This window comes from Cyprinodon tularosa, unplaced genomic scaffold, assembly GCF_016077235.1.
Source record: "Cyprinodon tularosa strain WSP-4 unplaced genomic scaffold, ASM1607723v1 ctg545, whole genome shotgun sequence".
In the NCBI taxonomy this organism is placed as follows: domain Eukaryota; kingdom Metazoa; phylum Chordata; class Actinopteri; order Cyprinodontiformes; family Cyprinodontidae; genus Cyprinodon; species Cyprinodon tularosa.
The window spans coordinates 114483-232049 of record NW_024039280.1 but is presented as its reverse complement, the minus strand read 5'-3'; the positions used below and the strand labels follow the sequence as shown (position 1 = coordinate 232049).

The following is a 117567-nucleotide window of genomic DNA, read 5'->3' as shown; positions in this document are numbered from 1 at the left end:
TTTAAACATTGCATAAGACAGTTTTTTTTTTTAAAGTGTGCTGTTTGAGTTATGAAAGGGGGTATTTGTAGGATAAATATATATGGAGAGAAGTTTGTTCCAATATTATTGAAAGCAAAAAAACATGATTTAATAATGGAAATTTGAAGAAAATGCTTTTCAAAAATGGAATTAATAATCTTAATTTGACCCTTTTCAAATCCCAAATTGACAGATTTCACCTTCCATATTTCTGGGTGGATCAATAGAAGATAAAAATTCAGGCGGAGCAGATTAATTTCTACGTTTTTTTTCCATAAGCTGCCCAAAAATGTTGAGGGTAAAATCTGTAAAACCGTATTGGAGATGAATGCAATTTGTTAAAAACCTCTATTTCCCCCAAAAGAATTAGAAAATATAATCTGAAAAAGGAAATTGAAACATTAAAATCTTAAAACATGTTTTAGAAAAAAAAAAATCCCAAATAAAATTGGAAAAAATATATTTTGCTTTTGGATGCTGTGAGATCTCATCAGATGTTTCTATGGTAACTGAACTGTTTACAAGTTTACAATATGATTTAGATATGGGGAGTTTCAAAGCTTTGGACACAAAATGTTAACACTTTGATCTCTAAACCAGTCACAGGAAAATGAAATTCAGTTTCACAACACTGATTTGCTTCAGGTGTTGATTTAATATAATTTACAGCTAATTAGCATTTTATTCTAATATTTAAACATTGCATAAGACAGTTTTTTTTTAAAGTGTGCTGTTTGAGTTATGAAAGGGGGTATTTGTAGGATATATATATATGGAGAGGAGTTTGTTCCAATAATATTGAAAGCAAAAAAACATGATTTAATAATGGAAATTTGAAGAAAAACGCTTTTCAAAAATGGAATTAAAATAAAAAACGACCCAATTTAAAAAGTGATTTGTGTATACAATTTCTGGGTGAATCAATAGAAGTGCTGTTGCTAAAAATTCAGGCAGATCAGATTAATTTCTACGGTTCTTTCCATAAGCTGCCCAAAAATGTTGAGGGTAAAATCTGTAAAACCGTATTGGAGATGAATGCAATTTGTTAAAAAACTCTTATTTCCCCCAAAAGAATTAGAAAATATAATCTGAAAAAGGAAATTGAAACATTCAAATCTTAAAACATGTTTATGGGGAAAAAAAAAATTTTTTTTTTTTTTTTACTGGAAAATCTGGAACTTGCAAAGTGTAAAAATATTAGTTACGCACGTAAATTACTCACAAAAGCCTTTTTTTCCAAGTCTAATAATAATAATTTGAAAAGCATTTTGTTCCTTTTTTAACTCCTTTCTTTTGGTAATATTGGAACTAATTCTCCGCAGTATTAATGCTGCATCTTGCTAACGCTCACTGGGATGCTTGGTTTGTGTTGGACATGTCGGAGTTTTGGGGCCTTTAAAGCGCCGACCCCACCTGCACTCCATAACTTGGGAGTTTCCCTCAAATTCTTCATTTTAAACCACTGTTGCTTGTGCACAGTTCTCAACAGAACTTTTTTTCTTCCATTTAACCTTCTGTTGAAAGACTTGGCTACGACGATACTTCACCAGTTAGCTAATGTGGCCTATTTGGAGGAATCCTTTTAAAGGAAAAGTTCGGTCATATTCAGAATTCAAACTTCTTACAGTACTTTAAATAGGAAATTATTACATAGTTTTATTGCTTTACTGGAGGCATCCATGTTTGTCAAAGAACACTACTGCCACCTACTGGTTAGTGACGTCACGGTGCGGTATCGGCTGTTGATCAAGTCCCAGTGCTGTATCTGGTGTTTGTCACAACGAGCTATTATCCAAGTCATCTTGAAAACATTCTTCTAAATGTTGGCTACATACCTGTTTTTTCTCTGGCCAGAAGTTTGATGGCAAATGGCGCTAGGCTCACCGCACCGTGACGTCACTGCCGGATGATGGCAGGAGGGAGGTGTTACTATATTTGGGCAAAAATGGCCGCTCACAGACTCAGTGATTGCGACAAAAATTATTTAAAAATTTGTACTGATTAAGCTACTTTCATTAAATCACAATTAATTTGTTTGAGGTATAGAAAATGATCCATTGATTAATGATGTATCTTACATTCAGGCTTCTACATTATTCTGATGTCCAGCAAACAATATCCATAAGCTGTTAGTCAATCATCACATTAAACAGATTTTATTTTTTTTCCAAATAGACCACTATAACGAATCTTGAGTTTTTCAATAATAAGTAAAATGGTTTACTAATTTGACACATAGTCACTTTTATCTTCCGTGTGTAAGGGAAAAAATTTCACAAAACTGCTGAGGCAAATAATATCCTCACTTGGTTCTGAGAACATTCCAGTGAGTTTCTTCCAGAGTGAAGAACACCCAATGAAGTGCAAGTGAAAATTTTTTCTGTAAGAAATGGGACACCACTAGTTGTAAAATTAAAGCCCAGTCTAGTCCTGGAGTAAATTCCTGCCCAATACCTCCAAGTTTAACTCCTTTCTCTTCACCTTTCATTGGATAAACAGTTAGAACTCTATGAAGCTAAGGAAAGGAACTATGGACTGCTGTGCTGAATCCAGACAGCCCTCAGCATGACTGATGTTCTTACTCCACAGACGCACACAAATGATAATTGTCAAATTAGGGCTACAGCCTTCTGGTAAAGAACTACAAAATATATATATATATATATATATATCTAAAGCTCTCCTTTATAAAACCCAAAACATATGAGAGTGTGTCCATCAGCATATTCTACTCAAAATACATGTGAAGAAATTCTCTATTTTTGATCAATTCTGAGAGGTGGATTGAGGATTGAGGGAAACCGTATAATTCCTAGCTGTGGCCAGGAATATCAAGAGGTCCCTATGCTAACTACGTCAATGCTAAGATTTACTGATTAGAGGAATTCGGATTGTGCCTCTGCTGAGGCCGACTGGGAACTTATGAAAGGTGAAGCACAGATGTACAAATTTCGTCCATAATAGAAAAAAGCAATGACAAACTAGCCCAATGGGTGACTCTATCCAGGAAGGAAAGGAAAGCAGATTATCTCTGAGACAGTTTCCATTTCAAATGGGATGAAAGAGAAAACATACAGTTAGTCACAGTAAAACCTGAGCCCTAAGTGATATCTAAGAGGGAAACAGGACTATACACTGAAAAACAGGCCTGACTCTATCATCTATAATGTAAGGTGTTCATTGCACCATCCAAGTTGATATTTGTTCCAGAAATTATCTCACAGCTAAACAGAACCAGACCCAATGATGCTACTATGATGAGATACAAGCTTAGAGAACATAACATTTGCATAACGTTAAGATAGCTCAAGATGAGCTTGGTCAATCCAACTATAACTATGAAACTTAAGCCTTATCTCAAAAGTTATATTAACTATTTAAATGCTTTAAATCTGGTATTTTGAGAGTACTGTAAGTATAAAAGTGATCTAAATCCTGTGTTCACTCCTTGGAATAATACTTTGAGGTCCTTTTGTGGCAAAGGTTAAAACAATTACCAGTTTTTTTTTCTATTTAGTGAATTCTAATTCATTTCTCAAATTTTTTTTTTATCATTTTGAATTAAGCTCATAATTCTTCACACCAAAAACATAAGAAGAAAGGTTTTTGCAAAACAAACATTTGAAATCAAGAGTGTAGGGCGGGTATAATCTGTAGTGATTTATTGTACTCACCCAGTGTGGCCATAAGGGGGCAAAAATGCTCCAGTTTATTGGCGTTACGTAAGAGTTTATTACCTGCAGCATGGAACGGGTTTATTGGGAATAACTGACATAAAAAAGGTCACATCAAGTATATGGAAAATGAAAAAGAAGGTTTATGTGCTGATGACGTTTTTATGAGCTTTACCCGCCTTGTTTGGACGCCTCACAGGTATCAGGTGAAGTTTCCCGTTAAGATCGTTTTCTTCCTGGGGCTCAATCAGCTCCAAGAACACCTGGATGATGTCCTCTGGAGGAACACACCTGGATGATGTCATCAGGAGGAGCACACCTGCTCATAACTATGATCAGACACAGAGGAGGCGCGTGACGTCAGAGCTGCTACTGCAGCAGACAGTCTGAGGAAAGGAGTAGGTATTTTTTTATACAGGTGCTGGTCATAAAATTAGAATATCATGTAAAAGTAGATTGATTTCAGTAATTCCATTTAAAAAGTGAAACTTGTATATTATATTCATACATTACATACAAACTCATATATTTCAGATGTTTATTTTGTTTAATTTTGATGATTACAAATGACAACAAATGAAAATCTCAAATTCATCATATCAGAAAATTAGAATATTACTGAAGACCAATAAAAACAAAGGATTTATAGAAATGTTGGCCAACTGAAAAGTATGAACATGAAAAGTATGAGCATGTACAGCACTCAGTATTTAGTTGGGCCTCCTTTGGCCTGTATTACTGCAGCAATGCGGCGTGGCATGGAGTCGATCAGTCTGTGGCACTGCTCAGGTGTTATGATAGCCCAGGTTGCTCTAATAGTGGCTTTTAGCTCTTCTGAATTGTTGGGTCTGGTGTATTGCATCTTCTTCTTCACAATACCCCATAGATTTTCTATGGGGTTAAGGTCAGGAGAGTTTGCTGGCCAATCAAGAACAGGGATACCATGGTCCTTCAACCAGGTACTGGTAGCTTTGGCACTGTGTGCAGGTGCCAAGTCCTGTTGGAAAATGAAATCTGCATCTCCAAAAAGTTGGTCAGCTGCAGGAAGCATGAAGTGCTCTAAAACTTCCTGGTATGTGGCTGCGTTGACCCTGGACCTCAGAAAACACAATGGACCAACACCAGCAGATGACATGGCACCCCAAACCATCACTGACTGTGGAAACTTTACACTGGACTTCAAGCAACGTGGATGAAGTGCCTCTCTTCTTTTCCTCCAGACTCTGGGACCTTGATTTCCAAAGGAAATGCAAAATTTACTTTCATCAGAGAACATGACTTTGGACCACTCACCAGCAGTCCAGTCCTGTTTCTCTTTAGCCCAGGCAAGACGCTTCTGACGCTGTCTGTGGTTCAAGAGTGGCTTGACACAAGGAATGCGACAGCAGAAACCCATGTCTTTCATACGTCTGTGTGTGGTGGTTCTTGAAGCACTCACTCCAGCTGCAGTCCACTCTTTGTGAATCTCCCCCACATTTTTGAAGGGGTTTTGTTTCACAATCCTCTCCAGGGTGCGGTTATCTCTCTTGCTTGTACACTTTTTTCGACCACATCTTTTCCTTCCCTTCGCCTCTCTATTAATGTGCTTGGACACTGAGCTCTGTGAACAGCCAGCCTCTTTAGCGATGACCTTTTGTGTCTTGCCCTCCTTGTGCAAGGTGTCGATGGTCGTCTTTTGGACAACTGTCAAGTCAGCAGTCTTCCCCATGATTGTGTAGCCTATAGAACTAGACTGAAAGACCATTTAAAGGCTTTTGCAGGTGGTTTGAGTTAATTAGCTGATTAGAGTGTGGCACCAGGGGCCATCAATTTTGAACCTTTTCACAATATTCTAATTTTCTGATATGATGAATTTGAGATTTTCATTTGTTGTCATTTGTAATCATCAAAATTAAACAAAATAAACATCTGAAATATATGAGTTTGTATGTAATGTATGAATATAATATACAAGTTTCACTTTTTAAATGGAATTACTGAAATCAATCTACTTTTTCATGATATTCTAATTTTATGACCAGCACCTGTACATATAGAAAGGTTTAATTCTTCTTTATGAGTGAATTAGACAGATTTTATTCCGTGTTCCAGATTTAAAAAACATAGATGTTGTCTGTCTGGTCTTGGAGGGGAAAAAAGACCAAATAGTCCATCTATTCCATACATTATGAGGTAAAAATGGGTGAGGTAAATAACTTTGTTTTGCATTTTTCGTTTTTAATATAAATATTTTAATTTCTAGATTAGGAAAATCTAGATCTGAGATAAAAAGAAAAAAAAATCTCCCTGATCCATGACCTCAGGAGAGACAGCAGCTGGTGTTCAGGGCCATTATTACCAGCTTGTACAGATCTAAACATGTCAGCTGAGGCTGGATGGGATGAATCTGTCCACATTACGTCACCTCTGCAGCTCCCTATCTCATCTGCTTAAAAAAAAAAACTTTTTTTTTTCTTTTTTTTTGTTCCCCTGTGACTCAGAAAAGTGCGACAATCCGTCTCGTCCGCTGCACGTCTGGTATGCAGGGTGGGTCCGATGGATCCACTCCCCCAACCAGGAATTTGGGAAGTTTCCTTCCATATAAGGACTTTTGGATATAAATCGCGACCAGAGGAAGAGGAGGGAGGGGGCGGAGTCAAGGATCGATTAACAAAGTTAAACCAAAGAGTAAAAGAAGCAACAAGATAATTCCTGAGTTTTCCTTTTTTTTTTTTTGTGGACATTCAGGAAAATGTGGCCCTTGGCTTCATTTTAAATGGAACTGAAATCTAATATTTCTCATAATAAACTCCTCTCTGCTTGTTTCTGAGCTTCCCTTTTTTCCTGTTTTTTACTTTCAGAAGGTGGAACGTCAAACAAACAGAATGAATCAGCAAACAGGTGTTACACCACAATCTGTGACCCATCATATTCTGTGACTCGGATTATTCTCACCAGTCTGCTATCTGCTCACTCTAATGAGCTCTAAATGATGTGGAACTCAACACGTTTCACCGCATAAGAACACATAGAAAAAAATCTATTAAACTTAAAACAAAACTGATGTATACTGGTTTACTGCATGCATTTACGACTATATAACTACTAATCTAGATTAAAATCTATCCAGACCCTACATATGTTTTTTTTCACATGTGAAAATCAAACATAAAATCCACATTCTCCACCCAATCTCAGACACACTGTTTGTTTGTGGGAGTGACCACGATCATCTGACAGAGGATGATTATCTGAGTTGGTCACTTACCTGGTTTAACAGTCCAGTCCAAGAATGTCCCCAAGTGCTGCAGTCCCAGAGGTCATGCAGGAAGCTGATCATGGTCAGGGATCCAGAACAGACAGGATCCAGGCCTCCAGGCATCGTAGAGCTCACAGGCAGGTTCAGAGTCCGACAGAGTCTGGAAGCGTAACCAGGCAGTCAAGCACAGGAGTAGACAGGATCAGATGCAGACGGGGAGGCTCAGTGAAAGAGGGTAGCCGAGACAGGACGTGGAACCAGAATTTGATGCAGGACCTTTAAACTGGTCTCCAGCTTGGAGCCAGGCTTACTTTGATAAAAACTGAACCTCCCCGCATACAGAGCCAAAAATCCAGAGGGCTCAGCAGGGGAGGAACAGTGGACGATTAGGAGACGAGACAAACACAAAACCCTCCTTTCACTGGTCGCCAGGATCCAGGACATGAACCTTGGAATCAACATAACAAACAGGCTAACAGAAAGACAATTAGTGATCTGGACCTGAATGCTCAGGCTGAATAAATGAACAGAATATAAACCAAAAGAAACAGGTGAGAGGAATAAATGATAATTGAGGCAGGGAGGGAAAAATGACAGGTGAAAGAAATAATCAATTAAGGGAGATTAAACAGGCCAGATCATGACAAGACTGGAATCTTTGTCAAGCGACCTTATTGAATTCTATGATCTAGCGCTTATGGGTCTTACACATAATGGTCATTTAGTTTTAGTTTATGAATTGGATTTAAAAAATAAGAGGCTACTCGATTTTCTGGAAGCACATTACAATATGGTTCTCCTTTATAAGCTGTTAGCAACTCATTCAGTGTTTAAGTGTTTATTAATTAAAATGAGCAGGAGTGCAATTTCTGTTTTTTGTGTCAAAAAGAGAGGAGCAAAGTTTTCAAAATAAAATTGAAACCAAAAAAGTCTTTTTTTTTTTATTTCCTCCAGACCGGTTGCAGTCACTTCTCTCAGGAGAGCACCAAATTAGTCAGCGTGCCGTTGTTGTTTTAGCCAAATATAAAATGTTGAACCTTAGAATCTCACTCAGGGGAGCAAGAAGATGTTCCGCATGAAACATGAGAGGATTTTGAAATGAGAATGGATTAAATGGCGTCTTGTGGCATAGCGTCTTATCAAGATAGATGACCTGAAGTTGTTTACACTACATTCAAATCACACGCTGATGGTGGTGAGTTACATCCTGGCTGCCCTGGGACACGCTGACAGAAGCAAGGTTGCCGTAAAATCGGCCCCACTGGGGCCTCTGACTACTAACAGCAGGACAGGTTCTCCCCAAAAACAACAACTGAGATGGTCTGAGGCAGGAGTCCGAACCAAGGATGAACTGCTGCCTCATGAGCAAAGCAAATTCTCATATTTCTTGGAGAACATCTTCCTCCTCTCTGACTTATTTGTGATATCTGCCCCCAGTTTAACGTTGTGCAGTTTGGGAAATTGTAAAATATTTGCCTTTTTTTTTTTTTTTACAGTTTTAATTTTAAAATAATTTTATTTTTTATTTATCAAAATAGTAGACAGAACCCAAAATTATTTTTAAAAATGTTGGTCGTCTCTTTAGACACAGAAAAGGAGAAGCAACCATTTGATTTCTGTTTTATAATACAAAAATAGAAAATGGAACTCAAAATGTTTTACTTTGTCTGTCAAAAAAGGGATGAAGTTTTATTTGCTGTCTGCATTAACAGGAAATGAAAGTACTTTGAAACAGAAACAAAATAGCCTTTTTATTTTTTAGACTGGATGCTTTCACCTATTTCAAAATAGCACCAAATTAAAAGAGAGCATATATTCAAAGTCTCCTCATGCTTTGCTCCCTTCAGTGAGCCTGGACCTCCTTTTTATCGGCGTGCCCCAGGAAAGCAGTGGCTGCATCATAGCTCCCCACTTTGAAGCACTTTGGAGTCATTGGTCTTGATAAAGTGCTAAGAAGTATCGAATAATTAATTACTTTTCACTGAATAATCTCCTTATGAGCATCCTGCCCCTCGACTTATTTATAATATATTCCAAAAAAGATTTAAAAAAAACAATCCAGGCTAATAAAATAAGTCAAACATCCCCCATTCCAAAGGGGTGGACTCGTCCATCCGTTTCAATTTTCATGTTTTCTAAGCAAAAACAAAGCTTTGTTGGGCTATTGTATAAAACCTGGAACTCAACGCTATTCCTGACATTTTGAATTGAAAAAGCTTCCTGGATGGGAAGAGAAACGTCTTTAAACTTGGAAACAAAGTCCAGGGGATTGTTAACTTTTTTATTTGGTCACATCAAAAATCATAACTTCTAAACACATTTTATCGTGAGCTAAAGGAAAAATAGCACCCTGATATGATGCTTTCAGAAAAATTTATGTTTTTTCATTTCTGTTTTAGAATTATTTAATTATTTGTTAATTAAACTAAAAAAACTTTAAAAATTTCAAAGTTTTACCTCTTCCCTTTTCATACATAAAAAAAGAAACGCCTCATATTGTAAATTTTAAATTAAAATACTGGTATTTAAAAAAAAATCAAATAGCTTAACTTCTTTATATGTATTTATATGTTTTCCATTCGATTTTCCGTCATCAGTATCCCAAGAGGGGTCGTTATCTTTTGCTATCCAAATATTAATCGATTAATTGAAAAAAAATAATCGACAGAAAATAATCTTCAGTTGCAGCCCTTTTTTATTTTGATTTAGAAAGATAATTTTTTTCCCTTTATTTTGTATCCAATGAAGTAGGGATACAAATGGAGTTTACAAATAAGAAATCCAACATAAGCCATAAGGAAATAAATTCAATATAAAACCTAATCTAATTGCTAAACAGCTGTATTATTTATGGAAGAGGATTAGGGCCACTGGAAAAAAAAAAAGTTAACTGATTTTTTAATTTTATTTCAGTTTAATATGGGGAAAAAAGTTAGAATTCTGACTTTCATCTCAGAATTCTGACTTTTTTCTCGGAATTCTGACTTTCATCTCAGAATTCTGACTTTTTTCCCAGAATTTTGACTTTAATCTCAGAATTCTGACTTTTTTCTCGGAATTCTGACTTTCATCTCAGAATTCTGACTTTTTTCCCAGAATTTTGACTTTAATCTCAGAATTCTGACTTTTTTCCCCCAGAATTTTGACTTTAATCTCAGAATTCTGACTTTTTTCTCGGAATTCTGACTTTTTTCCCCCAGAATTTTGACTTTAATCTCAGAATTCTGACTTTTTTTTTCAGAATTCTGACTTTAATCTCAGAATTCTGACTTTTTTCTCGGAATTCTGACTTTCATCTAAGAATTCTGACTTTTTTCTCGGAATTCTGACTTTTTTCCCCCAGAATTCTGACTTTAATCTCAGAATTCTGACTTTAATCTCAGAATTTTGACTTTAATCTCAGAATTCTGACTTTAATCTCAGAATTCTGACTTTTTTCTCGGAATTCTGACTTTTTTCCCCCAGAATTCTGACTTTAATCTCAGAATTCTGACTTTAATCTCAGAATTTTGACTTTAATCTCAGAATTTTGACTTTAATCTCAGAATTCTGACTTTAATCTCGGAATTCTGACTTTTTTCTCGGAATTCTGACTTTCATCTCAGAATTCTGACTTTAATCTCAGAATTCTGACTTTAATCTCAGAATTCTGACTTTAATCTCAGAATTCTGACTTTAATCTCAGAATTCTGACTTTAATCTCAGAATTCTGACTTTCATCTCAGAATTCTGACTTTCATCTCAGAATTCTGACTTTCATCTCAGAATTCTGACTTTAATCTCAGAATTCTGACTTTTTTCTCAGAATTCTGTCAGCCAAAAAACATGTTAGCATCAAGCCATAGCCATGTCTGTTTTAGAGACTAGCTCTCTTGTTTTACAGTTTTTCTGGATTGTTTACACACATTTCTGAAAACATGCCTCGTATTCTCAGAACTCTACACACAAATCCAACAAACACACACACAATGGGCAAAACCCTTCAATTCTCCTGCAAAATGAAACTTTACATTCAAAACAGTTTTATCTCTTCACAAAAGGCCATTTTGTGTTCAGATGACACACACAAACTATCATATGAACAGACAATTAAAAAAAGCATTTAAACACTGATGTGCTCAGTGTAAAACACCATTCTCCATTCATCATAATGACTTTTTGTTCAGTGTTACACTTACTACAGACATTAAATACATAAGTGCGTTGTAAAATATTTTAGAATATTGTTTTTATACTCAGAACACACAAATATACTGTAACAAACATGTTTTATTTTTCCCACAAAACAATGTACACAGTGTACATCCCAACTGACACAAAGTTGCACATACAGTGCAGAAGATTTTACTGTATACAGTTACAGTAATAATAAAAAAACAAAACAAAATAAACTATGCTGCATCCTCTCTTCTGTTTCGGTCTGGCCACAGCACCTCATCTACATCACAAGCAATGTTTTCCCTGGCCAAGCAGCGGGGGAAATATCGCCTAGCATGGCGAATCCAGCCATGAAAAGCATCAACTGCTATATCTCCACATGCGTCTTCCATAGCTTGGAAAAGGGGTATACGCGTTTCTGAATTTAGGTCGTACACTTTCCATCTCCAGGCAGAAAAAAATTCCTCAATAGGATTGAGGAATGGAGAATATGGAGGGAGATAAACAACTGAAAAGCGTGGGTGGTCAGTGAACCAGTTATGAACCAGAGCAGCCCGGTGGAAGCTTACGTTGTCCCAAATGACAACGTACCTGAGCTGCTCTGGGCCGTCTATCTGATCTGGTGGAATGAGTGTGTTGTGTAGGGTGTCCAGGAATGTGATCAGATGGGCAGTGTTGTAGGGGCCAAGGGTAGCATGGTGATGGATGATGCCATGGTCGGTCATCGCTGCACACATTGTGATGTTCCCTCTGCGCTGGCCAGGGACTTCAACAATGGCACGCTGGCCGATTATATTCCTTCCCCTCCTTCGTCTTTTTGTGAGGTTGAATCCAACCTCATCAATGAAGAAGAACTGGTGCTCCACTGCATCCACCTCCAGCTCAAGGACTCTCTGAAACACACATGACAATATCAGAAGTAGACATGGAGCGGTCTCTATTGTGAAGCACAATCATTATGATTACAATATAATAGAAAGAAATATGTATGATTTATACAATGTTGACAGTATGCATCAAAGGTGGGAATGTACTGTATAGGACGTACTTGCACATAGTTATATCGCAATTCTTTGACCCTTTCTGAATTGCGCTCAAATGGCACCCTGTAGACCTGCTTCATCCTCAGTTTATTTCTGTGCAAGACACGGTCCAGCGTTGATAAACTTACCCTATCAATATTTTGAAATATCTCATTGTTTTCTATTATTTTTCTTTGTATTTGCCGTAAGGTAATGGCATTATTTTCAAGAACCATGTTCATGATCTCTGTTTCCTGTTCAGGAGACAGAAGACGGCCCCGTCCACCTCTTGTTGGTAATCTTTCAGTTCTGCAATACAAAGAGTGCAATACTGTAAATACTGTGTAGGAATACATTTCCCAAATACTCGAAACACAATGTCCTACAGAACAGTCCACAGGTAATACTGTACTACTGTACTCATTGAGTACTGTATTGATATGCAGTACTGCAGTTTTGTAGTGAGAGTAGATTTCTTACCTATTCTCATTGCGGAAAGTCCGGATGATGGATGCTACAGTGTACCTGCTCAAATTTGGCTGTACTCTTTGCCCAGCCTCCCTCATTGTTAGGCCATGGTTGACCACATGGTCAACCAAAGTTGCTCGGATCTCATCAGAAATGATTGTCCTTGGCCTTCCTCGTCCTCGTCCTCCCCATCGTCCTCCTCTTACTCTCACTCCTCTGGCTCTGGCTCTGCCTCTGTTTACAACATTGGCCTCCATTGCTCCAAAACAGAAGAGCTCACCTGTTGCCCTTCTATGCTAAAGCTCTGATTGCTGAGTGGAAACATGTGTGTTAGGTGTTTGCCCATGTGAGGAGTCAGTGTGCATAGTAGGGAAATTAACTTTAGAGTTTTGAATAACAGTGTGTTCCTTGTGAAAACAAAAGATTTTCTTCATGACAATTGTGTGTAGAGTTTTGGAAAAAGTGTGTTTTAGAACTGCAATTTGAGTGTAAAGCAGGAATTGTGCTTGTAGTTTAGCAGAATTGGTTCAGGGGGTTGGTGCATGAGTTACATTTTGTGGTCATTGTGTTTCAAGTACCAATATTTGTGTGTAAACAATCGAGAAAAACTGTAATTACCTTCTGCTCCTCCATTAATGAGGGTGGCCCTAATCCTCTTCTGTAATTATTAATATTGATAGCCTGTAATTTTCTGTTTGGTTATCAGAGTCTATTGACCAAAAACTAACTCCCTGACCCTCATTGCGTGATGAGGTATTTAATGTAAATGGACTTTCTATAAAAGGAAGAAAAGAACAAACTTTTTTCAGGCTCCGCCTCCATGAGAGGCTTCAAATAGCCTCGCTTTGTTTCCCAGCCGCCAGTCAAATTCCTGAAGAGGACGCAGAGCAGCGGACCTGAAGCTGCAGCAGGGAACTGTCTTGACTTTGCTCTTTGACAGTGAAACCGTGGGAGCGCTCTAATTGGCGGCCGTAAAAACAGAGGAAGTAGTTTCTTCTCTTCAGGGTTTCATTGGCAGAGACGCTGAAAGATAATTAAGTGCCGTTCTTGTCTCCACGAGTCGCTGTTTTGCTTCTTTTTTTTTAAACAAAATTATTTAAGAAAAGACTTAACGGCAGTGAGACAATGTCCTTCAACAAAGGTCCTGCTTATGGGTTATCAGCTGAGGTGAAGAACAAGGTAAGACTGTCAATCAAAGTAGTTTATAAAACTTTTCTTCATGCGTTTTTTACACGTGTATTTTTTTTTCCACTCTTCGTGGAGCGCGAGCTTCTTCGAAATCACCTGGCTTCCATTTTTTTTTTTTTTCTCTTTTCTTGCCACGCGCCGTCAGGTTTCTAAAGGTAGAGGTGAACGGGAGATAAACTCGTCTGTTTTTCGTCCTTCCTGTGAAAAACGAAGCTTGTTGGAAAGACTTTTTTAAATGTTAGTTGGAATTTCTTCTCTCTTAGCTGTACAGCGAGGGGGTAAAAGTTTTTAAAACATTTGGGCGTTGCCCCGTCTTGGCAACCAAATATGTCGTTGTGGCAAAAAAAAAAAAAAAAGTAATCCCCGCTTCCAGCATTTTCTTTTTCCCCCCGCGGGCAGACAGCCGCCCTGCACCGTGACCCGAATTAACAGGCAGATAAATTCACCCTTCATCCCTGATCTGAGGAACAATCTGATTTTTCTCAGCTGCTTTCTGCCTCCTGATGGTCTGATTTCTGCTCTCCTACCAGAGATCTCCTCTGACCTGTAAAAAAAAGCAGAATAAAAGAGGAAAAAGTGTTCTTGAAACGGCCCTGCTCTTCAGTAATGTGTAACTTTGTTGGCCTTCATGAGGGAAACACTGTTTATTTAAGGCAGTCTGGGTGCATCAAAGTGTTTGGCAGGAAGAGGCTGCTTGGCCTCTATGGTTTGGTTTCACTGCTTTGCTTTAAGGAACACACATTTAAACCAGGGGCGGTTCTAATGACGGCCCCCAAAGGGGCCCAGGATGGGACCAAGGTTTAAAAAAAAAAAAAAAAAAAGCTTTTTCATCTGAAATAGGAAAAAAAGTACGACGGAGTATCCGGGCCAGGCTAGACCTTTTTTTTTTTCCCTTCTATTTCGGGAATGAAGTCGCGCGATTACGGGAATGAAGTCGCGCGATTACGGGAATGAAGTCGCGCGATTACGGGAATAAATAAAGTTGCGCGATTACAAGAATAAAGTCAGAATGAGACTTTGCAGTATGGTCTGCATGTTATTCCACGCCACAACGCAAGAGGGACAATCACGAAGTTTGTGCGAAAACGAAGGGATGTGATGGCGAAAAAGACCGGGAATCCAGGTGGAAAAAGGGTCCCAGCGTTCTCGCGCATCTCGCTCTTCTAGCTGGTCCAACTTGGCGGTCATACAAACAAAACAAGCCGGTAAGATACCAAACAGGACATACGCATAGTGTGGAGCGGATGTGGATTTGACCAATCAGAGGGCTCCTTTCCTCCCCGCAACACTGTCTGCGCAGACGACCTGGTTTCTGAGCATTAACCAGGCTGTAGGTCTATTCAAATGCGACCTGTGTTGCATTCACCTGAACTATACAGCATTAATACCCAACAAAAGTCACTATTCTACGTCTTGTAGCGCAGAGGCAACAAGGAAAACAACAATCATGTCGGACGATGATGTGGAGAGCAGTATTTACTCTTAACCATATTGAAAAGATTGAGTTTTTGGATGCGCTCCATCATTACCATCCATGTTTACTTACGTAAACACAGAGCACAATGGCTTGTGATGTCATTGCGTCCTCTACTGCGCATGCGGGATAATTGCGTCGTATGAATGCAGTTCACACAGGCGATCACAAAAAACTTGGAATTGAGCATCAAGCCCTGCATTGTGAACGTAGCCTTAGTTTCCAAGTAAATATCTGTTTCAAGGTAAAATAACATCGATATTCTGTGAAATTTGAAAATGAAAATAACATTTCATGCAAAAAAAAACGTTTTTGAGTGATAACGCCCAAAAACAAAATGGCAGCGGCAGATGTAAACACATCGGATGGAACCGTGTTTCAGCCACTGCTCCAGTGCTCATCCCACAAATTGTCGCAAACCAAAAAAAAAAAAAACTACTTCCAGTCTCTTTGTCTTATAATAACGCATTAAGGTCCCGCTGCAGATCACATGACCCGTTTGATAAAAAAAAACGCTTCTATCGCAGTTTTGCGAAATATAAGAATTTCAACGAGACAGCAAAACCAATTTTACATTTTCATGTTTCCATTTCGCAGACATATTTTGATAATTACAATTTTATCAGTTTGATGGTTAATTCAAACACAGCTAGTGTTGTATGTTGGTGATCGTGACCTCGTTGGCCGACCATTTGATGATTGATGCGGGCAGCTAGCCGACATCATGGCCAAAGCTTCTGTTAAAGCAACTAATGGGCACCACTCAATATTTCAATGCGATAGCAACGTGCTAAACTAGCTGCAGAATTGCAAAATGCTATATAATAAATACCAAGGCGTTTGAATTTGTTAAAGGCTAATTATAGATGATCAGCTACATAAATCTCATGTAAAAAAAACTCAAGAACAGTATTCTAGAGTTGGAAGTTGGACCAAAGTTAAATATTGAGCTCCACAAAAGGATTATGTCAATAGAATAACAATTAAATTAATATATTCTTTGGAATTTTATTTAAATGTGCATTCATGTTTGAAGAATAGCACACACTTTTACTTATTTTAAACTAAAATGATCATTTTTGACCAATTCAGAAGTAAAACTTGAATAAATCTGATAAAGAAATTGTAAAAAAGGTAGACAATGACATGGATGCGAGCTGCTGATTTGTTATGGTTCCATTGCATATCATCATAATACATTTAGTATTATGTCAGCAGTTGGGGGGGGGCATAATGGAGGCAATAGCCCCTGTCTAGAACCGGCCATGTTCAAAACTGCTTTTTAATTTCCAATCTGAGCCGAGTTGCTCAAAGTGATTTTCTTTCCATCATCTGGAAATGCTCTTATTTCCTCTCCTTTTGGTTCGAATCCCCATTTTCTTATTAAATGTCACGATCCACGACCCCCAGATCCATCCCTTAATAGTCGACTTCCTTTTTGTAGATATTTCTGGATATAATGCAACCACTTCCCTTTACAGTACGCCAAGTAAGATTTCCTGGAATAAGTTGGAGAAATCTATTTTCCTGCTGGTTAAGAAGTGATATTAAATGTCGTAAGGTGGTTGATGTTTTATACTGATAGAAAAAGGCCGACCTCTATGGAAACTTCCTGGGATTGTGTGAGGATTCGCTGCAGGCCGTTCAGAATGTGTAGCTGAGATGTTTTAGACGCTGATGTGGAGCTGCTGATTCCTAAAAAGCATTCAGTCCAGCTGTGGAATCAGATGCCAACTTCATACTTTACAAACACTTTTTATTTCTTATCTTGTTAGAAACCAATCCGGGAGGTTAAGTTCTTAACCGTCTCCTCCTAGAGACTATAAATCACCTCCACAACCTTCGGATCATTTATTTTTCCATCTGCATTCTTCCGTCGTGTCTTTGCTGGGGGAGAATGGGTCTAACCCCCCCCTCTTCTTCAGAAAGTATGTGGATTTCCCTCTCGCTGCTGCTCCTCTCCTCGCTCACTCTTGTGGTATTTCCTCTCAATGCTCGGTGAAATGCGAGGCATTTAAAGGGAGACGCAGACTAGAGGTCATTAAGTGATTTGGTGGAAAAACAACATAAAGGTCACAGCTAGCGGGGCGGCAGGAGATTACTCGCAGATTACAGACCTTTTTTTTTTTTTTTTTTCTGTGTTATAACAACACGGTCAGTTGTTATAAGATCAACAGACTCCTTTAAAACTTTCATTTAAACCATTAATCATTCCAAGAGAGAATTAAAAATGTCTCTAATACTATAATAGATGTAGGTTAAAGTTTAGAACATTGACAGTGCAGAGGTACGGTAGGGAAGATCGGCTTCACCTCCATGAATCAGACGATGACTCCATGATGAAGGAAGTCATGGCTGACAGATCAGAGTTTATCATCAAAATGATAAATTTTTCCAAAATGGTATTCTAGAGTGGTGCAAGGTTAAAGTGAAGAAGAGGAGAAAAAAAAAGCTAAAATTTATAATAAAAATGAAAATTATCTTAATAAATTTTTAACGAGTCCAAAATGTATTAATATTTACACCTGGTTACCATGCCAACGTCAATGTAAAACCATTCTGCGTCAATAGGAAGAGCAATAAGGGGAAGAAGACGAGAGAAAAGCTAAAATTTATAATGAAAATTATCTTTATAAATTTTAACGAGTCTAAAATGTATTAAATTTACACCCGGTTAACATGCCAACGTCAATGGAAAACCATTCTGCATCAATAGGAAGAGCAATAAGGCGAAGAAGACGAGAGAAAAGCTAAAATTTATAATGAAAATGGAAATTATCTTTATTAGTTTAAACGAGTCCAAAATGTAGTGATATTTACACCTGGTTGCCATGCCAACGTCAATGTAAAACCCTTCTGTGTCAATAGGAAGAGCAACAAGGCGAAGAAGATGAGAGAAGTCCTCCAAAACCCTGACCACCCAGGGTGCAGACCAGGAAGCATAGTTGTAGTTTAACACACCTCTCTGCATCTTCTCTACTGTTACCCACTCTTTACTCCATCCAGACAGTGTCTTGCCCACGACCAAAATCTAATAAATTAGCAAAGATTCCCAAAGGAGTAAATCATGATAATCTAATTAAAATCAAAATAACTCCAATTGGGGAAAAAGTTAAAACAATTAAATGCGGTCTGTTTAACATAAGATCTCTTTCCTCTAAAAGTCTACTAGTTAATGACTTGATTTGTGATAATCACATTGACTTGTTTTGCCTTACAGAAACCTGGCTGCAGCAAGAGGATTATGTGAGCATAAATGAGGCAACTCCTTCAAGCTATTTAAATTTTCACATCCCCAGAAGTTCTGGGCGAGGAGGAGGAGTAGCAACAATCTTCCAGTCTGACTTACTGATTACTCCCAAAACAATTAATACCTACAACTCTTTTGAACATTTAACCCTTAATTTCCCTGATCCAAATTTCAAGGCAAGAAAACCTCTTCTTTTTGTGACTTTGTATCGTCCACCAGGTCCTTGCTCTGAATTTTTAGATGAGTTTTCAGAGTTCCTTTCTGATTTGGTATTAAATACTGACAGGGTCATCATAGTGGGAGATTTTAACATCCATGCTGACATTGAAGGCGATAGCTTAAGAGCAGCCTTTAATGCTATCTTAGACACTATTGGCTTTGTTCAAAATGTGAATAGTCCCACGCATTCTCACTTCATACTTTGGATCTTGTGCTGACATACGGCATAGAATGTGAAGAAATAACAGTATTTCCTCACAACCCTGTCCTCTCTGACCACTTTCCAATAACCTTCAGGATTACTTTAACAGAGTTCTCCTCCCCCAAAAGAAGGTTCAATTTTAGTAGATCTTTATCAGATAGTGCAGTTATAAATTTTAAAGAATCTGCTTCACTTTCTCTCTCTGTGTCACTGAGCAGTGCTGCAGAGTGCAAAAGCTTAGCTTATTCCCCTTCACAGGTTGATGATTTTGTTGATGGGGTTGCTAGTTCTCTGCGTATTGCCTTAGACAACGCAGCTCCTTTGAAAATGAAAACCGTTAAAAATAGAAAGCTTGCTCCTTGGTTTAATGCAGAGATGCGTACTTTGAAGCAAAATGCTAGGAAACTGGAGAGAAAATATCGCTCCACAGGCCTGCGGGAGTCCTTCCTAGTCTGGAAAAATGGTTTACTGCTGTATAAGAGGACTCTTTGTAAAGCAAGAGCAGCATACTTCTCCTCATTAATAGAGGAGAATAAGAATAATCCTAGATTTCTTTTTAATACAGTTGCCAAACTCACCCAGAGCCATAGCTCTGTTGAACCGTCCATTCCACCTGCTCTTAGCAGCAATGATTTTATGGGATTCTTTATAAATAAGATTGATCTTATTAAAAATAAGATCATAAGCACTCCTCTATCCGCGATTGTACCTGAGGTAGTCATGGAATCTGAACCGGGTTTAGACTGCTTTGATCCAGTTGAACTCTCTGAATTAGCAAAATTATTGTCTTCATCTAAGCCTTCAACTTGTATGTTAGATCCAGTTCCAACCAGGTTATTTAAGGAGGTATTCCCTTTGATCTCCTCCTCCATTTTAGATGTGATTAATCTATCTCTGTTACAGGGATATGTACCTAAAGCTTTTAAGGCTGCTGTAATTAAACCTCTGCTTAAGAAACCGTCTCTTGACCCAGATGACTTGGTCAATTATAGACCTATATCCAATCTTCCTTTCTTATCCAAAATTCTTGAGAAAGTAGTTGCCAAACAAGTTTGCGATCACTTCCACCATAATGAACTTTTTGAAGAGTTTCAGTCTGGCTTTAGAGCTCATCATAGCACTGAAACAGCTCTGGTGAAAGTCACTAATGATATTCTCATGGCCTCAGATAATGGACTTGTATCTGTGCTCGTCCTGTTGGATCTTAGTGCTGCATTTGATACAGTTGACCATAATATTCTTTTAGAAAGACTTGAATATTTTGTTGGAATTAAAGGAACAGCACTAGACTGGTTTAAATCTTATCTATCTGATCGAATTCAGTTTGTTCATGTTAATGATAGATCTTCAACACGCTCAAAGGTTACCTGTGGAGTACCACAGGGATCAGTGCTAGGACCAATTCTCTTTACTTTATACATGCTCCCAATTGGTAGAATTATTAGACAGCATGGGATTAATTTCCACTGTTACGCTGATGATACCCAGCTATATCTGTCTATAAATCCAGATGAAGCTAACCCATTACATAGATTACAGGCTTGTCTTGAAGACATAAAAACCTGGATGACTCTTAACTTTCTGCTCCTGAATGCAGACAAAACAGAAGTTATAGTCTTTGGACCAGAGTCTCTGAAAAAGAAACTGATTAGCCAGTCACTTCATTTGGATGGGATTAAACTGATTTCAGATAATAAAGTAAAAAATCTTGGTGTTATTTTTGATCAGGACCTGTCATTTAAATCCCACATCAAAGAGGTTTCTAGAATTTCCTTCTTTCATCTGAGGAACATTACAAAAATTAGAAATCTCCTGTCCAGGGGTGATGCTGAGAAACTAGTCCATGCATTTGTTACTTCAAGGCTGGACTATTGTAATTCTTTACTATCAGGAAGTCCACAAACTGTAGTTAAAAGCCTTCAGCTGATCCAAAATGCTGCAGCCAGAGTTCTGATGAAAATTAAAAAGAGAGATCATATCTCGCCTATCCTGGCTTCTCTTCATTGACTTCCTGTTAAATCAAGAATAGAATTTAAAATCCTCCTACTCACATATAAAGCCTTAAATGGCCAAGCTCCATCTTATATCAGAGATCTGATTGTTCCTTATGTTCCTAACAGAGCACTTCGCTCTCAATCTGCAGGTTTACTAATGGTTCCTAGAATTTCTAAAAGTAGAATGGGAGGCAGATCTTTTAGTTCTCAGGCTCCTCTCCTGTGGAACCAACTACCAGTTTTAGTCCGTGAGGCAGACACCCTGTCTACTTTTAAGGCTAGGCTTAAAACTTTCCTTTTTGATAAAGCTTATAGTTAGGGTGGCTCAGGTTATCCTGAGCTATCTCTATAGTTATGCTGCTATAGGCTTAGACTTTTGGAGGACATAGGGACCCCCATTTCATCATTCTGCTTCATTCTCTCTCTGTTCTCCTATTCTGCAGAATCTGTTAGTTCAATCTCTAACCTTCTGCTCTCTCTGCTTTTCCTCAGAGTAGCTTTGCCTCGTCTGTTCCTGTTTGGCTGTGACGCCATCCTGGAAAGAAACATCAGCTGTGCTGCTTCTATCAACACCCTTGTTTATAGATGTTGGAGATCGGCCTGTTTTCCAGTGTGGTCCTGTTTCTCTGACCGTGACTGAGTGGATGTGCTCTCTTCGTCCTCTGGCATGGGAGCTGCCTTGGAGCTCGTCTGCCTGGCTGCGTGTTTCCTGGACAGGGCCGCCTTTTACAGTTGCTTTTTGTATCTCTGCTTCTGTCTCCTTGAACCCCAGTCGGCCTCGGCAGATGGCCGCTCACACTGAGCCTGGTTCTGCTGGAGGTTTCTTCCTGTTCAAAGGGAGTTTTTCCTCTCCACTGTCGCTACAAGCATGCTTAGTGTGGGGGATTGTATTTGAGTCAATGCAATCAACTGGTTTTCCTTAGATAGAAAACTTTGTATCAATTTGACTGTATGATCTGGTTGAACTGTAAAGTGCCTTGAGATGACATGTGTTGTGAATTTGGCGCTATATAAATAAACTGAATTGAATTGAATTGAGAAAAGCTAAAATTTATAATGAAAATTTTTTATAAATTTTAACGAGTCCAAAAAGTATTAAATTTACACCTGGTTACCATGCCAACGTCAATGTAAAACCATTCTGCATCAATAGGAAGAGCAATAAGGCTTCCTTCAAATCCATCCATGCCTCCGCTCCATCCTTCGATACCCAACATTTCCCATGATTCAGTGCGGTTTCAAGCAGATCGGTCAAATTTGGGCAGCAATGGTGGACGACTGTGGCAAAAATTGGATATAAAAATTGAAGACTTTTGCTTTTTATGATCAACAACCCATTTAAGAAAAGTAGGTCTGCTAAACTTGAATATCTATTTTATTAAGATCCTATTCATTTAAAAAAAGAAAGATTCAGGGTTGTACCTGGTTACCGGCTCAGCATGTTCACCCTACCGCTGGATGGAGGTTAGACTCGCAGCCTCTTCAGATTATACTGAAACATTACTTGATTTACTTAAGCCTTCAAATCTTGGCTGAAAGTAAAGTTTGGCTTCAAAATGTGATGATTTTATTCAACTCTACTGGAGGTTTATTTGGAGACGAATAATCGGTTCATCATTTCTGGTAAAGCTGCTGTGATTGTTAAAAAAATGCAGCAGTTTAACCAGAATTAAAAATATTTAATTTATCATCAGTGTGGGTTAAAGATAAAGGTTATATCCATAAATACCTTTTACACAAACATTATTTTATTCCTAATAATTCTCCTTTTTATTTTTACTTTTTTTCAAAAGAACATAGATTTTCTTCCGCTCTATGGGGGAAAAAATCAATAAAACAGAACGCTGAAGCATTTCCTCTGATTCTTTTATTCTTTATTTTTCAGAAACAGCGTCTTAATCGTCAATTTTATCGTTATCACCAAAGAAACACAAAAGCGGTAGATTTTGAAGCAGTGTTGCCTCAGTAGCTAACTATGTATCTACATAGAAAAAATAAAAAAGTTTGTCCTCAGAGGTGCTGTAACGGTTGCTAAGCGACCAAAGTTGCACGACTGGCTAGACCGATCTAATTCACAGCTCTGACCTTCGTAGTTTATGAGGTCTTTCCCAATCCTTGGATCCAGCCCACGTTCACCGGGTCCATGAAATTATTGCTGAACTCTTTCATTTTTCATCAGACGGTTAATTTTTCAGCTATTGGGTTATTTCCTGTTTTTTAAATGTTCTTTTTGGGATGGGTAAACGGATAAACTGAATCCTTAACAGCTAAGAAATAAGGACTGGACAACAGCAGCGAGTACGTTTGAAATGGATCCAAGCAGGATGTAAATGAGATGCTTGAATCTTTCCTTCCTTCCTGCGGAGCCTGTTTAAACGTTTGGATTCATTGTTGTTGAAGACGTTTTTACCCAGAGGAGGTCTGTTAGATGCTTGTTGGTGCAGGACGAACCCTTTTATTGCCGATTCCTGCTCTTCGTTGGGTCTTTTAGCATTTTACTGTTTCTGTTTTTTTATAATTCCAGCACTGTGGGCTAAATTCCTTGTGTTCAGCCCGTCGTGGTAAATTATATCTTTGAGTTTCTGTGTGGGCGGTTGGGATGGCCGCCGCCGCCGTCTCTAATGGATGGCCGACTAAATGAAGTTTAATTAGAAAGTAGACGTTCCTGCAGACTGCTTTCTATGGAGAAGAAGGTAATTGGGGTCATGCGTCGTACAGCAGCTGGACCCAAATAGCCAGAGGTGTTGCTGTGTTTTCACCCCCCCCGTCCTGTCGCTTCAGGCCTAACCACTGTTTATGTGACCACAATCCACTTCCTGTAGGCCTGCTTTCAGGACAGACGCTGTGTGTTTATCTCCTGCTCACTTTCTCAGTGATGAATGAAAATCTTAGAAATCAGCAACACTTCAACAGTGACTAAGTCACACTCCCGCCCCTCCTTTTTTTCTTTTTTTTATCAACTTGCTCTCTGTGGTTCTCAGGAAAACTGAGCTGTTTAGCAAACAGGAAATCTGTGTGTTACATTTTTCTTTCATTGATTTGAAAACAACGGCAGACAAAAGCCCCTTTATGGTCGCTGCTCTGAGCACTGAGGCTGAACTGTGTGGCTCCATCCATGACGCTGAGGCTTCTCTGTTTATTGACCTAAATGCCATTTTAAAGCTAGAATCCATTAAAAGAATGTCAGTTTGCTGCAATAAAAGTGAAAATCAAAAGTTAACCAGCATGAATCTCCAACCCGTGATGAAACGGTAGGGGTGTAAATAATAATCGTTTTGTATCGATGCATCGACACGTCCGCAAGAGAATCGATTCATGTTTTTTTTTTTCCCCTCCGGTCTATTTTTATCCATTTTGCTCCTGGGTGTAATTCTCCTCCCGTGCTGCGGTGGCGCTAAACCTATTTTGCCCTCCTACCGCGCTTCCTGGTTATACTCTTACAGCAGTGTGTTGCAGTGAGCTTGATGCAAACATTTTTTATTTATGCTCAGTATTGAAGCGTGGTCTGAGCTACACGCTGTGGGTCTAGATATGGCCGAGGCGGCGAGGAAGTGGGGGCGAGTTTAGTCCGACGACGGAGGGACATGAGGGCCAAAAAGAGCGGAGATTCAGCTGGAAAAAGGGTCCCAGCGGTCTCGCGCACCTCGCTCTTCTAGCGGGTCAAACTTCACAAGTTGTTTTCCGCAATTTCGGTCATAAAAACAAAACAAGCCGGCCTCCTGTCTGCTGCACTGTTTGCGGTCAGCTACAATCTGGGAGAGGAGCAGCGGAGCGTCTCTCAAGGGGGCGGTGACGTCGTCACTCTGGAGCCTTCTTCTTCTTCTTTTTTTTTAATGGCGGTTGGCAAACAACTTATAGGTGCATTACCGCCACCTTCCAGAATGGAGTATGGACCAGACAAACTATTATATTCTCCCTAAAATACCCGTTCTTCTTAGAAAATTAAAAATACTACCAAAAACTACATCCCCAGATGACCTTTGAAACAATTCCCTTATATCTAGTTTATTTTTATTCCTGTCTAACTCTTTACGCAACATCTCTCTTTCCTGAGTATATTTATTACATTCTAAAAAAATATGTTGGACAGTTTCTCTGGAGCCAAGGTATTGCATTGAACTCATTACACTGATATTGTGCAGTATTTTTTGATGCAACTTTTCTACTTCTGTTATTTGCTGTTGTTTCTAAAGAAAATGCATAATGATATTACAGCTTTCATTGATTTATTTCAAACTTGAAACTTAGTTTAGCCTGTAAGGTGTAAAAAAAAAAATAACAATAATAATAATAAAAAAAAAAAAATGTAACCGATTAATCGAATCGTTGGGTCAGGAAATCGATACTGAATCGAATCGCCATGATGGATATGATTTACACCCCTATGAAATTGTTACACTCCTAACCAGTTGATGGCAGTAATGCACCTGAAGGTTGTTCGTCAACCGGCTTTAAAAAAGAAAACGCAACAGTCGATCAGTCATTGTGCTGCGGATCTGTTGAAAACAAGGTTATAGCAGAGATATAGGGTGCCTTCAGTTTCAGAGGCTGCATCCTTCAAGGACCCGGTCTGCCTGGACTGGGTCCCTCGAGGTCCATGAAGAGTTTTGGCTATGGATTCAAACAGGTCCAGCCTTTCCCTGCTTTCACTTCATCTACGCCCTGCAACCATGACAGATGAAAAACAAAGGAGGCAGAGAATGTTCTTGTTAGTGTTGCGCCAATGCCATTTTTTGGCCCCGATACCTGACTGTGCAGTATCGGCCGATACCGTACCGATGCCATCAGTTTGAAATGGATGTGTGTGTATTAGGGATGGAGCGGTTTATGAAAACCGTCCGAACCGTTCGGTTCGACTGTCTCGGTTTGGTTCGCGTGTGTTGCGTTCGGTTCATGCGCTGCTCCTTTTTCTCATAGGTGAAGCGTTTACACTCCAGAGCAGAAGGTGGCGGTACTGCGACCAAAGCCAACCACCAGTAGTAAACAAGAAGAAGAAGCGAAGCAGCGTAGCCGGGTGTAACAGAAAAAAATCAGTTGTTGTGGAGAATTGTGTGGGTATGGCGAGTGGGAAAGAACAGGAGTTGGAAGACGCGCCAGCAGCACTTTATAGGTCTGCTGTATGGGAGCGCTTTGCATTTAGAGTGACCTATGATGACGGTGGAAAGAAAGTTGTGGATTAAAGTGCAACAGTGTGCAAGCATTGTGCAACACGTTTTGTTTATGCTAACAGCAACACAACCAACATGTCAGGCTAACCCCGAAATCCCACATACTCCGTCAGCGCTCCGCTCCGATGCGCTCCAGACCGGCTGCACAAAGCAAAGCCTACAGCCTCCGCTGTGGCTCCCGTCGGCTCCGCTCTGAGTCCCTTGGAGATCGTAGAGGGCATGCGCCAGATGATTAAATTCAAAACAGCAAAACATGCGGAAATGATCCAGGGTTTCCGCGGATCATTAAAAATAATTACAATTCATTAATTTTTTTTTTATTTTTTTTTTTATTTCATTAATTTTTATGGGATTTCGGGGGGGGGGGATGGGCGAGTAAATCTGAAAACACCAAATACACCAATGATATATTTCTGGCATACTTTTATTTTTATTTATTTTTTTCCTTCCAAAAAAATAATTCTTCACTGTCAACAATTATGGTATAAAATGCATTCCATATGTTGATTTGCATTTAGAAAGTCGGACCCGTTTATACTTGCTTTACTATCTTACCTCACAGGGATGACTTGATGCTTCTTATAAAAGCAGAACAGCTGATTACTCTGCGTTCACTATGACTCTGACTATGACCTGGATGACAAAGAATCTTCACCAGCATTTTCTCACAGTGGGATTCTTATGGACGTGACTTTTTTTTTTTGTCCAACCAGATTGCACAGAAATATGACCTTCAGAAAGAGGAGGAGCTGAGGATCTGGATCGAGGACATCACCGGCTGCGCCATCGGCCCCGACTTCCAAAAAGGCCTGAAAAGTGGGGTCATCCTGTGCGAGTGAGTAGAGGACGCAGGAGTGAAAGATGACACGTAAACAGAGACTTGGTAGCTTCAACTTTTTGTTTGTTCTCTTTTCTTTAGGCTCATTAACAAGCTGCAGCCCGGCTCTGTGAAAAAGATCAACCAGTCAGCCCTGAACTGGCACCAGGTGAGTGAGCTGGTTAATCTGTCATTGAAATCTTTAAAGGCGCGGCTCATTCACAGAACAGAAGGCTGATTGTTAGAAACGGGCTCATAGTGAGCAGTGGTTCCACAGCATGCCTCAGCTCGGCTTCCTGCCGCTCATACCCAGCGCCGTTTTCTTTGTATGCATTCGTTGGCGCTTCCTTTCTAAACCGTGGATTTGGTTTGTTCCTAGCTGGAGAACCTGACGAACTTCATCAAAGCCATCACAAGATACGGCCTGAAGCCTCATGACATCTTTGAAGCCAACGACCTGTTTGAGAACGGCAACATGACGCAGGTCCAGACCACGCTGCTGGCCCTCGCTAGCATGGTGAGTGCTGAGCTAACGGCCTTTAAACTAAACCTTTTTGCATCTTCGTCATTGAATATAGCTGAATGATGCGAGTTACTGGAACATCTCCTGCTACGTGCTCGTCAGGCAGGAGACCTACAGACTGTTAAAAGAACAGGCTCAGAAGAATGTCAGCTAAGACTTATTATTTCAGAGGTTTTGTAGGTTCAGAAAATTCCCCTCACCACTAACCACATGAGCAATGACAGATGAACAAATGCTTAAATGGAGTTGGAACTAATTGAGGGAAACCATTTAAGGGACACAGAACTGCAAAAAAAAAATCAAGCAAGAATATTTCCATTAAATGAACAGCTAATGAAACCATACTTACAAAACATAAATATTTTAATTTAATCTCAATAAGTCTTGAAAAATTCACACCCCCCTACCTGATGGTTCGGTCCTGGAACTAATCACTGGGCACAAGCTGATTGGGAATGTTTACCTGAACACGCCTGCTGGGAGAGTATAGTGCCGTTTCTCAATTCACAAGAATGCGAGTACGGACTCGTGTCCTCGCCAAGTATGTTCTTGAGAAGAAAACAGAAAAGTGTGGACTCTGGAGAACGGGAGAACTCAGCATAAATCTGAGTCAATTGGAACAGAAGCGTACTGATGACATCACCACATGCCCACCTCGTCTGGAGCTGCAATTCACCTCCTGTTATTAATGGTCTCTAGATAATAATAAATTATTACTTTTTTCATCTAGTGGGGGAATAATAATGAACACAGTCAGAAAAACAAATCAAATTAACATTTTGACAGATAAAACAAAAAACTCGCCATCAGAGGCAGTTGTCCTTCACTTATAGCCATGCAAAGAGAGGGCTGCTGCAGACGGGCTGACGTTAGCCCTTGTTGCTGCGGCAGACGAGCTGACGTTAGCCCTTGTTGCTGCGGCAGACGAGCTGACGTTAGACCTTGTTGCTGCGGCAGACGAGCTGACGTTAGCCCTTGTTGCTGCGGCAGACGAGCTGACGTTAGCCCTTGTTGCTGCGGCAGACGAGCTGACGTTAGACCTTGTTGCTGCGGCAGACGAGCTGACGTTAGCCCTTGTTGCTGCGGCAGACGAGCTGACGTTAGCCCTTGTTGCTGCGGCAGACGAGCTGACGTTAGCCCTTGTTGCTGCGGCAGACGAGCTGACGTTAGCCCTTGTTGCTGCGGCAGACGAGCTGACGTTAGCCCTTGTTGCTGCGGCAGACGAGCTGACGTTAGACCTTGTTGCTGCGGCAGACGAGCTGACGTTAGCCCTTGTTGCTGCGGCAGACGAGCTGACGTTAGCCCTTGTTGCTGCGGCAGACGAGCTGACGTTAGCCCTTGTTGCTGCGGCAGACGAGCTGACGTTAGCCCTTGTTGCTGCGGCAGACGAGCTGACGTTAGCCCTTGTTGCTGCGGCAGACGAGCTGACGTTAGCCCTTGTTGCTGCGGCAGACGAGCTGACGTTAGCCCTTGTTGCTGCGGCAGACGAGCTGACGTTAGCCCTTGTTGCTGCGGCAGACGAGCTGACGTTAGCCCTTGTTGCTGCGGCAGACGAGCTGACGTTAGCCCTTGTTGCTGCGGCAGACGAGCTGACGTTAGCCCTTGTTGCTGCGGCAGACGAGCAACGAGTTAGCCCTGGCCGGCTGCCGCAGACGGGCTGGCGTTAGCCCTGGCTGCTGTTAGCCTCGGTGGTCCAATGGTTGCCGCGATCCTCTCAACATGCTCTCAACAGACCTCTTTTTTAATAACGCACTAAATCAGTAAATGAATCATATAGTGACGCTTAAAGTATAATGTTCTCGCATCAAATGATCTTAAAACGTAGTTTTATTGAACAACAGCAACAGAAAAGAGAACTTTTAACTTAATACTCTGAGCTCTGTGAGCGCTCTGGGGACTTTGTCTGTTCTCGGTCTGCTGTTCCGGTGACTTGGAGCAGTACTAGGGCTGAGGCTGATGTTTCACAAGTACACGAGCACGTGAGAACACACAAGTACACATATTAAGAAACGGCCTAGTATCTCAATTAAACTCAATAAAAATACAGTTGGTGTTTAACAATGAATTAAACATTGAAAAGTTTAATAAATCTACCTTTTTGGAGGAAAACCAAGAGGAGAGTCCTGTGAAATTAACAACACCCCAAACAAACCTGCATTAAAAATACGGACGTTATCTTTCACTGAAAAATATACGTGAAACAAAGGATCATTGTTGCATCTTTTGTGTTTTTTTAATAAACAGATTCAGTCTGTCTCCTATTTGATCCGACAATAAAAAGGAAAGCAGGTTTCAGATAGAGATCGACTGATAACAGGGTTTTATGTTTTGTTTCTTTTAAGGCTGGTATTTATTACTTTATTAGTCGATCCGCCATATGTGCTGCTGATATTTTTCAGCAGTTTCTTTCGTCCAATATTTTTTACTTTTTTTTTCTGGAATCTATTTACAGGTAAAAAAAAAAAAAAGAACTTATCAGTCTATCTCTAGTTTCAGTGTTCATAAAATAAATCAGGACAGCAAATCATCCTGTTGGAACTAGTTTATCGCCTAACGGCCAGCTTTTCTTCACAGACTCATAATTAGAAACGGCTTATTAAACTAAAACTTTCTGTTTGGGGATTTAGATGAAATCAGTTTAAGGTTTGCACTGATTGATCCTTTAGCCAATCGATCGGCCCTATTTCCCTTAAACCAGGAGGATAGAAGATCAGTCAACACTTTGACTCGCTTCCAACGCCCAACGGTTTATTTTTCTTTCTTTCTTTCTGTTTGTTCATTGTTTATCAACTAAGATTTTCACCTCATCCTAGATAGTTGGTATTTAAACAAGGCAGCTGGCTTCAGCTTGTTAGCAAACAGGGAGATGTTTAGTAATGACTTTCTATTTAACTTACCAAGTTACTCAGTAAGCATGGGCTTAAAATGTTTATAATGGTTTTAAAATTTATTTCATTAATTTCCATTAAAGTCACAGAAATCCCATTAGCTGGAATAAACTCTGTTAAATTACTTTTACTTAAAAACCTAACTGGACTAATTGGCTTTTAATAAAATCTCTATCTAGATGTTTGGACTTCATGCCTATAAATGTACTTCTTATCCAGCAGTGGTTCCAGCTAAATGCATTGTGTTTTTAGCAGTCAGTGGAGGTGTTAGTTATGTTGTGGTTTTTTGTTTTGTTTCTCACTCCTTCTGCGGGTGTGAATCTTGTTCTGTTATACTTGGAAGAAAATAACAAGTTTTTGTAAATTAAAAAAATATTTGTATTTTTTTTTTTCAACAAATTTTAATTTTTGCTGATTTTTTTTTTAGATTAAGTTTTACAATTTGTGGCTTTCAAACTGTTTTACAGATAAGATTCTCTCATTTTTTAACAGCTCGATCTTGGCCGATTTAAAATATTGCCAATATCCATACGGATCAATAGAAACACGTCCTCGCTCCGAAAAACCCGCCCCCAGTGGCGAACAGAATTGTAATTTGGTCAACTACATCTAAAAGAAACAAAACTGAAAAAGCTTAATTGAAAAAAAAAAAAGGACCATTTGATAGGAAAAAAAATCCATCGCAGGGAAACGCAGAGAAAAAAAACAACCTTTTACAGCTGTCCCAGCATGCACTGCGGCAGCAGCAGCTTCCAAATCAGTGCTTGCAGAGCATTTCAGGCAAGAACATTAATGGGTCATTTAAAGGTACACTATGCAACCGGTGTTGATTTTCCAGCGGGGCTCCCCCCAGAGGGCGAAAGTAAAAGTGCACTGTCGTAAATATGCTCAGCTGTTCTCCTGGTTTCTCCGTCAAGCCAGGCGCGCTAGCAACGAGCATGCCTTTCACTGGGGGCATGTAGCAGTTCTCGCCGTAAAGCAAGACCGACTCTCGCGATGCACGAGACTTCTGAGCCTGTGGGTGCGGGCTGAGGGCTCCTGCAATTGCAAGTACGGTATTTCCCCTACAGACCACCAGGGCGGCCGAGAAAACCTTTGTTCGACCTGAAATGACTCATTTAATCAACCAAAACGTTATGGAACACATTAATTAACTGAAAAATGTTGCATAGTATGCCTTTAAAAAGAAATTTCCAAAGTTGAGAGGACCGTGGCGACCAGCGGACCTTTGAGGGTAACGGCAGCCAGGGCTAACGTTAGCCCGCCTGCAGCAGCCCTCTGTCTGCATAGCCGTGTGTGAAGCATCTTTGGCTCTGATGGCGATTTGTTTTGACAAAATGTTCATTTGATTTGTGTTTAAAGAGAATTAAGAGAAGCCAATTAACCTAACAGTCCTGTTTTTGGACTGTGGGAAGAAGCCGGAGTACCCGGAGAGAACCCACGCATGCTCAGGGAGAACATGCAGAAAGATCCCAGGCCGGGAATTGAACCCAGAACCTTCTAGCTGCATTGATGTTTCGGGTGTGCTACCCGCTGCTCCACTGAGCAGCATTTTTAAATAAAATCTGAGGAAATAGAAAATGTTACTCTTAAATTCAATAAAGTTTAATTTCTGGATTGTTTTTACATTTTGTTTTCAACAATAATACGAAGAAAAACACTGTTTTTCAATCGTTTCTCTCTAATACTGCCTTATAAATTGATCTGTTTGGATTCTCATTTTCACTCGGATACTTCTGGATGCTTTAAAAGAATACTTATCTTAAAATCTTCTTTTTTTCCCCTCTTTTAGGCTAAGACCAAAGGTTGCCAGTCACGGGTGGACATCGGCATCAAGTACGCAGACAAACAGCAGCGGATGTTTGATGAGGAGAAGATGAAGGCGGGACAGTGTGTCATCGGCTTACAGGTACCTGCTGCTTCGTCCTGCATGGCTTCATGGGAACAGCTCCCCTATTTACAGTTGCTCTCTCCCATGACGGCATCCCATGCTGGAATACAATAGATGTTACACTCCGTCTTTAGGAAACTAAGGTTCAACAAGTCAATCTAATGAAGCTAGATCTGTATTTTTGGTTAATTTCTGTGGAACAGGAGCTGCAGGGTCGTCTTTTTTTAGCTGACTGGTTTCATAAAGGCCATGTTACAGTAGCTGAGTTACATATTGTTCTGTTTTTGTTTTTGCTCCGTTGCTAAGGAAGACATGAGTGCTACTTGCACAACTTGATATACAACTTTGTGTGTTGTCACACGGCGACACTATTCTTAAGTCTGACAGGCGGCCGTCTGAAACGTTGAATCACACATTAGACGACTGCTGGCCTTGTGGCTCCGAGCTGCAGTAACGGATAATTAAAGTAAGATCTGCACGCTTTCACGATCTGTTTTCACTAAGCCATGTCTCCTGACTTTTTCTGTAAAGATGGGGACCAACAAGTGTGCCAGCCAGGCCGGTATGAACGCGTACGGCACCAGGAGGCATTTATATGACCCCAAAGTTCAAATCCAGCCCCCCATGGACAACACCACTATCAGCCTGCAAATGGGAACCAACAAGGGAGCCAGTCAGGTAGCGCATCGAAACTTTCAGCTCTGTGGAATCAGTGGGGGGAGGGGTCTAATCCAAATGAACCCGATTGTTTTTCCCTTCAGGCCGGGATGACTGCTCCTGGGACCAGGCGGGCCATTTACGACCAGAAACTGGGCACAGACAAGTGCGACAACAGCACCATGTCTCTACAGATGGGCTACAGCCAGGGAGCCAATCAGAGCGGGCAGAACTTCGGCCTGGGCCGGCAGATCTACGACTCCAAGTATTGCCCCAAAGCCGGAGAGGTTCCCAACGATCAGAACGGAGCCGGCAGCGGCCGCGACTACTACCCCGACAACGACGAGGGTTACCAGGGTTACCAGGAAGAGTCCCATCATCAGCTGTACCATGAGGATGGGACGGATTATTAAAAGCAGTGGGTAGAGATGGGAGAAAAAAGGCAGGTTAGAAAACCTGGAGGCAGGCAGATGGTTTATTTTTATACCCACAGGATGTTGGATGCCATCCTTTAGTATTTTACAAATCTGCATCTTTAGCCCTGAATAATAAACATATCATGATGAACTGTATTTCTGAATTTTCTTTTTTTTTTTTGAGCAATCCTTTCGATTTAAAACCAGCGGTTTGATTCAGCTTGTTTTTTTATTATGGGAACTTTTTGTGCCAAAGTTACAGAAATGTTTTGTCCCAAATGCCTTTTTTAAAATTTTGTATTATTTGTTACATGAAGGGAGAAACCCCGAATAAAGTCCTATAATATGTAATATTTGTTTTTAGGGAGATCTGTCTTCGCTGTATCTTTAGAATATTGCATCATGTAAACATCCGTTCCTGTGAATAAGATTGTGCATTTCCTCTTTATACTGTCAGTATGTTTCCTCCTTCAGTATTGGTCGCTGATCTTAGTGAAGTTAGTTTTTCTTATGAGGGATGAAATATTGATCGATCTCACAGTGGAGAAATTTACTCGTTAGAGATACGAATAATTTGTTGGAACAAGCTTTTTATTTTTCTTCTCTTACAAACTTTTATCTTTTTAGTGAAGGAAATGGTTTCCTTGTTTGCATAACCAGTCCAACTGGAGATTTGTTTTCTTTGGACCAAAGGCAGGAACAGGAGTTAGAAACATTCCAAGCAAGAATACTGGATTAACTTTAGCTTTGTGTTCAGTGACTGAATATTTCATGAACAGTTGTTGACATGCGAACAAACCTACCATCATGTTTGATCATTTATGTTGCTATTTATGCCGAGTTAGAACAATGTTTTTTTTTCTCTCTCTTTGACAATGGATTATGTTTTCCCCCTCTCCAATGATGTTGGGAAGCTAAACATGTGAAAGTGGTTTAATAAAATGTATTCATTACTGGTGTTCATCATTTTATTAAAAAAAAATAAATGTCTGCCTTGCTGATGAGAAGCCAAACCAGCTTCCTTGACCAAAATCAATCTGGTTAGCCAAAACCCGTTTTTTTGTTTTTTTTCTCAGTTCAGTTTCCTCATAAGGTTGAAACTTATTAAAGATATAAGGATGTGAAAACATAAACCCCGGTTTATAAGTCTAATTTTGTTGTGACACTTCGATATCTCAGATCATCCAATTTAAGATAAGTTGAGTACATGTTAAACCTCAGTATGCATAATATTTTATTAATGGAGAAATCCACCGGTCACCAGGGAAACATGACCATGACCCCTGGTTTATTGGTAACCCTGAAAAAAGAGCTGATTACTATTACCAGACTAGTTTGTTTGAAGTGGGCTTAAGCCGGGCTTACACTACGATTTATTTATTTTTTTTGCCCTTTTCGAGCCAACAGTATACAGGAGGTAACGGGAGCGATCGGCCTCTCGTGACCACCTGTAACTACACGATCCGTCCCGCGCATGCGCGAACAACTATACATACGGGTGTCCATACATAATGTAATTATGTTATTAAAATTACTTGTTTCTATTCTTAACTCACTAAAGAATGTTAAGACACATCTGTAAAAATGTTTTATGACTTTTTTGAGACAATTTTTATACTTTTTACGTTTTCTTCGTTAAACTGCGTCTCTGACGTCATCAGTCACGCTCAGAGCAGTCCGGCAAAATATGATTAAACATTTTAATCTGCATTTTAGGTGTTTCGTTCTTTAGATTATGCAATATATAGCATAATGTTAAAACGAAACGAACACATACAACTCAAAAAGACTAGATTTATGTTTAAATCCAAAAGGCGAAAAAGTTAGCTCCCGGAAGTATTTTAAGATCCCATTTCCGGTGCAGACCGCGCAGAGGCGACTGATAAAAGAAAGGATTTTAAGGTATTTATTTTCTATAGAAATACATTATTAACCTTTAACACATATTTTAGTATGTTCACTATTTTTGGGAGGGGAAAACGTCATTTAGGTATTTTTAACAAAATAAAATCGAGGACGACCGGGAAATATCTGTGGATGCGCATGCGCAAATGACCTGATGGCGCATGCGCAAAACATGTTTGATTCTCGGACGACCGTGGGCAAATCGCTCAGTGCGCATGCGCAAACAAGGATTATTCTTCCGCTTCCTCTCGAGGCAACAGAATCAAAACAAACACAGAATCATGGCGGCGGTGCGAGTGAGATGGAGTAAGTCGACAGAGAAGCAGCTCGTGGAACTGTGGAAAGCTCACCCCTGCCTCTTTGATGTTGCCTCCCAAAGCTACTATGACCGAAAAAACAGGGAGAAAAGTTGGGAGGCGATCGCACACCAATTACAGCTACCAGGTACGTTTTTGTCTTGACTAGCAGCATGGTTCAGAAGGCATTGTTGTGGTTGGTAGTGTGTTCGCGGGGGGCCGTGTGTGGAGAGAGAGAGAGAGAGAGAATTACTGGTAATATATGTGATGAATTACACCTGTTTCTTTTGCAGTGAATGAGGTTAAAACCCGCGTGACGTCACTCCGGACGCAATATGGAAAGCTGCTGAAAGCCAAGCCCAGGCGAGGAGGTGGCCGGAAACCATTGACTCCCAAGCAGAAGTGGATACTTAAACACGTGGATTTTTTAAAGGGTCATATCATCCACAGACATACAGAATCTACAATGAGCGTAAGTCTATAGAACCACAGTGTAAAGGGGATATTGGTGAGGAAATAATGGATAAAAGTCCGAACTAATGCACACACTAAAAATTTACAAAGTGAAAAGCCTTGAAGTTCTTGATATGATATAAAGTCTCTCCTGACAACCTTAACCTAGTGATACTTAAGTGTGAAATTCTCTGAAGTAGCTGATCCAATTTCTTTCATTGTAATCACTTCTGACTGATTTCTTTGCTGTTTTTCACAGCCCACCACTGAGTCAGAGGAGGCATTTGAGGGCGAGGGGGATTCATCCACGTCAGAAACTGAAGCTGAAGTGGAGGAAGAGGACAGTAGTTCGTCTTTGACATGTCAGCTTGTCCGGAAAAAAGAAGAAACAAAACAAAAGCCACAATCTGCTCAGCAATGCCTTGAAATGGCCGAACTATCACTGCTCCAACAGATACAGAAAACTCTCGTTTCCAATGCAGACTCCACGGAGCTATTTGGACAGCAAGTAGCCTCTGAGTTGAGAAACATCAGAGATAGAGCAGTACAATTAAGGCTGAGGCGAAACATCATGAACATGATTTATGATGCACAGGAGGCCGAGCATATTGGTCAAAGCCAGTATGCAAGTCAGCTGGCTAGTCCGTCGTCGTGTTCCTCCCCAAGACAACCCGGCCCCATCTAGGCTGCCTATGTCATTTACTAGCATGATACATCGTGAGTAGATGAAAACAAAGCTCCTAAGTTTGGCTCTTTGTGACCAAACTACCTCATTTTTTTTTTATTTTTTTGTTTTGTTTTAAGCTATATATGGCACTAAAAAAAGTCTGTTTTTCATAAAAATGTAGATTTGTTTTCATTTGTGTTGTGCCAGCTTCTTCTTATTTTTATTTTTAATTTTTTGCAGCGTTTGCACGTATTTTTAATAAATATTTTTGTATTAAAGGACTAAATCATTTTCATTTATCTTTTCCATTTATGGTTTTTAATATGTTTTTAGATGCAAGAACTTGTTAAATTATGCTTAATGGCTGTATTCAAGTTTACGGGTTTGACTTTTATTTAAGTTTAGATTCATTAAAGTGTAACCTCCAAAAATCAGCTTATGTTGCATTTATGCTGTAAATTGGGTCTAAAGCAGCGGTTTCCAACCACCGGGCCGCGGACCAATACCGGTCCGTCGGTCATTTGGTACCGGGCCGCACAGAAGAAAAAAAATATATATATAATTTATCAGAGTCTGAGTGATGTTTTATTTTGAAAAATATTTTAAAAAATTGCGGTATTCTCTCCCAATTACATCAGTAGGTGCATCTGTGCCTCTTGACACAGGTTAATTCAGGTCAAGACTCATCCTATTTCCTGCATTTAGAGTGACCAAAACAAAGCTACGGAGCAGACTGGACATCAGGGGCCTGTTTCAATAAGGAAATTCAACCAACTCTGAGTTAAAACCTGAACTCTGAGTTGACTTATCCAGAGATTGGAAACTCTGAGTTCTGGGTTTCAGAACAGCTGAAATGAGTTAGTTCAATCAACTCTAAATTGTCTGACTCTGAGTTAAGCTCGTGCACCACAACTATAAAAAGCCATCATCAATGGAGCACAGATATTACGAGTCACCATGGCAACAGCGTCAGACAAAAAAAGGTGTGCATATTTCTCACCAGCAGAACTGGATGTGCTTATGCAAGCATATGCAGAATTTGAACATGTATTTAAAAAAAAAAAAAAAGCAACACGGCTGCAGCAGCGAAGGAGAGAGAGTTAGCTTGGGTGAAAATAGCTGCTCGAGTCAATGTGTAAGTTTACATTTTAATTACTTTTATACAGTGTTGGGTGTAATGAATTAAGTTACTCAAGTCATATAAATACTGTAATTAAATTAAAGACTATATTTTAAATAGGTATATTTTGATTTGAACTTTCTCCCTCTAGTTACACACTTTGGTCAATTTAAGATTAATTCATGCAATTGAATATTGTTTATTTGAAAGCATTAGAAGTGCAGTTTCTTGTCTCTCCTTGTATTGTTCAAGTGGTTGAGGTTGATTTGGGATTTAGAAAGTAATTAATAAGTAAGTAAAACAAATTAGTAAGTAGACCAATACTTTCTAGAGACAGTAATTATTACATTAATCTAATTAGACTTGTTGAAGATAAAATTTGTAGTTAGTAATTAAGAACTATTTTAGAGTAACTTACCCAACTGTTATAATATCAGAGGTGAAACTGGAAGAACAGTATTTTATTAAACCTAATTTAGTTTTCATGGATAGGTGCAATCCTGCAGGCATCAAAAGAACATGGCAGCAGCTGAAAATGAAATATAAAAACATACTTCAAGCAGGTAAGCCTTGAGCACATCATGGGAGTAGAGTAGCTACCTGGCTTTACAAACAGGATCATCCATAAAAGGACATGCCATTTCATTCCCTTTGATGCGCTCTACGTGACTGAAATGTGGGCAATGAATACTGTATGTCCCCAAAGAATCAATGAGGTGTTTAAACACCACTTCCTCTTTAAAAAAGGGGAGGAGACCAAAATAAACTCTGGATTTTCTGAAGAAAACCTGCTCCCGACCAGGTTAGGTTCACAGAGTAAATTCCCATGGTAACTGACTCTGAGTATAAGTTACCTCTCTTTCAGAAACGGGCTTGACTTACTCTGCTTTCTCAGGTTTAACTTACCTCCCTTTCTGAAACAGAAAACCCAGAGTTTCCCTCATTTCAGCGTTAACAAACTCAGAGTTTTCACTTAACCTCCTTTCTGAAACAGGCCCCAGGAGCACACTTCGTGTCATTGTATCCGGTTATGCCTAGATGGGACCGGCTTGTTTTGGAGAAACAAGCTCAGGGTTCCCACTAATTCAACATAATGATCAGTTTTATTTGATTTTATGCCAGTCGGATCATTTTATTTGATCATATTTACCCCCCACACTTTAAAGGCCAGTCCGTGAAAATATTGTCTGACGTATAACCAGTCCGTGGCACAAAAAAGGTTGGGGACCGCTGGTCTAAAGGATTCTATAGGTAGGGCGATTAAACCGTTCAGCCCTTAAACAGCGAGTCTGCATCAGGCTCACTGGGGCTATGTCTGCACATCAGCCCTAGATCTCTCAAACACTATGTAGGGGTTTAGACAGATGATCTCTACTTTTCGCTCCCGGTTGTTCACGTAACTCCGCCTTTGCACACGGCGCCTGAACCATCTTTGTTATTTGTCGCCGCTGTCAGGTAACGGTAGCCATAGGCTACAGCTGGCCACTGTGACAACAGATCCCATGATAGCCAGCACTATTCAGACAGCACTTGGTATAGTGACTCCTGAAGCACTTCCTCCTTTGCTTAAAGGGGAGCATCATTTTTTTTTTATATTGGCCCCTTGATTTTATGTTATTACATCATGTTCTACTCACCCATATGAGTTTTGTGTCATTTGGAGCCGTTCTGAAGATATTCCGGTTATATCCAAGTTACGTCTTCCTATGGGCAACGACTTGAAGGCACAAACTAAACTGTTCATAATTTATCATTTATGGTACGCCAGCATTCAGAACATGTAGGCCAATCACTGTCCCCCAGACATCTGCAGTTATATTTTTTATATTAATATTTTTTTTAAACAAAGCGGAGTGTGTATGATGTCATCCGCGCGCCGGCTACCGTTCATTCTTCCTGTCTGCTGAACTGCAGCTAGTTTTACTCACATGCCTGGAAGATGTCTAGTGCTGCTACCACAGATGATCTAGCTCCCCAAATGAAATTGACCGATTCAGATTAGTTAGACGAATGAATATGAGGATTAGAGCAAGCATCTCCAAAATCGGTCCTCAACGGGTGCTGTCCTGCAGGTCTCAGAGGTCTCCCTGCTCCAGCACAGCTGATTTACATTGATAGTTGATTAACAGGTGTTTGCTTAACTGCAATCATCAGAATCAGCTGTGCTAAAGCAGAGAAACCTCTAAAACCTGCAGGACAGTGGCCCTCCAGGACCGACTTTGGGGATGCCTGGAGTAGAGCGTAGCCGCCTGTGGCCCGGGCTGTCTGTCACAACTCCAGTCTGGCGTGCGTATGACGTCATACACATGCTGATATAAATATAAAAAATATAACCGCGGATATCTGGGGGACAGTGATTGGCCTACATGTTATGAATGCTGGCGTACCATAAAGATTAAATGATGAACAGTTTAGTTTGTGCCTTCAAGTCGTTGCCCATAGGAAGACGTTACTTGGATATAACCTAACGGAATATCTTCAGAACGGCTCCAAATGACACAAGACTTATATGGGTGAGTAGAACATGATGTAATAACGTAAAATCAAGGGCCCAATGTAAAAAAACGGTGATCCCCTTTAAATACCCTTACTGATTTTAGGTAGTAGGATGAGCCCAAGACTCCTTCCAGTTGGTCGATAATGGGTCGCCATGGTAAGTGCTATCCGAATAGTGCTAGCAGTAAGGAAGTAGCAAGGAGCAGGAAGAAGGATCCTAATTTGCATAATTCAATTCCATTTATTTCTAAAGTGCCAATTCACATCATGTCATCTCAACGCACTTTCCAGTTCACCCATTCAGATTGATTCAAAGTTTTCTACCTAAGGAAAACCAGTTGATTGCATCGACTCATTGACTCTTCAGCAATCCCTCACACTAAGCATGCTTGTAGCAACAGTGGAGAGGAAAAACTCCCTTTGAACAGGAAGAAACCTCCAGCAGAACCAGGCTCAGTGTGAGCGGCCATCTGCTGAGGCCCACTGGGGTTCAAGGAGACAGAAGCAGAGAGCTCCGAGCCAGCTCCCATGTCAGAGGATGACGAGATCACATCCAGCCAATCACAGTCAGAGAAACAGGACTAAAGGCAGATCTTGAACATCTAGAAACAAAGGTGTTGATGGAAGCAGCACAGCTGATATTTCTCTCCAGGATGGAGTCACAGCCAAACAGGAACAGACCAGATGAAGCTACATGAGAAAAAGCAGAGAGAGCAGAACGTTAGAGATTGAACTAACAGATTCTGCAGAGTGGGAGAATAGAGATAGAATGAAGCAGAATGATGAAAAAGGGAAAAGTCCCTATGTCCTCCAGCAGTCTAAGCCTATAGCAGCATAACTGTAGAGATAGCTCAGAATAACCTGAGTCACTCTAACTATAGAGTGGCATAAGGACCTGATGAACAATGAACTATTTTAACTGAAGCCGTGTGCTTAAATTTAACGGTCTTCCTTTAATCCAGAAATATTGTTTCAGTTCTGTTTTGTTTGTTGTTTCAGCTGAAGAAACGTTGTTTTGATTTCTCCTCTGCATTTAGGTTTAGGTTTAGATTTAGGTTTTTACATATACATAGATATACGTACAGATATATATATAGAAGAGCTATATTTGTATATATATTTTATCTCTTTTTATTCTTATTTTTTATCTTTATTATATTGTATAGTTGGATGTGTGTATATATCATGTAAAACTGTAACTAGAGCGTGTAACAAAAGTAATTTCCCTCTGGGATTATTAAAGTATTTCTGATTCTGATTTACGCCTTTGGCTGGAAGGGTTCATGGTCATCTGCATAGTTGTTGTTTACTCAAACCTATCTCAAAGTGGGAGCTTGTAGAGTTGGGTCCATAAATATTTTGATACCAACACAAACGCTAACTGAAACATATCTGAGTTATAGTTATACAATAGACATAAGTATAAAGTCCAAGCCTCTAGTTTTCATTTTAGTGAATCAGCTTTAAAACCGAACAAAGGGTGTAGTAGTTCCAGCCCCTTTGTGTGCCACCCTGCTTTTTAAAAGGGACTAAAGCTAATTAGACAATTAACTCAAAGGCTAATTCATGGGCAGGAATGAGCAGGACTCTTGTTATGTAATTCTTAGTGAAGCAGATAAAAGGCCTGTTGTTGATTTGAGGTGTGGTGCTCGCATTTGGAATATCTTGTTGTGAAGAAAATATGCGGTCAAAGGAGCTCTCTGTAAAGGTGAAACCAGCCACCCTTAAGCAGCGAGACAGAAAAGCCCATTTTAGACATTTATACGATTAAAAGAGCGAGAACATTTACATCCGTTGTACATCCTAAGAAAGAAAGAGGGAAGCTAAAAATCATCTAAAAGAGAAACCAAAAACAACACACCCTTGGAATAACATCCTCTGAAAAGATGAAACCAAGATCAACCTCTACCAGGACGGTGCAAAGACAGAAACTAGGCGAAGGCGTGGTACAGCCCAGAATCCACGGCACACCACGTCACCTGCAAAACATGGTGGAGGCCGTGTGACGCTCGCTCAGTAGTGATTAATGATGATGTGACACAGAAAGCAGCCAGATGAACTAACATACTGTGAACTTAAATACAACCAAACTATGGAGGATAAAAAGTGCCAAAATGAATCTGTCAAAATCACCCATCAAAGTTAGGGGGCGGTTTTCTAACACCTGATTGGTCACCCTGCACATTAAGGCGAAGCAAATTGATTACAGAGACTCGATTCGCGTTAACCCCGCCCCCTAACTTTGATGGGTGAGTTTGACAGATTCTTTTAATGGTTTCGATGCACTACGACACAGGACCATGAAATAATTAAATGCACACTGAAATAATTATATATATTTTTTAAATAAAATGAAGACGTATTTTATTAAATTAATGACACATTTATATATTTAATTCCTTATTTATTTAATGAATTACACATTTAATTAATTGTTAATCGCTGTATTTATTTATTTAATCATGGCACTTTATATTAGTGACGTGGTTTTAATTAATGAATGACACATTTATTTATTCAATTCCACATTTAATTAATTATTGACACATTTAATTATTTATTTAATGCTGTATTTATTTATTTAATTTTGGCACTTTTTATCCTCCATACCAAACTGATTGCTCAGCTTTTTGTTAGATGGACGGTGACCCAAAGCGTAAAATTAAGGCAAAGAAGATGAATATTCTCAAATGGCTGATATTAACCCGACTGAAAATATATTTCCCTTATTGCTGGTGCACAGCAAAAAATCGAAATTTGAAAAGGTAATTCTTTTTTAAAATAAGTGCATTTTTTTCTTGAATTTAGGAGGTAAGTGAGACACTTTGCCAAAGAAACCATACAATTTACAATTAAAATAAGAAAAAAGAACTGCATTTTCTTATTTCAAGTGCATATTATCTAATTAACTTATTCTAAGAGTAAAAATACTAATTCAGTTGGCAAACAATCTTATTTTCCTGCTTTAAATTAAGAGTAAATTCACTTAATTTAAGACATTTTCATTTATTTCTAGATCATTTTTGCAGAAGAATAAAAAGAGATAAAATATATACACATATAGCTCTTCTGTATATATATCTCTACGTATTTCTATGCATATGTAAAAACTTAATCCAAATAAAGTGAAAATCCAAGTAAAGTGATAAATCCAATTAAAGTGAGGCGTGGCGTGCAAAAATAGTGCATAAATGTCAATTACGGGTGCGTGGGGGTGGGGGGTGAATCACTTAAGGGAGATTGATGATCACAGGTAGGAATGATTTCATGTGGCGCTCTGTGGTGCATCTGGGTATCTGATGATCTTATTTTAAGGGTAAAATGTCTCATTCCATTGGTAGATCTTCTTATTTACCTGCTCAAATGAAGGATAAATACACTTAATTTCAGAAATGTTAACTCATTTCTAGATTGTTTTTGCAGTGTGCTCTGAGAAAGTTGCAAGTACTCGGTTCAATCCTCAAAGCCTCCACTCTGGGTCTCTGAAATGGCAGCGCACTGCTCCCCAAGGGGATGGGTTAAATACAGAGAGTGAATTTCTCCAATCTGAGATTAATAATTTGATATTATATATTAAAACAGCTGCTGTAAAAAGGAGGAAAGCAGCGTCTGGTGATGTCTATAGGCTCAAGACTTCGGTTTCAATCAGGAAATGAACATTTTAGAATTATTTAACTTATGCAATTAATTTTAAGTCCCTGAAATAAAGCAATTGTGATTTAATAAAAAAGGATAAATTTTCTTTCATTTTAATGTACTTGTTTTACTCAACCTACTGATTTAAAGCTGAAATTCTAAACTTAAGTTGCATCTGAACTTTGAACCTAAATGTAGATATTGAATAGGCAGATAGGCTCTAACTTCACTGATAAAGGAGGTCCAGATTTGGCCGAAAGGTTGATTCTTTGAGTAAAAAGAAGATTTTTTTTTAAAGAAGAACATACAGTAGATGTCTTTGCCGCTTCCAAAAACATATTAAAAGGCTTCCACTGTTTCCTAGCGTACCACAAAACTTCCAAATTAAAATGAAAAGGCCTAGACAGAAAGCGTTTCCTCCACAGTCGAAACCTTCAGCCATGATGTCTTCACCGAAGCTCTTTCCTCACTATCTTCTCCATCAACGCCGTACTCTGATACTACAGAGTCATGTGAGGACTGGACAGGACTTTGGAAGTGATACAGCAGAACAAAAACTGAAAGCAGTCATTCTTCGGTTCCGCTCTGCTGCCGCCACCTCAGACACTCACCGCTGCCACCATATTGACCTATGACTCCTTTCTCATAGCACTCCAACACCCCATCAAAAGTATCTGTTATTAATGCATAGTACATGTCAATAGATCATTGCTATATCGTAGTTTAGGCATCGTTATATTTTGATCATATTTCATCTGATTACATTACTGATTTTAGATTTAAACAGATTTTTGTGATGATAAAAATTATAATCCTTTCATTTTCTGCATGAATGTAGTTATATATAAATAAGGACGTTGTATAAAATGAAACTTATGGAAGTTTCTTTGGAATAAATATGCCTGCAGCCAGGGATCTAAAAAAAAGTCATGACTGTTTACAGTGTGCTCTACCAAAGAATGCAAAAGCATGGAAAGTTGAGTGGAAGGAAAAAGCTGTAGCTGGAGTCAGAGATGTTTGGAAACATACATCCAGGAAATATATCACATCTGTCACTGTTTGCTGTCATTTTATGACACCATAGTGACGTTTTAATGGAGATTCCTGAAATAGAAGTCACAAACAATATGCATAGAGGAATTTTTAAAAAGTTATAAAGGAAACCTTCCCAAGAAGACTGACTTTGAGAAAATAAAACACCCTCAGAAAAATTTAAATACAAAAAAGGGGAAAAAAATCTCTTAAAAGAAAGACTAGAACTCTTTAAGAACAACAACAAAAAAATCCTTTGCATTTTATCAGGTAATCCAGGTCCTGGAGGCTTGGAATAGTTAGTGGTTTACTTGGGGGCCAGAGTGAAGTTCTGTCAGTCAATGATGATTTGTGGAGTGATGACTTGGCTGCTGCTGGTCCATGTTTTTTTATTAAATAAAAAAAAAAAAAAAAGAAAAAACTTCACGTTTCCCTCTGCTAGTAAACTTTATAAAGTGTTAATTTCCACAAAGATCATACACCTACCAACATGTTGACATCATTACTTCTTACAGCAACCTCCTACTCAGACAAAACATTAAAACATACAAAACATCTGTAATTCTGACTCAGATTTATAGTATTATTGACAATTATTGACATTAAATCTACATCATGTCCCAGAACCAAGGGAGCTCTTCAAGAAAAACAGCTTTATGTTTTAATCAATTTATCATTGTGTATCTATTTATTTTACATTTTTTTTAATCTCAGGGGACTACGAATAACATTGATAATCTGCTAAAAGATTTTTTTGTCTCTATTTTTCCATGGTCGACATGCTCTACCTGCTGTTCACAGAGGGGAACACCACCGGAAGACGCTTTATGTTTTAAATCTCGCGATATCAGGCCGAGCGAGACTTGTGGACGTTCTTTTCCACTGGATCATCGGGCAAGATGGTAGGTATCGCTGCTGGAGCAGTGCTTTTTAAACTCTATCCTGGTCCATCTGGGCTTTTCTGTGGATTATTTTAACAGCTGGTTGTATCGTCCGACCTTTACAGAGTTTTTCTAACATTTCTGATGAATATTGTTTCATAAAATGGTTTAAATTGTTGCGGTTGGTTGTGTTTTAGCCTTAGCTTTAGGCCGGCTGTTTGCTACTTAAAACCGATAATTGAAAGTACCCTTTTGTTTAATCTAAAAGTAAATCGCATTAAACTCTGTACAGGCGTCTTATTAAGCGGCTCAGTTAGTGTTTTATAAGTATAAACATGTCCGGTTGTAATCGGGTTGTAATCAATCGTGAATGCTAACCTGTTTAGCCACACTCGCTAACTAGAGTGATGCTTGACTCTGGCAGGCGGACACCGAGATCAAGAAGAAGCGTACCTTCAGGAAGTTCACCTACAGAGGGGTGGACCTGGATCAGCTTCTGGACATGTCCTAGTAAGTGACTCTGATCTGCTACAGTTTCTGCACTCAGAATGATGCCATTACTAATGTTCTGAACGTTTATAACCAGGTGGATTCAAAGTCAAACTCCTTGTCGGTCTAATACCTGAGCCTATGACACAGAATCTGATTCCTTATTTATAGGAACAGAAATATAATTATTAATATCACATTGGGTCATATTTGGGTTTATATGCTTGGTTTGGTGATTTTATTTTATTAAAGACCAGAATGTGTAATTGGAGATCTGAACTGGAGATTTTTTTTTTTTTTCTTCTGTCCAATGGCCGTCTCATCTGTTTGCACATCTTCAGCTTCCATCATGACCTTCAGTTTTTTTCTCCTCCTTTATGCTGACTTAAAGATGTAGAACTAAGGCTCAGATGTCAAACTCTGGTCTGGCAGGACCACTGTTTTGCAATCTTTGATCCTTCTCTTCATCTTGCCTTATATGGCAAATATTTACAATAATTTGAAGGACAGACCCCCATGAGGACAGGATATTGAGATCACTGCCCTATAAAATGTGTTTTCCATAAAAGCTGCAGACATTTTTACATCTAGCAGGTTTCCTCTGACAGAGTGCTTAGTCCAAATAGAATAACATTGCTCTATCAAGCTCGACCTTCCCGTTATCTGCTTAAATCTTTCTTCTGCGTTTGCAGCCTGAATGAACCAAATAACCTTTTTAACTACATAATTTTAGCACTTTGCTAAGCCTGAATATGGCTAAGCTGAAATGTTCCTCACTGTTGAACAGATGTGCACAGATGTAGTGCTGGTGTGCTCTTGTCTTACCATAGTTGGTCATATTAGTATAGATGAGATTCACCAGGACAAAGTGAAATAAATAATTTGTATCCAAATTCCTTTCATTTTTTTATTTTATTTTTTAAATTTTCTTGCTTCTTATAACTGCCATTAGAACAGATTTTTCTCAAAGATGTGCAGGACACCATCCCTGGAGGACTGGAAAATTTTGCTTTTGTAATATATGGAGAGAAATATTGTTTAAAAAAAAAAACTTCATAGAAAATTATTTTCAATTTGGAGCTTTACATGAGCAGTTGTTTTTATTTAGATTATATATGCAAAAGCTTTTTTTCTGAGATTTTATTCATTCATTTTTTTGTGTTATTTTTTGTTTATGAAACTTAAGTTGTAGGATTTTATTAAGTTTTCCAAAGTTCCATTTCTGAAACCTGTTCTTTGCCTTCTATAATAGGATGCATTAATCACTGGGTCTTAATATTCCTAAAAAAAATTTTTTTCTTCAGAAACCTTGCATGGGAGAAACATGCTTAAAATGTGACCCTGTTGCTTATGTTGGGTTGTCTCTTCCTAAATCCAAACTTCATAGACATGCTTTGAATTTAGCTGAAATCAGTTTGAAGGTGATGCAGGAGTGCAAAGCTAAACGTGTGTAAAATGTCAGTCGATCTTATGAAATGAAACTCCAACTCTAAAGAAAAAAGTTTGTAACCTTCTGTGTGTCGTGTCTCTGCAGCGAGCAGCTGATGCAGCTGTACTGCGCCCGCCAGAGGAGGAGGCTGAACCGCGGCCTGCGCCGCAAACACCAGTCCCTCCTCAAGCGGCTGCGTAAAGCGAAGAAAGAGGCTCCTCCTATGGAGAAACCAGAGGTGGTGAAGACCCACTTGAGGGACATGGTGATCCTGCCAGAGATGGTCGGCTCCATGGTCGGCGTGTACAACGGCAAGACTTTCAACCAGGTTGAGATCAAGGTGAGCGTCTCTGACCGATGCTGGGAGTTCAAGATGGAAGCTTTTCATTTTCTCTACAGACTGAAACAGTTTTGTTTTTCTACCCTTAAACCAGCTCAACTTTTCATCCCACTGTTTGATGTGTAATCCCACCGGTCTGATTTAGTTTTTGTCCTTTTTTCCCTGCAGCCTGAGATGTGTGGCCATTACTTGGGAGAGTTCTCCATCACCTACAAGCCAGTCAAGCACGGTCGCCCTGGTATCGGAGCCACACACTCTTCCCGTTTCATCCCTCTGAAGTAAAATGGCTGTATTGTTTATATAAATAAAACAGAAAATAAACTGGGCTTCCCCACAATGTTGTAATGTTTTTTTCTTTTTTTATTGCATCAAATCTTGCATAAGCCTATATTTTTAAAATATTTTGAATCTTATATTTCATTAGTTACACCTTCCATAGTTTATTTTAATGAATATTATGGTGGCTTCCATCGGATCTGTGTGCTGTACTTATGGCTGAGGTATAAAGCATGTCAGGTGCACTTTCTCAAAAATACAGACGTTAATGTTAAAATAACCTATAAAAGAATAAAAACTGGATCTTGAAGTCAATCCCTTTGGGGTTTATTCAGCACTGGCCTTTTATTTTATTTGTATTTCATTGAAATTGAGACCAAAAACTAGATAAATGATTGTAGCAGGAATTATTAACCATGGGAGTGATTTTTTTTATTGATTTTTAAATAAAGTCGCATTTTAGGCAAGCCTGGTCCTTTCTGGTTTTAATAGAGGTTTAATCTAGATAAAGGGATTAGTTCCTGATGGATTTATTTACAGTTTGTTTTTTGGCGACTGAACACCAGACAAAAGCCGCTTCTCTAAAAATACAATGCATGGGGGGGAATAAAAAAAAAGAGGTGCGTCTTGGAAAAAGTACCGATGTGTAACTAGTCCACCGGGAGCAAGGTTCCCCCCTCTCCTCCGTTCCCAGCCTGTGTGCCAGCTGCATCTTGTGCGGCTGTTTCGGCCATGGATTCAGCCGCGAAACCTGTCTGACACCAAGCTAATAACCCATAGCTGATAAAAGAAGCTGTTACCTAACCGGTAAGTAGCGGGGTTAATTTGAGCCCGGGCATTAGAAGGTTGTCCGGGATCAGTTTTCACAGAAAGCGCCGCCGCGGCTACCAGCTTCGGTAGCTAGCTAGCTAGCCGGAGAGCGAAAGTGACAGAGAAGGAGAGTCCTGTCAGAATCCAACCAATGAAGAAAACTGCTGTTTAATGACCGCGTCCAACAGCTCTGGCCTTTCAAGGTCGCTGTGATACATAACATCGGTTCTTTTATTGGTTTTAAACAGCAGCCAGCTAAGTGTTACCGGCGTTACTGAGGAGTTGCAATCTGAGAACAAAGCTCCATTGTAGGCTAGCTAACTGTAACACACCCGGTATGGTTCTGTTCCACCCGGGGTTTGTTGTAAAAGGATCTCGTAGACAGAAGCAAGTGATTTCTGAGATGTTTTGTTTCATAAATGAACATTTTAATTTGGTAGCATAGCAGCAGCGGGAAGACACCACCTCTTAACCTGCAATACAAATAAAAGAGTAAATAAAAACGAAAACACTGTTTAATTCTGTCAAGTTCTGGATCAAATATTTTGCTCGCCTAATCTGTTGGGAAGGTCTCAGCTCTGAGTCATGACAGATCAGTATTCTCCTCCCCTGTGAGCTGTTGTCTAATGAAGGGGATGCTTCATCACAGTCAACATCAATTATCAGAGCAGGAAGGTAAAACAGGAGCTTTAGTGGTTTGGAGCCTCAGTTTTTCCCCATAGCTTCCTGCGTCATGCTGATCTGAGTCAGATCTGAATTACTAGCTGTGAGCCTTCAGTTTTCCCAACCAACATGCCTAGTCTGGTCGTATTCAGAATTCAAACTTCTCAAAGTACTTTAAATATGAAATTATTCCATACTGTTCAATAAATAAGTGTTTTTAATTAAGAGTAATTTTCATTTGAATGTGCTTTACTGGAGGCATCCATGTTTGTCAAAGAACACTACTGCCACCTACTGGTTTGTGACGTCACGGTGCGGTATCGGCTGTTGATCAAGTCCCAGTGCTGTATCTGGTGTTTGTCACAACGCGCTATTATCCAAGTCATCTTGAAAACATTCTTCTTCCAAATGTTGGCTACATATTACGGGTTTTTTCTCTGGCCAGAAGTTCGATGGCAAATCCTCCCTCTTCAAGTTGGCGATCCAACAACAAACCCGTCCGTGGAGAATCAGGAATCGCAAAGGTGGAATAAGAAATTTATTTTCACTTTTACCCGATATATTCCAACATCCAGCTGCCATGCACGTGGGCATTGTCAGTTTCACTATAGCTCTGGTGAATTGCAATGGTGAAGTCCTCTGGCAATTTTTAAAGTAGTAAGGAAATCACATTTAAATGTCATCATTCTGGCTTAAACATGTATATAAATGTACTCTTTATCAGACAATATTATCCCAAAATTTTGAAAAATTCTATTTAAAAAACAAAATCCTGTCTTAGAATCTGTGGGAGTTTTTTTCCCCGTTATCTTCTGCAGGCCAGTTAGTTCTACATCAGCTCGTACACCAAAATTCGGCCAATCATATATCAACGGTCATCTGTCAATTAGATTTTTTTGGTCATAGCATCTTGATTCATATGTCGCAGCTAATATATGCAACGGTTGAAATCAGAATCCTTTCCTTTCTCATTGAGTTGCGTCCCAGTGTTCACAGGGATGGACGTCTGTGTCTTCGGCAGGTGTAGAGCTAACAGAACTGGCAGCGTTGCGAGGCAAGGGCTCAAACATGGACGGCTGGAAGCCTTCTACACCAAACCAAGCTTCTGCCGCCCTGGCGTCCTCTTCCACAACATCTTCGTCCCCGCTTTCCTCCTCTAAATAAAAAATGGATGACGGAGGAGACTCATCCACGACCTCCGACACTAAACTCTCCTCCTCTTGCATGTTTCCGCTGTCCATAGCGTTCCTTGACAGCGTCGTTTCTAAGTCACCAATTTAGTGCTACTTGGTCCCAATGGAATTTCCCATTGGGAACCTGCTAGCACTAAGTTGCTAACTGGTTAGCAAGATGCTTCCAACAAACCGGCCATAACAATCCCGGCCCCTTGATAAACGACCAATCACATTCACTTTATTCTTTATTCACCACTCGAGAGAATTAACAAATGCAACGGTTGCAGATGTGTCTAGTAGTTCCCATTGATTTAGCTTGTAAAGCGGGGAGAATGGCGCTAGGCTTACCGCACCGTGACGTCACTGCTGGAAGATGGCAGGAGGGAGGGGCTACTATATTTGGGCAAAAATGGCCGCTCCCAGACTTGTTGTTTTAATTTTTTTTATGCTAAATTAATTAAACTGCTGCAAACGTATTTGTTTTAGGTATAGATAATGATCCATTGATCATTCCTTGCTGACTGGACTTTTCCTTTAACCTCCATTAAACATTACTGTCCTCTGATCAGGTCACATATTAGGATCCGACCTTCTGATCAGTGAATGAATAGAGGGAAATAAGGCATCTGGAAAAGGTAAAACATTTCAGATTTTCCTCACGACTCCCTGTTGCTTCTTTACCCAAAGCTGATTAGCTCCATGTGTTGTCCATGCAGTTGTCGGACTGCGAGCGGGATGGCTGTTGACGGCCTGTGGGACAGCACAGAGGTGGTGGAGATGGACGACGTTCCGTCGCAATTCTTCGTGGAGAAACACTCTTGGGAGGGCCTTCGTGACATCATCCACTGTAGCAGGAAATACTCGGGTATGATCGCCAACAAAGCCCCCCATGACTTCCAGTTTGTGCGGAAGGCGGATGAGAATGGGCCCCACTCCCACCGGTTGTACTACCTAGGTATGTCTGTTCAAAGTAAATTAAAGATTAACTTGAAGTTTTTCTTCTTATAGTCTTTGATTTTTTGCACATAGAACCACATCATGCAATAAAAACCGGATTCCTTAAGACTTTTTTGCTGTTTTTTTTGTTTTTGTTTACAGGAATGCCTTATGGAAGCAGAGAGAACTCATTACTCTACTCAGAAATCCCTAAGAAAGTCCGCAAGGAGGCCCTTTTAGTGTTGTCTTGGAAGCAGATGCTGGATCACTTTCAGGTGAGCGTCCTACAGGGCTGAGAAACCCAAGCTTTGCACACTGTGTGGAGTTTGACTTTTACATTGTTTAGGATATTTAGAGCGACTCTGCTGATAGAGGACAGTATTGGGGCCAAAATTAAGACCATTGCTTACTTCCTCGGCGCTGGAGGTTATATCCATTCCTATAGCAGCTACTGAACCGATCAATGAGCAATGATGGGATAATAATGTTTTAACGACGATAGCACAGTCATTTTTGAACTGGACTGATTCTATCATGATGCATTAAGAGGAAAGCATTGAAATAGAAATTAATTCAACGTTCACAAATGAGATTAAGTTAGAACGAATCCTATACTGGGTTTAATATATTTTCTCATTAGTCCAAAATAATATATTCTGAGTTTGAATGGTCTAAGGACCGTAATTCTCTAAATGATAGCAAATTAACCCTTCCTTGGGCTTCACTTGTTATACCCCTTACTTGTGCTTCTTGTCCCTCTGTGAGGTCTAGAAGCACTAGATCTATATCCAGCCATTCAGCAAAGATGCTGCTACATGGCTGCACATCTTATTTTGGCTTTTGACCAATTAGATGAGCCCTTGGATGATATATTACCTACTATAAATTAAGAAAAAAAAAAGTGAGCAATTCAAGAAAAAAGGTAAAAAGCTAACTGAAAAGTTAAAAAGTTAATAAGCTTCGTTAACAATTGTATTTAAATTTATAAACTGAAAAATGTAAGTGCCAGTACCAGCATTAGTGCCTCTAAGGCTACGTTCACACTGCAGCCTGAAGTGACCCAAATCCGATTTTTTGGCCCACATGCGACCTGAATCTGATCTTTTCATGGCTGTCTGAACAACACAGATCCGATTTTTTTTCCAATTCGACCCAGGCCACTTTGCTCTGTGGTCCTGAATTCGATACGAATCGGATCTTTTTAAATGCGACCTGTGTCTGAACGTCATTAATACCCGACAAACGTCACTATTATGCGTCTTGCTACACAGAAACAGCAAGAAAAAAAAACAACCATGGCAGATCATGATGCGGAGAGCGGAATTTATGTTTAACCATATTGAAAAGAATGTATTTTTATGGTTGGAAAAGACTGCTAGATGCGCGCCGACCCCTACCATCCATGTTTACACGCTGGCCTGTGACGTCATTACGTCCTCTACTGCGCATGCGGGACACTTGCGTTGTATGACTGCAGTTCACACAGGAGATCACATACAAGTCGCATATAGTTGGAAATATAAACAGTAGGGCTGCAACTAACGATTATTTTAAAAACCGATGAATCGGCCTATTATTTTTTCGATTAATCGATGAATCGGACAAAAATTTTTTTTTATATTAACCTCTTTATTCCAAAATAAACATTTTAGACGGAACAAACAAGCACACAAGTACAGGTTGCTCATTAACTGTACTGGTGCAATATGAAAAATAAATGTTTGTGTTAAAACTACGCAAACTTACATGAGAAATGTAGCTGAACATCCACAAAATATAGGCTACTTTGTTTGATAAAGTGCAAAAAAAGACATTTTTGATTTTAAAAGCCTCTAAGGGGTTCAAACAATAGGCCCCCCCCCCCCATTTCAACAAATGAGAACTAGAAGAGGTCTGCCTTTTAAGACAGGAAAGTATAGCAGTTAAAGTTGCTACTTGAGAAAATACTGAACCATAGAGATAAAAATAGCCCTGTGATTCAAATTATAAATTGTATTTGGAATAAAAATGAGAGAACTAGGGGTGCTAAAAAACCCATCCTCCAAAGACAGATATTTACATGGGAATGTGGCAGATAATTAATTGACATATTACTGATCTTGCTGGATTTTATTCTGCTTTACTTCCATAAATTGCAGGATCTTCTTTACTTTATCTTTGCCAGAAGATTTAAACTTTAAAAGCCTTGCCCTCATAATTTGCAAGTTAATTTATTTATAAAGAAAATATAAACGCTGCTTTAACTAATTCAAATGAAATTAAAAGTAAAATAAGTAGCCAACCTTATCCCTGTCTGTAACCTACTAACACGGTAAGGAAAGCATCAGATGAGCTACCTGAGAAACTAACGTAACGTTTCCCCACTTTAAAACCAAACAAACATGGTGGTTCCGTGCCATGTTCATTTGTTTTGACAAAAGTTGCATGTTACGACTTTTTTCACTTTACAAAGCGCAGGCTATTTTAATTATTGTGATCAATTTGCGCCGTCAATCCCGGCGCATGCGCGCATCATTTGCAGTCTGGACGCTGAGGGTAAACATCCTGTGGCTCTGACTGCAGCGCTGAGAGGGACTCCTGTGGGAGAGGGAGAAATGGGTTGGGATGGGGGAGGCGCCCCACGGCAGGCAAAAGCCGCCAGTGACACCGTAAAAAGTCGCTAGATTTGTCGCTAGTCGCTTTTTTGAAAAATAGTCGCTGGAGGGGTCTGAAAAGTCGCTGAGTTGGTAACACTGCAACTGCGGCGCTGACTCGCTCTGCCATATTTTTTTTTCTTCCCCCGGATGACGGCGGCGGATGACGCATTAATCACGCGACACAACTAATCGATGATTAAATTCGTTGCCAACGCTTTTAAAAGTAGATTTTTATCGATTTTATCGATTCGTTGTTGCAGCCCTAATAAACAGCAACGTAAAAAAATCGGATTTCGAAAAAAAATCGGAAAATAGCATCAAGGCCTGCAGTGGGAACGTAGCCTAATGTTATGTTGGACCAAAAAAAGTGTTCAGAGTGTTTTTCATGATTTCTTATAGAAGCACTTTAGTTATTTTTCTTAATATATTCAGGCAAGTTGGCGTTTGTTGTTATTATATTGACATAAATGACATTAAAATATCCATAAAAGATCCAATAAAGATGCCTAAGTTAGTGAGAAAATGCTGGAATAGCCCTTTAGGCGTTTCTTCATTTGAGAAGCAGCAGTGATAACAAATGCTAACGCAGCCTATCGAATGCTGACCCCTGACAGGACGCTCACGCCCGCCGACAAGTGCGAGAGTGCCACTTACTGGCTGGGAGGAGTTAAACGTAACGCTATCAGTTTAAATGAGAAAGTAGCTTTTATTTTTAGGAGACTCAATATCTAGAAAGCAAAATAATAAAGAAAAAAACTTTCCTTTCCAATCTCACAGGCCACGCCGCACCAAGGGGCTTACTCTCGAGAGGAGGAGCTGCTAAGAGAACGTAAACGTTTGGGAGCATTTGGAATCACCTCCTATGACTACCATGACAAGACGGGCCTGTTCCTCTTCCAGGCCAGCAACAGTCTCTTCTACTGTCAAGATGGCGGCAGTAACGGCTTCATTGTGAGTTTATCTTTTTTTTAATCCCTGTGCATTCTTTCCCCTCGTCTGACAGCAATGAAGCTAAAGCAAACCGAATGTAGGGAAGGTGGGCGTCACATATTTCATAATAATAATACATTTTATTTAAGATGCACTTTACATTAAAAATAAAATCTCAAAGTGCTTTCGGCTTCAGGTTGGGGTTAGGTGAGAAAATCTCTGCTCGTACCGAGATAGGTGATTAGAGAGGCTGAACCGCTGTGAGCTGGAATTACCATGAAAATCAGAGTGGAGGATGTTTACGTTTTTTCCACATGGAAGGCTGGTACAGATGTGAGTCAGAAGACTTGGAAATGTTTAGAACCAGACAGGTTTTTCTTCCTCTTCACGTTTCTGCACTGCTTTGCGGGAAAAAACAGTAAAAATGCTCTGTGGTTTGGGTCTGTTGCTAAAATTGCAAAGGTTGAAGGATTTTATCACTCCTTATTTAAGTATCATTTCCACCTGTTGTCTGTTCTATTTGCACAACAACATAAGAAATTGATTGGCTAAGCGGACAGTTTGATTTAATTAAAGTTATATTGTGTTGTTTTTATTTTTTGTTTTGTATTTTTCCCTTTTAAATATACTTTTTAAAGATTTTACTTTTTCAAATATTTTTTTTAATTTCTCCAGTTCATAGAAACATCATAGTAATATAAAAGTCCTGTAGCGTGAGCAGACCTTGGGCTAAGACTGTGTGTTGGTTTCAGCAGTCGGCCCCGGTCAAACCTGTGGAGATAAAGAGCCATTGCTCAGGCACCCGGATGGACCCCAAGATCTGCCCCGGACACCCCGATTTCATAGCCTTTATTAACAACAACGACCTGTGGATCGCCAACATCAAGACAGGAGAGGAACGGAGACTGACCTACTGCCACAAAGGTTTGGCCACTTTTATAAAGTTCCAGCTTCTTTGTTTTTTTTTCCAAACACTAAAAGCCTCCAATTATAAAACTACAAAGAGAGGAGTTACGTCATTGTTTATCATCACATAGAGTAATGGTGCTTTAATAATACCTGCTTACAGAGTTCATTTAGACCAGAGGCTCCTCAATTTTTTAGCCTTTGACCCCAAAGATGATAACTGAGTCGCCTCACGACCCAAATAACCCGTTGAATGTTTCTATCGGATCAATTGATCAACAGTGCTGACAAACAACATACACTATATTGCCAAAAGTATTTGCTCACCCATCCAAATTATTGGAATCAGGTGTTCCAATCACTTCCATGGCCACAGGTGTATAAATTCAAGCACCTAGGCATGCAGACTGTTTTTACAAACATTTGTGAAAGAATGGGTCGCTCTCAGGAGCTCAGTGAATTCCAGCGTGGAACTGTGATAGGATGCCACCTGTGCAACAAATCCAGTCGTGAAATTTCCTCGCTCCTAAATATTCCACAGTCAACTGTCAGCTGTATTATAAGAAAATGGAAGTGTTTGGGAACGACAGCAACTCAGCCACGAAGTGGTAGGCCACGTAAACTGACGGAGCGGGGTCAGCGGATGCTGACGCGCATAGTGCGAAGAGGTCGCCAACTTTCTGCAGAGTCAATCACTACAGACCTCCAAACTTCATGTGGCCTTCAGATTAGCTCAAGAACAGTGCGCAGAGAGCTTCATGGAATGGGTTTCCATGGTCGAGCAGCTGCATCCAAGCCATACATCACCAAGTGCAATGCAAAGCGTCGGATGCGGTGGTGTAAAGCACGCCGCCACTGGACTCTAGAGCAGTGGAGACGCGTTCTCTGGAGTGACGAATCGCGCTTCTCCATCTGGCAATCTGACGGACGGGTCTGGGTTTGGCGGTTGCCAGGAGAACGGTACTTGTCTGACTGCATTGTGCCAAGTGTAAAGTTTGGTGGAGGGGGGATTATGGTGTGGGGTTGTTTTTCAGGAGCTGGGCTTGGCCCCTTAGTTCCAGTGAAAGGAACTCTGAATGCTTCAGCATACCAAGACATTTTGGACAATTCCATGCTCCCAACTTTGTGGGAACAGTTTGGAGCTGGCCCCTTCCTCTTCCAACATGACTGTGCACCAGTGCACAAAGCAAGGTCCATAAAGACATGGATGACAGAGTCTGGTGTGGATGAACTTGACTGGCCTGCACAGAGTCCTGACCTCAACCCGATAGAACACCTTTGGGATGAATTAGAGCGGAGACTGAGAGCCAGGCCTTCTCGTCCAACATCAGTGTGCAACCTCACAAATGCGCTTCTGGAAGAATGGTCAAAAATTCCCATAAACACACTCCTAAACCTTGTGGACAGCCGTCCCAGAAGAGTTGAAGCTGTTCTAGCTGCAAAGGGTGGACCGATGTCATATTGAACCCTATGGATTAGGAACGGGATGTCACTTAAGCTCATATGTGAGTCAAGGCAGGTGAGCAAATACTTTTGGCAATATAGTGTAGAAGGTTTATTGGTGCCTTTCTCCACCTGTCTATGGGTTAGAGGCGGGTCCACCCTGGACAGGTCGCAGGTCCATCGCAGGGCAACACAGAGACACACAACCATTCACACACTCACTCACACCTAAGGAGAATTTAGTGAAGCCAATTAACAGTCATGTTTTTGGACTGTGGGAGGAAGTCAGAGTACCTGGAGAGTAGGGGTGTAAATCACATCCATCATGGCGATTCGATTCAGTATCGAGTTCGATTCGATTATTTTCGATACTCAAGAATACACCACGATACGATTCTATTTGATTTGATTCGATTAATCGGTTAATTTTTTTATTTTATTTTTTTTGTTTTACACCTTACAGGCTAAACAAAGTTTCAAGTTTGAAATAAATCAATGAAAGCTGTAATATCGTGATGCATTTTTTTTTTTTTTTTAGAAACAACAGCAAATAACAGAAGTAGAAAAGTAGCATCAAAAAATACTGCAAAAATACTGCACATAATCAGTGCAATGAGTTCAATGCATTACCTCGGCTCCAGACGTCCCCGCCCCCTCCACAGACAAATTGTAGCTGACCGCAGACAGGAGGCCGGCTTGTTTTGTTTTTATGACCGAAATTGCGGAAAACAACTCGTGAAGTTTGACCCGCTAGAAGAGTGAGGTGCGCGAGAACGCTGGGACCCTTTTTCCACCTGGATCTCAGCTCTTCTTGGCCCTCATGTCCCTCCGTCGTCGGACTAAACTCGCCCCCACTTCCTCGCCGCCTCGGCCGTATCTAGACCCACAGCGTGTAGCACAGACCACGCTTCAATATTGAGCATAAATAAAAAATGTCTGTGTCAAGCTCACTGCGACACACTGCTGTAAGAGTATAACCAGGAAGCGAGGTAGGAGGGCAGAATAGGTTTAGCGCCACCGCAGCACGGGAGGGAGAATTACGCCCAGGAGCAAATGGATAAAAATAGACCGGAGGGGGAAACAAAACATGAAACGATTCTCTTGCGGACGTGTCGATGCATCGGATCGTCGGCTGTTGGATCGATGCATCGATACAAAACGATTATTATTTACACCCCTACTGGAGAGAACCCACGCATGCACAGAGAGAACATGTAAACTTCATGCAGAAGGACCCTGGGATAGGAATTGAACCCAGAACCTTCTTACTGCAAGGTAGCAGTGCTACACTGAGCAGCAAAAAAAAAAAAAATTGTTTTGAGATTTATCAAGTGTTGGAAATATTATGAAAAAAATATATAAATGGAGTACTAGTAGGGCTGCAACTAATGATTATTTTGCAAATTGATTGATCTGTCAATTGTTTTTAATCGATTAATAATCAGAAAGGCAAAGATTTATTAAAGAAAATTTTTTACGAAATTAAACAGGTGAAACAAACCTTTTCGACGAAAACGTTTTTTTTTCAAATGCAAAATGGTTTACAATCTTTGTATAGTTGCTGCTCTAAGTGGGTCGCTCTCTCAGCCAAAGACATGTTCTACAGTCTCTGTATCCCAGTTAACGATTAATCGAATACTAAAATAATCGATTATTATTATTTCAATAATCGATTAATCAGAATAATTGTTTCAGCTTTAATTACTAGAATAATCTAAGGCTGCAGAGGTACTGTTGATTTTAATTTTGTTTTTTGGAATAGATAAGACACCGTATGCACCTGATCTATATCCCTATTATTATCCCTAATAAAATGGAGATTTGGTTTTGCAGTTTGTGTTTTTTAAATGCATCAGATATTATTTTTCAACCCAGCTGTTGTGAGCTGTAATGAGCACTAGTTTTACCGGAGTGTGCATCTGTTTGTTGTCTCTTGTTTCCAGGTTTAGACAATGTGAAGGAGGACCCAAAGTCTGCAGGTGTAGCAACATTCGTCATCCAGGAGGAGTTTGACCGATTTACTGGTTACTGGTGGAGTCCCTCTGCAGCAGAAGGTCATTAACTTGGAATACCAATTTCTACCCAGTACTTCATTCTGCTGGCTTTCTCTTTGAATCATGGCTAATTTATTTAATTTCTCTGTTTGTCTTTCTTTGCTCCGTTCATTAGTGAAATTAAACACATGGTGTATGTTTACCATAGAATAAAAGCCTGAGCTGTAATGCATGAAATCAGTAAACATGTCAGCATCGCTAACATTGGTGTTCACTGAACAGGAGCTAAAGTATGGAGAGAAAAATGTTTCAGGATACAAAAAGAGCCTTCTCAATAAAAAATAATTTTTTGATAGTAACTTGTAATGCTTAAACATTTCAACAAATTTTTTTAGTTTGCTGTTTTGTAAATTTTTTTCTTTCAAATATTTTTTAGTTTTTTTTTTTTTACTATATTTCAGATTATTTCAGATCTTTTTTTAATCTATTTCATTTTTTCAGACTTAATTTTGTCAGACTTTATTTGAAATACGCAAGTTTTACTAATTGCATTCTTTTTCAAATCTGTTTCTGAAATAAAATTAGAAAAATAAAAATACTGAAAATATAACATTTGGAAATAAAATCTGAAAAAGTGCATACTGTAGCAATATTGACTAAATTAGTGCATACACATAATAAATTAATCTCAAAACTCAAACAACATTTCAACCAATTTTTTTTTGTTTGCTGTTTTGTAAATTTTATTCTTTCAAATTTTTTTTAGTTTTGGTTTTTACTTTTTTTCAGATAATTTCAGATAATTTTTTAAAATCTATTTCCTTTTTCAGACTTAATTTTGTCAGACTTTATTTGAAATACGCAAATTTTACTAATTGCATTATTTTAAAATCTGTTTCTAAAATAAAATTAAAAAACTAAAAATATAACATTTGGAAATAAAATCTGAAAAAGTGCAAACTGTAGCAATATTGACTAAATTAGTGCATACACATCATAAATTAATCTCAAAACTCAAACAACATTTCAACCAATTTTTTTAGTTTGCTGTTTTGTAAATTTTATTCTTTCAAATGCTTTTTTTTTTTTTTTTTTTTTTACTTTTTTTCAGATTATTTCAGATTTTTTTTACCCGTTTCCTTTTTTCAGACTTAATTTTGTCATATTTTTTTGAAATACGCAAGTTTTAATAATTGCATTCTTTTTAAAATCTGTTTCTGAAATAAAATTAGAAAAATAAAAATACTGAAAATATAACATTTGGAAATAAACTCTGAAAAAGTGCAAATTGTAACTATTGGCTGAATTAGTGCATACACGTCATAAATTAATCTCAAAACTCAAACAACATTTCAACCAATTTTTTTTTAGTTTGTTGTTTTTGTAAATTTTATTCTTTCAAATGTTTTTTAGTTTTCTTTTTAACTTTTTTTCAGATTATTTCAGATTTTTTTTATCTATTTCCTTTTTTCAGACTTAATTTTGTCAGACTTTATTTGAAATACGCAAAGTTTACTAATTGCATTCTTTTTCAAATCTGTTTCTAAAACAAAATAAAAAAAATAAAAATATAACATTTGGAAATAAAATCTAAAAAAGTGCAAATTGTAACAATATTGGCTAAATTAGTGCATACACATCATAAATTAATCTCAAAACTCAATCAAAATTTTGACCAATTTTTTTTAGTTTGCTGTTTTGTAAATTTTACTCTTTCAAATGTTTTTTAGTTTTAATTTTTATTTTATTCTGATTATTTCAGATATAATTTTTTTTTTTATCTATTTCGTTTTCTCAGACTTAATTTAGTCAGACTTTATTTGAAATACGCAAATTTTACTAATTGCATTCTTTTCAAATCTGTTTTTAAAATAAAATTAGAAAAATAAAAATACTGAAAATATAGCATTTGGAAATAAAATCTAAAAAAGTTCAAATTGTAACAATATTGGCTGAATTAGTCAAACAACATTTCAACCAAATTTTTTTAGTTTGCTGTTTTGTAAATTTTATTATTTAAAATGTTTTTTTTTTTTATTTTTACTTTTTTTTCCAGATTATTTCAAATATATTTTTTTTTATCTATTTCCTTTTTTCAGACTTAATTTTGTCAGACTTTATTTGAAATATGCAAATTTTACTAATTGCAATTTTTTCAAATCTGTTTCTAAAATAAAATAAAATAAAAACTAAAAATATAACATTTGGAAATAAAATCTGAAAAAGTGCAAATTGTAACAATATTAATTAAATTAATCTCAAAACTCTTGGAAAATTCTTCCCATCAATAGTATTGAATCACATTTCTCTCCATACTAAAGCTGCAAAGTTGTTGGATGGGTGAGTAAATGCTGCCAGTAGATGGCGATGGTGTACAATGTTTATGTCTATTGATTTTTCTGGTGCAGAAATTCTTTGCTTTATGGCTTTTAGAACAAACGCTTGGTGTGTTTTGCTTTATTTTAACATTAACTAATGTTTTTTTTTTATACAGGCATATTTCATGACTGGAGAACTTTGAGCTCTTTGCAGGAATCTCTTCTACATCCGCTCACTGATGGTCTCTCATGTTTTTTTCCTCCTCCAGATCCTGATGGAGGTAGAACGTTACACCTTCTATATGAGGAGGTGGACGAGACGGAAGTAGAAATTATTCACGTTCCATCTCCAGCACTGGAGGAGCGTAAAGCAGATGCGTACCGATATCCTCGCACTGGTCAGTCCTGTTTCCTTTTTCATAGTTTTTTTTTTTTTAAGTCTTTTAGTGTTTAATCGTTTAACATCTGTACCTGTAAAGGTAGTAAAAATCCCCAGGCTACACTTAAACTGGCAGAGATCAGGACGGACCATCGAGGAAAAGTAGGTTCCTTTTCATCCGTTCTCCTTCTAATTCCACCGTTTTATTTTGCTAACGCTTTGTGTGTCTCTGTTGGCAGATCATTAGCGCCCAAGATAAGGAGCTGGTCGTCCCATTTAACGACTTGTTCCCTGGGACGGAATACATCGCCAGAGCAGGATGGACGATAGATGGAAAATAGTAGGTGTCCTCAGATAAACTGCTTCTGAAGCACGGACAGAAAATATCCACATGTCATTTGAAATGTTCTGCTCTTCAAATCCTTTTACATCTCATGAACTTTCTCACAGTTTATTACGTAACAGTTACAAGCGTGTGTATTTCCTCTGGGGTTTTTAATGCGATGGGCCGTTACATAGTAAGGAAGTGGAACGGGACTAAATAGACACATCAGATTTCCAAAGTTCCATTTTTGAAACAACCCTTTCATTTAATAACATCTGAACAAATATCATTCTATAGTTCTACAAAGTATTGACTCTAAGAGGCCGAATGCAAATTCTTTACTTTAAAGAAAACTTTTTTTTGTTGGTACCGATTTTAAAAGCATTTCTCCTTTTCCTTCCACCTCATTTAAATCGAATCCATTCCATCACGTTAAATGCCACAGAATATTGTGAAACTATAGCTTTGATTTAAGGTTATTTTATGTTGAGTTTCATCTCAATTTCTTTAAATCTAACAGCAGTAAATCTGTTTCTCCTCCCAGCGGTTGGGCGGTGCTGTTGGACCGCAGCCAGAGGAAACTGCAGCTCGTTCTGCTGCCTCCAGCCCTTTTCATCCCCGTTACTGAAGACTCTGCGCTGAGGCAGGAGAGTCTGGAGGCCGTTCCCTCTTGCGTTCAGCCGTTCATCATTTATGAAGAGACCACCGACGTGTGGATAAATGTAAAGAAATTTTTTCTGGGCTCTATCAGGATAAATGAGGGGATAATTCAGCAGTGTAATGGGATTTTATGTTCTTTATTATTACAGGTTCATGATATATTCTACCCCTTTGTTCAAACAACAGAGGATGAGTTTACTTTCATTTGGGTAAATGAGTCTAAAACAGGCTTCAGCCACCTCTATAAAATCACATCACTGCTGCAGCCCGGCTGCTACCACTGGACAGACGGATACCAGTATGTAGAGGGTAGGAGACGCGTCCCCTCAGATCGTCCGCTGTTCAATGCAGTTTCAGTTACTTCAATATCAATTCCCTTCCCCAGGAAACTTTAAATGTACGGTGAAGAAGGAGGTAACATTGACCAGCGGCGAATGGGAAGTTCTGGCCAGACACGGTTCAAAGGTAAGGCGATGTTTTCCCCCTGATTCCTGTTTTATAGTGGATTACGGGAACCTCATTCTGATTCACACATACAATGAATAATATCCTGTTGTTTATAATTCTGTAAATAAAACCAACGGATAAGCAAAACACGCAGCGTAGCGGCGCTACCAGCCGATGCTCTAAACTTAGGAGTCAGTGACTTTTTAAGTCCAGGTCCGAAATGAAAGTCCAGCTAAATGAAAGTAAAAAAAAAAAAATTTAAATCCAGGAACGAAACTTTGAAAAATTTCTTTATAACGAAAAAGTTTTTCATAGTAACTTTGCTGTTTTCTCAGATTGAATAACATTTTTTTTTTTTTTCATATTGAATTTTACTAATTTCTTTCCTTTCAAACTATGTTTTTCAGACCCTTTTCTCTTCACTTTCCTCTGTAGGACATTAGCAAGAATATATTTATGATCAAAAGTGAGCATTTATATTGGGCCTAAAATAAAATTTGAAGAACATATTTTTGAATAAAATCTAACCGTTGAAAAAATAGAATATGAAAACAATAAAAAAAAAAAAAAAAAATTCTTAAAAACAGCAGTTACTGTCAAAATCATTTTTTGATCAAGAATTTTTTTCATGTTCCGTATTTTCCGGACTATTAAGCCGCTACTTTTTCCCGCGCTTTAAACCATGCAGCTTATGAGAAGGTGCAGCTTTTCGGTTTTTTTCCCCCCTAACCACCACAGGGGGAAGCTCTTACTGCTGCGTGCTAACAAGCTAACGGGAGCTAGCTTTCTGCTTCGGCCTTACTCAGGGACTCTACTATATGTAGAGCTCCCCCTACAGGTTCGTCGGGAGACCGTTTAGTAGATATCAGCACCTTATACACTGGAAATAATTGAAATCTAGATAAGTAATTTTTTCTTTAAATAAGTGCATTTCTTCTTGGATTGAGGAGATAAAAGAGACATTTTGCCAATGGAAAAAGACAATTTACACTTAAAATAAGAAAACACAATAGCGTTGTCATATTTCAAGTGCATATTATCTAATTATCTTATTTTAAGAGTAATAATCCTCATTCCATTGGCAAACTATCTCATTTACCTACTCAAGTTAAGGGTAAATACACTTAATTTAAGACATTTTTGCTTATTTCAAGGTCATTTTCCAGTGTAGCCTGAGGCGGCTTATATATGTTCGTTTCCAGTTTTTTTTAAAAAGTGTAGTGGGCACGGCTTATAGTGAGGTGCGCTCTATAGTCTGGAAAATACGTCAATTTCTGGATTGCATTTTTTTGTCTAACTTCTATTTACAAATTTACGTACAAATCAGAAATGTTTTTGCTTTGCCTCTGTTTATCACTTTTAAAAAACAATTAATATGTAAATTAGGGCTGAAACAATCAATCGGATCCATCATGATTAATCGATTATTGAAATAATCATCAACAATTTATTTATTTATTTATTTATTTTTTTTTTTATTCCTTTATTTAACCAGGAAAGTCCCATTGAGATTAACAATCTCTTTTTCAAGGGAGTCCTGGCCAAGACAGCGGCAAAAGATTACATTACAGTTTACAATTACATCTATCTATAATTAGAAATTCATAAAACAGTTACAAACCATAGATCTCATTTCCAAACCTTTGAGCAATCTTTTAAAATGTCCGATTGGAATCAAATCCTTCAACTTCCAGTCTTTCTGAAGATTGTTCCATTCTGTGGGGGCAGAGTACTGAAAAGCTGTCTTTCCAGCTTCAGTGCGGACACTAGGTACAGACAGAAGCAAAGACTCTTGAGAACGTAGAGAATACAGTCCAGCCTCTCTTGGTTGAATGTACTCACAGAGGTATGAGGGGAGCAGACGCAGAATACCCTTATAAATGATCATATACCAGTGAGTGAGTCTACGAGTCTCTAATGCTGGCCAGCCCACACGTATGTAAAGTTCACAGTGGTGTGTGCGAGGCTTACAATTTGTGATAAATCGTAGGGAGGCATGGTAAAGAGAAACAAAGCCTATTCCTAAAGAAGAAGCCAATTTTCAGTCTGAGTTTCTTAATCAATTGTTCAACATGAGGTTTAAAATTTAGACTTTCATCAATTAAAATTCCTAAATATTTAAAAGATTGAACCCTTTCTATCTCTGCAAAATAGCTATCCTCTTATCACTTTGCATGGGTCAATTTTGTCTTTGTTTTTGAAAATAACATCATTTTAGTTTTATTTGAATTTAAAGAAAGATCTCGTTTTAAAAGCCGTTACTGAACCGAGTTAAAAGCAATTTGTAAAGTAGAGACACATGCACCATGTCATCAGCATAACAATGGTATTTAGTGTCTATAAGATCCTGGCCAACATTGTTCACATAGATAGTAAATAGTAGAGGCCCCAAAACGGAGCCTTGGGGCACTCCTTTAGTTAGTGACAACGTACTAGAACAAATTTTATCTGATTTGACAGATCGGGAATTACTGAGCTTATTAATTACTGAATTTATTCGATTAATCGTTAACTGGAGTATAGAGACTCTATAACATATCTGTGGCTCACAGAGAGACCCACTTAGAGCAGCAAAAAACATTTTGCCTTTATGATTTATTTATTTTTTTTGTCTGTCAATATTTTCTATCCAGAAGTCCTCACATGGAAACGTTTGAAGTTTCACCTGGTTTACTTTCATAAAAAAATCTTCCTTCAGGAACCTTTGGCTATCCGATTATTAATCGAAAAAATAATTGTGACATATTAAGCGATTTGCAAAAATAATCGTTAGTTGCAGCCCTAATATAATTGCTGTTTACAGTTTAAAGTCGTCTAGAGATTCTGTCATAGACTTTTCACTAATATCTTCAATTTGGAAACATCAGGATCGGATCACTCCTCTTTTCTGAGCTGAATTCTTGTTTCTTTTGAGCAGATTTTATCCTGCTGTTAGATGTTTGCGTGGCTCATTGCTGCCTTTATTGCCTCCAGTGTCCCGTTGGTGTAACCTTACTCTCACCGTTCTCTTTCTAGATCTGGGTGAACGAGGGAACCAAGTTGGTGTACTTCCAGGGCACCAGGGACACGCCTCTGGAGCACCACCTGTACGTGGTCAGCTACGAGTCGCCAGGCGATGTGGTCAGGCTAACGAAGCCTGGATTCTCCCACAGCTGCTCCGTTAGTCAGGTACTCCTTCCTTTGCATCCTTAGCTCTGAACCCTGATGTTTCTCATGGTTCTGTTATTCAATTCAGGTCACAGATTAGATTAGATCCGGACCCACCTTCTGGCTAATCTGGACCCAGCCTAATTTAAAACATTTATAAATTACTGCATGTTGTCTGACGAGAGTTTCTAATTTCACTTGCGCCGCTTCTCCTTTTAATACGGTAAAGCCCTCCAGGATCAGGCTACATGTGATCCAAATGAGCCAATGAGCTGTCAGTCTGGGCTGCTGCTGCTGCTACTTTCAGACACAGCAGGCAAACCTGTGGCAAGCCGGGCGATGGGAAAGAAGGAGAAGACGATGAGAAAAAGAGAGCAGAGAAAGTGTGGACTGCTGGAAGAACTGCGGTGAAATGGTGAAAGAAAAGTGAAATGGCGTGCTCAAAGATGACCCTGCACATTTAGAGGATGTTTGGCTCAACCTGCTGCTGTGAAGCAGGATTCTCCACCATGAACAGAATCAACAATAAATCTGGATCCAGGATCAAAATGAGCACCTTGATATGTGCTTGAGAATGGCTTAGTCTCCATTTAAACCCAGGTTTAAAGCCTCGCAGGGCAGCCTAAAGCCCACTGCCAACATTAAGACAGAAAAAAGAAAAAACAACAAACGATCAGTTCAGGTGCTCTATAGAATATGTGAATCAGGAAATTGTCTAAAAACCAAACTGAACGATTGTTCTTCTTTACTTCAAAAACAGTTTAGACTTAAAAAATGTTTATTATTTTATTTAAAAAGCAGTGTATATCATAGATGCATAAACACCTCATTTTATTTCAGTGTTAAATTCAGTTTAAAGTAACAGATTATAATTAAAAAGGTCAGAGGTTTACTCATGATAAAGCGTGACAGTTCCTTTATTGAACAGCTGACTGATCATCACCTGCAGCAGCACACGGCTGGATAGAGCGTGACGTTTCCTATTCTGTGAAAAACCATTTGTTCTCCCCGTTTGAAGTTATAACAACAGAACATTTCTAACAGGTCAAATGCCTGTAACTTCAAATAAATTGATAAAAGTCTGTCTTGCTGTCATTTCTCTCTCTCAGAACTTCGACTTTTTTGTGAGCCACTACAGTAACGTGAGCACGCCTCCTTGTGTTCACTTATACAAGCTGACCAGCACAGAGGATGACCCGCTGCGAGTGGTTCCGGAGTTTTGGGCGAGCTTGATGGAGCCACCAAGTAACTATTTAACTATTTATTACGGTAAAATTTGGCCTCTGTGTACTTTTTGTTTTTTAAGTCTAAGAACTGCAAACATCTTAAAGAGGTGGAGCCACCACAGGGTTCCTGCAGGTCCTTAAAAAGTCTTGAATACAGTTAATAATAAAATAATAAAATGGCCCTTCCCAGTTAAACGCCAGTCGAATAGCAGCCAACTATCCCTACTCCTGTAAAGTCCTATAAATGAACTAATACATTCACTACAGTACTAATGTTAGCCTTTGTTCATAAGTAGGATCAATTCAAATGATGCATTTTGATTTTAAAGTGCAGAAAATACAGAGAAAATCTTACGTTTCCACTAGGGGTATACATAATAATCGTTTTGTATCGATGCATCGATCCAAAAGCCGACGATCCGATGCATCGACACGTCCGCAAGATAATCGATTCATGTTTTTTTCTTCCTCCGGTCTATTTTTATCCATTTGCTCCTGGGCGTAATTCTCCCTCCCGTGCTGCGGTGGCGCTAAACCTATTTTGCCCTCCTACCGCGCTTCCTGGTTATACTCTTACAGCAGTTTGTTGCAGCAAGCTTGACGCAGACATTTTTAAATTATGCTCAGTATTGAAGCGTGGTCTGAGCTACACGCTGTGGGTCTAGATACGGCCGAGGCGGCGAGGAAGTGGGGGCGAGTTTAGTCCGACGACGGAGGGACATGAGGGCCAAAAAGAGCGGAGATTCAGCTGGAAAAAGGGTCCCAGCGTTCTCGCGCACCTCGCTCTTCTAGCGGGTCAAACTTCACGAGTTGTTTTCCACAATTTCGGTCATGAAAACAAAACCAGCCGGCCTCCTGTCTGCGGCACTGTCTGCGGTCAGCTACAATCTGGGAGACGAGCAGCGGAGCGTCTCTCAAGGGGGCGGAGACGTCGACACTCTGGAGCCTTCTTCTTCTTCTTTTTTTTAATGGCGGTTGGCAAACAACTTATAGGTGCATTACCGCCACCTTCCAGAATGGAGTATGGACCAGACAAACTATTATATTCTCCCTAAAATACCCGTTCTTCTTAGAAAATTAAAAAAATACTCCCAAAAACTACATCCCCAGATGACCTTTGAAACAATTCCCTTATATCTAGTTTATTTTTATTCCTGTCTAACTCTCTACGCAACATCTCTCTTTCCTGAGTATATTTATTACATTCTAAAAAAATATTTTGGACAGTTTCTCTGGAGCCGAGGTATTGCATTGAACTCATTACACTGATATTGTGCAGTATTTTTTGATGCAACTTTTCTACTTCTGTTATTTTCTGTTGTTTCTAAAGAAAATGCATAATGATATTACAGCTTTCATTGATTTATTTCAAACTTGAAACTTTGTTTAGCCTGTAAGGTGTAAAAAAAAAAAAATAATTAAAAAAAAAATTAACCGATTAATCAATTAATCGAATCGAATCGTGGTGTATTCTTGAGTATCGAAAATAATCAAATCGTTGGGTCAGGAAATCGATACTGAATCGAATCGCCATGATGGGTGTGATTTACACCCCTAGTTTCCACTAAATCGGACGAGATTACTACCCTGCGATATTAAAACTAAGCCATCGTGTTGACATGTTTTTCCAGGTTGCCCCGGAGAGTACAACCCACCAGAGATTTTTGACTTTCTCGGGAAGTCGGGCTTCCAGCTGTACGGCATGGTGTACAAACCTCACAACCTGCAGCCCGGCAGGAAACACCCAACTGTGCTGTTTGTGTACGGCGGCCCGCAGGTTGGTGGTTGAACACGGTTACGTCTGGATAACAAACAGGATTATTTAAAAGGATGTCTGTGTTTGGGGGTGTTTAGGTGCAGCTGGTTAACAACTCCTTCAAGGGGATGAAGTATCTCCGTCTCAACACGCTGGCGTCTCTTGGCTACGCCGTGGTCGTCATTGATGGGAGGGGCTCCTGTCAGAGGGGCCTGGAATTTGAGGGTGCACTGAAAAACAAAATGGTAGATTCAAGCGGATTTTACAAACTAAAGTTACAATCCTGTTGTTGAACCAAAATGGTGATGCCAAAAAATGTGTGTCCAGGGTCAGGTGGAGATAGAGGACCAGGTGGAGGGTCTGCAGTACGTGGCTGAGAAGTTTAACTTTGTGGACCTGAGTCGCGTGGCCATTCATGGTTGGTCCTACGGTGGTTTCCTCTCGCTTATGGGCCTCATCCAGCGACCCAACATCTTCAAGGTCAGTGGATCTTCTGTGGAGACGCACACATACATCAGCCGGCTGAGGTTGGTGGTTATTTCTCATATCAATTAAATTTCAATTCAGTTTATTTCTATAGCGCCATTTCACAACATATTTCATCTCAAGGCATTTTACAATTCAACCAGATCATCCAGTCAAATTGATTGCATCGACTCATTAAGCATGCTTGTAGCGACAATAGAAAGGAAAAACTACCTTTTAACAGGAAGAAACCTCCAGCAGAACCAGGCTCAGTGTGAGCGGCCATCTGCCGAGGCCGACTGGGGTTCAAGGAGACAGAAGCAGACATAGAAAAAGCAGCTTTTAAAGGCGGCCCCGTTCAGGAAACACACTGCCAGGCAGACGAGCTCTGAGCCAGCTCCAATGTCAGAGGATGAAAAGAGCACATCCAGTTAGTCACAGTCAGAAAAACAGGACTTCACTGGAAAAACAGGCCGATCTCCAACATCTAGAAACAAAGGTGTTGATTGCAGCAGCACAGCTGATGTTTCTCTCCAGGATGGAGTCACAGCCAAACAGGAACAGACCAGATGAAGCTACTATGAGAAAAAGCAGAGAGAGCAGAACGTTAGAGATTGAACTAACAGATTCTGCAGAGTGGGAGAATAGAGATAGAATGATGAAAAAGGGGTCCCTATGTCCTCCAGCAGTCTAAGCCTATAGCAGCAGAACTATAGAGATGCAGATGGAACAGTGGTTAGTGCACATGACCCATTTACGGAGGTTATTGTCCTCGAAGCGGCTGACCCGGGTTCGAATCCGGCCTGTGGTCCTTTCCCCCTCTATCATACCCCCTTTTCTGTCCGTGTATTTCCTATAAAAAGGAGCCACTAGTGCTGTAAAAAAAAAATAATAATAATTAAAAATAAATAAAAAGAAAGACTCACAATGATTGTTTTCTACTTTCAGCTACTTTAGATTTAACCTGACAACAGCCAGATGCATGTCTCACTCCGCCTAGCTCCGCTCACATACATCTGGGAACCCGCCATAGGAATTGCCTTTACTGAAGGCTGGGCCTCATCAAAGCTCCTTGCATATGATTGGATAAGCCACTTGTCTGTCATCTTTATTGACGTGCTATTTCAACCACTCACACCGAAGGTAACCCGTGACGCTGTGAGAGGAGGAGCCATTTGGTAGATCAAGCTCTTGCCAAATCTGGTCGGGAGAAGGGCGAAAACATCGTTTCCACCAACAAAAGCCTTCAAAGCCGTTCTCTGATGTTCTTTTAATGAAACAATATCAGATAGATTGGACAACACAGAAGAAATAGCAGCATCAATGCTAACGCTTGCTTCCTCAATGCGAGCCGCCATTGTTGTTGGAATCTCACGGTCGCTTCTCCACTCCAGGACACACCCGCCCTGCGTCCTGATTGGACAGACCATAAATTCGGTTGGGGAAATCACTTTCAATGAGCGGGTTCCCAGATGTATGTGAGTGGAGCTGGGCGGAGCGAGACATGCATCTGGCTGTTGTCAGGTTACTTTAGATCGCCAATGAAATGTAAAATAATAGCAAATATAGGTAATAATGTGCTCCAAAACTCCAAAAGAGGTTCGAAGAAGCGGGTGCAGTACAGTTTGTCCGAGTGGAGTTGCCATATAATGACTTCAGAAGAAGGGGCGGGGCCACGAGCAGATCTGGTACCTACTACCATCAACTTACTTTAAAACATATTTTTAATTTCAAAAGGCACTGATGTAAGAGTGAAGCAGCATTTTACTGCCACATGGTGTCAGTGTTGGCGATAAGTTTTCCATGATTGTCTTTTGCCTGCAGCTGGCTGTGGCCGGCGCCCCGGTGACGGTGTGGATGGCCTACGACACGGGCTACACGGAGCGCTACATGGACGTGCCTGAGAACAACCAGCAGGGCTATGAGGAGGGATCTGTGGCTCTGCACGTGGACAAGCTGCCAAGCGAGTCAGTACACACACGGGGTTATTATGCATGCTGTTGCATGTCCCTGACTTTAGGAAATGTCAAATGATTGTAAATAAAGACAGAGATTTTCCCTCTTCCTAGACTCTAGCCTTTAAAGCAGCAAATAGCTGAAATATGATAAATTAAACTTTTATTTAATTCATTGAAACTCAGGTAACTTTGAGGTCTTTCTTCAATAACATAGTGTTAGACACACCGGAAGTATTTGAACTATTTTATTGATCTCTGTGATCCAGTTTGGACCCATTTTCCTCTGAATGGGAGAGTCCCGCTTTGTAACGCATCGTCTTCTGCTTCTCCTTTCAGGCCCAATCGTTTGCTGATCCTCCACGGCTTCTTAGATGAGAATGTGCACTTTTTCCACACCAATTTCCTGGTGTCACAGATAATCCGAGCTGGAAAGCCCTACCAGCTCCAGGTTAGTGTCACACACATTTTTCTTTTCATTTTCAGCATTAAGACGCTATGGGGTGAATTTTGTACCATTATTGCTGGAAAGAACGCCTTATACAAATGGAAATAAAAACTAAAGATACAATCTTTTTATATTTTCAAAAATTTTGTTTCCTTTTTATAAATTTGGACCAGATTTCTCTCCATAAGCGGCCTTCCTCAGGAAAACGAAAGTTACGACTGTAACTACGGTTCTATGAATCCCGGATGACCGCCAGAGGCGGTGCTTAAAGCACGAATGATCACTCTTGCGCATGCACAGGTCGAGAATCTTATACCAACATAGTCACGTGTGACCCCCGGTGATACCGGTGTGCCTATATAGTCACGTGACAGCGACAGCTCAGTCCCTTAATCTTCTCGCGAACACACAATGATTCCGAGGGACCGAGCGCTCTGGCGGTCATCCGGGATTCATAGAACCGTAGTTACAGTCGTAACTTTCGTTCTATTTCATCCCTACTGACCGCCAGAGGCGGTGCTTAAAGCACGGATGACGATTACCAACAGAGTCCTGAGGAATCACACACAGAAACAACAACCCAAACATGCCCACCTCACTGGGAAGATGGCGTGCGCTGGGACAGGATCCCCTGCATTGGGTGAGGGGTGGCCAAGTTGACCCTGTAAAACCTAGCAAAGGTATTCGGGGATGACCAAGAGGCTGCTGAGCAAATAGCCTCCAGAGTGAGACCAGTCATAGCGGCCCATGACACACTGACACCCCTGGTGGAATGGCACCGTACACCAGCGGGGGGTTGGAGGCCCCGCTGAATGTACGCCTGTTCCACTACATCCACAATCCAACGCGCAAGGCGCTGTTTAGAAAGGGCCTGCCCCTTGCGGGGCCCCGCGTAGCAAACAAACAGATTATCTGCCTGTCGGAGAGAAGCTGTGAGACTGACATATGTCCTCAGTGCCCGAACAGGGCAGAGAAGCTCATCAGGCCCATCTGTATCAAGGCGAGCAAGCTGGAGGGGCACAGTGTGGCTCGCGGGTGAAGCCACTTTAGGAAGAAACGCCGCATTAGGCCAAAGAGTAACACCCGAACCAGCCGGGTTCCAACGGCAGCAGGACTCGTGAACAGACAGTGCATGTAAGAAGACAGAAAAGCTGTCTTCTTCGACACACACTCAAGGCTTGCCCCCGCCAATGGTTCATAGGGAGGAGAGCGCAGGGCAGCGAGGACAATAGAAAGGTCCCACACCGGCACAACAGGGCGTGTGGGAGGGTGCAAACGCCGGGCACCCCTCAAAAACAAGGAAACGTCCTTGTTACGACCCACCGTCTCCCCACTCACCACCGAATGCCAGCAAGAGATGGCAGCCACATAGACTTTTAGAGTGGATGGAGAGCGACCTTGAGAAAGCAGTGCTTGAAGGAAGGTTAAAATAACAGAAACAGGACAGTGTACAGGGTCCTCACTTCTTTCCTGACACCAGCGGCTAAAAGCCTTCCACTTATGGGCGTACACCAGACGCGTGGAAGGGGCCCTGGCGTTAGTCATCGTGTGTCCGATGTCCCCGCCATACTCCGAGAAGGAAACGCCGGGCCCTGCAGTGGCCAGACCCAGAGTCGGAGGCGACTGGGATTGGGATGCAGGATCCGACCGTCCAGCTGTGACAGCAGGTCCTTCCTGCAGGGACGAGGCATCGGAGAGCTGCAACAGAGCCTGTGCAGCATCGGAAACCAAGTCCTCCCTGGCCACCGGGGGGCCACCAGAAGGAGCTGATGTCCCTCCTGAAGGACCCTCAGGAGTGTTGGGCCTATCAGGGGAAGTGGCGGGAAGGCGTAGAGGAGTGCCCTCGGCCAGTCGTGCGACAGCGCGTCCTGACCTAGGGGACTGGCACTGTCCGACAGGGAGAACCACAGCGGGCAATGTGTCGTCTCTCGGGAAGCGAACAAATCTACGGCTGCTCTCCCGAACCTCTCCCAAATAGTTTCCACTACATCCGGGTGGAGCCTCCACTCCCCGGGTGGTGGACGCCCCCGGGATAGGATGTCGGCAGGAACATTCTGCACCCCCGGGATGTGGGTCGCCCTCAGGCTGGCAAAAAGAGGGGCTGCCCAGGTCAGAAGCTCCCGGGTCAGCCTCAGTAGCATCAAAGACCGTGTTCCCCCTTGATGGTTGATGTGAAAAACAACCGACGTGTTGTCCGACCGCACCAGGACATGCCTTCCCCGCAGGACCGGGAGGAAGTGCTGCAGCGCGCGGTGCACAGCCTCCAACTCCAGAGCGTTGATGTGGTGCCGCCTCTCTTGTGGAGACCATGTCCCCCGAGCGATCTGTCGCTGCCACAAGGCCCCCCATCCTGTGGTGGACGCGTCGGTAGAGACAACTTCCCAACGGGATGGCAGCAAACCCAGCGGAACTCCCCTTATCATGAATCCTGCCTCTCGCCACTGAGCCAGCGATACGAGGCATTGAGGGGACACCTGCAATTTCCTGTGACGGTGTGACGCACGAGAAGGATCCAGCCTCAGGCTGTTGAGCCACATCTGCAGTGGTCGCAGAGACAGCAGCCCTAGGGGCACTACAGTAGCGGCAGCTGTCAGCTTCCCCAGCAGACGGAGATAGAGAACAAAGGGGGGCGCCCGACCGGGAAGAAAGGCAGGCAGCATCTGCAGAATGCTCTCGACACGCTGAGGCGATGGGCGAGCAGTCATGGAGAGAGAGTCCATCGTGATACCGAGAAACGTTACCTGCTGAGACGGAATCAGGTTGCTCTTCTGCCAGTTCACACAAAGACCCAATAGGTCCATGTGATCGAGCAAGGTGCGCGTGTCTGCAGCAGCTTGAGCTTCTGTGGGCGCACAGACGAGCCAGTCGTCCAAATAAGGCAGGATCTTCAACCCTCTGGCCTGCAGAGGACACAAGGCCGTGGCCATGCACCGAGTGAACACACGCGGGGACAGAGAGAGGCCGAACGGGAGAACCCTGAACTGAAAATGCCTGCCCTGAAATGCAAAGCGGAGAAAACGCCAATGCTGTGGTGCAATCGGGACATGAAAATATGCATCCTTCAAATCGACCAAGGTGAACCAGTCGCCTGGGGAAATTGCCTGAAGCACGTCCCTGATGCTCAACATGTGGAAGGGGATGGACTTCATGTAAAGATTCAAACCCCTCAAGTCCAAAATTGGGCGGAGTCCCCCAGTCTTTTTGGGAATTAAAAAATACTTCGAGTAAAAGCCCCCTGGGTCCCGCAGGGGGTTGACGGGCAAAATAGCACCCTTGGCCAGCAAGGTGTCTATTTCTTGGCTCAGAGCCTGAGCTTTTACCTGGTCGCGAATCACCGTCATCCTGACTCGACCAGGGACAGGAGGGCGGCGGCGGAACTGTAGCGTGTAACCCCGGGTAAGTGTACACACCACCCATGGATCGGACACAAGAGCGGCCCAGCAACCGAGCTGCTCCGGGGTAAAGTGTCCCACCGCCGGTCCAGTGACGTCATCTCCGAGCCCCCCTGCCCTTCGGGGGGCGGGAGGGTTGCTGAGTTGCCCGCCCAGGTTGAGGAGCGACATTAGCTCGACCCCTCGGTGGATCGTAGTGGCCATGGGCAGGCCTGGCAGCAGGCCCTGCAGCAAACCGTGGCTGCCCCAAGCAAGGTGTAGTCCGGGCAGGACAAGCATATGACAGGGACACAGAGGCACTCCTAGTAGGACGCTGCGCTCGTCTGCGATGCAGACCGGCCAACTGTTGCCTGGTACGCGAGGCCTCGGCCGATCGTTCCAGGGCTGCAAGTGCATCGGAGCCAAACAACTCCCCAGGAACAACTGGAAGGCCCATCAGGGTCCTTCTACATGCCTCCGTCAGAGGAGACTGAGCCAGCCAGACCTGGCGACGTGCCTGAACAAGGGTAGACAGGACACGTCCAACCTCCCTCGACAGAAGAGCAAATGCATGGAGGGACGCATCCATCAGTCCTTGGGTAGGTGCGTCGATCGCGACGCCCTCCAAGGAAGCCGAGAGACCGAGTAATAAATGCGACAGGGAATTCCCAAGTCGCCCCAAACGAGCCCCAGAGTCATAGGCTCTACAAAGCAGATCGTCAGTGACACGGCACTGAGGACGAGGACACCTGGCATTGGCCCTCAAAGCCTCATCCGGCGCCACAATGAGGGAAGCTATGGCTGGCTCAACCGAAGGCATATGGCCCAAGCCAAGACTGGGCGCATCATGCATGGCCGCCAGTGCCCTGCCGTCAGAGGTCAGCCTCGAGAAGGCCTTAGTGTCTGTCCAACAGGCATGGAGCTCCTTCACATACTCTGCAGACGGGGGAACCATAAAGGACGCCCTAGCAGTAGGACGCCGAAAGAAAGCACTGGAAGCCGCAGGTTGGTCCTGTGGAGCATCCAGATGCAACCGGGCGAGGGCAGTTCTCAGAGCGCCCACTACAGAACCATCCTCCTCTGACTGAGAGCCAGAAGAGATATGTGAACCGGCTTCTGAGAGGAGTGAGCCGGAGTCAAATTGATCCCGAAAATCAGTGCCAGACGCTGCCAGGGAAATGGCATCATCTTCTAAAGCAGAGACTCCCGAACCAACGCTATGTCCTTGGTCAGGGTCTCCAGAAATGTCAGCGCCACGCTCGCCCCTAAGGGACTCAAGCAACGCCTTCATCCCTTCTAGTTCAGAAGCGAGCTGGGCCACCTGCCCAGATATGCCCTCCGGAACCCTGGGGCTCCTCTTGCTCCTCTTCCGTGGAGGCCCCATAGCCTCAGAAGACACACGTTTCACAGGCTGGCTGGCGCTTCGAAGGCCAGCCAAACGAGCGTTACGTATGGACAAAGGCAGGACAGAACAATTAGGGCATGCCGCATCAGTCAAGGCCTCTTCCAAATGATCCAGGCCCAAACAAGAGGGACACAGATCATGCCCATCCTCCAGCTGGAGAGGGGCCAAACAAGCTCTACAGCACGGCGCGTCCAACATGTCACGCTCACAGGGCTAGGTCAGGTCGAGCCGAATTCGCGACTCTTGACACTCACCGAGCGGACAGATCGGGAGACCCGGTCGAGCAGAGAACGCCACCAGGGGTTCCCCAGCAGCAAGGCCACAAGAGAACTAGCCAAGCACGTTAGCAAAGTAAAAGCAAGCCCCAAAGCGGCTGCTACGGAAACAGAAAAGCAAGCCCGAAAGCGGCTGCCACAGAAAACAGAAAAAGCAAGCCCGAAAGCGGCTGCTACAGTAAACAAAAAAGCAAGCCCGGAAACGGCTGCTACAGCAAAAAAGCAAGCCCGGAACGGCTGCCACGGTAAACAAAAAAGCAAGCCCGAAAACGGCTGCTACAGCAAACAAAAAAGCAAGCCCGAAAACGGCTGCTACAGCAAACAAAAAAGCAAGCCCGGAAACGGCTGCTACAGTAAACAAAAAAGCAAGCCCGAAAAACAGCTGCAACAGTAAACAAAAAAGCAAGCCTGAAAACGGCTGCTACAGTAAACAAGAAAGCAAGCCCGAAAAACAGCTGCTACAGTAAACAACAAGCTGGTCGGAGTCGGCTAACGCCGAGGCACCAGCAACAGGGAGTCACGGTGAGAACGCGTCCCCGTTCGCCGTCGATAAGAGAAAAAAACTTACCAGACGAAGAAACCAAGCTGTAAATAATGAAAAGCTTGCGCAGCCTCTGGAGGGCGAGATGAGCCTCGCAGCTCCGACCAAAGTTTCGAGGCTACCAGCGACAAGCAATCAGTGTCGTACCACCTGTTCAACCCGCATGCGAGAAGATGAAAAGGGACTGAGCTGTCGCTGTCACGTGACTATATAGGCACACCGGTGTCACCGGGGGTCACACGTGACTATGTTGGTATAAGATTCTCGACCTGTGCATGCGCAAGAGTGATCATTCGTGCTTTAAGCACCGCCTCTGGCGGTCAGTAGGGATGAAATAGAACTCTAAATCAAGTCACAGACTCGGTATCAAACTGACAACACCGAAAAAAACACAGCATATATTGATGGCTATGGGGTGAATTTTGTACCATTATTGTTGGAAAGAACGCGTTATACAAATGGAAATAAAAACTAAAAATAAAATTCAGAAATGAAGCTTAAAGGTAAAGAAGGTTTTGACAGCAGCTTTGCCGTTTCCACGGATTGTGTTTTTTTCTAATTTTTATTTTTGCTCATTTAAATTTTTTTGCAGATCTCATATTTTCAAATTTAATATTTTTCAGGTTTAATTTTACAGATTTTATTCATTACAAGTTGATTTTACAAGATCACATTCTCTTCAGTTCTGGGGGCGGGCTTTACCCTGGAGAGAGAAGCAAAGTTGCATTTCTTTTAGTTTGCAACATTAGAGTGAATTTTTGTTTTGGGTTTGAAGCGAGGAATAAAAAAAAAAAAAAAAAAAAAAAAAGGGAAATAAAATTAAAAATATTGATTTGAACTGTTGCGTTAAACATTATAATTACTTTTAAAACCTTTTTTTACTGAGCAGTTTTTCAAAGATAATTTTTGCAACAGATTTTTGTTCAATGTCTTTTTTTTTCTTTTTTTCAAAAATGCTGTTTCCTTTTTATAAATTTGGACCAGATTTCTCTCCATAAGCGGCCTTTCTCAGGAAAACTCTAAATCAAGTCACAGACTCGGCATCAACCTGACAACATCAAACCAAAACAGAGCATATTTTGAACTCTATGGGGTGAATTTTGTACCATTATTGTTGTAAAGAACGCGTTATACAAATGGAAATAAAAACAAAAAATACAATTCAGAAATGAAGCTTAAAGGTAAAGAAGGTTTTGACAGCAGCTTTGACGTTTCCACAGATTGTATTTTTTTCTAATTTTTATTTTTGCTCATTTTAATTTTTTAGCAGATCTAATATTTTCAAATTTCATATTTTTCAGGTTAAGTTTTACAGATTTTATTCCTTACAAGTTGCTTTTACAAGATCACATTCTCCTCACTTCTGGGGGCGGGCTTTCCCCTGGAGAGAGAAGCAAAGTTGCATTTCTATTAGTTTGCAACATTAGAGTGAATTTTTGTTTTGGGTTTGAAGTAAAGAATAAATAAAAAATAAATAAAAAAGGGAAATAAAACTAAATATATTGATTTAAACTGTTGCGTTAAACATTATAATTACTTTTAAAACCTTTTTTTACTGAGCGGTTTTTCAAAGATAATTTTTACAGATTTTTGTTGAATGTCTTTTTTTTTTTTTCAAAAATGCTGTTTCCCTTTTATAAATTTGGACCAGATTTCTCTCCATAAGCAAGCCTTCCTCAGGAAAACTCTAAATCAAGTCACAGACTCGGCATCAAACTGACAACACCGAAAAAAACAGCATATTTTACACCATATATATATTTAATGCTCCGAACTTCCATATCGTTGTGTTTTTTTGCAACACATTTTTCTCCCACGCTGTTTACAATTTATCAAAAATTCTGTGCATACAAAATGACAATTAAAAAAAACAAAAAACAAAACACTTTTCTAAGGAACATGCAGGCAGTAACGCCACATTTCCTTCATCTCTAATAAACTGGATTTAGGGTTTTTCAATTTCAATTCAATTTATCTTTATTGTTATTGTCACAAGAACAACGAAATTTAAAAAAGTGCCATCGATCAGCGCATATGCTTAAAAACAAAAACAAAAAATCACTGTCACCACCATTTACACAGAATATAAGAAATAAATAATAACTGATACAAAACAACTATTGATTATTGATGATTAATGGTTATTTTTGGTTGCATTTAGTTTTGTTATTGCTGTCGGGTAAAAACTGTCTCTAAGGCGGTTGGTTCTTGTTCTGATTGCTCTGTATCGTCTGCCTGAAGGCAACAGTGTAAACAGAGAATGTACAGGATGAGAAGCGTCCTTTGTGATGCGTTGTGCCTTTTTTAGACAGCGGTCACTGTGCAACTCCTCCAGTGAGGGGAGAGGGCAGCCAATGATTTTTTTTGGGCTGTATTCACAACCCTTTATTTTTATTCTTTTATACCTGTGTCACCTCATGTCTGTAGCTAACAGTGGTTACAACTCGCGCTCTTCAAGTCGTGTTCTTTACACTATTCCCAGGATCAACACAGATCTTAACAAAACATCATTTTCCTATGCAGCACCACGGTTGTGGCACAATATTCAAAACTCCCTGCAATTACGGACTCTTATTCCGCTACAGCATTTTAAATCACTATTAAAAACCGTTTGCACAGAGAATTGTAACTGTTATCCTAGAGTCTAGTTTATGATTGATTTTATTATGTTGTTTTTATGTTTTTATATGTCTTACTGTACTGCTGCCTCTTGGCCAGGTCTCCCTCAAAAAAGAGATTTTATCTCAAGGGACTTCCTGGTAAAATAAAGGTAATAAAATAAATAAATAAAAATAAAATATTCGGTTTAGGGTTTTTATTTTACCTGTAAGCTAAAATAAAAATTTTAGCTGTAAGTTTAGTGAAAAAGTGTGAGGAATGTGAAGAAAATGCAAGCTTTGATTTTTTTAATTTTAACCAAAATGCATACACTGCAAAAATGATCTAGAAATAAGTAAACATTTCTTAAATTAAGTGTATTTCCCCTCAATTTGAGCATTTAAATAATATTATTTGCCAATAGAATGAGTAGTTTTAGTAGTAAAATAAGATATTTAGATAATATGCATTTGAAATAAGACACTAGCTACGTTTACATGGACACAACTAATCGGATTGAAGGCCTGATCAGATCAAAAATGTTTCATGTAAACATGTCAGACTGAAGATTCTAATCCGATTCGGTCCGATCGGATCTAAATTTAATTCCGAAAGAGAGAGGTGGTTTTTGCCGATCGCCATTCTGATTGGCGTCCATGTAAACACCCATTCGGATCTTAAGAGTAAAATAATCTTCACTGCGCATGTGTGCGACGTCAGCGTGACGTTTTTCCGCCTTGTCAACAACAGGAAACCACCGGTCGCTCTCGCTCTTGTTGTGAACAGCATGGCGAGAGGAGTCTAGGAACGCCGACTTATACACTCAAGTTCATTTAAAGCTGCAGGAAGCAGGAATTTATCCTCTTCCTCTTTTCTCTCTCCACAGCCCACTCGCTCTCCCACGCCGGTTCAATCGCTCATTCTCTACATTTTCTCTCAGACATTTCGCTGCCAAGCGCTTTTTTCCTCCTCTCTCCTTTTTTCTTTCCGCTCGCTCCGAGCGCATCGTTTGTCAGGCCTCCCAAAAACCAGACGCAGACAGAACTGCCCAGTTTGGCAGGAAGTTCTACGCATGCTTAAAAGATTTAATCTGATCCAACGCTTGGTACATGTATACACACGTCATGATCGGATCATTTCATTTAGTGTCCATGTAAACGGAGATTTTGAATTTCCGATCAACCAAGGTTTGGATCGGATTGGGGAAATTTTGCGCATGTAAACGTAGCTAATGTAGTTGTCTTTTTCTTATTTTAAATGTAAATTGTCTCGTTCTACTGGCAAAGTGTCTCACTTACCACCTAAATTCAAGAAAAAATGTACTTGTTTTAAGAAAGAAATGACTTATTTAGATTTCGATTTTTTGCAGTGTGCACTTTTTGATTCGTTTATTTTCCTGTTCTGTTTGTTTTTTAGACCCCTCTGTAACCTTTTTCTGTTTTTTTTTTATTCTGTTTTTCCAGGTTTACCCCAACGAGCGGCACAGTATTCGCTGCCCCGAATCCGGAGAGCACTACGAGATAATGCTGCTGCACTTTTTACAACAATACCTCTGAAATGAGTCTCCTGGGCAGACTGCCTCGTCATTTCTCCCCCCCCCGCCTCTGATTCTTCAGCTCTGTCCCATCTCCAGTTCGTCACCCCGTCGTCAGACGCCTGGCAGCCGTGTCTGTCATGTAATTTCGCTCTACAGCTCTCTGTTTTGTTTTCTTTGCTTTCTTCGTCTTCCCGCCATAAACTCTCCTCCTGTGCCAGTTGGAGTGAACTTTTAGTGCAGGACAAAGACAAGGACACATGGAATAAGTCACGTTCGCCCACATTTTACCTCGCGGGATGTTTTTTTTTTTTTGCCAAATGTTGTTAGTCGTCCATGTTGTTCGCCTGAGTCAGCAGTAGGAAGAAGGTAACACTCTGTAGACCTTAAATGAAATCTTTACATGTATTTAAAGGCATGAACTCTCACACTACATGTAAACACGTCCCAACTCCTCTCCCACATAAAAACACACAGCTACACATTTGGAGTAAGGAACCTGCAGCCTGAATAGTACCGGAAAGAGGGAGAAGATCCGTGTTCTTCCTGTGTCCGCCTCTTTTAACTGTTGTTTAGAATAAAATATTTTAATGGATTTTTATTCCTTTGTTTTTTTTTTATTATCGGCGGATGATGAAAGTTACTCGTTGATACCTTTGCACCGTTGTCTTTTCTCACATTATGTTGCTAAAGATGTCTTGCTTGCCTTCTCAACACATTATTTATATTTGCCAAAGTACTTCTCCACTATTGATCATGCTGGTATTTCTTTTTTTTTTCTTTTCTTATTTTTACTGCAATAAAGACACCATGAGGGGGCGCAGTGGAGTCTTACAGCAGCTTTGTACAACTGAAATACAATTTGTACATGACAATGAATAAATGGATTAATCAGTCACGGCGCTCATTGATTCTGTGATCTTCTTATTGAGTTTGTTACAGACGCTAAGAAGGACTAAACCTGCAGAGAATATAAAGATGAGGATTTATTAAATGTTTCAAGAGAAGAATGGACGAATTCTTGTCATGATCCAGCATAGAATTAAAATAAAAAAAAAACAAGAAAATTCAAATACTGTAAAGTGTTTTAATAATATAAAACTGGAGAATAAATAACCACCATGCAGCTATGGACATTTTTACAGTAATGGATATTTAAAAATAGCAGCAACATCAGAGATGTGCAGAATGACAGCAGCATGTTATTTAATTGACTAAGGTTTCTATCATTACATTTGATTTTATTTGTTCCTGATCCCGATAGTTGGAACATTTATTCCACTCTGGATTCTTGTGAGTCTTTGTTCATTTTATAATAATAATAAAAAATAAAAATAAACAAATAGTTTTCAAAACTTCGGTTTTCATTCTTTTCCTGCTTTGTGTGTCAACGTTCAAGGTTGCTAAGCAACAGAACCCGCCGAAGGGTAGACCTGTTCGGATTCACAGCCAAAACACTTCCGGTCTCCTTATTTTCACGGACTTCAGAGGATCCAATCTAGGTAGACCGCGTCCTTGGAGGATGCAGCCCAGGTTTTGGAACAGAGCGACTGAGACTGATTTGTTTTGAAAGCCGAATGGAGCATAGCGAGAGATCCAGGGGTCATGGGGAGAGGAGACACGGGATGAAACAGGTAAAAATTGATTAACTATCTATCGAGAAATTAAATCATAATGAAAGCATAATGTTTATAACATAGCTGCAATGCTGATTTTGAGATGATAAAAATCAGGTTGCAGAACGTTATTTCTCTAACTACAGGTGCTGGTCATAAAATTAGAATATCATGAAAAAGTAGATTGATTTCAGTAATTCCATTTAAAAAGTGAAACTTGTATATTATATTCATACATTACATACAAACTCATATGTTTCAGATGTTTATTTTGTTTAATTTTGATGATTACAAATGACAACAAATGAAAATCTCAATTTCATCATATCAGAAAATTAGAATATTACTGAAGACCAATAAAAACAAAGGATTTATAGAAATGTTGGCCAACTGAAAAGTATGAACATGAAAAGTATGAGCATGTACAGCACTCAGTATTTAGTTGGGCCTCCTTTGGCCTGTATTACTGCAGCAATGCGGCGTGGCATGGAGTCGATCAGTCTGTGGCACTGCTCAGGTGTTATGATAGCCCAGGTTGCTCTAATAGTGGCTTTTAGCTCTTCTGAATTGTTGGGTCTGGTGTATTGCATCTTCTTCTTCACAATACCCCATAGATTTTCTATGGGGTTAAGGTCAGGAGAGTTTGCTGGCCAATTAAGAACAGGGATACCATGGTCCTTCAACCAGGTACTGGTAGCTTTGGCACTGTGTGCAGGTGCCAAGTCCTGTTGGAAAATGAAATCTGCATCTCCAAAAAGTTGGTCAGCTGCAGGAAGCATGAAGTGCTCTAAAACTTCCTGGTATGTGGCTGCGTTGACCCTGGACCTCAGAAAACACAATGGACCAACACCAGCAGATGACATGGCACCCCAAACCATCACTGACTGTGGAAACTTTACACTGGACTTCAAGCAACGTGGATGAAGTGCCTCTCTTCTTTTCCTCCAGACTCTGGGACCTTGATTTCCAAAGGAAATGCAAAATTTACTTTCATCAGAGAACATGACTTTGGACCACTCACCAGCAGTCCAGTCCTGTTTCTCTTTAGCCCAGGCAAGACGCTTCTGACGCTGTCTGTGGTTCAAGAGTGGCTTGACACAAGGAATGCGACAGCAGAAACCCATGTCTTTCATACGTCTGTGTGTGGTGGTTCTTGAAGCACTCACTCCAGCTGCAGTCCACTCTTTGTGAATCTCCCCCACATTTTTGAATGGGTTTTGTTTCACAATCCTCTCCAGGGTGCGGTTATCTCTCTTGCTTGTACACTTTTTTCGACCACATCTTTTCCTTCCCTTCGCCTCTCTATTAATGTGCTTGGACACTGAGCTCTGTGAACAGCCAGCCTCTTTAGCGATGACCTTTTGTGTCTTGCCCTCCTTGTGCAAGGTGTCGATGGTCGTCTTTTGGACAACTGTCAAGTCAGCAGTCTTCCCCATGATTGTGTAGCCTATAGAACTAGACTGAAAGACCATTTAAAGGCTTTTGCAGGTGGTTTGAGTTAATTAGCTGATTAGAGTGGGGCACCAGGGGCCATCAATTTTGAACCTTTTCACAATATTCTAATTTTCTGATATGATGAATTTGAGATTTTCATTTGTTGTCATTTGTAATCATCAAAATTAAACAAAATAAACATCTGAAATATATGAGTTTGTATGTAATGTATGAATATAATATACAAGTTTCACTTTTTAAATGGAATTACTGAAATCAATCTACTTTTTCATGATATTCTAATTTTATGGCCAGCACCTGTAGATAGAGATATGTGTATACTGTCTATAGTAATTGGGGTGTGTATGTATATGCATGTATGTGTGTATGTGTTTGAGATACGGGTGTATGTGTAAGTATGCATGTGTGTATATATATGTATAGGTATCTGTGAGTATGTGTATGTATGTATATATATATATATATATATATGTATATATGTATGGGTGAGTGTGTGTGTATATATGGATATGTATGTATGCTTAAACATAGGTAGATGTTAATATAGAACAGGGGTAGGATTTAATAAGTTTTATTACTTCTTCCTACTCCTTTTCGAACATGATGGGATGTACATATGTTTTTTTTTTCTTTTTCTTCTTTTTTGTTTGTTTTGTTTTGTATGACTTTAATAATTTACTTATATTTGCTTTTTATTAAGTGTTCGAAATAAATGATCAAATAAAATAAATAAAAATAAATAAATAAAATAAAAACAACTCACATCTTTGTCAGTGAAGCTGAGTGCTCCACATCTCTTCCTTCATGGTGCCTATCTACATTAAGATCCAAAATTTTGAGGTTAAAGTCAGAATTCTTATTTGTAACGAATGGTAACAGTTTCAAAATTAACTGTACATCATCTTAAAAAAACAATTTCTTTTGGTATGTGGAGAACAAAAAGTTGGTGCAGTACCGAGTCCAACCACAAAAGCAGCAGGTGAAAAGAGCAAAGCTAGAAAGAGAAGTCCAGCGTGCTGCTCTATGCTGTAGAAATAGGCTGCTTGGCTGAGCACCAGCAGCTTACGGCCATACCACCCTGAACACGCCCGATCTCGTCTGATCTCGGAAGCTAAGCAGGGTCGGGCCTGGTTAGTACTTGGATGGCAGACCGCCTGGGAATGGCTCATGACCCCCCCAAGTACTTATTCTTGATCCTGGAGTTGAGCAAAAACCTGGGTCTGATCATTTCACACCTCTGCCACCTGCTGGCCAGGTCGAGGAACAGTGCTTTTTCATTTGAAAGAATTTTGCTCCTTTTTTCTTAGGTCAACACTGTTTTCTGATTACTTCTTTATGTATTTCACTAAGAGGAGACACTTTAAAACATAAAGATTTGTATTATTAATTGCAAATATCAATGTGAAAAGGTTACATACATCTGTTACAATATTTATTTACTATAAATATTCATATAGAATTTAATATATATAAAACTTAGATAATCTGAAGACTAAAAAAAACTGTTTGCTTGGAAAATATTATACAACTTGCATAAAAAATACAAATACAAAACATTGAAACATTGAACAAATATTTATTAATATACGGATAGAACAATATACATAAATTATTTACACATAGCAAATTATTTAAATACAAACATATAAAACATCTAATAAATATCTAATAATATGTAGACTAAAACATTACAATGAGATATTACATATGCAAAATATTATAAATACAAAGCTATAAATATAATAAATAAAAATATTGAGGGAAAAAACTTTAGACAAATATGACAAATGTGTTCATCTAAATGACAAACAATTTACATCTAGCAAATATAAATACTAAGTTATTAGACATCTAAAAAACTTAAATAATAAAGAGGAAAACAAATGAAAAATAATTTACATGTAGTTAAATATTATAAATAAGAAGCTATAAAACATTTGTAGAAAAAATGGATAGGATACTTATATGACAAATTATAAATACATAGCTAAAAACATCTAAGAAATATTAAATATAGAGTAAAATAAATAAAAAATTATTTACATATTGCAATTATAATGAAAACAAAGCTGTAAAACAACAAAGAGTCAATATTTTAGTCTATCAGATGGAGCATCTTAACGAGCAGGTAGAGCAGACGGCTGTCCTGTCACCTGTGCAGCCTGCGGGTGCCTCATCCAGCCAAACTTTGTCTTTTGAGCGGCGGAGTTCTCGGGGGTCTCCGGCCCCAGGCATCGGCCAAAGAGGGTGTAGCCCCACCTGGACTCGTACTTCTTCACAAAGTTGGTGGCAGTCTTGTCATGCTCGTGGAGAGAGCCAGCGGTGACAATCTTCTGCCGGAGGGCGACCGGCACGAGGTGGTGGTGGTCGCTGTCATCCGTCAGCTCCAGCAGCAGCACGGCCAGGGCCTCCACCTCCACGATGCCAGGAAGGTGCAGATGCCGCTGGCTCATGAGCACGTCCTGCAGAGCTGGGCTGTCCTCCTCCTTCACCTCCACTGCCTGGGTGAGGACGGCGTGCTGCTTGCAGACGCCGTCTATGGGGTCCTCCTCCTCCATGGCCACACCCTCATCCAGCAGCTCCTCCTCCTCCATCCTCTCATTAGCTGCTGCAGAGTCCTCTTCCTCCTCCTGATGGGACTGCTCGTCTTCCGCTGCAAACATAGCATTACTGTGATGATGAGTCCCACGTGCCGAAGCAGTTAGGAGAGGTGAGATTGCTTCCTTGTGTGTGTGTGTGTGTGATTAAATATGCCTTACCTTTCTGGGCGTAGTACTGCCTTGCAGTGAAGGCAGTGGACTGGCACAGGGCGTACTCCACCCCAAGCAGCTCCTCCTCCTCTGGGTCCTGGTACTGCTCAGGGTATGGAAGGGGAGCAGCAAAGTTGGGCTCCGGCACGTGCTCCTTGCCAAAGAGAACCTCAGCCTGCTGGTTCATGCGCTGGATCTGCCGGGGGTCCATGCACGTCGTCTGCCGTCCCTGACTACCAGCAACCCGGAGGGCCTCCATGCGGGTGTTCCACTGCACGGTAAATGCAATGAGGTACACCTGAAACACAAACATGTTTGATGAGTTGCTGCATGTGATAAATGGTTTTAAAAAACACTGAACATTTGCTTGTTTCCTTTTTTAAACTCACTTGGAATGGCATGATCCCGCATCTCTTGGAGGGGATGGCGTTGTACAGGTGTGCATGCAGCCCCTCCAGACAGTTGCTGCCACGCCGGCACCTGTACTTGTTCAGCTGCACGCCATTCAGCACCACCGTCTTCACAGCCACACACAGCTGGATGCCAGGGGGATCCTGGAAAACACATAGCATGGCTCTTAGCCTGGCGTGGTCAGCATGTTGGTCTGGACACATGATGAATGTTAGACACCAACCCACCTGCATGCATCCAAGATGTTTGCTCGCTGTCGCAGAGTGCGAATCCACGGCCTCTGCAGACTTGAAGAGGGGGATGCTGTCTATGTCTAGACCTGCTGGCCCCTTGAAGTCAGCGAGGATGGACTCGATGACAGAGGCGGTCTCCTGGAAGACACAGTGGAGAGCACGGTCACTTCTCCTGATTCTGCACAGATTTCTGAGGTAAATTTATACAATATGGAAAAACTCAGACATGTATGATTACAAATAAAATTGCAATAGATTAGATTAGATAAGTGGAATATTCACATGCTCTGTCAGTGCTGATAGTAAAAAAGAAGCAAAAATGATGAGCTGATGTAATAAAAAGTGCTTTAAATAAAACATTTAGACATTAACAGGGGCGGATCTAGAAAAATATTTATGGGATGGTGAGAGGGAGGCAGGAATTTCTGAGGTGTGGCAACATATGACATTTGTTTACACTGAATTTAATCACAGTTATCACAGTTTGGTGAGAATAGTAAGTATAGTAAGTGTTTCATGTGAAACAGTTCATATTAGAAATACATCGTACAATGAGATTTCACTTAATAGGAGATAGAAGAATGATAACACTACTTCTAGAGGGGCATTATCACAGGAAAGGTATTAAGACACAGGTGCTGAGTCGCAGATGTGTGAGATTGATTGTCAGAGAGGCAGCTTTGCAGCATTTGCACAAGAAGAAACTATAGAAAGAAAAACGTACCCATCAGAGATCCAGCAGGATGCCGGCAGAGGCAGAGGGAAGCTGTTGGGACGCCGCCGCCGGCTGGCTGCTGGATGGAGCCAGCTCTCCCACGGTGGTGAGCTGGGTGGAGACCGACACCTCCGACTCATCCAGGAGACTTTCTGCAAAACACAAGACACAGACAGAAAAGGCATGACATTAAGTAGATTGCTTGAAATGTGATGTGATAATAAATTCAGCATATCACAAAGATACAACACAGCATGTCTCATGTTCACATCAGCATGAAATATTACCGGCAGCAGCCAACAGCTCTGCATCACTGGCGTAGTAAGGGTCATGCTGGAGCTGGGAGGTGGAGGCAGATGGAGCTGCTATGTTTTTATGGGGAAAATACTTAGAGTAAGATGGTGCACGATGCTCACACACAACTTAGCTATGAACGACACCTGTGTGGACTAAAAACATGAGCATACCTTCATCTTCCTGTCCAGGTGGCAGGTGACAGAAGGGAAGTCTTGCACATACTCCAGCATGCGCTCCTTTTGCCACTTCAGCTGCTCGCTCCTCTCACCCTTCTGGCGATACTCGGCCAGCAGCCACACAACCCAGCCAACATCGTTCTCCAGCAGCCATCGGAAAGATTGTCCGGCGTATTAACCGAAGCTGATGACCAGCTGGCCTCTCCACAGCTCCCCGCTGGTCTTCTTTGCAGCTGCCTCTGCCTGTTGGGGATCCAGCCAGGTCCGGTCCACCACCTTGCTTGATGCCTGTGCCACAGCCGTGGCTGCATCGCTGCACTGCAGCCGTGCCTGGCCCTGCTTGTACAGAGGGATGCTGAGGTACTGGTGGGTCTTCATGTGGCTGCACAACAGGGGCTTGGTGCTGAAGACCTTCCCACACACGCTGCAGTTGTGCTCCTTCGGACCGTGAAGCTTCATGTGCCGCGTCAGGTTCGACTTCTCAGTGAACCTTTTGTGGCACACATCGCATTCATGGATTTTCCTGTCCATCGCTGTCGTCGTAACCTAGAACAAAACATGGAAAATATAGATTAGGATTTAAGACTGGCAGCCATTTACTACACAACACACACACACACAGATCTCTACGGGTGAGCGGTGCAGTCAGGTGATTCAACTTCATAGTTTTAATATTGTCATATGGATATCTTTGCAGAATAACCACTGTCACATGTGTTTAGATGTGCAGCGATCCATTGTAAGAAACTAGACAGGCTTCAGGACAGGAAACATACATGTTGTACAGATATCACAACAGACTGAAGACCAATAGTCGCTCATCTTTTACCTTAAACTGTCCTCTGTTAGTTACAGTTGGTTTATGACATTTATGCACTATTTTTGCACACCACGTAACCCTTTACTTGGATTTATCACTTTAGTTGGATATTCACTTTATTCGGATTTAGTTTTTACATATGCATAGATATACATACATATTTGATCTCTTTCTATTCTTATTTTTTATCTTTATTTTATTGTGTAGTTGGATGCGTGTATATATATATATAAAACTGTAACTGATGCGTGTAACAAAAGTAATTTCCCTCTGGGATTATTAAGGTATTTCTGATTCTGATTTTCAGTTTGTAAATAATCCATCATGAGAGGATTTGGGGCAGGAACATCTGGAGTCGATTTGAGATGTTATGAACTAATACTTGGTAACTTTTTACTTTATTAGTTCATTTACAAGTACTCTAAATATTAAAATATTATGTAATACACACAAATCATAGTTAATACATAAATGTACAATAATAATGAATATGAAATGATGAATTTAAAAATAGTTGGTTTTGAAATGGATTAAAATGAATGTACTTATTGCTAATATCATAAATACAAAGCCATAATACATGTAACAAATATTTGCATTTGTCATATTTGCACCATGTAATTTATTTTAAAAGTATATTTTCCCTAGTTGTATATTTTCAAAGATATATTTCATAATATATAGACAGTACATAAAGCCACGGAACAAATGAAGAGACCACTGCTGTCATGAAGAATGATGGTTATATATTGTAATGGCAGATATCAGTTTCACTATAGCTCTGGTGAATTTCAATGGTGAAGTCCTCTGGAAATCTTCAATAATTGTTGTTGATTGCAGATGTGTCTAGTAGTTCCCTTTGATTTTGCTTGTAAAGCGGGGAGAATGGCGCTAGGCTTACCGCACCGTGACGTCACTGTTGGAAGATGGCAGGAGGGAGGGGTTACTATATTTGGTTAAAAATGGCTGCTACCGCACTTAGTGATCTCAATGAAAATTGTTTTTATTTTTTTTACCAATTAATTCATTAATTCATTAAATCACTCTGAACGTATTAGTTTTTTATTAGTGCTGTAAGCTTTTTGCCCAGCAGAGGTCGCTCTTGCTGCAGCACCCTGGCTTTGATCTCAGAATTCTTACTTTAATCCCAGAATTCTGACTTTAATCTCAGCATTCTGACTTTTTTCTCAGAATTCTGACTTTAATCTCTTAATTCTGACTTTGATCTCAGAATTCTTACTTTTTTCTCAGAATTCTGACTTTAATCTCAGAATTCTGACTTTTTTCTCAGAATTCTGACTTTAATCTCAGAATTCTGACTTTTTTCTCAGAATTCTGACTTTAATCTCAGAATTCTGACTTTTTTCTCAGAATTCTGACTTTAATCTCTTAATTCTGACTTTGATCTCAGAATTCTTACTTTAATCTCAGAATTCTGACTTTTTTCTCAGAATTCTGACTTTAATCTCAGAATTCTGACTTTTTTCTCAGAATTCTGACTTTAATCTCAGAATTCTGACTTTTTTCTCAGAATTCTGACTTTAATCTCAGAATTCTGACTTTTTTCTTAGAATTCTGACTTTAATCTCTGAATTCTGACTTTGATCTCAGAATTCTGAGTTTAATCTCAGAATTCTGACTTTTTTCTCAGAATTCTGACTTTAATCTCAGAATTCTGACTTTTTTCTCAGAATTCTCACTTTAATCTCAGAAATGTGACTTTTTTCTCAGAATTCTGACTTTAATCTCTTAATTCTGACTTTGATCTCAGAATTCTTACTTTAATCTCAGAATTCTGACTTTTTTCTCAGAATTCTGACTTTAATCTCAGAATTCTGACTTTTTTCTCAGAATTCTGACTTTAATCTCAGAATTCTGACTTTTTTCTCAGAATTCTGACTTTAATCTCAGAATTCTGACTTTTTTCTTAGAATTCTGACTTTAATCTCTGAATTCTGACTTTGATCTCAGAATTCTGAGTTTAATCTCAGAATTCTGACTTTTTTCTCAGAATTCTGACTTTAATCTCAGAATTCTGACTTTTTTCTCAGAATTCTCACTTTAATCTCAGAAATGTGACTTTTTTTCTCAGAATTCAGACTTTATTCTCAGAATTCCAACTTTTTTCTCAGAATTCTGACTTTAATCTCAGAAATGTGACTTTAATCTCAGAATTCTGACATTTTTCTCAGAATTCTGACTTTAATCTCAGAAATCTGACTTTAATCTCAGAAATGTGACTTTAATCTCAGAATTCTGACATTTTTCTCAGAATTCTGACTTTAATCTCAGAATTCTGACTTTTTTCTCAGCATTTTGACTTTTTTCTCAGCATTTTGACTTTATTCTCAGAATTCTAACTTTTTTCTCAGAATTCTGACAGCTAACAAACATGTTAGCATCAAGCCATAGCCATGTCTGTTTTAGAGACTAGCTCTCTTGTTTTAATGACCTTCTGCTCCTCCATTAATGAGGGGGCCCCTCAGGCACGTAAAAAGTTGCCTAATTCCGTCATTTTCCACCAATGTGTCACTGGCCACCTCAAACAACTCACATCTTTGTCAGTGAAGCTGAGTGCTCCACATCTCTTCCTTCATGGTGCCCATCTACATTAAGATCCAAAATTTTGAGATTAAAGTCAGAATTCTTATTTGTAACGAATGGTAACAGTTTCAAAATTAACTGTACATCATCTTAAAAAAACAATTTCTTTTGGTATGTGGAGAACAAAAAGTTGGTGCAGTACCGAGTCCAACCACAAAAGCAGCAGGTGAAAAGAGCAAAGCTAGAAAGAAAAATCCAGCGTGCTGCTCTATGCTGTAGAAATAGGCTGCTTGGCTGAGCACCAGCAGCTTACGGCCATACCACCCTGAACACGCCCGATCTCGTCTGATCTCGGAAGCTAAGCAGGGTCGGGCCTGATTAGTACTTGGATGGGAGACCGCCTGGGAATACCAGGTGCTGTAAGCTTTTTGCCCAGCAGAGGTCGCTCTTGCTGCAGCACCCTGGCCCCTTTCAGCAAACTCACATTTTTTGGCCTTTCAATCCTCTTTAAAGTAGAAGTCTGGTCACATTTAGAATTTAAACTTCTGAAAGTACTTTAAATATGAAATTATTAAATACTGTTCAATAAATCATAAGTGTTTTTAATTCAGAGTAATTTTCCTCTGAATGTGCTTTACTGGAGGCATCCATGTTTGTCAAAGAACACCACTGCCACCTACTGGTTTGTGACGTCACGGTGCGGTATCGGCTGTTGATCAAGTCCCAGTGCTGTATCTGGTGTTTGTCACAACGCGCTATTATCCAAGTCATCTTGAAAACATTCTTCTTCCAAATGTTGGCTACATATTACGGGTTTTTTCTCTGGCCAGAAGTTCGATGGCAAATCCTCCCTCTTCAAGTTGGCAATCCAACGACCAACCCAATCACGAATAGCAAAGGTGTAATAAGAAATTTATTTTCACTTTTACCCGATGTATTCCAGCATCCAGCTGCCATGCACGTGGGCATTGTCAGTTTCACTATAGCTCTGGTGAATTTCAATGGTGAAGTCCTCTGGAAATCTTCAATAATTGTTGTTGATTGCAGATGTGTCTTAGCCTGAGTGCCATTCTGAACTTAGTCCCGCCCACAACGTTTGAGGTCGGGAAGTTCGGTCTGGCATTGCTCAATAATAGCGCGAGTATGCTCGCACAATATCTGGTCGGGCCAATCAAATTGTCAGGGCGGGCTTTATAGGATGATGGACAGATGATCAACAGTAACGTAATCAACCACATCACCAAAGCGCGCTTGGGTGACAACAACAATGGCTGCCGCTGGAGAGTTGTGGTGTGTAGATTCTGCTATTGGGTCTGTTCTAGAAGATATCGACAGCAAATTAATTTTAAAAGAGGAACAGAGAAATGCGAACCAAGGCATTTGTTGAAAAGAAAGATGTTTTTGGCGTCCTTCCTACTAGGGGTGTAAATCACATCCATCATGGCGATTCGATTCAGTATCGATTTCCTGACCCGACGATTCGATTATTTTCGATACTCAAGAATACACCACGATACGATTCGATTCGATTAATTGGTTATTTTTTTATTTTACACCTTACAGGCTAAACAAAGTTTCAAGTTTGAAATAAATCAATGAAAGCTGTAATATCATTATGCATTTTCTTTAGAAACAACAGCAAATAACAGAAGTAGAAAAGTTGCATCAAAAAATACTGCACAATATCAGTGTAATGAGTTCAATGCAATACCTTGGCTCCAGAGAAACTGTCCAACATATTTTTTTAGAATGTAATAAATATACTCAGGAAAGAGAGATGTTGCGTAGAGAGTTAGACAGGAATAAAAATAAACTAGATATAAGGGAATTGTTTCAAAGGTCATCTGGGGATGTAGTTTTTGGTAGTATTTTTAATTTTCTAAGAAGAACGGGTATTTTAGGGAGAATATAATAGTTTGTCTGGTCCATACTCCATTCTGGAAGGTGGCGGTAATGCACCTATATGTTGTTTGCCAACCGCCATAAAAAAAAAGAAGAAGAAGAAGGCTCCAGAGTGTCGACGTCACCGCCCCCTCCACAGACGCTCCGCTGCTCCTCTCCCAGATTGTAGCTGACCGCAGACAGGAGGCCGGCTTGTTTTGTTTTTATGACCGAAATTGCGGGAAACAACTCGTGAAGTTTGACCCGCTAGAAGAGCGAGGTGCGCGAGAACGCTGGGACCCTTTTTCCAGCTGGATCTCCGCTCTTTTTGGCCCTCATGTCCCTCCGTCGTCGGACTAAACTCGCCCCCACTTCCTCGCCGCCTCGGCCGTATCTAGACCCACAGCGTGTAGCTCAGACCACGCTTCAATACTGAGCATAATTTAAAAATGTCTGTGTGAAGCTCACTGCAACACACTGCTGTAAGAGTATAACCAGGAAGCGAGGTAGGAGGGCAAAATAGGTTTAGCGCCACCGCAGCACGGGAGGAGAATTACGCCCAGGAGCAAATGGATAAAAATAGACCGGAGGAAAAAAAAGAAAAGAATTAATTATCTTGCGGACGTGTCGATGCATCGGATCGTCGGCTTTTGGATCGATGCATCGATACAAAACGATTATTATTTACACCCCTACTTCCTACGGGATTCGGCAAAAGTTTAATTTATCAGCTGGCTCCCTTGGTCGCTTAACATACGTCACGCACTCCGTTGCTCTTATTGGTTGTAGGTCTATCCAATTGAGTGCAGAGGCATTTTATTTCCTGGTTCGTTTGAAACACGCCCCATAATCACAGCTCTATGGAGCAGTATCAGACTCATATTCTGACTAGAATTGAGTCGGACTACGTCAGGCTAGATGTGTCTAGTAGTTCCCATTGATTTTGCTTGTAAAGCGGGGAGAATGGCGCTAGGCTTACCGCACCGTGACGTCACTGCCGGAAGATGGCAGGAGGGAGGGGTTACTATATTTGGGCAAAAATGGCCGCTCCCGCACTTACAGTAGTGATCACAATGAAAATAGTTTTTATTTTTTTAATGATTAACGCTAAATTCATTACATTTTTTGGCCCCAATACCTGACTGTGCAGTATCGACCCATACTGATACCATCTGTTTGAAATTGATGTGTGTGTAAATATGATGAACTGCAGACTACCTGGATGTAAAATAATTGCCATCATGGCTTCATCAAGCTGCTGCCTACCTTTGTGAAGCAGGAAAAAGACTAAAACAAAGTGAATCCAGTAGAACTTTTTATTACCTACCTGGAATGGGTGACAATAGTTGAATAAACTGTTGGCTCTCAAAATGGTATCGGTGCCCTATTTGTTGGTACTCGCCGATACCATTTTAGTGCTGGATCGGGGCCCCGCCCCATACTGGTATTGGTATCGGTGCAACACTAATTTAAATAGGTAAACAAGATTATTTGCAAATTGAATGAGTATTTTTACTCTTAAAATAAGACTAATTAGATTATATGCGCTTGAAGGGAGACAATGCAAATGTGTTCTTATTTTAAAAGTACATTTTCTTGTTGAATTACCAAAGGGTCTGACTTACTTCCTCAGTTGAAGACAAAATGCAATTATTTTAAGAAAAAAGGACTTATTTAGATTTAAGTGTTTTACCCGGTCTCACACATAGAAAATTTATCGAAATAAGTGAAAAGATTTCTAAAAATATGTTTATTTATCCTGAAGTTTAACAGATAAATAAGATTATCCGAATGTCTGCCCCCTGTAATGATAATCAGGGGATTGTTTCTCTTGAAATTAAGATAATGGGAGTATTTTTAGGTGTAAATCATCTCATTCTAATGATAAGCTATCTTACTGAATGTCCCAAATCTAATGGGTAAATACTCTTAACTCAAGAAACATTGACTAACTTATAATTCAAAGTTTGCATTGTGTTACTCCAGACCAGTTTTATTAGCTTTATTGTTTGATGCATGATGACGGAGTGGAATATATTTTAGTATGTTTCCATCCTTCAACCTTTTTATATCATCGTATAAAAACAACCAAACCAAATTTTTTCCCCCATGAAATAAACTCAGGTGCATTTTCCTGTTTTCTGCACCGAGTTCCTCTTCAGACCGCAGCCTCTCCACTGCAGCATGGAGGGTCCTTGTTATACTGCTCGCTGTTGCTATGGTTACGTGCATTTTAACTAGAAACTCTACCAGATTTATTTCCTCCCGTTAGATGTTTCTTCACATGAAAGCAGAAAAGAATTTACAAACAGACATTTTTGATTTGAGAAAACGATAAGAAAGTCAGAGCTTAGCATAACTTTAGAGTAACTTCCAGAAAAATAACAAACAAAAAGCTGCATAAAGGGGAGGAAAAACTAGCCAGAGCCATCAGCTAGGTCAAAGACAGGAGAGGATGTATGTGTGGCTGCAGCTGAAGACGTTTCAACAACCTCTTCTCCTCCATCACAGTGAAAATGTCTGCAGTGCATCGTTCCCTCTGCAGGGATGGTGATTGGCTGCAATCTTCCTCTTTCTTCAGGAGCTCTGTCCTTCCAGGACTCTGATAAGATTGCAGCTGACCCCTCCCACCCCGGACACAAACAGTTTTACACTCTCCTCTCTGGTACGAGGCTGCGGCCCATCAGGACCAAAACCTCCTCATTAAGGACCACGTCCCTAAGGAGTTCATTTTTGTTTTGATTCACATTTTCTAAGTTCATAATTTGGAGGAAAAAAAAAATATAATTGTGAAATGAAATAAATGAAAAAAACTGTCATGGTTTTAGTTATATTGTGCTTTACTTTGCTCTATGTTTCCTATTTTTATTAGTTTAATTCCTTTTTTGTTGTAATTTCTAGATTTATGTTAGTTCTCATGTTTTTCTGCGACCTTGGCTCCCTCATTGTCTCCTCTCACATCTGCTCCTTGTCAGCTCGTTAGCCCTGCCTTTGTCTGTCAGCTATATTTGCTCTTCCTCTGCTCTCACTCTTTGTTGGTTCCTTGTCGTCGCTGTTTTCCTCTCACCTCGTCTCTCCTTGGCTCCTTGTGCGCGTTTCCCTTGATGTCTCCGTGGTTCTGGTCTAAGTTACATTTTGGTTGGATTTTGGGATTTTGCCTCTCTTATTAGTGTCTACATTAAACTACAGGAATTCATCTCAGCCTCTCTGTCTCTGCATTTGGGTCCTCTAATCCAGCGGTCCCCAACCACCGGGCCGCGGACCGGTACCAGTCCATTGGTCATTTGGTACCGGGCCGCACAGAAAAAATATATGTATATATACACTAGAATGCAATTTTAAACAATCAAAAGCTTAAGCAACTTTTTTCTTTGTTCTGTTTCTTTTTTGCACTGCAAAATATCTAAATCTAGATAAGTCATTTTTTTCTTAAACTAAGTGCATTTGTTCTTGAATTGAGGAGGAAAAAGAGACATTTTGCCAATGGAACAAGACAATTTACATTTAAAATAAGAAAACATAAATGCATAGTATTATTTCAACTGCATATTATCTAATTATCTTATTTTAAGAGTAAAAATACTCATTCCATTGGCAAACTATCTAATTTACCTGCTCAAATTAAGGGTGAATACACTTAATTTAAGAAACTTTTACTTATTTTTATATCGTTTTTGCAGTGTGAGAAGCTATTTCACTGGAAAAATGATCTAGAAATAAGTAAAACTGTCTTGCCCTCAATCTGAGCAGGTAAATGAGAGAGTTTGCCAAAGGAATTAGTATTTTTACTCTTAAAATAAGATAATTAGATAACATGCACTTGAAATAAGACAATGCAATTGTGTTTTCTTAGTTTAAGTATAAACTGTCTTGTTCCATTGGCAAAATGTCTTTTTTACCTCCTCAATCCAAGAACAAATGCACTTATTTTAAGAAAAAATGACATATAGATTTAGATTCTTTCCAGTGTGGTAACACCTGAGCTTCGTCTCATGTGATGTCAGCCTACTTTTCCTTTGTAATGATGTTGACATCATAACCAAAAGTAAATATATGTGTACTTTGGACCCCATTAAAATGTATAAAACAATAATTCTTAAGATAGTTCAGAGGTAAAATCTACTTTCATCCTCTCATTTCTAAAGAAGTATCTCAGGTGAGATACTTTTTTTCAAAGCCATTTACTGATATGAAGGGAAAAAGATGCAAATAAATTCATAGACACATGATCCAAATGGCCCATAGGGTCATGCTAAGGTAAGTCGCTAGTTTTACCAGTAATCAGAGCAGAACTAAAGCACTTATTCTAAGATCAGGAAAAGTCAAGATCTCCAAAGAGAATAAAAGGTTGATGAATGCCTCTTTGTCACTTTTAAATGAATATAAGAACCCTTTCCTTCCTGAGGGAGGCTGAGTGCACACTGCAAAAACAATCTAGAAATAAGTAAAAATGTCTTAAGTGTATTTACCCTTAATTTGAGTAGGTAAATACGATGATTTGCCAATGAAATTAGTATCTTTACTCTTAAAATAAGATAATTAGATAATATGAACTTGAAATAAGACAATGCAATTGTTTTTTTCTTATTTTAAATGTAAATTGTCTTGTTCCATTGGCAAAGTTTCTCACTTTCGTCCTCAATTGGAGAAAAACTGCACTTATTTTAAGAAAAAATTACTTGTGTAGATTTCCAACGGTGACACAGGTGCCTGGAGGATCACAATGGATGAAGCAGATTATTAGGCGAGGCAAGGAAGTGCAAAACATAGCACTGACAATTAATGATAATATGATCTCACAATAGAGGAATTTATCTCTGCATTTAACCCATCCCCTTCACTGCAAAAAATGTAAATCTAAATAAGTAATTTTTTCCTAAACTAAGTGAATTTGTTCTTGAATTGATGAGGTAAGTGAGACACTTTGCCAATGGAACAAGACAATTTACATTTAAAATAAGAAAAAGCAATTGCATTGTCTTATTAAAAGTGCATATTATTTAATTGTCTTAGTTTAAGAGTAAAAATACTAATTCCATTGGCAAATCATCACATTTACCTACCAAAAGTAAGGTAAAATACGCTTGATTTAAGGAATTTTTACTTATTTCTAGATTGTTTTTGCAGTGTTGTACTGCAAAACATTTTTGTCTTAAGTCATTTTTTCTTAAAATAAGTGATTTTTTTTCTATTGAGGAGGTAAGTGAGACCCTCTGCCAATGGAACAAAACAATTTACATTTAAAATAAGAAAAAAACAATCACATTGTCTTTTTTCAAGTGCATTTTATCTAATTATCTTATTTTTAGAGTAAAAATACTCATTCCATTGGCAAACTATCTCATTTACCTACTCAAATTAAGGTTAAGTACACTTAATTTAAAAAATCTTTACTTGATTGTTTTTGCAGTGGAAAAAAGTCTAAATAAGTAATTTTTTTCTTGAAATAAGTGCGTTTTTTCTTGAATTGAGGAGGTAAATGAGACACTTTTCCAATGGAACAAGAAACATTACATTTAAAATAAGAAAAAAAAACTATTTGTCTTTTTTCAAGGGTATATTATCTAATTACCTTATTTTAAGAGTAAAAATCCTAATTCCATTGGCAAATCATGTTATTTTTCTACTCAAATCAAGGGTAAATACACTTAATTTAAGACATTTTGAGTTATTTCTGGATTATTTCTGCAGTGAGGGGTGCCATCGTGGGGCGCACAGGGAGCAATGGTGCAATGGTGGTCCACGGTCAAGTGTCATGCTCAGAGACCCAGAGTGGCAGTTTGTGGGAGTGGGTTTCGAAATTAATTTTAGGATTCCAAGCCCTATGGCCTAACAACTAGGCTGCCACTTCCTAATAGTTTTTTTTTTTTTAAGGCTGCACTGCAAAAAATGTAAATCTTAATGAGTCATTTTTTCTTAAAATAAGTGCATTTTATCCTGAATTGAGGAGATAAATGAGACATTTTGCCAATGGAACAAGACAATTTACATTTAAAATAAGAAAAATCAATTGCATTGTCTTATTTCAAGTGCATATTATCTAAATATCTTATTTTAAGTGTAAAAATACTCATTCCATTGGCAAACTATCTTATTTACCTGCTCAAATTAAGGGTAAATACACTTGATTTAAGACATTTTTACTTAATTTCAGATTGTTTTTGCAGTGTGCAAGCTAATGTGCAGCTCCAGAGGATCAGTCTGGGGTTAGGGGTCTGGCTCCAGAACCCTGAGTGGCAACCTGTGGGGCTCAGGATTCAAAGCTCGATGCACTAAGTGCAAGGTCACCAATTAAAGCTGACACCTCTGAGCTTCTAAGATTTTTCTTCCAATCAACAATATTCTGTAACCAGCATGTATTGATTGCACTGCAGAGCAGAGATGCTTGAACCCACTCATGCTTAATCCTAGTTAAATTTGCACAACCCCTTTCGCTGCTGGTGTCTGACACATGACATTAAGACAAATTTTCCAGCTTACTTATGTTTTATAGCGGTCTGATAGAACATCCAGGAACCAGGCGGTTTTGCTCTCACCCCTGCTTTATTAAAGTCACTGTGATACTGAGCAAACTCAGCTGGTTCTTTCTACAGAACTCCCATAAACACAACAAACAATGTCTTTCCAGCAGGAGGAGCCAACTACCTTTGCAGCTAACAAACACATCCTTACTTAAAGAACCAGGAAGAGCAACAATACCCAGAATACACCTTTCTATGAACTGGGTACTTTGTCATAATGCACATAACAGTTCGAATGCTCCGGTTGCAAGCATCCATGTTTGGAGATTTGGGACAGTTTGGGTTACATCATCGTCTCACGTTTTTGGTTAATATAACAGGCAGAAATGAACTGTAGTTCAAATACAATTTGACAAAGTCTGCTTAGATGCATGCTTAACCAAATTATGGATAAAGGGAGACAATGATGGAAGCTTGATTATAGGGATGCAGCCATTTTTTAATAACCTGCCTGCAAACAGGAGCCATGATGAAGAGATAATCGATGTTATTTGCTTCATTTATCAGTTATAATATTAACCTGTTTGGTGCACAACTAAAGAGATGTATATACATACTAACCGTATTAACTAACCATATTAAAAAATATATATTTTTTAAATCATGAAAGATAAAATCATACTATGAAAAAATTAAAAACATAACAGAAAGTCTACAGGATCAAAGTCCTAAAATTATGAGAATAAAGTCAAGAAAATAAAGCCAGAATTTTAAGTCTACAAGAATGAAATTTTAACATTATAAATTTGAAGTCAAAACATTATTAGAACAAGGTAATAATAATATGAGAATAAAATTATAAAATCACGAGTTTAAAGTCGGAATGTTATATTAAATTCATTGCATTGCAAACTAAGTTGTAACAACTGAATTATATATAGTGATTGTGTTATTAAACTAGGACAGAAGGACCCAGTATTCAAGGAGAGACAGTCAGTAGGAAAGTTCAAAAAGTTTATTAAAATAAAGCAAAAACTGAAGTGGAGCTGAGGCTCACGAACACTGCAGGAGGGGGGCGGGGCACCGCCCAATCTCAGACACTCTGAGGGGGAACAGGTGGCAGGATCCAGGCTTCCAGGCAATAACAGAGCTCCAGGACAGGTTCAGAGTCTGACAGGGTCCGAAAGCGTGACCAGGTGTTCACGCACAGGAGCAGAGAGGATCAGGTGCAGCTGAGCAGGCTCAGTGGAAGAGGGTAGCCGAGACACGACGTGGAACCAGAACTTGATGCAGGACTTTAAACTGGTCTCCAGCTTGGAGCCAGGCTTACTTTGATAAAAACTGAACCTCCCCGCGTACAGAGCCAAAAACCCAGAGGACTCAGCAGGGGAGGAACAGTGGACGATCAGGAGACGAGACAGACACAAAACCCTCTTTCCACTGGCCGCCAGGATCCAGGACATGAACCAAGAAATTAGTGATCTGCCACTGAATGCTCAGGCTGAACTGAATGTAACCAAGAGGAAACAGGTGAGAGGAATAAATTATAATTGAGGAAGGGAGGGAAAACGACAGGTGAAAGGAATGACTAATTAAGGGAGAGCAAACAGGCCAGATCATGACAGATTGAGGGATCTAAGGCAGGGGTCTTCAACGTTTTCAAAGCCAAGGACCCCCAAACTGATTGCGAGATGGAGTGGGGACCCCCTAATTATGTATATTGTATGAAATTGTGTTATATCAAACTGGTCCTATAGTCACTCTATTGCATATGGAGTAATTTCTCCCTGGGATTGTTAAAGTATTTCTGGATCTGATTCCTGGTTGATGGGACAGGTGTTGTGAATGAAACGGTGCCCAGCTTGAAAAGAGCTCCTGTGTGTCTCTGAATGTGAGCATTGATGACTGAAAGACATCTTCTGCCTCCATTTATCTGTTTACTACAGTGTGTTGAATTCATGTTAATGTGGATTTAAAGACATTTTAATTAGTGCAAAAAAATTGCAGGAGGGAATATAAAAAAAAGTAATCAACCAAGACTTTCGCGACCCCCATGCAGTACATGGTCTTCAACATCCCTAACCCCCTGTTGAAGACCTCTGATCTAAGGGGTAGGGCGGATGTTCGGGTGTATTTCGTCATCACGTGATCATTGTGTGCAGCATTAACGTTGCATAAAACTATTGCCATTGTATTAATCGTTTGCTAATGTATTCAAATACAATGAAAGTAATCGCTATTACTTGCAATAATAGCGTGCAACTCTGCATTATATTGACTTTTAATCCAAGGAAAAATAAAGGGGTTAACCAAGAACAGGAACCATAAAGACCAGTGCTAGTCACAGGGTGTGGGCTGCTGCAACACCAGATATCATCACAGATTTGTTCAAATCAACTTTAATGGCTCAATGTGGCCAAAATTGTCACCAAAAAGAAAAAACCCACAACATAAATTACAAATAGAAAGCAGCATATAATAGATACATGTATTTAAATAAAACTATGATAAAAAAGTCTAAAACATTAAACTCTGAAATTGTTGGGCAAAAACTAGAAACAAATACATTTCTAAAAAAAAAAACATTTTATAAATATGTACAAACATACTCATTTATTGAAGTACTAGTCAATATGACTAAATATCAGATTCTCCACATAAAAAATAGTGAAGAATAGTTTCATTTGAGTTTTAATAATAGAGAATAAAGTATGTGGTAAAAAGAGGCAGCAACAGTGAGCAATTTAAGGGTTAGCATAGCCTGAAGCTAGTTGATGTCAGTATACCAGGTCATCCAACTCCATTTTTATTATGCCAGAAAGCAGCTGCTTGTGTTTAAGAGTCTATTTGGACCACAGCTTGCGGTTTTAAAAGCTTCTTGAATCAGCATTTCACTTGTGCGCATATTATGCACAAAAACATAGCAGTTCTGCAGATAATTTCAGTCTAATATCCCTGTTTGCTAATTACTAAACCTCAGCAGTAAGCCCCATCACCCCGAGTGAGGCGCCTGAGCTTGTTGGAAAATGCTTGATGACTCCCAGCTCAGAATACAAGCAGAGACTTGCTCACGTCTACAGAAGGAAACCTCATCAGGATAAACATATCTGAAAAATGTTCCACTGCATGTTTAGTTGGAGTCTCAGTTACATGACGATAAGGAATCTTTCTCTTTTAACACAATAGATCACTAAAATGTCTTAAAATATGAGTTTGCTTGTTCCTCTGCTTTCAGTCCTGTGGGTCTGGTGTCGGGTTTCTCACAAAGGAAAAACCAAATATTTGGGTGTATCTACAAAAAAAATCCAGGTACAAGAATGTAAAAGGCAGTCAAGAATCTGCTCCTTTCTCCCAACATCGTCCTCCTCTTTGCCATTTTTAGCTCTTTAGGACTTGTTGATAGCGGCAGGAGCAATCATCATTGTGCTTGACTTCAAAGGGTAGTAGCGTCCCCTCCAGGTCTTCCAGAAGATGCCTTGCTTCCTCTGGTGCCGCTGTTTAGGAGGAGGGCTCTGGAAGTATCGTCCGTTCAGGTTGGAGCGACCACAGTTGCTAAACCACCAACCGCCTTCAGAGACAGAATCAGATTTGGTTAGCATGCTGCAGACTTGCCAGAGTCTGTGTAACATGGACGCCCCTGTTAGGACTTACCGGAAAGGTATTTGGCACAGTTTTCAGCTTTCCAGTCATTGTCTCGGTCCTGAGTAGAGAAAGGCAGGCCGGTGGCTGAGTCGGTGGTCAAGGAGCTCTGAAGCCTATCATCAGGACCAACCCCCTTGACCAACAGTGTATAGTTGGTTTCTCTTCCACTAAGTTGAAGAGCGAAGCAGACAGAAGCCATGTCATCTGACCAGTCTGAGAATTTGACACACAGGATGTAGCTCCCATCTTTGGCAATGGCGTGAATGTTTTCCAAGCCCAACCAGAACTCCCCTGAACAGGAACAGAAAAGGATTAGTCCAAAAAAACCCAAAGCTCAAGATCTTTGCATATGTTGTAGACTGGAAAAGAGATCTAGAAATGAGTAAAAATGTCTTAAATTAAATGTGTTTACCCTTATTTTGAGTAGGAATGAGTATTTTCACTCTTAAAATAAGATAATTAGATAATGTGCACTTGAAATAAAGCAATGCAACTGTGTTTTCTCATTTCAAATGTAAATTGTCTTGTTCTATTGGAAAAATGCCTCTTTTTCTTCCTCAATCCAAGAACGAATGCACTTCCTTCCCGCGTCTCTCACTGTCTTTATACCCAGTACCATGAGCTGCTGAAGGCCTTCAGAAGAATTAAACGAGATTCACCCTGACCCTGCACTGACCAGATAACACCTCATAGTGAAAGTAGATAAAACTCTAAAGAGTATTTACCATTTAGAATGCCAAAGCCTTTCTCGTAAGCCTGCCACAGCTGGTTAAAGTCCACAGAGCCATCCTGGCGTCTTTGGATGACTGTCCATCCACCATCTGAACAGAGAGATATCGAAAATACGATCAAACAAATGTTAGGTTGACCAGAAAACAAAAACAAAAAAACAAGAACAAAATAAAAAAGTTCAAAGAAAGGGAAAAACTTCCAGGTCACTCACCAGGTGCCATCTCACAGAAGACGTTAAAAGGCTCGGAGTCAGTTGGCCGGATGGTGTAGATCCCGCTGGTGGTCTCTCCTCTCAGGAACAGTTCATGACAGTCTGTGGCCATTTCTGCAACATCGCAGAGAGATAGATCCAACACTCAGTATGGCTTCTACCTGCATTTAAACAGCTTAAACTTCAACATAACTCATTGTCCGAGCATTCAAGAGAATTCTAGCCCCACTCTACAGCAGCAGCCGTTCAAAATGGCCTTTTCCAGTCAAACACCAGCCGAATGGCAGCCCCCTTCCCTCCAATCCCAGCGAAATCCTAACCTGACTCCGCCAGATGGATTTGCTCCACATATCCATCTGGAAACCTTCCATTGAAGTAATTTTGGGAAGGGGGCGAAAATACTGGTTAGCTGATTGGCCTATGTTGGTGATAGACGGGCCAAATAAACCAATCAGATCAACGAAGCATATGACGTACTAACAGAGCGACAACGAAAACACAACCACAAGCCAGGCTACTTTTGCCGAAACCTGTCTGGAGAAGAGCAAAAACATCTTTTCCTCTGAGAAAAGCCTCCAGAGCAGTGTTTTGCTCTTCTTTCAGTGAAGAAATACTCTGTAATTCCGATAAAACTTGCTCGATAGCCACGCTAACGCTAGTTTCATCGGCTGAAGCCGCCATGTTCTTTAGACTGAACTGTCGCGCTTCTTGTTGCGTCACACCTCAACCCGCCTCAAAGCCAACGCTGATTGGACGTTCGTTTGGTGAACGGCTCTAAATTTTCTTTAACGGAGAGTCTCCAGACTGATTTGCGAGTGAAACCTTGAAAGCTCGCGAGATCAGGATGGTCTCACGAGGCTAGCGAAATATCTCACTGGAAATAACCTAAATCTCGATGAGTCATTTTTTCTTAAAATAAGTGCATTTGTTCTTGGATTGAGGAGGTAAAAGAGACATTTTGCCAATGGAACAAGACAATTTACACTTAAATGTTGTCTTATTTTAAGTGCATATTATCTAATTATCTTATTTTAAGAGTAAAAATACTAATTTCATTGGCAAACTATCTCATTTACCTACTCAATTTGTTTTTCCAGTGCAACTTTCAGCCACTAGGGCACTGGAAAAAACAATCTAGAAATAAATAACAATGACTTAAATTAACTGTATTTACCCTTAATTTGAGTGGGTAAATGAGATAGTTTGGCAATGGAATGAGTATCTTTACTCTTAAAATAAGATAATCAGATAATATGCACTTGAAATAAGACAACACAATTGTGTTGCCTTATTTTAAGTGTAAATTGTCTTGTTCCATTGGCAAAATGTCTCTTTTACCTCCTCAATCCAAGAACAAGTGCACTTATTTTAAGAAAAAATGACTTATCTGGCATGTTTTTATTACTCTGACTCCACCCTTTCACTGAATTACAGGGTCTGACCAGGAGATGACGCTTCTCTTTAGATCTTAATGTCCACAAATCATGACAGAACGAATATTTTAGTACAAAGATTGATGTTTACAAAGGAATTGTAGGGGATCAGCCAAGGGCCCATTGAGGAAAGTGGAGAAATTTTGAATGGCTACTACTGTAACTACTGCTTCAGGCACACAAACTCTACCAGGCATCTAACTGGACAGATGTGTTGGATTTTGCTTTTTTCTCTTTTTGACTTCTTCCAGGATAGCGACCTGTAAAGGATGTAAGATATTTTGTCCAGCAACATCATGTAGGCGGGTTTCTGCAGTCCTCCGGAGGCATGACAATGCTTGGTATATATGTTGCATCCTCTACACCCCCGAAGTGACGGGAAAAAAAACTGTTTAGGCAAAAATTCATTAAATATCATAAAACTGAGAGGACTCATCACAGGACAGTCCAGAATAATTTGAACTCTGCTCCCTCTGCCAAACTCTAGGAGGGCAGAGTGTTTGCAAATAAAACTCTGCCATTCAGAGACAGCTTATCGCAAGAGTCCGGAGATACTGAAATGAACCTGATAAAAACCTTTCAAAACAACAGAGCGTCTCCGTTGTAAACATGACCTTTCCCCCAGTTCCCAAGCAGAACTCCCCCCTCTTTACAGCTGTTTGGCCTTGCAACCTATAGGGTTACATGGCAGTCACCCTTTACATTCCTCATCCTCCCCCCTTTCCCCCTGTCTGTGACCTGAAACACCTCCCTCACGTGCAAAGCGTCCGGTTGGTGACGTAGGTGTGCATGGCTGCTGCATGCATGGGGAGTGATCAGATGGTAATGTATGGGGAGGGGCGGGGTCTTAAGGGAAGATATCTAGAAACAGAGACTCTGGAGCTACTTGGTGCTTTAGTTTGCTTTGCGAGGCAACAACTTTTCATTACTGATGTGGAAATTAGTTTCTGTGTAGAATTGTTTGCCTCTGATGAAAGATTGACACCTGTACTCCAAAGGAATGAGGGCTGCAGGGTGACCGGGGGGCGGGGGGGTCAGAAGGATCTCCTGAACTTTGGCACACTTCCCATTCATACCATTGGGAGAGACAGAGGAGGGGTTTTGTCTTGTTCAGGGATGAAGGGGGGGAGGGAAAAGGAGTCCACAACAGCAGGGGGTGGGGGGTTGATACATCTGGGGGAAAGGTTGCTCACTCAGGAGGGAAGTCCACACGTTTGTTTTGAGCCTGATGCCATAAAAAGTGGGACGAGGTTCGGAGATAAATTTAGACTGGCTTTCCCCATTTTTCTCCTCCTTGGCTCAGAGGGAAGTGTTATCAATGAAAACACAGAGTCTCAGATATACGCCGCCTCCCCAGACTATCTTTCCTCTCCGCTCTAAGTGATCCACTAAAGATGCTTGACCCTGACTGAAACTCTTTTTGAGACTGTTGAACTTTCTCCCAGTTGGATCCCTGCCAGGGAAACTTGGCCATTTCTTCTGAAGACTTTAGTGTTCTCCTCTTTATGTCCATTATGTCCGGACTCTAGGAACCTTTCAGCTGATTCACATCCAGAAGCAGCTTTCCAGTTTTACATGAATCATATTTCCATTTAAATTTGACTCAGTTTTTAGTTTTTGGAATTCCAGTTTCAGTATTTATTTCACATCTAAATGAAGCATTACAATTGCTTCTGAATTTCAGACATCTACAGTAGTAGCCATTCAAAATATATATATAAAAAAAAACATTTAAAAGAAAGAAATAGAAACGTGTTGGAATAATTATGTATAAGATACTTGATGTTTGTTCTTATGATGTATAATGTGTGACATATTACTGTTCCAGAGAGGTGTTGCACAAGCAGTATAGGTCAACTATATTGCTCAAGCTTAACTAAACCAGGAGGTTCTCGGACTATTTGACCGCAAGACATTTAAATGCAAATTGATCTGTTCACTGAGGCTGCAAATTGAATTGTATTTCTTGTTTCCTATTCCTTTAGCGCAACCTCAGCTTGTGTAACTAGGGACCCCCCCTCTGACTTTAATAAATAGCGAGGAGAAAGCTGAAGACCGGCAGAGTGGGTCGGAGATCTGTTTTTTTCTTCTGATATTGGAGTGAGACTGAGTTTTACTGATTGCATTCTTTTCAAAAACAATGTATTTGTGGAAATAACTGGTTATTTTAATTACGCCTCACTGTTACACTGTCAATTGTCAACGTTCCAACAGTTTGTTACCTGCTGAATCAGAGAAAACAAACTTTGGACTTGCTTTATGCAAATGTCAAGGACTCCTTTACGGTAGTAGCCATTAAAAATTTCCCCACTTTCCTTGAAGGGCCCTTGCCTGATCCCCTACAATTCCATTTTAAAGGGATAGTTCGGGATTTTTGACATGAATCTGTATGGCATCCCCATCACCAGTGTCATGCAATCACACTGACTTACCCCTGGCAGCATCCTGTGAGCAGAGTTCTCGTCCAGCTTTGGTCAAGCCGAAAGTAGTCCGGCAGGTTTGCTAGACCCAGCAAAATAAAACGTTTCCCTTCCCAAAACATTATGTGTTCAAAAGAGCGATATTTTTGCATCCCAAAAACATTGTAGTGGAAAAAGTCACACGTCGTTATCACTTGGTCCTATTTTCTCTCTGTTCGTATCAGTGCGCGCGACACCATGACCTGACAGCTAGGGCCTACTAACCTGACAACAGCCAGATGCATGTCTCGCTCCGCCTAGCTAGGAGCTAGGCGGAGCGAGACATGCATCTGGCTGTTGTTGAGCTCGCTGTCAGAATGACGGCGCGCACTGATACGAACAGAGAGAAAATAGGACCAAGTGATAACGACGTGTGACTTTTTCCACTACAATGTTTTTGGGATGCAAAAATATCGCTCTTTTGAACACATAATGTTTTGGGAAGAGAAACGTTTTATTTCGCTGGGTCTAGCAAACCTGCCGGACTACTTTCGGCTTGACCAAAGCTGGACGAGAACTCTGCTCACAGGATGCTGCCAGGGGTAAGTCAGTGTGATTGCATGACACTGGTGATGGGGATGCCATACAGATTCATGTCAAAAATCCCGAACTATCCCTTTAAACATAAATTTTTGCACTAAAATTTTCTTTCTGTCATGATTTGTGGACATTAAAATCTAAAGAGAAGCATCATTTCCTGGTCACACCCTGTAATTCAGTGAAAGGGTGGAGTCAGAGTAAAAAAAAGATGCACGCCCAGTAGAAGGCCATTGGCTGGAAGTTGGAGGGGTTATTGCAGCCATTCTGCTGGCGTTCGACTGGGAAGGGCCATTTTGAATGGCTACAACTGTAAAAAAAAAAAAACAACACAAAACAGCTTGCCCATTTCTACAGACTATTTTCAACAACATGATCTCTCAGCAGAATGTTGAGTAAATACAGTAAAGATTGGGTGAAATTAAATATCTCGACACAAAACAACTGGGGGAAAGTTTAAAGACTGGGTTTCAGATTATTCAAGATTTCTATGGGGAGAAAATGTTTAATTTTTACAGTTTTGTTGTTTTGTCTGCGACACAAGAAATGTGGACTGAAAAAAATCTAAATCTAAATAAGTCAATTTTTTTCTTAAAATAAGTGCATTTGTTCTTGAATTGAGGAGATAAAAGACACATTTTGCCAATGGAACAAGACAATTTAGATTTAAAATAACAAAACATAATTACATTGTCTTATTTCAAGTGCATATTATCTAATTATCTTATTTTAAGAGTAAAAATTTATCTACTCGAATTAAGGGTAAATACACTCAATTTAATAAATGTTTACTTATTTCTAGGTTGTTATGTTTACTTATTTGCCAGTGGAACTAGTATTTTTACTCTTAAATTAAAATAGATACGGTAATATGCACTTGAAATAAGACAAAGTCATTTTTTTTTTCTTATTTTAAATGTAAATTGTCTTGTTCCAGTGGTAAAGTGTCTCACTTCCCTCCTCCATAAAAAAATGCACTTATTTCAAGCGAAAATGACCTATTTAGATTTAAATTTTTTGCAGTGTATAGCTTTGTACACTGGAAAAAACGATCTAGAAATAAGTAAAAAATGTCTTAAATTAAGTGTATTGACCCTTAATTTAAGTAGGTAAATGAAATGATTTGCCAAGAATGAGTATTTTTACTCTTAGAATAAGATATTTAGATAAAATGCACTTGAAATAAGACAATATAATTGTGTTTTCTTATTTTAAATGTAAATTGTCTTGTTCCATTGGCAAAATGTCTCTTTAAACTTCTCAATTCAAGAACAAATGCAGTTATTTTAAGAAGAAATGACATATAGATTTTGATTTTTTTCCAGTGTACCAGTTGGCACCAGGAGGTAAATTTAACTGGTTTGCATTAGGAATATAGGATCAAACTGGGATGCTGAATTCTAAGATTTTATTTCATTGCTTTGATCGTGAATTTCTATTCTAGAAATTCATCAGATCCGTTTTCTGCGTAAATTAGCAGGATATGACAGGAAATATGGTGCTAGAAAATAAATTAAAATGTAATACAATTACAAAAGCCCTAAATATTTACTTAGGACATACAGATAATCTGTTTGGCTTCATTGACGCTATTTAAGCTATAAAAATAACAATAATGTAAATAGTTGTAATTGGTTACAGTTGATCCAGAAAATCCACCTGTTGCCGTTTCTGCGATTAGATTGATTTTAATTGCCAGTGATTTAAGCCTCTTTCTGTCCTCAACCAACAGATGGTTCGACACACTTGGCGTCAGATTAGGTCCAGTCCACTTAAGTCGGTGTGAAGGGAGGGGGATCTCTGACACTGCGGGGCTTTATTTACCGAGAGGGGAGTCGCGCTGCTCCTCTGCGCCATCGGCGTTGCTGCCGCTCCGCGGTGATGGCCTCTTTCCGGGCTGTTTGAACTGAAGGTCATAACACCGAGAAAAAGAAACATGAATGGAAAAGATTTCTCCATCAGAGAACCTTGTTTTTACGCGCTGCGTCTGAGCGCGGCTCACCTGACCCTGCAGCGTCCTGATGCGCATGTTCTGCTTGTCGAGCTTCTCCTGCTGGAGCCTGATGCGCTCCACCAGGTCATCGATGCGCCTGTTCTGAGTCTCCAGCATGAGCTAAAAGAAATAAGCAACACAAATAAAAACCTTTTAGATCTTTCTGATAACACTGCTTCAGAAAAAGGTCTGTGCGTAAAAATGAACCCAAACTAAACAACCTGCGGCCGGCTGGGTTTAACTTAAAACCAGAGACTAACTGAACTTTAAGCTGTGGTTATGTAACTGCTTTGAAATTGTGTTCATAAATTCTGCTTTTATAAGCAGCCATCTGCTGCCTCTCAGCATTTCACCATTCAAGTCCCGGGGCGCTAGGAACCCATTTAGTTCTTCTATCATCTAAAGCAGCCAGAACCCTTTGTCTGCAGCCTTAAGTCTCTCTGCACGTACTGCACGACCCCTTTCATTCCCTTGAGCTGCTTACCACCCACTGCTGTCATTCAGTGCACTGCACACTTTGTCCCTTGCAGACCTCTATAGTAAAAATAAAGAGCTTCAATTAAAAAAGGAAAAAAAAAACAATCCACTGGACTTTGTTTCCAAGTTTGAAGACATTTTGCTTCCCATCCAGGAAGCTTTTTCAATTAGAAATGTCATAAATGTCACATTTTGAATTAAAAGGCTTCCTAGATGGAAGGCGAAATGTAGCCAATCTTGGAAACAGTCCAGTAGACAGTTTTTTTAAATCCTTTTTTGTAATGACTATGACCTGAATGACTGAGAAAGCATAAACAGCTTCAAGTTTAAAGTCTTGTAGGAAGATAAAAGTCCCCAAAAACGAAGTTACCGTCTCCACATCAAATCACCTCCAGTTCGCTAACGGTTTCAGTCTCACCTGGATGCTGTGTCCATCACTGCTGTTCCTGGCACCGGGGCTCATGTGTCCCTGCAGCATGCTGTCCACCCTCTCCTCCAGCCGGCTCATCCTCTCACTCATGGTCCTCCTTTCCTGCTGGATCTCCTCCACTTTCTCTCTCAGCTCAGATGTGACATTGATCAGCTGTCCCTCTCTGTTCTCCATCCCCACAGCTCGAGTCTTCAGGGTCTCCCCCTCCGCCTGCTGCCTCTGGCTCTCCTTCCCCAGCTCAGCCATGGAGCGGTTAAAAGCTTTCAGCTTGGTGAAAATGTCTCTCATCTGACCTTTGGTTTTGTCTACATGCTCCTTCAGGTTCTGGCCCAGCTGCAGCAGGCCGTGGGCGATGATATTGAAGTCATCCTGCGCTGCGTACTGGGTGCGTCCTGGCGAAGCCCCCTTCCTTTCAAAGGGGAAGGCTGTGACCATCAGTACCAGCAGGCAGAGTGTCAGAGCTGCCAGGGAGGTCTTCATTGCTGCTGAATGGCTGAGACGCCCCCTTAAACTGTGTCCTGTCAAAGTTTCCTGTGATTCAGAGAGCTGAGGCTCCTGGATCCACAGACACAGCTCTACTGTTTTATAGTTTCCCAGCCCTCCAGTGTAAGCTGTGCAGCTGCCTGCCATTGGCCAGGCAAGCGGAGGGAGGGGTGCAGCTCCTCTCAGGTTTCTGTTCCTCCTCCATCTCTCTGTTAAGCTTTCATGTCATTCAGCTCCTGATGATATAACACAAAGGTCTGTTCTATCAGCTGATGGCAAACAGTCGTCCTCCCATCTTCGAGAAGCGGAGCTGAATCACAGCTGAGTTCAAACGATGTGACTTTTCCAGGTAGTTTATCCATTTAGCAGCACAGGAACACCCTGAATGGACTGATAGTGATATCAGGAGCCAGATACAAGCCGATGAGTCTGAATGGTCGGTCAGTTTGTTCCAACTGTTCCATAGATGCAAGGAGTCACAGGAAACATTTTAAAATGTCTGAAGAAAGATGAAAACAAATCGGTTCCACATCTCTGAGGCGGATTTGAGAATCAAAAATGGAATCTTTATCTGTTCAAACAAACATGAGTTAATTTTCTGCCATTTTATCTGCACAACTTATTAAGGGTTGTTTCCTGACCATTTCTTTTGTCATTATATATATATTTTTTATTTATATTCTAATTTTGTGAAGCACTTTTTGACCTCCATAAATAAACATTACTTACTTAAACAGTTTCCTTAATAATATTACCAAATTAAGCAGGAGGATTAAGAAAAAAAAATGTAATTACTAAAACAGGAACAGATCAGATATTAAAGGACATAGATCTTTTTTCTAACATAAAACAGCCACAAAATGTCTGGAGCAATGCAGAATAAAAATGTCAATTTTATTGAAAAAAAAAAAAAAAAGTATATAAATGCATTTTTTGATTGATTTTGAAGAGTCCAAAATGTATAAATGTTAACTTCATGTTATGATGCCAACATTGACATGAAAGGATCAGATCATTAGGAATAGTAGGTGAAAGTCCCTGGAGCCAGACTGGAAAAAGGATCTAAAAATAAGTAGAAATTTCTTAAATTAAGTATATTTACCCTTAATTTGAGTAGGTAAATGAGATAGTTTTCCAATGGAATGAGTATTTTTACTCTTAAAATCAGAAAATTAGATAAAATGCACCTGAAATAAGACAATGTTGTTGTATTTTCTTATTGTAAGTGTAAATTGTCTTGTTACATTGGCAAAATCTCTCTTTTACCTACTAAATCCAAGAACAAATACACTTATTTTAAGAAAACACCACTTATCTAGATTTCGATTTTTTTCCAGTGCAGATATAGCTTGGTGCTAGCGGCTCCATGATAGAGCTGAGAAATAATAAGAAAAACTAATAAAAAAGAGGCAAACATCGGTGAAGCTTTTAAAAGTTGTTGCTGATTTAGGGAAACATTAGCATTAGTGGATCCAGAAACTGGCTCGCAAACAGTAAAGAACTAGAGCATGTGAGTATGACAGCGCCACTTACTGGTCAGGAGGAGTTAAAGTTAAATAAGCGAGTATGGAAAAAATATGTTATTTTCACTTTTAATCTTTTTATTTGTTTAAAAAAACATATATTTTTTTTGTTTCTGACAAAACATTCTTAAGAGCTAAAGAAAACAGAAAGAGTCCCCCCTTTATAACATTGAAGAGGAGATGATGATTCAATTATCAATAACCAGAAATAGAATCTGATAATCGATTATCAGTAAACTGGTTTGTTAACTGAGACTTTAGGCATCAACCTTATGTAAAATTAAAGCTGTTTTATCCATTTGTAAAAATGTGACGACCAGCAGCTTCTCGTTGAAGTCTTAAAGCTACAGTGTGTAATAATTACAGGGATATATAGTCAGAAATGTAATATATTATACATAACTATGTTATTTATCATCATCTACGAGCTCAGCCTCTTATCCTTAATATTTGCGTTGCCTTAGAATTCGTTATTTATAATTACATAGGAGCGGGTCTCGCAGCCATGGAGGCAGACATCTTTGCGCTACTGCAGCGCAGAGCCAACAAACTAGCGATTGCGAGATCGCCCATTACGCTCGAAAGTAACTACGGCAAGTGGAGAGAGATGAACTGAGACGGTACTGAACAATATACCCTACACAGACTAATGAAATACTATCTGTAAAATTATCTATGTAAACAAACCTCATCACTTGAGAAGGTAGGTGATGCGGACGTCGTGGAAGACATTTTGTCCCGTAACGCTCGCCGATGTTCATGTTGCTGCAGTCTGCAGTCTGACCGCTAGATGTCGCTGAAAATTACACACTGTAGCTTTAAGGCTTTTTTTAAATTTTTTTATTAAAGGAGAAGTCCGCTCATATTCAGAAGTCAAATTTCTGAAAGTACTTTAAATGTGAAATTATTCCATCCAGTTCAATAAATGATTTTCATTCAGAGTAATTTTCATGTGAATGTGCTTTACTACACACTACTGCCACCTACTGGTTTGTGACGTCACGGTGCGGTATCGGCTGTTGATCAAGTCCCAGTGCTGTATCTGGTGTTTGTCACAATGCGCTATTATCCAAGTCATCTTGAAAACATTCTTCTTCCAAATGTTGGCTACATATTACGGGTTTTTTCTCTGGCCAGAAGTTCGATGGCAAATCCTCCCTCTTCAAGTTGGCGATCCAACGACCAACCCGTCCGTGGAGGATCAGGAATCAGAAAGGTCGAATAAGTCTTTTTTTTTTTCACTTTTACCCGATGTATTCCAGCATCCAGCTGCCATGCACGTGGGCATTGTCAGTTTCACTATAGCTCTTGCAAAAAAAAAAAAAAAAAAGTTTTTTTTGGGGGGGGTTACAACACTAGTGGCTGACAAGAAAGAGGGTATGAGAGAAGGGGAGAGACATGCAGCAAAGGACCACAGATCAGACCACAGGTCTGCCGGGTTTAGGACTAAGGCCTCCATACATGGGTTGTGTGCGCTAACCACTGCGCAACCTAAGAACGCCCGGCTCTCATAAATTTCAATGGTGAAGTCCTCTGGAAATCTTCAATAATTGTTGTTGATTACAGATGTGTCTAGTAGTTCCCATTGATTTTGCTTGTAAAGCGGGGAGAATGGCGCTAGGCTTACCGCACCGTGACATCACTGCTGGAAGATGGC

The 117567-nt window shown here is 40.1% G+C and overlaps 7 protein-coding genes, 1 non-coding gene and 1 pseudogene across 11 annotated transcripts; 6 read left to right on the top strand and 3 right to left on the bottom strand.

The window, feature by feature from the left end:
- Positions 1-6994: 6994 nt before the first annotated feature.
- On the bottom strand, positions 6995-12853 carry LOC119796360. Its single transcript, XM_038304868.1, has 4 exons — positions 12594-12853; positions 12140-12422; positions 11661-11984; positions 6995-7093 (listed from the first exon to the last, which is right to left on the bottom strand). Exons 1-4 carry the CDS (start codon positions 12836-12838, stop codon positions 6995-6997), a joined length of 951 nt encoding a protein of 316 aa, XP_038160796.1. The 5' UTR covers positions 12839-12853.
- Positions 12854-13457: 604 nt separating this feature from the next.
- Positions 13458-34221, top strand: cnn2 (calponin 2). Its single transcript, XM_038304874.1, has 7 exons — positions 13458-13760; positions 26790-26911; positions 26996-27062; positions 27273-27410; positions 32097-32213; positions 32727-32873; positions 32957-34221. Exons 1-7 carry the CDS (start codon positions 13707-13709, stop codon positions 33263-33265), a joined length of 954 nt encoding a protein of 317 aa, XP_038160802.1. The 5' UTR covers positions 13458-13706; the 3' UTR covers positions 33266-34221.
- A 1177-nt stretch (positions 34222-35398) lies between these two features.
- Positions 35399-36807, top strand: LOC119796366. Its single transcript, XM_038304875.1, has 3 exons — positions 35399-35617; positions 35763-35941; positions 36182-36807. Exons 1-3 carry the CDS (start codon positions 35455-35457, stop codon positions 36605-36607), a joined length of 768 nt encoding a protein of 255 aa, XP_038160803.1. The 5' UTR covers positions 35399-35454; the 3' UTR covers positions 36608-36807.
- Positions 36808-45646: 8839 nt separating this feature from the next.
- On the top strand, positions 45647-48349 carry rps15 (ribosomal protein S15). Its single transcript, XM_038304863.1, has 4 exons — positions 45647-45775; positions 46179-46264; positions 47778-48012; positions 48181-48349. Exons 1-4 carry the CDS (start codon positions 45773-45775, stop codon positions 48292-48294), a joined length of 438 nt encoding a protein of 145 aa, XP_038160791.1. The 5' UTR covers positions 45647-45772; the 3' UTR covers positions 48295-48349.
- A 589-nt stretch (positions 48350-48938) lies between these two features.
- On the top strand, positions 48939-83542 carry LOC119796363 (dipeptidyl peptidase 9-like). Of its 3 annotated transcripts, none has more exons than XM_038304872.1 (21): positions 48939-49095; positions 51506-51571; positions 51653-51891; positions 52035-52147; positions 55286-55459; positions 56194-56362; positions 59731-59841; positions 62369-62497; positions 62579-62640; positions 62718-62818; positions 63348-63525; positions 63613-63772; positions 63849-63928; positions 66926-67078; positions 68167-68302; positions 69915-70060; positions 70138-70284; positions 70367-70519; positions 72329-72471; positions 72799-72910; positions 82561-83542. In XM_038304872.1, the coding sequence occupies exons 3-21, from the start codon at positions 51672-51674 to the stop codon at positions 82651-82653; spliced, it is 2580 nt and encodes an 859-aa protein (XP_038160800.1). In that variant the 5' UTR covers positions 48939-49095; positions 51506-51571; positions 51653-51671; the 3' UTR covers positions 82654-83542. The 3 variants fall into 3 exon arrangements, with proteins under 3 accessions (XP_038160800.1, XP_038160799.1, XP_038160801.1); XM_038304871.1 differs by having other exon boundaries at positions 56191-56362; XM_038304873.1 differs by lacking the exons at positions 63348-63525; positions 63613-63772; positions 63849-63928; ... (6 more) ...; positions 72799-72910; positions 82561-83542 and having other exon boundaries at positions 62718-62819.
- A 3220-nt stretch (positions 83543-86762) lies between these two features.
- Positions 86763-86876, top strand: LOC119796375 (annotated as a pseudogene).
- A 600-nt stretch (positions 86877-87476) lies between these two features.
- On the bottom strand, positions 87477-90184 carry LOC119796371. 2 transcript variants are annotated; one of them, XM_038304884.1, is made up of 6 exons: positions 90099-90184; positions 89821-89963; positions 89091-89234; positions 88842-89006; positions 88462-88750; positions 87477-88355 (listed from the first exon to the last, which is right to left on the bottom strand). In XM_038304884.1, the coding sequence occupies exons 3-6, from the start codon at positions 89094-89096 to the stop codon at positions 87820-87822; spliced, it is 996 nt and encodes a 331-aa protein (XP_038160812.1). In that variant the 5' UTR covers positions 89097-89234; positions 89821-89963; positions 90099-90184; the 3' UTR covers positions 87477-87819. The 2 variants fall into 2 exon arrangements, with proteins under 2 accessions (XP_038160812.1, XP_038160811.1); XM_038304883.1 differs by lacking the exons at positions 89091-89234; positions 89821-89963; positions 90099-90184 and having other exon boundaries at positions 88842-89029.
- Positions 90185-93955: 3771 nt separating this feature from the next.
- Positions 93956-94074, top strand: LOC119796374. The gene has a single exon (XR_005282453.1). It is a non-coding gene; the product is annotated as a 5S ribosomal RNA (ribosomal RNA).
- Positions 94075-104668: 10594 nt separating this feature from the next.
- On the bottom strand, positions 104669-114493 carry angptl4 (angiopoietin-like 4). Its single transcript, XM_038304869.1, has 7 exons — positions 113893-114493; positions 113007-113117; positions 112829-112910; positions 106576-106689; positions 106358-106453; positions 105642-105923; positions 104669-105558 (listed from the first exon to the last, which is right to left on the bottom strand). The coding sequence occupies exons 1-7, from the start codon at positions 114382-114384 to the stop codon at positions 105377-105379; spliced, it is 1359 nt and encodes a 452-aa protein (XP_038160797.1). The 5' UTR covers positions 114385-114493; the 3' UTR covers positions 104669-105376.
- Positions 114494-117567: the final 3074 nt, after the last annotated feature.

Coding starts and splice junctions, on each gene's coding strand:
- LOC119796366 (XM_038304875.1), top strand. CDS start 35,455: ATGGCGGCGGTGCGAGTGAGATGGAGTAAGTCGACAGAGAAGCAGCTC. Junction 35,618..35,762: donor ACACCAATTACAGCTACCAG/GTACGTTTTTGT, acceptor TTTCTTTTGCAG/TGAATGAGGTTAAAACCCGC. Junction 35,942..36,181: donor ATACAGAATCTACAATGAGC/GTAAGTCTATAG, acceptor TGTTTTTCACAG/CCCACCACTGAGTCAGAGGA.
- LOC119796371 (XM_038304883.1), bottom strand. CDS start 89,024: ATGCTATGTGTTTTCCAGGATCCCCCTGGCATCCAGCTGTGTGTGGCT. Junction 88,751..88,841: donor GCGGGATCATGCCATTCCAA/GTGAGTTTAAAA, acceptor TTTGTGTTTCAG/GTGTACCTCATTGCATTTAC. Junction 88,356..88,461: donor GCAGTACTACGCCCAGAAAG/GTAAGGCATATT, acceptor CTATGTTTGCAG/CGGAAGACGAGCAGTCCCAT.
- LOC119796363 (XM_038304871.1), top strand. CDS start 51,672: ATGGCTGTTGACGGCCTGTGGGACAGCACAGAGGTGGTGGAGATGGAC. Junction 51,892..52,034: donor CCACCGGTTGTACTACCTAG/GTATGTCTGTTC, acceptor TTTTGTTTACAG/GAATGCCTTATGGAAGCAGA. Junction 62,819..63,347: donor TGGACGATAGATGGAAAATA/GTAGGTGTCCTC, acceptor TTCTCCTCCCAG/CGGTTGGGCGGTGCTGTTGG.
- cnn2 (XM_038304874.1), top strand. CDS start 13,707: ATGTCCTTCAACAAAGGTCCTGCTTATGGGTTATCAGCTGAGGTGAAG. Junction 26,912..26,995: donor AGTGGGGTCATCCTGTGCGA/GTGAGTAGAGGA, acceptor TCTTTTCTTTAG/GCTCATTAACAAGCTGCAGC. Junction 32,874..32,956: donor CCAACAAGGGAGCCAGTCAG/GTAGCGCATCGA, acceptor TTTTCCCTTCAG/GCCGGGATGACTGCTCCTGG.
- LOC119796360 (XM_038304868.1), bottom strand. CDS start 12,838: ATGGAGGCCAATGTTGTAAACAGAGGCAGAGCCAGAGCCAGAGGAGTG. Junction 12,423..12,593: donor ACTTTCCGCAATGAGAATAG/GTAAGAAATCTA, acceptor TTTGTATTGCAG/AACTGAAAGATTACCAACAA. Junction 7,094..11,660: donor ACGTTGTCATTTGGGACAAC/GTAAGCTTCCAC, acceptor TTACGCTTCCAG/ACTCTGTCGGACTCTGAACC.
- angptl4 (XM_038304869.1), bottom strand. CDS start 114,384: ATGAAGACCTCCCTGGCAGCTCTGACACTCTGCCTGCTGGTACTGATG. Junction 106,690..112,828: donor GCAGCGCGACTCCCCTCTCG/GTAAATAAAGCC, acceptor GCGATGTTGCAG/AAATGGCCACAGACTGTCAT. Junction 105,559..105,641: donor CTGTGCCAAATACCTTTCCG/GTAAGTCCTAAC, acceptor CTGTCTCTGAAG/GCGGTTGGTGGTTTAGCAAC.
- rps15 (XM_038304863.1), top strand. Junction 46,265..47,777: donor CAGCTTCTGGACATGTCCTA/GTAAGTGACTCT, acceptor GTGTCTCTGCAG/CGAGCAGCTGATGCAGCTGT. Junction 48,013..48,180: donor TCAACCAGGTTGAGATCAAG/GTGAGCGTCTCT, acceptor TTTTCCCTGCAG/CCTGAGATGTGTGGCCATTA.